The sequence below is a fragment of the Cottoperca gobio genome, chromosome 16 (assembly GCF_900634415.1).
Source record: "Cottoperca gobio chromosome 16, fCotGob3.1, whole genome shotgun sequence".
NCBI lineage: Eukaryota > Metazoa > Chordata > Actinopteri > Perciformes > Bovichtidae > Cottoperca > Cottoperca gobio.
Genome location: NC_041370.1, coordinates 2,273,013 through 2,398,995, shown reverse-complemented (window position 1 = coordinate 2,398,995; position 125,983 = coordinate 2,273,013). Strand labels below are relative to the sequence as shown.

Below are 125,983 nucleotides of genomic sequence, written 5' to 3'. Positions count from 1 at the left end.
AATGATGGTGTTGGGATCCTGAAGGGGCCGTTGCGATTGGCTGATGCAGGCGCACACACACACAGCATTGCAGGATGGAGGCATTCACACAGAAACATGTTCACAGTCATGCATGTATGATTATGAAATTCAAATTAACACAAAATGTACAGATTTGGAACTACATGCATGCACATTCTATTAGACTCAGACATAACAAAACACACAGTCTCATATGGATGCACACCTAATTTAGAATGACATGCATGCACGCACACAAGCACACACAGTGTGTCTTACAAAGAAAGGATTGAAACCAAAGGAAAGAGAAGAGAAGGGGGGGGGTAAGTCTAAATGAATCGTTCTGGCACCGTCTAGTTTACTAATGAGGCTCTGAGGAATGCTGCTGATCAGAACAAGACCCTTTGGCTTCTTTTCTGATGGAAATGTGGTGATACATTACCAGTCTAAAGCAGAGTAACCCCCCCTTTCTCCATCCTGCACCACACGTGAAGGAGTGACTGGTTTGGCAGCAGAGCAGCGTGATGACTTCAGAGGGCTGAGAGTGATCCGCCCAACATTTGGCTTTAAGGAAACGATGACTACAGTGTGTTTATGTGTCAGGATATCTATAGCTCCGTTCACACGTGCACTGCAACCCTGACATGATCTAGACATCACCCGGAGGAGCTGACTGTGAGGACGGACTTGACCTCGCCTAGTACTAAGTCTGCGTAATGTCCGTGTGTGAATAAGAAGAAAACAAACAGGCTGACGGTCATTTACACAAAAACGCTAAAACGAAAATGTCCAAATGGAGAGATGACGAGATTTCGGATTTCTGTCGATAACGGCCGAAATCTCAGACTCGGTTGTTTTAAATTCAAATTACGAAGCGGCTAAGTGACCGCGGTTTCATCTGTGTCACGTCATCTCGTCATGTGCGTCCTGCTCGCTCTAACCAGGCGCCACCGCTGAAACTGAGTATTTCCAGTAAGTGAGAGAGACAGTCAATCAAATCAATCAGTCACATTATATTTATAAAGCCCAATATCACAAATTACAATCTAGTCTCAGGGGGCTTCACAATCTACACAACACACGACAACCTCTGTGCTTACACCCTCGCAGCAGATTATGGAAAACTGTAAACTAAACCAGAAGAAACCTGAAGGAGAGTTAGAAAGGATCCCAGACAGACGTCAATCTGTCGCGTGCTACATGTGTGAAAGGGAAACATGCGTCTCCACATATTGTCTGGAGTTCATGTGAGAAAACAACTTTTAAAATGTACTTTTGCACGTCATTAACCAGAATGTTCCTTTATTGTAAGGTGACCATCAACGTGGAGCTGCACCTTGCCAAGAGCATCAGGTTCAATTCTTCTGCGAATCCCTTTGCCCACTGCGACGTCTACCTCTACAGGGCGCCCACAACCAAACTCCGAGTCCCCAATGGGCCCCCTGCACGGACCGCTAATGGCCCCAGCAGAGCTAAGGGTCGAGTCTTGAGGTGGGAGGACAACACGTACCCTCCTTCTCCCCCCTGTTCGATCTGCAGCCCCGTCAGCACTCGCTTGCTCTCAGGCTCCAGGATCAACAAGCGTTCTAGAACGCGGACTCTGAACCCCAACGCCCCCCTATGAACCCGCCCTGTCTCCTGCAAAATGACATTCCCACACAACTAAACTGCATCATCAACTACGTATGGATGGAAACGTATCTTGTCACTGATTTAAACACGTGGTTAATGTTGTAAAAAAGAACGCAACACAATCACTTACATTAAGGCATCAAAACGAAATGGTTAAATACGTTTCCCTCTAAACGTAATTGACAATGCCGTTTGTCCGGATGAAATGTTCCTCATATCTCGTTGTCCTGGATGTCATCTTGAAAATTGTTCTGTGAATGTGTGTGTTGCATTTTGTTGCCGTTTAACAGAAGTTCTTATTTAAGGAAAACATTTTCCATAGTTTGTGTCAGGTTGAAACTGGAAGTTGGAGCGTGAAGTGTCGGCCTTTCTTGGACTCTGACATCTGTGGGACAAACATGGGACTCAGACGGAGTTCATGCTAGCTTGCATTCTGTTGTACACGACCACTGACCTCCTCTGTATTCTGAAAAATCTATAAATGTTTGCAACTGGGAAGATCTTTATGTAAATTAAAATAATCCTTTTTGCCATTTTCTTTTCCAATGAATTGATTATTTACTGATATGGAGAGTTATACCACACTGCATAGTGACAGCGCTGCTCAGGAAGCCTTCAGGGACTGTAGGAAACAGGAGACTCCAACAATACAAGCAGCTGATACAGAGACAGAAACACAAGCATTTATTTTTACATTTGTGTATCTGTGCCAACGATTATACCGGAACAAGCCGGCGGTTTGCCAAACGAAAGGTCAATGACAGCTCATTGGATTGTTCTGTATTACTCTTCTCGCATGACACAGTGTCTGTACTCTGATCCTCGTACATTCAACTCTTTCACGTCTGACTCAGCATTGTAAAATAATATCATCGTTATACACGTGGAGAATATCAATTATGTGATATTGATTCCTGCTGGAAAAGACAGACACAGATGCAGAACACGAGTCCATCTCACTTGGCTTGTCGTGGACTTCTGAGGACTTGAACTTGATAACATTTGATGTTTTTTTACCCTAATTTGTAGCTGATCATCTTGCACATGAGCCCGTACGACTTCAGGAGGTGATCATATGTTTGTGTTGTGTTTACAGCTTGTTCTGTAAAAATATTAAAGCAGCTTTAATTTGTCATTTTACATTATGATGTTTTAAAGACACATCAAAAACTAATTATCCGACTAAATCGGACAATCAAGAGCCAACATACGATCCAATAAAATATCTTTTGGTGTGACATATGTAAGGTTTGGTGACTCGACTGCAGCACTACAGTGCAGAAACAGCGGAAATGGAAAATAAATGCAGATTCATTGCATTTGCAGTCTTGATGTGTGATATTGAGCTGCTGGAGAGCTGCACACTGCCATCTGCTGATTCAAAACGTGATCCAATGCTCATGTTCTGTCTCCCATTTTACTTTAAAGTGTTTTATTCTGCTGTGCTGCATGAATCAACAGGAATAAGATGGATGACTTACATGAACCAGCCTGAATTTGATGATACTTAAGAAAAAGGAAAGATGCCTCTTGTGCAGGTTTGCTATTCAACATAGAGCCGCACCTTTTTCTGGCATCGATCTGAAGGGATGTAGGATAAAAAGCGCCATCTTTAGCACCTAAATGCTGCTCTATGTTCACCAGACTAGCTGCTGTTTGGTGCTGAGAAGGTTGTGTTCAGTGGGGTTTGAGAGCTTTTTCTCAGAAAACAGCTGCATGCTGTGGCCAAACATTACGCTATGAGAGCCGTGAGAGTGAACCAAAACATTAAAGTTGTAGTCAGACAGCTAAACGATGAGCTGAAGCTCCGTAAAGCTGAGGGGGGCAGATTTGGGTGATAATTACCTTTCACACATTGTCACATTTTTTTATATCTCTTATAGCTGCTTTAATGTAATTTTTCCTGTGCAAAAATGTTGAAATCTTGAAAATGTTCTCTAATTTGAATTTGTTTATATATTATTTATTAATTATATAATTTTATCTTAATCTAGAGAGTGACTACAGCCAAAACTGCCAGATAAATGTAATGGAGTAAAATATACAATATTGCAGTGGAGTAACGTAGTATAAAGTAGCAGGAAATAGAAATGCTTAAGTAAAGAACAGTTATAGCCTACCTCAAAATTGTAGGTAAACTTGAGTTTATATTTAGTTACTTTCAACCACTGCCCTTAAATTATGTTTTTGATTAGAGTTGAAACAATGAAGAGTTTGGGTTTGGTTTCTCTGAGGCAGAATGTGTCTGTACAAAGATGATAATAATTCCTTTCATTTGACTAAGGCTGATTTTCTTTTTTGCAAATAACTGCTATTTCTAGTGATAATAATAATAATAATCTATAAAAACCACAACTAGTACTGCTGCTACGATTGCGCACCAACACGGTGCTACCAGCAGGGGGCGCTGTGCTCCATTTAAACGGACGGAAACACATCGAAGAAGTCGCCATGTGCAAAGCAAAGATCGTCTATTGAATGGCTGTACAACGCTGTCACCATGGAGACCATTCACAGACCCGAGGTGGCTGATTTTCCACAAACAAACACGCATGAAAACGAACAATTCAGTCTCAAAATGTGAGATTATGTTTTTGTGTTGACTACAATTAAGAAACCCCGCGAAAATAAATGACGTAACGTCAGATTTGTAGGCAGCAGTAAGACGTTAGTAACGGTTTCTCCGCGGTCCAAAAGGCTTTTCCGACAGACGCAGAGTGAGACCTCCTGTGTTGTTTTACTCCTCTTTGGTAGCATGCTACTTGACGTTAGCACAGCAGCTAATTGAGAGGAAAGCAGTCTAATTATGGAGTAAAGTTGAATCTATGACGTTACTTTTTAGCCTATACAATTACAAGACACATTTTGAGATGTATTTCTGATAACTGTTCCTTTTATTGTAACGTTATTTAGCTCGCTCGCAAACCGTTTAATTTGTATTATTTACAGTTAGGTTAGCTAGTACACATAGTTAGCAATGTTTACAGAGCTCAACAGTATCTTGAACACCACTCCCGACACCTTCACACAGGTGAGGATTTAACATGTGTACTGTATCTGGCATCGTAATATGCACATTGCATTTAGCTTTATTAAGATGTAACACACTGTCTTCCATGCTAACGTTAGTATGTGTGAGTTCATGCTAACGTTGATGATACAGCATCCACATCTAAAGTGTTTGTTCTCTTATTGAACAGGGAGAATTTGTGTTGCTTTCAGACAGACAGAGTGATGCCTCTTTCCTCATTCACCACTTCCTCTCTTTGTACCTACGAGGTGAGTTATCACCTGTCTGTGTAAATTATTATCAACATGTGTGATACAGTTTGAACCACAGCTGATGTCCCCCTCTTTTTCCAGCACGCTGCAAAGTGTGGTTTCTGGGTCTGGTGCAGTCCTTCAATCATTACAGTGCAATCAACCAGAGACTGGTGAGTCTGCACTGCTGTGATCATTGTGCTCTCATTTACACTGTACAAGGATCATCTTTTTTATATGGAGGTAGCAGCTACTATCTTGGGGTCCACACACAACAAAACAAAACAAATAAAAAATGACTCATAACACAAATCTAAATGAAAGTCCAGTAAAAAACAACAACTATCAACACACATCAATTATTTTCCATCGTAGTTGTTCAGCACAGATCTGCATCCTCTAGTAGCTTGCCTGGTAGTGTGACTATGTTGGTCTGTCACGTAATTTATTTGTGAGTACAGACAATTTGGTTGTTCACCGTAACAGATGTTCCCAAACACACTCATTAGAAACCTACTGTGTCCTCCACTTTGATTTGAAGATCTCATGGCATGACAAGTTAACATTTTACATCGTAGTCAGTCTAATATTGATGAGTTTATTTTGCACTCATTCAACTGAATCCATCATGTCTGTCGCCTCTTTTTAAAAACACACTTTAATATGGAAGTAATATTAAAGTGTGTGTCATTATGGGTTGCTTGCTTCCGATAAGCACTGGATAAAAAGCCCTAAAAAAATAAATAATAATAAAAATAATGTTTGTTACAACAATTTGTCTCGCATTATATATTCAGTCAATGTTGGCTTTTAGTTTTATGTATACACACACTGAATGTGTGTGTATCTGTAATGCTAGCTCCTCCCTCATGGCATGTTTTTGTTAACCTCAATCTTTTGAAGTTAATGTTTTTTAATGCATATTGATTGGGACGCAGGTTCATTGAGGAGCTAACATAATCTTTAATGGTGATATCTCAAGCGTGTGCGTATCTGTGTGTGTCCTCAGGGTGTGAGCCTCACACAAGCAAAGGAAAAAGGTCAGCTGGTTTTCTTAGAGGGACTGAACGAGTCGCTGTCCGTTTTGATTCCTCAAAAAGCCGAGACAGGAAGTCCAGCCATGGACTTTCTCAGGTTCAAACAAACAATCTCTTTTTATTGTTACGTGTGTGCCACTTTGTTTTCTTACCTGTACAGATGTTTTATATATTTTATCGTCATATGTCATCGCTGTTTATTTATAACAAGGGCTGCGATTATTGTCATTATTGATAAATCTGCAGATTTCTTTCTAGATTAATTAATTAATTAATAATTAGTTTTTTCTCAAAGTCCAAGTTGATTTCTTTAAATGCCTTTTTTTTTTCAGTCCAAAACCCCCAAAATATTCAGTAGAAAAGCAGGAAAACCTCTTGAGTTGTTCTATCTGGATAACCAGAAACACTTTCTGCTTTCCAAAATATATCAAGATGTAAAATGATATAAATGTTCCGCATATTTCAAGACGTTTGTAGGAACCCTGTAATAACAACACAGAGGTTCCAGAGTGACACTTCTCTCGTCTTCAGGGATCCTGCTGTTGGCCTGAAGAGTCTGTACGAGTTTGTCCGGTCCAGCGTGACCGGTTCTGGTGCGGCAGATGGGGCCGAGGAGTGGGGACCCCCGGTGCTGCTGGTGGATGACCTCAGTGTGCTGCTGAGTCTGGGGGTGAGCGTGGGAGCCGTGCTGGACTTCAGCCACTACTGCCGAGCCACCGTCTGCTCCGAGCTTCAGGTCAGATCCTTAAGGCTGCAAATAACAATTACTTTCATTATCGATTGATATAAAACAGAGAAAAGCAGAAGTTCTCCATATTTGAGAGGCATTTTCTTCCATATTGCATGAACAATTACTTAAATGTTTCTCTCGATCGAACAAATTGTTGCAGCTGATGATGCATTTGAGATGTTTTACGGGAGGTTTGTCGTTACAGCCAGGTGTCAGCTGGTTGTGGTTTGATGTCTTAGCACCATAACTGTGACTGCAGGGCAATGTGGTGATGCTGGCCCGCTGTGATGGGGACGGAGAGGAGGACGAGGAAGATGATGAAGGCTCAGAGAGACTTCTGAAGGGCCTGACCCACCAGTGTAGCCTCCTTCTTCATGTACAGGGTCTCCCCACTGGATACTGCAGGGACATACATGGGCAGGTGAGTGCGTATTAAAAATACATGTGCTTACAGGTATACTGCATACAGATGAGGATAGTGCTGCTAAGATTATTTTCATTATTGTTTAATCTGCCAATTATTCTCTCAATTAATCCTTTGGTTAACCAAATATCTGAAAATTGTGCGGAAAAAAGTCCAAGTTGACGTATTAAAAGTGCTTCTTTTGTCCACCCAATAATCAAAACTACAAATATTTTTGGCATTTTTGCTTAAAGATGAAACTTAAATGATCAATCAATTATCAAATTTGTTGCAGATTAATTTTTTAATGCCTCAACTATTAATTAACTAATCATTTCAGCCCTCCTTGAGGAGCGGCGATGCCTGCAATAAAAATGTAAGTTAACCAATAGTGTTCTTTGTTTTCAGGTGGAAGTGTGTTGGAGGAGGAGACAAGCTGATGGGCAGTACACACAGAAGAAACTCTTTCAGTACAAGGTCCATGATAAAGGAGCCTCCTTCTTTGCTCCCGGGACATCCAGCGCTGTTCTCTAGTCCCTTTCAACATCCCCGTTTGCCTTTTGTCTCTTTCACATGTGACAACTGACTGTTTATATTTTAATATGACCAGAAAATACAAATATTGGGTGTTAAGCTACCAAAGTGGTAGGTGAACTAGACAAGTTTACCAACCATAGCCAAGCTTTTTACATTTGGATGGTCAAGGACCCAGCCTGGTACCCAGACTGTCTGGAGGAAGGACACTGTGATACTGCCAGGTGATAGCCTGGTCCCAGACCTCTGAATCAATGCCTACTTCTTTTTTTTTCCAGCTATTTTAATAAGCAAAGTAAAAACAAAATAAGAATTCAGACTGATTGTCAGGCTGATCTGCGGGAAAACAACTATACAGGGACAAAAAATGACCTCAAAAGGGACACAAACCACAGAGATGTGCACAAAACAACAACACAAAGAGGACTTGCTCCTATGTAGGAGAGCTGGTGGGGGCCTTCTGCATGTCTGTGCCCAGGGGCCCATTGTCACAATAATTCGCCCCTTGTTTCCACCCAGAATCTACCACTGAGTGGATTTTGGTTGAATAAAATCTAACAAAACTGTGGGAAGTGTTGTCATTGTCCGTGTGTGCACACTAGAGGTCGCCCTGCCCCCGCGGTGCACGCTGCAGGGTGAGAGGTCGGAGTGGAGAGGGCTCTGGATATTTTGACAACCAGTAGATTTGAAACGCTGCTCCTGAATGTCGGCATCCAAAACAGCCTTAAACTCATTAAAGGACTAACACGGTGGTTGCTCGTCAGTTCACCCAGGAGGCTCACAGCAACAACCACATTTGAGGATCTCAGAAGTTGTGTCCAGGCAAGTGTGTGAATGTTAGCATTAGCTACGTTGCGAAGTTTAGCTCCGTGAAAGCATGGGAGCTTGTTAATAATGTTAACTCCATAATGTTAGCTATTGAGCGTCGCTGCAAGGCTAAAGTTGCTGGGCTCACGTGCATCAGTTGTGTCTTATTAAATCACACATGAGCTCCGGACATCCCAAACCTTATGGTACAACTTAACGTCGTCACTGCACTATGCAAGCTAACTTAATTTGGTGTTTGGCAGGTTGTTCGCTTCAGACTATCCTCCTTGTTTCACAGCCATGTTAAGCTTCCTCTAAACCCAGATGGCATGCATGAGCCTCATATTTGTTTATCACAATCTTTTCTTGTTAATTAGTGAAGTAGTAATTGATTGGGACCCTGGTTCACTAGGAGCTAACATAGCTAGCATGCTATGTGTGTTAGCCTTTAGCTTAGTGCCATCACAAGTTGTCTGCAGGTGCGGAAAAAGTACAACAATTTCAAATACCGTCATACTTGTAAGGATGTATTTAGTTGTGGCTGTGAACATAATAAATAATACATTATCTATATTATATTATAGCTACTATATTAACATTGGTCTCGCAGTTGTTTATGTAAATGCTCTGGTTATGGAGAGATGTTAGCTTAGCTAAGTCACGCACTGTTAGTAAGCTAACAATTAGTACAGTTCATACAGGTTTACTTTATTCACATGGCTGTTGGTGTTTAATTCACGTTATAACGTTTTAAAATAAGTGTTATGTAATTAGACCCGACACTGGTGGCTAACGTTAGCTAGCTGCTTTCACTCACGTAAGCTAGCAAGTTGACACTGGTTCCTGAAAAGGGAATAATTTATATATAATCAGGACAAACAGCGAGGTGTACTTATGTGCAGACATTATAGCATTAAAACTTAATACATATGGTCATTATCTGTCTGTTACAACTCTACAGCTTGTCATGTCCCAACTAAAGAAGTTTGTTCAAGGCAATGGGGCTGTTTTTTGGTTGAGGTGTTGCAAGTGAGAAAAGCTTTGTGGTAAATGTGATGTACACTGAGACACACACACCTGTGATATGAGGAAATCTTGTCATTTTATCAACTTTTACTCCTTGATACAAGCACAACTTGACACTATTTATTTGAGGTCCAACCCAGAATCTTGCCTGTGACCCCTGGGCACACCTGGCCCTGACTTTGGGGGCAACCTTGTGAGCTTGTTCCTGGCAGGTGATGTGGCCACAGGGTTGCATCAGCCCATCATCCCTGCATGAGTTTACAGATATGTGGTAACTATTGCACCATTTTAATGTGATCTAGATTGTAAAGATAGTTACAGTTGCTGGAAACGGATGAATGTTGTAACTCCGGCAAGTGATAAACGGCGGATGTAATGAATTAAAAATAAATAAATCCAAATTTAGCATGCCCTCATTTTCTTCTTGTTCCTCTAAAGAATTAGTGAAATACAGAAATGCTTGTGCAGAAATGGACTGAGTGTTGCACATCATTCACTATTACAGTATAGTTACTGATTAACAGGGCATTTCCCTCTTTTGCCATCAGCTCTGGTTATAAAAGGCTGTGTTGCAGTAATCTGCTCATCCACGTCCGAGCTCGTCTTTACAGCTGGACTAATGGGCCTCACTGATCAGAGGAGCATGCTTTCACATTATGCAACTATGGGATTGAATGTTGATGCAGTTATGTTACGGAGAATGGACACGGACTGAAGCTCTCTGGAATGTTTGTGGGTATTGGTATAGTTTCTGTCCTCCAGTGATCCACTTGAAGATATTTAATAAGGCATGTAAATGCATTGCAAGATTGAGAAATCGCTGATTATGGCATTGGAATCTATAAACCCCAGAGATGCCTTCAAGTTGGGTATTTTAGCGAGTGTTGAAAAGAGGTAAGCTGTTTTCTTTTCTCCAAATCTCCCATTCCAGTGTAGGGCATTTCTGCGCGTACTATATTAGTTTTAAAAGTGTTTTTTTGCAGTTCCTCCATAAATGTCGTGCACCACTCTCCTGCTCAGAGCAATGTTGTAAGCATGTGGCTTTATACAAATACCTTAATCTACAAGACACTTAAGTAAGCCGCATGGAAGCGCAATGATCTCCCTCACTGAATCAGCTCTTACAATGTGCAACACTGTGTTACTCATGTCTGTAGCTGTGTTTTTGTTAGCAGGTAAGTGTGTTGGCTCCTCACGTGGGAGGCATATAGACCGTTCTTTGTTGGACTATTAGTTGCCCAGCACGTATGTGCAAAAGCACAGGGTTAACGAAGATATTTTCCATCGTGCTGTCATGAAGATTTATTCGTGGTTTGAGAAGTCGTAGTATCTGGTGACAGAATGGGATTTCCAAACAATTGCTGGTCGCCTGTCAAAGTGGCCGAAGAGAACACAAACCCACCAGCTTGAAACGACAGTTTACCAGCACGGTATTCATTTTCTGCCCTGGTTGTGAAGTCTTGGTTTCAAAGTCTCTCTTCTGCTTTTGAGATGTGAAAGTCTCGCCGCGCTACAACATCCAGGATAAATAGGCTGTCGACAGAGGAGGAGGGGAGGCAGCGGGGGGTGGCCAGAGTTTCCGATCGGCTCAATCCTGGATTAGTTCACTGACGGAGATGCTGCTGAGCCTTTGCCAAATCAGGTCTCGCTGCTACACTCATGTAACCTCACAGCCCGCAGTGAACTGGACCAACAGCTGCGAGATGGAGGCGTTCATTGAAAGTTTTCCTTTGCAAAAAGAGAAGCAGGACCAGAGCGTAGTTGGGAGTAGACTTTCCTGCAGGAACAGACACCAGAAAGGCTTTACTTCAAAGCGTGTTTTGACCTTTGCAGAGCCCATTGTGCAAGCTTGCCAAGAGGACGTAGCTGTTTTTACTGTATAAGGTATTTATAACGGCAGATCAAGAGACTCCTGAGGCAAATTCCTCCCAGGAAATGTTTCCGCTGCTCCCTGGGGGACGGGCTGAGCAGTCGCACACTCTGCCTGAATCAAGAAATGAGCACAACGTTAACCTCAAGGCGCTGCTTAAGCTAAAAAAAACCAGCTCTGCTGCTTTCAGGGGACGTAAACAAGAGATAACCTGGTCTCCCATTAGCAGGTATGGTCTCAGAACAGTGCGAGGCGTGTATGATGGATACAGAGTGGTAACGACTGATGTGACAGACCTGTGTTGTTGTTGTTGTTGTTGGCATAGTTATCAAACTATATTGTGCTGCTTATTGACATCATGTGAGAAGCTGAGGCTTAGTGGTCAGTAGAATGAGATGCTGTTCAAATCCAGCTGCGGTGTGTGTGTGTGCGTGTGTGCGTGTGTGTGTGTGCCAGTGTGTGTGTGTGCATGTGTGTGTGTGTGCATGTGTATGTGTGCCAGTGTGTGTGCCAGGGCTGCTGGTTAAACATTTGACATGGAGCAGTGTGTAACGACAAACACGCGATAAGCAGCGCTGAGTAAACGGATGAGATTGGGCAGAGAAGTAGAAAAACAGGAGATTGAGTTGATTTTGGAAATGATTTTCCACTTTGACTCATCATACGGTGCAATGTGAAGCTTTGAGTGTCTGGTAAACGGTTTAATATATTATTAATGCAATGACTTTCAGTGGAATCATTTTGTGGTGGTATGAACACAGTGTGCTATCGGTACACTTTGAATAAGGGATGCTCCGATTGTGGCTAAATAAAGATTTGGTCGATACTGTTGTTTGTTTATTTATTCATGCTTTTGTGACAAAGACATCTTAATTATAAAAAAATTATATATATATATATATATATATATATATATATATATATATATATATATATATATATATATATATATATATATATATATATATATATATATATATATATATATATATATATATAATGTTAAGCCTGCTACACAACGGTCTTCTCAATAATAAGAATACTTTGTAAAGCACTTAAAGACCAACAAAAACAGCTTCTGTTTTGGGAAAAAGAAATTAAATGTAAAAGAAATTAGAAAAGCAATAAAATATAAAGAATATCTAATAAATAAATAAATACATGTTCTTGTCTTTCCATTAAGCACAGACCTACAGTCGGCTGCAACATGGCCCTGAACACGGGCCTCTTGAAGATCACTGGTACCTCATAGCGTACTACTTTTATAAGATGCATGTGATATGCGTCTCTGCCTTGCTGCAGCTCATCCAACATGAGCTCGACAGTCACTGAAAGCAAACGTTCACACAAACCACACGTGTGCGCGGCGGCGGCACCCTTTGCCCTGTTACGTCAGGCCTATCTAGCCAGTTGCTTCTCAGAATCAGCACCTGGGTATGCCGGCGACTGTTGTCCGACAGCAAATAACCAACATTTAACAAACGCTGCAACATTGATGTGACGCAACAGATAAACATCGGCCGCTGCCATCAATTAATGTCACCTTTTTTGCCGATAAATCGGTGCATCCCTACTTTGAGTAAATGCATACGAGTAACATTTTAGTGGCGAAACTAACAATTACTTTGATGTTTTGATGATTAATACATAAAGTACCGGCAGCTTCTCCCTCTGTCCGATCACAGCCGGCTTTTATCAGGTAAACCTGGCGGTTGTTTCTTCCCCGAGTGTGATCCGTGACACACGTTCATCTGTTTGCTTCAGTATAGCTGCTCAGCCGGAGTTGCATGTTTTATTAAGGGGGAATGTGTCCACACCTTTCGGGCCGCTGAATGAGCTGTGTGTTCAAGTGCTGCATGTGACCGCTGTACGAGCGGGTCTGAAGGAAAAACAAACGGCCTCCAGTCAGCAGCATGTGCGCCAGAACGTGGAGTATGTAACTACTTAGGTGTTTAGGACAGAGCTGGCCTGTGTGTGTGTGTGTGTGTCTGTGTGTGTCAGCGCATGTGTACTTAACCCCGGACTTTCAGGAAGCCCTATAGAAAACCTAGAAAGCAGCATAAAGTGTGATAATGTCAAAGCTGCACAAACCTTTACCTTCTGTGTGTGTGTGTGTGTGTGTGTGTGTGTGTGTGTGTGTGTGTGTGTGTGTGTGTGTGTGTGTGTGTGAGAGATATCAACAGTATGGAGAAGAAAAGTTAAACATTTGCTGGTTGCAGCTTTTTAACGCAGGATTTCCTGTATTTTGATATTTATACCAACTGTCAAGATGTTGAGCTGAAGATGTGTGCGGGGAAATGAAACTGAGTTTTTAAATGACCTGTTAAACTGTTTCTCGCTGGCTCCTCCAGGTCCCTGGATGCCCCGCGGCGCAACGTCCTCGGCCGCGCAGTGCTTCCCAATGGCCGGCAGTTGACCCCGCCCACCAGGATGACGCTGCGCGAGCAGCTGAGACAGAAGATCTCGGCGGCTTTCTACCGACACGGCCTGCTGTGTGCCTCCTACCCTGTACCCATCATCCTCTTCACCTCCGCCAGCATCCTCACCTGCTGGTAGGGGTTCTGTCGGGACCTTTGTGTTTCAGATTTTACGCATATGGTTGTGTTTTTGTATCAGAAGGATAAAGGATTGAGCTACGTGTCTGATGAAGTTTGTGTTTGAGAGGGACTGACAGTAGGACTAGTGTTGGCATGAATGTGTGTGTGACTACAAACCTCTTAGCAGTGCCTGCTTCTAAGCGCAGACTCAATTAAAAACAAGTGAAAAGCTTGTTATGTGTCCCGTGTAGACAGACTGAAGAGAGACAGGAGACAAGTAACCGGCTCAGCTCCTCTGAACTGGCCATCTGCACACATATTACAGCCCCCCCCCCCTCCCTGCTGACTCCACGACACAAACATTCACTTAAAACACGCACATTTCCACTCTTGCTGAGTCTGTGGTCAGACGAGAGGACACAGGTCAGAGAGTTGTCCTGGCTGCACCAGCAGAGGCATTGTAAAACAATCTCAGCGATCCGAAACACACGCACGCACCTGCTGCGAGCTGTCTCTGCAGCACCTTACAGCAGCGCTGCAAACGGACGGCTGACCACCACCCGGGGCCAAGTGAAAGAAAAGAGCTTGACGACGGGGATGTTAAAGGCAGGACTCGAGCAGGGGGCTGTGAGAAAGTGGCCCTGTGAGAATGGGAGGCCTGTCCCTCCATCTGCCTGTCAGGAGGGGGGCTAGCTCCACACAAAAGAGGCCTTTGTGAAGGTACAGTGACCTTGCACAGTGGGGGAAGGAGGGAGGGAGAAAACGGCGAGAGAGGGGAGGTTTCTAGCACATTTCTAAAAGGGAAATGAGTCCGATCTGTTTGTACTAACAAACAGCACAACATGACAATACGCTGTCCGCGTGGAAGCTGATGATCAGAAACAGTGACTCTGCCGCGCCTCAGTCTTTGGATACTTTTCCAGACCCTCCCAGTCTCTCCTCCAGATAATAAATAATAAGACTTGATCCTCCCCCCCCCCCCCCCCCCCCTCCCAGAGTAAATCACTGTCTCATTGCAGAACACACAAAGGCCTTTTCTCATGTGTGCCAGGATGCTACTCTCCGCTCATTGTTCTCTGAGATTTAGGTGATTTTTCATCAAGCCTGTAAATGTAAAGATGTTCCTGTGGCAGAGAAACCTTCACGGCAGGTTCAGTAATAAAACAATCCGTCAACAGAATAATCAGCTCAGTGCATTTTTGCATTAAAAGTAAACGGGCAGTAAATAGAAAGTGTAAGGATTTTGTGTAATTATCTAGTTTATCAGTGAAGTACACTTCAGACTGGACTCTTTAACAAACTTTATTTGAGTCCAGCGCAGGTCAAGCGTGCATTGAGAAGACCTGCATCATATGCACATCTCCTGTATGAAAGAGACATTAGTGTATATATATATATATATATATATTATACATATTTTTTATATATATTTTTTAATGTGTATATATATATATATATATTGCATACATATAATATTTTATATAATCTTTTTATATATATATATATATATATATATATATATATATATATATATATATACATTTTGATATAATTTTTGTTTTTATATTTTTTACATATATTATACATAAAATATGTTTTATTTTTATATATATATATATATATATATTTTTTTATTTTTATTTTTTTTATTTAATGTTTTAAATTAAATGACCTATATTGTGATAGAAGATTTTGGCCCTATTGCCCAGCTCTACAGAAACAATATTTGACACTGTGACTAAGATATTCCCTATTATCTATCCCGCTCTCCTACCGTCACTAAAAGCTCCTCTGGCAGCTGCGGTTGCCCAACACGACCATTATACAACAACTACAAACACACTGAACAAGAAATGAGTGGTTTGGTGCTCAGAGGGAACTTGTTTCATAAAGACACACCCAGTTCCAGGAGGAAATCTTGCAAGAAAAGCCCGAGGCCCTGGTGTCATGTTCTCTGTACGAGGTGCATAGTGAACACATCACACGTGTGTGTATCACAGGTCTGCGGGTTAGAAACTACAGTGCAGCTTCACAATGACTTGATCGTGTTTCTGCATTTCATATTATAATTCTATAAACTTCTGCTGAAATGATGCGTTCATGCAAAGAAAAGTATTCCTCATAATGTGTAATGCACTAATGTCCCGGTGGGAAGTATCAGTTATACTTTGAAACATTCAATCAAATGGTTCTCACACTAACGTTATCTATTATGTCCCTTGTGCCCCCCCCCCCCCCCCTTCTCTCCCAGCTATCCGTTATTGAGGCTCCCCCTGCCTGGGACGGGTCCTGTGGAGTTCACAACAGGGGTGCGAGACTACAGCGTCCCTTCCCATGAGCCTCAGGGAGACCTCGGAGAACGGCCCGACTGGGTAGGAGAGGAGGAAGCGCACGCACATTTTCATTACACATTTACGTCTCGTCACAAAACTGGTTCTTACACACAGACGTAGGAATACAAGTTACACAGCAAAGATGGAGGCTTGTAAATAATGAACGATGAACACAAAGCAACGGCTCACTTACTCGTCAGCAGCAGCTTTAATTTACAGAAAAGCTTTTAGGGAACGTTTACAGCATTCACAGAACACTGCGTGTTAAAAGCAATAATTAAATCGTGGTTTATTAGCTGGTTCAGTAGACAAACTGAAGGTGTGTGTGTGTGTGTGTGTGTGTGTGTGTGTGTGTGTGTGTGTGTGTGTGTGTGTGTGTGTGTGTGTGTGTGTGTGTGTGTGTGTGTGTGTGTGTGTGTGTGTGTGTGTGTGTGTGTGTGTGTTGCAGTATCGGGGTCCTCCGGTTGCCTACATCCAGCAGGTGTTGGTGAAGGCGGCGGTGTCTCCGTGGGACAGTAGTCTGGTGCCGGTGGACGTGTTTCGGTCGCCGCTGGGTCGAGCGTTCAGCCTGCTGGAGGAGATCCGTAACCACGTTCACTCCGACAGGTAAAAGAAGGAAGTCAACCTCAACCATCACCTGAATACAATCCTGCACGTCCCAAAACTACAGCTGCAGATGTGATTTACGTACTATTGAACTTGTATTTTCTCAAAGGCTCCGAGTTATACGACCTCCTTTTTGCAAAAGCTTGTTTTTAAGGTTGTTCCTCCACAACTTATTTTGGACGTGCAGGTTTTATAAAGTGCAAACTTTTACGTCTTCTTCACTCAGACTGAAGCACATCCACACTGACGACGTGTGTGTGTACTCTGTGCCGCTGTGTGTGTGTACTCTGTGCCGCTGTGTGTGTGTCGTAAAGCCATCATGCAGCATGTGTACAAATTTGACTTGAGAAATAAAACAATGAATCTATTTTTAAAAATAGTTGCAGATTAATTTTCTAATCTATTAATGACCTTTTTAGCGTCGGTCAGGACAAACTGAATATTTAAAGTCTGTCATCCATGTCTAACACGTGCTCAACCAGAGGGCTTTGTTTCCACTGTAACACTCTGATATTAGTGTGTGCAGTGTGTGTGTACAGTGTGTGTGTACAGTGTGTGTGTGCAGCGTGTGTGTGCAGCGTGTGTGTGTGTACAGTGTGTGTGCAGTGTGTACCGTGCAGTTTATCTTTAATGAAGTCTGTTCAAATCAGGAACATTTCCCCAAGAGGGAAATCACTGACATGGTGCTTGTCTTTTTATTATTCAGTGAAATTGATAGATGAATGTTTCCTCCTGTTCAAATAGTAATGACTTAAGTAATAACTTTTGGTATTTGTGATCTACTCCCATCCTCTCACCTCCTCCCTTCTGTTCCTCCCCTCTGTCTCCTCCTTGTCTTCACTCTGTCTCCTCCTTGTCTTCACTCTGTCTCCTCCTTGTCTCCCCTCTGTCTCTCCTCTGTCTCCTCCTTGTCTTCACTCTGTCTCCTCCTGGTCTTCACTCTGTCTCCTCCTTGTCTTCACTCTGTCTCCTCCTTGTCTTCACTCTGTCTCCTCCTTGTCTTCACTCTGTCTCCTCCTTGTCTTCACTCTGTCTCCTCCTTGTCTTCACTCTGTCTCCTCCTTGTCTTCACTCTGTCTCCTCCTTGTCTTCACTCTGTCTCCTCCTTGTCTTCACTCTGTCTCCTCCTTGTCTCCCCTCTGTCTCTCCTCTGTCTCCTCCTTGTCTTCACTCTGTCTCCTCCTTGTCTTCACTCTGTCTCCTCCTTGTCTCCCCTCTGTCTCCCCTCTGTCTCTCCTCTGTCTTCTCCTTGTCTCCCCTCTGTCTCCTCCTTGTCTCCCCTCTGTCTCCTCCTTGTCTCCCCTCTGTCTTCTCCTTGTCTCCCCTCTGTCTCCTCCTTGTCTCCCCTCTGTCTCCTCCTTGTCTCCCCTCTGTCTTCTCCTTGTCTCCCCTCTGTCTCCTCCTTGTCTCCCCTCTGTCTCCTGCTTGTCTCCCCTCTGTCTCCTCCTTGTCTCCCCTCTGTCTCCTCCTTGTCTCCCCTCTGTCTTCTCCTTGTCTCCCCTCTGTCTTCTCCTTGTCTCCCCTCTGTCTCCTCCTTGTCTCCCCTCTGTCTCCTCCTTGTCTCCCCTCTGTCTCCTGCTTGTCTCCCCTCTGTCTCCCCTCTGTCTCCTCCTTGTCTCCCCTCTGTCTCCTCCTTGTCTCCCCTCTGTCTTCTCCTTGTCTCCCCTCTGTCTCCTCCTTGTCTCCCCTTTGTCTCCTCCTGGTCTCCCCTCTGTCTCCTCCTTGTCTCCCCTCTGTCTTCTCCTTGTCTCCCCTCTGTCTCCTCCTTGTCTCCCCCCTCTGTCTCCTCCTTGTCTCCCCCCTCTGTCTCCTCCTTGTCTTCCCTCTGTCTCCTCCTTGTCTCCCCCCTCTGTCTCCTCCTTGTCTCCCCCCTCTGTCTCCTCCTTGTCTCCCCCCTCTGTCTCCTCCTTGTCTCCCCTCTGTCTCCTCCTTGTCTCCTCCTTGTCTCCCCTCTGTCTCCTCCTTGTCTCCCCTCTGTCTCCTCCTTGTCTCCCCTCTGTCTCCTCCTTGTCTCTCCTCCGTCAGCTCCGGGGTTCGCAGTCTAGAGACGCTTTGTCTCCAGGTGACGGACTTGTTTCCGGGGTTACGGCGGATGCAGTCGGTGCTGCCAGAGCACGGCTGCCTGCTCGTTTCTCCCGGCAACTACTGGCAGAACCAGCAGGAGCTGTTCGACTCCGACCCCGACCTCCTCAAGACCATCCAGAAACATGAACCCAAAGGCCTGCACACTTCAGCCACGCTGCGAGGTGGGAGGACTCGGATGGTGCAGGAGAAGCTTATGTTCTCTTCAGAGATGTTTACTATTAAGAGCTCCTGTAACAATCAAGTGTTGTCATGTGACTCCTTCCTCCATTTGTGCATTTCTAAAATTCTGAAGCGTAGAGTTGAACTTGCGCTGCACGAGAGCTGTGCGGCCTACATTTCTCACCAAATCCAATCTGAAAGGAAATGTAATTTTCCAGGCTGGTCGAGGCGGCCAGGCTCAGACATCTCATCTCTGTGTGCGCTGAGCATCTTTGATGTAACAATCTCCATCTTATCGACTCAGTCATTTTTATAATGGGGCCGTCGCCATGTCAAGCTAATGGTCTGTGCGCTTTTATACTTCTTCCATCAAGGCAGTCTGCCGTTATTCAACAGGACTCATCGTAGTGAGCGGGAGAGAAGAGGGGTCGGAACACTAAGAGGCTTTCATGTGGATGGAGAACAAGCTCTTTTATTCCCTGAGAATCTTTAAACTTTACTCACTGACGGTGAACCCAATCACCCTCCCTGTCTGCTCAGCATTCTGCCTCCGCGTCCTGCTCAAGTGATTTAGAGGTGGCGAGCTTATTCTGGAGCTGTCGTCAGGGACGGCTCGGCTGCCAGATACAGACTGAAGCTCTTGTTCACACTGAAGGCCAGTCACACTGGCGGCGAGTGAATGACTACCGGTCGACATTACTTGGAGTGTGAATACTTTGCCCTTTGACTCTCTGTCTGTCACTAAAACAGGAACATTATTTCCATTTACATTTAATTATATGTGTGTTTTAGACCTCCTGTTTGGCGTCCCGGGGAAGTACACTGGGGTCAGTCACTACAACAGGAAGAGGGTCGTGACGTACACAATCACTGTAGTGCTGTCCAGCTACGATGCAAGGTGAGCTACAAATACAAGAGAAAACTAAAGCAGATTTCATTTTATTTTTGTGCAGAGATCGTGGCTGTTGTATCTTCTGCAGCGTATCGGCCTGTGTGTGTGTGTGTATACAGGTTCCTGGGCAGCCTGCGGGCTCGTCTAAAGCAGCTCCACCCGTCGGCCAACTGCAGCCTGAGAGACGACCACATGGTCCACGTCCACTTCAAAGAGGAGATCGGCATCGCTGAGCTCATCCCCCTCGTCACCACATACATCATCCTGTTTGCCTACATCTACTTCTCCACACGTTAGTCCCACTCTCCGCCCGTCTGCTCCGTCATGTGCATCTCGTTCCTCCGTCCTTTCTCTTTCTTGCATTCTTGTCTTTGTTCAAACACTTAGTGTCACATATCCAGACTCGTGTGTGCCATGGCTTTCTCCTGTGTGGTGCAGGGGTAGCGCTCACACGGGAAGCGTTCAGCGACTCGCCTGTACAAACATTAGTTTATAAAACAAACGCACATAAAGTAAAATACACAACATAATATCAACAGTTAGTTGATTCCTGTTTAGCAACTTTATTAAAGACATTTGTTTCAAATATAATATGAAAAGTAGCCTAAAGGTTACGTCTCACTGCAGTTTTATTTTTATTTTTAATTTATTTTAGATTTTTGAAAAAAAAAATATTTGTTTCTTGATTCCTTTAATTTAATCAAATTATTTTTTCCGCTAGATATAAAATATACTAAAGAACATTATTTTACAATGTAGGTTTGAATTAAACACCTTCATATCTTGAAAAATAGTAACATTTGGTAAAAACTTATGGCGAAAGTGGTAAAAATAATGTCAAAAAAGGCTTAAATTAGTTTAGATTAATCAAAAGATTAACGCTCATTTGTTTTAAGCAGCATATTTGGTATAAAACATTAACTGGCATATATAAAGTTCAGTTTGGCAACGCAGTGAATGTAACAGTCCTCGTCTTCTTCTCCCTCCTGCAGGTAAGATCGACATGGTGAAGTCTAAGTGGGGTCTGGCTCTGGCTGCTGTGGTCACGGTGCTCAGCTCTCTGCTCATGTCTGTGGGACTGTGCACGCTGTTTGGACTGACGCCCACGCTCAATGGAGGGTAGGAGTGCAAACCCTTTTCTACAAACCTCAGTTGTGGATGAATTTAAGAGGTTTCTGTCTGTCAGCGGATTAAAGACGAGAGTTTGTGTGTTTTTAGCCATAAACTTAGAGCCCGTGAATGTGGACATTCAGATTCCAGGGCGTCAAGAAATGAGTAAAAACAATTCTGTGTTTAAATGTTAGTTTCCCCGACTCGACATTCGACGTTAGCATTCAGCATCAAAACACCTGCGTGCCAAAGTGCAGCCTCACAGAGCTGCTTGCGTGGCTGTAGACTCGTGATGAATCGGGAACGTGCCAACGTGTGTCGTACATTTGTTTGATAGACGTTAATGAAGACGAGCTGCAGCAGAAAGAGTTAATCTCCAGCTTATTTATGGGAGGCCACGGAAACATAATTGAATTGAGTTGGAACGCGTCGTTATGCTTCGCTGTTGACTTTCACTGTTAATATTTACTGCTCCAGCAGGCGGGTACGGCTTCATCCTTATCTCTTATCATATTCTCTGAAAGACAAGGACACACTCACACACACTCACACACACACACACTGACGTTCCATGGATTTGCGTTAATGTTTACAGCAGGAGGGCGAAAGAATCTGTGCGCTAGTGACGATGACGAAGGAGGGACGGGGTGTGGATGTGGGCGGGAGATATAGTAATATTGACATTTAGCGGTTGTCCAATCATCGGAGGATTATGAGAAAGCAGACATTGTGGCGTGACAACTGACCGTGCTCGAACCTTCTGTGTGTTTGCATAAACATACATCGTGGTCAACACAACCAAGATATGCATCCGAGCTACACATCCTGCTCACTCATGGGTGACTCCACATGCTGATTTAGGGGAAGTGAGTGTGTTTATGATGCACAGTGTTACAGAGTGTGTGTGTGATGTAACATGCAGAGCTGTTGACTCCTCTGTGACCCAGCTACACTCTTACTCCTGCAGTACAAGCTTAGCTATACGCTCAAACTAATCTGTGGTGCACTTCATCAGGGAGGGAACCAGCAGCAACTATTCCAACGTAGTTAATTGCTTGATTTGTCAGGAATTGGATTTAGTCACATTCACTCACTGACCTGACTGTAAATGATTGTCTTGATGACCACACACCAGCCCACTGTGTCATCGTGGGTGACGCACAAAACCCGCTCCCATTTCAGGGACGAGGGAAACATTAGCTCTTCATCAGCTTTACCTCTTTACACGTTGTGCTGGTGATCCAGGAACTAAAGATTATTATTGTATTATTATACGTTTATAGTTTATTGTCTGGTTCTCTGATGTATGTGGGGAGAAGGAAGCAGAGACGCAGGTTCGATTATGTGGAGATATAATCTCTCCACCGAGTCCTGGGTCTTCCCCGGGGTCTCCTCCCAGCTGTACCTGGAACACCTCCCTAGGGAGGCGGCCCAGGTGGCTCCTCACTAGATGAACCACCTCAACTGAATCCTTTCAACGTAAAGGAGCAGCGGCTCTACTCCGAGTCTCTCCTGATGGCTGAGCTTCTCACCCTATCTCTAAGGGAGACGCCAGCCGTCTGAGAAAACACATTTCGGCCGCTTGTACCCGTGATCTCGTTCTTTCGGTCATGACCCAGCCTTCACGACCATAGGTGAGGGGAGGAACGAAGATCGACCGGTATATTGAGAGCTTTGCCTTCTGGCTCAGCTCTCCTTTCGTCACAACGGTGCGGTAAAGTGACTGCAGTATCCGCCCCCGCTGCTCCTGATTCTCCGGCCGATCTCTCGCTCCATCGTCCCCTCACTCGCGAACAAGACCCCGAGGTACTTGAACTCCTTCACTTGGGGTAATGGCTCATTCCCTACCCGGAGTAGGCAATCCACCGGTTTCCTGCTGAGAGCCATGGCCTCAAAATATAACTTACATAATACTGCCTGTATCTTTTAAATAACACTCTAGTTCTCACTCCTCCACCACGATGGTCACTCGTGAGGATAGTCACGATTATCGGATGATAAAAAATGCACCACAATCAACTTATTGTGTTATTTATGGAGATCCTCCTCAGGGAGTCCTGGTATAGTTTTATTAATGTTATCGCTTTGTGCAGGGAGATCTTCCCCTACCTGGTGGTGGTGATCGGCCTGGAGAACGTCCTGGTCCTCACCAAATCCGTGGTGTCCACCCCCGTTGACCTCGAGGTCAAACTCCGCATCGCTCAGGGTAAGAGAGAGAGAGAGAGAGTGTGTGTGTGTGTGTGAGTGTGTGTGTCTTGTGTTTGTAACGCTGGTCTTATTTGCGTCCAGGTCTTAGTAATGAGAGCTGGTCTATCATGAAGAACATGGCCACTGAACTGTGCATCATCCTCATTGGATACTTCACTCTGGTTCCAGCTATCCAGGTAACACAAACATTGCAAATAATACTTGGATGTGTTTCATATCCTGAGACAGAAGATGTGAATGCGTGTGCTGCTCTGATGTCTCCTCTGTTGCAGGAGTTCTGTCTGTTTGCTGTGGTGGGGCTGGTGTCGGACTTCTTCCTGCAGATGTTCTTCTTCACCACGGTTCTATCTATAGACATCCGACGCATGGAGGTGAGAACTCTCACTCGTACAGATCACAGATGCATGTCACCCAGCAGGTCGACTAATGTAAACATGAGGATAACATGACACATAGCTCACAAGCCCTTCGTCTTGAGCAGACGTCGTCACACAGATAAAATCACCACACAGTTCTCAGATTACACTTTTCACACACGTGCGCTTCTTACTTCTCCCCCTCATGGTCCCGTTTCCCGTCACACACACACTGAAACCTTTCATTTGAGTTTAGCTCAGTGCTCCGCTAAATGAGCATTAGGACTATAAGCCCAAATACATTTACATAAACGCAAAGAATCAGCTTAAAGTTTAATCCTTTAATCCTTTTGAAGGATACGTGGTATATGTTAAAGATGTGATTAAAATGGCTGCAGCGAGGGATGCACCATGTAGGACCTCTGTCTCTCCACCACTGCAGACATACAACATGACATATTTATGTAAACTTCTTTCACCCCCACAGCTGGCTGATTTGAACCGCCGCCTGCCAGCTGAAGCAGGACTACCTCCACCCAAGCCTGGCCCGCTGCGTCCACGCGAAGTCCCCCCTCCCCCACGACCCTCCCCCCACACAATCACCCTGCAGACCCCGGCCTTCAGGAACCTGAGGCTTCCCAAGAGGCTGCGTGTGGTGTACTTCCTGGCCCGCACACGGCTGGCCCAGCGCATCATCATGGTGAGAAGAAGGACTCGCAGCTGAACTGTTGAATGTGAAGTCTGCTGTCTTACTGTTGGCTCCCTGCGCTGGTCCTGTGCTGGTCCTGCGCTGGTCCTGCGCGCTGGTCCTGCGCTGGTCCTGCGCTGGTCCTGCGCTGGTCCTGTGATGGTCCTGTGATGGTTCTGCGCTGGTCCTGCGCGCTGGTCCTGCGCTGGTCCTGCGCTGGTCCTGTGATGGTCCTGCGCTGGTCCTGCGCTGGTCCTGCGCTGGTCCTGTGATGGTCCTGCGCTGGTCCTGCGCTGGTCCTGCGCTGGTCCTGTGATGGTCCTGCGCTGGTCCTGCGCTGGTCCTGCGCTTCCTGTTCCTGCAGTCATTGCCCCAATATCTGCGTTCTCATTGTATCAATGTTCCACTGATGGACGGGAACATTCTGTTAAGTATTTGTTAGTTCAGTGACTCATCAGCGTGGCTGCACCCTCGCTGATGGATAAATCACTTTGCAATTGAAAGCACTTTAACACGAACTTAAAGCAACATTATGAAACTACTTCACCTTGATGCTACACTGACGGGGAGAATTGTGAATTGTCGGCTGATCTTGCACGATGGGACTTAGGAAGTGTGTAAGGCTTCACTGCACTAAGTTGATTTTGGTGAAACTGGATGATGTCCTCCGGCTGCTCTGCCTCGACTCCCGGTGATTGACAGTTTCCTGATGGACAGAGAGCGTTTACTTGTTGCTAAAGTAACGCTAACCGAACAATAGCTAGTCAGCTGTTAGCTTAATGCCGTGCTGGGAGCTCAGAGCACCGGGGGAGGATTGTTGTCGTGCAAGAACCGGAGCTGGGTCAGCTGTTGCACTTGCGTCAGATAGTGAGGATTGAACAGTGTGATGTGATGTATGACTGTAAACATAAAGCTTAAGAATGAGAGGAATTCCTTTTCAAGGGAAAGTAGTGGAGGTGGAGACGTGACCTGTTCAGGCCTCACTGAACATCAGTTTAATGAATCGAGCAGAGACCTCCGATAATCCAGCTCCTTCTCCTTCCTTGTCTCCAGGTCGGTACAGTGATCTGGATCGGCATCCTCGTCTACACCGACCCGGCCGGAATACGCACCTACCTGGCTGCACAGGTGTCTGAGCAAAGCCCTCTGGGAGATCCCGGAGGAGGCGGCCTGCCCCCTCATTTGGGGGTGGCCCCCGTCTTTCGTGGAGTCGATCCTACCAGCAGCCTCAGCATCCACCCCGCGCCTGATCCAACTCCTTTACTTGAGAACCAGTCGCAGGGCCACCATGGCTCCGCCAGAGCGGGGTCCCTCCCCCAGCCGCAGCCCCCCGCCGTGCCCCAGATCACCTGGGGGGCGGAGGACGAGGAGGGCTGGAGGAGGCTCTCCTTCAGGCACTGGCCATCGCTCTTCAGCTACTACAACATCACTTTAGCCAAGAGGTGAGTGAGACACAGGCATAGAAGTTCTTTACAGTTATATTCTAGGATTTTATTTAAGGAAACACCGACCAATCAGAGCAGGCTTTTTCAGAGGGGGGGGGCTTAAAGAGACGGGCGGACGGACAGAGTGTTTTAGACAGAGGGGGAAAACATTAAAACACTTCATATTCCAACAGCTCTTTATACAGCTGATGCAGGAACCCCCCAGTAACCTGTAGATATCAGTCCCATCATCTACAGGTGCAAACAGCAGCGTCAAACTCCTCCCCACCACTGTAACTGTGTTTATGTCCCGACGTGAAGATGATTTGTCCAGTTTTGGATTCTGCATACCCCCCCCACCCCCCTCAGGTTTTGTGATATCCTGTTTATTACTGGACGTTCTGTTTCAGGTACATCAGCATCCTGCCCGTCATTCCCGTCACCGTTCACCTGAGCCCCCAAGAGGCCATCGAGACTCGTCACCCTCAGGACACGAGACACCCCCCTCCCTCTATTCCCAAGGTCTCTGCAGATCTACAGACGGACTTCACCCTCTACAAGTTAGTACACACACACACACACACACACACACACACACACACACACACACACACACACACACACAGCGAGGTGCACTTGAGAAACATTATTATTGTAAGTAACCCAGTTGATGAGAAAGTGTGTTAAATGTGATCACTGCCAGGCTGCGTATAAATGTTCTTAAAGTAATTAAACTGCTTCTGCATGTAAATAATGTCTGGACTAAAATATTGCACAATGCAATTATTTATTATCTCTACATTTGCTGAGGTAGCTCCATAACCTGATGCTTTAGAGTTTATAACGTTTGCTCTATAAAAGCTTCTTTGACTCTTTCATGGTTTATTGTTTTACAACATTATAACGTGAATGAAAACCTATAATCTATAACACACGGTCCACTTGGTGTTAAATGTTTGTTTTTCAGCAGAGCTTTGTGTTTTAGACGACTATAAATGAATCGATATGTCCGTGTTGAGAAACACCTGCGCTCACAGAGACTCGTGTGAGCAGTGAAAGGTCCTTGGCCTTGGATCGCTCCACCAGGGTGTCATTGAACTGATTGCACCGTGGACATAGAAACCTTTTGTTTTCGTCCCTCCTGCAGGAGAGACGGTCAAGGTCAAGTTGAGCTACAGGCGGGGAATAATGACAAGTCAGGTTTATGGGGTAACATGTTTGTATTACAGCTTCTAGAAAAGGGAATAAAGCAGGCGCTGCTTCATTGTCTCAGGTGTGTCGAGTGTCACTGGAATGTTTTGTTATCTTAGCTGAGGCAGAGAGAGAAGCAGAACAATGGAGGCTTGTTATCTCTACCTTCAGAGAGCCCCGGCTCTCCCGGACTGGACCAGCCTGCACGACCTGCTCGCTTTGATCTGCGAGTTTCGTAACAAAACAACACATGACCTCATGATTGGATTCATGCTTTGCTTGAAACTTAGCATTTTGCTGTGTTTCTTGCAGACGAGGCACAGCTGGCTTCTCTACTCCGTTAACAGCTTTACGCTCTGTTGACGGTGACACATCTTTCCCTAACGTGTTGACTGCTGTGCATCTTCAAAACTCTCATGATATTACTTCATTACGAAGACAACTGGCGGCCCAGAGCCGTTTGGCGTCTTGTGGATTTCCAGTTTGGAGATTTAGATTGTTTGTTTTTAATGTGAGTGTTAAAAATGGAACATCTTCTGCAGGAACCTCTGAAGTAGAAAACATTCTGAGAGGGAAAGAAGCACGTTGTAGATACGAAGGCTATCAGCTGATGTTGGGTCATGGTTGTGACCTTTACGTCTTGTTTGGATGACCCTGAGAAGGCCATTGGGACAAAGGTGAACATGCTGTTACCGTAAGATTCAGAGCAGGTTGCAACACAGGTTGTTTACTTATCACGAGGAGAGATCTTTGCGTGTAGCTTTGAGAAGTCCAGGATGTTATTAATGTTCCGTACTCATGAGTACAACCTCCCCGACCTCCTCCTGCTTTAGTGTTTAGATTTGTTTGGATTTCAAATGTTTCTCTCTGCATGTGTTCACTCGGGGGCGGTCTGTGTGACCCTTTGTTTAACCCTTTGATGCACAACATGAGTTTTAACTGTAAATATCTTTGCAATAAATTACTTCAATCATCACACATTCTTATTTTTACTTTTACTTTCTTACTTTTTGAATAAAAATCACTTTTGTATCACTACCCTTCTAATCAATTAATCTAATCATTTAATATTCCAAGTATTCATTAAATATCTTGTTTTTTATTACCACAAATCCTTATTTTAAATTTTCTTTCTTAATTTATGAACTAAAAATAGTTGTTGTATCACTACACAAAAATGACCCGCGTGTGTGAAGTGTGATAACAATGAAAAAAAGACATAATATAATAATAATGTTGTTAAACATAATTATTATGGCAGTGATTTGGACCAAACAACACATTTAATATCTGAAATCTTTAGTTGTCACTTTGTCACACTCACAGATAACATACATCAGTACAGACAGACAGAGACAGACAGACAGACAGAGAGACAGACACAGAGAGAGAGACAGACAGACAGACAGAGAGACAGACACAGAGAGAGAGACAGACAGACAGAGAGACAGACACAGAGAGAGAGACAGACAGACAGACAGACAGACAGAGACAGACAGACAGACAGACAGACAGAGAGACAGACAGACAGACAGAGAGAGAGAGACAGACACAGACAGACAGAGAGACAGAGAGAGAGACAGACACAGACAGACAGAGAGACAGAGAGAGAGACAGACAGACAGAGAGACATACAGACAGACAGAGAGACAGACAGACAGACAGAGAGAGAGAGACAGACACAGACAGACAGAGAGACAGAGAGAGAGACAGACACAGACAGACAGAGAGACAGAGAGAGAGACAGACAGACAGACAGACAGAGAGACAGAGAGAGAGACAGACACAGACAGACAGAGAGACAGAGAGAGAGACATACAGACAGAGAGACAGACACAGAGAGAGAGACAGACAGACAGACAGAGAGACAGAGAGAGAGACAGACACAGACAGACAGAGAGACAGAGAGAGAGACAGACAGACAGAGAGACATACAGACAGAGAGACAGTGTTTATATAAGAAGATCACTTTAACGTGCACAGATCACTAACGTCTCCGACCTCTTGCAAGAGAACGAGGACAACAAACAACAACAGGACATGAACCCAGAACGTATTCAAAGAAGGAACAAACTGTTGGCTTCATGAAAGAAGAACAGACTGACTCACCTCCACGTGTTGCTACGTCAGGTAGCAGAAGTTATCATGTTATCATGCACTGATGCTAAAGTAAGCGCTTTAGTTCTAGCTCATTGAAAGTCCGTCACTCATTCGGATAAATCTCCATTTCAGATGCGTCTGTCCAGAGACCTTTGCTTCATGTCACCGTGTCTCTCCTTCGGCTCCTCCCGTGTGCTGTACATCATCGTCACCTTCTGTTATACTTTGAGTTTGTAGAGTTGAATCTGTACAGTATTGTTGGGGGGGAGGAGCTCCCAGTTGTGACGCTGTGTTGGTTAATAGCAGTATAAATATTAATTAAATGAACATCTCAACTTCTTAAAATGGTAGACGGGATGTGTAAAGTTTCAGAGCAGCTGCGGCCACTAGAAGGCGGGTTGTACTGCGCAGGGTCCAAAGAAAACAAGTGTTCATGTGATAAGAAGTAGCGTTCTGTGTTTGACTCCCTCCCTCCTCCCTTCCAGGGTTGCAGCTCTGGGTCTGGCGGCCGGCGTCCTGCTGGTTCTGCTGCTCTTCTGTCTCTACCGCGTTCTGTGCCCACGTAACTACGGCCAGAACGGCGTCTCTCACGGCCGCCGGCGCCGAGGGGACCTGCCCTGCGACGATTACGGCTACTCTCCTCCCGTCAGCGAGATCTCGCCGCTGCTGCTGAGGGGCCACAGCATGGTGAGGATGGACTGCATTTTAACCATCGGGACGTTACAGGATATGTTGTGTAATAGACGTGGACATTCAGCAGCAGGGAGCTGAAAGGGGGGGGGGGCAAAGATGCTGCCTGATGGAGCATGACCATGGAGTCATAACTCTTAAAACACATAAATGAAACACTTACTGATCTCATCATCATCATCACGCACACTCCCGAGGATATCATCAGGATTAAACGTCCATAAATCCACTTAGACATCAAACAGGAAAGACATTTGCAAAATGTAAAAAGATGTAATTATGAAGCACTAACTGTCCATGTGTGCATTTCACCACAAGAGTCACCAGTCACACAAAGTGTGGACATGAAAAGCTATTTATTTGTTCATGTGGTTTTTCTTCTGTCTTGCAGGACATCGAGTGTTTGGCCAGTGACGGGATGCTGCTGGCTAGCTGTTGCCTGGCAGGACAGATTCGGGTTTGGGACGCCCAGACTGGTGACTGTTTGACCGTCATCCCAAACCAGGAGTGAGTCACAATATCTATTTATTTAGCTTTCAGTGCTTCGACAGTGTCAGTCTTCTAAATTTGTCTCTCACTCTCTACTATATTATTGTTGACAAACTAAAATTGATTTCAGTTGCTTTATTCTGGTCCTGCTCATTCTCAGTCTCACAACACCATCATTCAAAACTATTAAAACGAACTATTTATTTATTTATTTATTTATTTTATTTATTTTATTTATTTATTTATTTTATTTATTTTATTTATTTATTTTATTTATTTATTTATTTATTTTATTTTATTTTATTTATTTATTTATTTTATTTATTTATTTATTTATTTATTTTTATTATTTTATTTTATTTTTTATTTATTTATTTTATTCATTATTATTTATACTTTTTTTTTATTTTTTATTGCAGCTCACTAACTAAACACCGTTTCCTCCCTAGGCTCAGACGGAGCAGCAGCAGTGGCTGCTGGGAGCAGCGTAATGGCTGGGACGGAGAGTTGGAGTGTTTAGGCTCCGAAGCTCACGGCTCCTCCATCAGTGGTGACGGCCTATCAGAGGAAGAGGGCTACCCGCTGAGACGGCGCACTGCTCCCACGCGGCCTACTCTATTCACCGACCAGCCCGATCTCACCCCCCTCATCGACACAAACTTTGCCTCCCAGCCCCCCTCCCACCTCGGCACCCCACCCAGGGATGGCTTTGACTTTGGAGGTCTAGTGGAGCGCGCCTACATGGAGCACGAGCCCCCCTCACCCTCCACATACCCCTCTCCTTCTTCAGCCTCGTCCTCGCCGCCCTCAGGAGCTCTGCTCCAGAGAAGACCCAGCTTAGGGGATGCAGCCGCCTTCTTGACCCAAGAGAGAGCTTCCACGGCGGGGACGCAGGCGACGGCAGACTGGGAAAGCTCCGTCTGGGCCCTGGAGCTGAGAGGAAACCTGATAGCTGCTGGGAGGAGCAGCGGTAAACTGGAGGTTTGTGAAATCTATAATGTATAATAAATGGTGGCAGTCTTTCTGCACACGATGCTACGTACACTACAGGATGAAAATGTGAAAATAAAATACACTTTGAACTCGTATTTGGTTTCAGTTGTGGGATGCAGTTGAAGGGTCGTTACGCTGCGTTAATGAAGACGGAGGCTCTGGAATCACAGCTCTGGCCTTCCTCAACAACAGGTGACGCACACAGAACACACATGTGACGGAGCTAAAGTGCAACTCGTATCCCGTACCGTGACCGTCAGTGGATACGAGCTCCTTCTCACTCCACAGTGATGAATGCATGATTATACTTCATCCTCAGACTCCATATTTTCCCTCCTCAGAATCGTAGCGGCTCGGCTGAACGGCTCTCTAGATTTCTTCACTGTTGAGATCAACAAACCTCTGGGGCTGCTGCAGTACAGAGGTGAGGCTCAGCAGGAGGAGGCTTTATGTCTGTGTGTATGTCAGCTGGTTCATGACATCACCTTGAGATGCCTCCTATTAAAAAGACTCAACTATTAACTGCTTAATTGAGAACATGATTAGTTGCAGCTCTTCATATGAACCCAGGTGTACAATAAAGATGGCAGAGGGGGGAGGAATGGGCCTGGAGGTTCTGAGAACATTACGTTGTATAATATATGGGCATCGTCTTCCCACAGGAGCCCCCGTGCGAGGCAGCATGCCCCCCTCGCCCTGTTACAGCAGCGAAGATGTGATCAGCTGCCAGCTCACGCGCTCGGTACAGTGCGCTCACCAGAAGCCGATCACGGTGCTGCGAGCGGCCGCCGGGAGGGTCGTCACCGGGAGCCAGGACCACACTGTCCGGGTAAAGCGCTCGACACTGACGTGTTTATCAGCGAACCACACAAGTTGCTGTTTAATCCTAATAAATTCTTTGTTGATTGTTTATCAGATTTATCGTCTGGAGGACTCGTGTTGCCTCTTCACGCTGCAGGGTCACTCTGGAGGGATCACAGCCATCTACATCGACCAGGTGAGTGATGCAGCGTCCTCTAATTATATATTATTATTATTATATCGCCATGGAAATCTACTCTGAGATTGTGAGGGCACTTTGAGTGACTGTATACTATGACCACTTATTTAACTTTGTGTCAAACAAAACCATAAAACGTTCATAAAAAGTTAAAGAATAAAAGTACGTAATAAAGAAAGTCATAAAAAAGATTCAAAGCAAAAGTCGTCCATGTATTAAAAGGTTGTAGAGTGTGTGTGCATAAATAATAGAGACTTATTAATGATATATATATAATATATATACCAGGCTAAAGAACAGCGTCTGTTGTACGTGCTCACTGTGACTCTGTCCTCAGACGATGGTTCTGGCGAGCGGCGGGCAGGACGGCGCCATCTGCCTGTGGGACGTCCTGACGGGGAGTCGCGTCCGCCATGTTTACGGTCACCGCGGCGACGTCACCTCGTTGGTCTGCACCACCTCTTGCGTCATCAGCTCGGGACTGGATGACCTCATCTGTATCTGGGACCGCAGCACCGGGATCAAGCTGTACTCCATACAGCAGGTGCAGCGCTTTAAAATCTGTTTGTTCCATTAACTCAGCGAGATGTTCTGGGATCGTCCCGCTCGACACAAGTGATCCTGCGCCGTGTGTGAACTCCACTTCACCTATCAATAATGAGAAGTGTGCCGCCCTGCTCTACTTGTTTCTAACCTCTCTCTCTGCTCACCAGGAAATGGGCTGCGGGGCCAGTCTGGGAGTCATCTCCGAGTCTCTCCTGGTGACGGGGGGCCAGGGCTGCGTCTCCTTCTGGGACCTGAACTTCGGCGACCTGCTGCAGACGGTCTACCTGGGCCAGAGCAGCGACGGACAGGGCGTCCGGCAGCTGCTGGTGCTCGACAACGCCGCCATCATCTGCGACTTCGGCAGTGAGCTCAGCCTGGTGTACGTCCCGTCTGTGCTGGAGAAACTGGACTGATGGAACAAACACTGAGAACATCCTCTGCCCCGTCATCACGTTCCTGTTTTAGATGGAGACGCCATCTTTACAACGGTTTCTATTTGCATTCAAGGCTTTTCATTTTTTTGATGCGTCAAGTGCAAGCCTGGATGTAATGAGGAAACAGGAAAGCTGGGGGCTGATTGTGCAACCTGCCGCATTTAATCTGAGGAGCGTGACGGACCCTCCATACTGAACTGTTGACATTTACGAGGGTGATGAGGTCCGTTCAAGAACAGCTGGATGTTCCTCACTCAAAGAGGACCCCCCAGTCACCAGTTTGTGCTTTTTTTTATGCGTGCATTTGTTTCGTGGCTCTGCCCTCTATGCTGCTTATACGGGTGGGGCTTAACTGTGACCTCACCCGCCCAGAGAGGAAGATAAAACGGTCTCCTTATTTTTTAATATTCCCGCTGCCTCTTTCGCTCAACGGCGAAGTGCAGCCACAAGTGTGTGTGTGTGTGTGTGTGTGTGTGTGTGTGTGTGTGTGTGTGTGTGTGTGTGTGTGTGTGTGTGTGTGTGTGTGTGTGTGTGTGTGTGTGTGACTGACTGAATGAATCTCGCCCTTTATATGGCAAAACACTGCTGAAAACAAAATTTGATTGGTCATGTGTGAGACTGTTAAAGTGTGTGTGTGTGTGTGTGTGTGTGTGTGTGTGTGTGGGAGAACTGATGATTACTGTATAAAGTAAACCTCCATAGGGGGCTGTTTTTATATGTATAAATCTATTATTTATTAGTGATACAGTTTTGAATAACAGTTTGTCTATGAATGGCTAATCCCGGCTCTTAAACAAGAACAATGTGGACATGATGATGACATGCGTGTAAGATGGCGACATGTTTGGCAGGACGTTGGTTATAAAACGATTGTTTGTAATATTGAAGTGGAAACACTGAAGTGTTGGTTGTTTGAGTCTTGGGGCTGCAGTGGAGAAGGTTCCTCCTCTGATCCCAGCCTCGGCCTCTGGTTCTGGGGTGACCGATGCTGTACGAGGAGCCCCCGCGTGCGACACCTCCACTTTCCAAACTGCTTGAACGTTGGATGAGAACACTGACTTCATGTTTACATTGGCGGCCGTGTTTCTTTTATAAATTGTGCCCATTAGAGATTTCTTTTCAAATCTTCGTTTACTGTAACTTAACTGCTTTCCAATCCACAAACTGACACAACTTCCTGTAGTTTGTCCAACGTCGGACCTCACAGAACATCTCGTGGAGTCTTTAAACCTGCCCGCCTCGTTCTGCAGCCGCTCAGTGACGGTTAATATGCAGCGGCATCAACTTAGTGTCTCTATTTGCCCTTATAAGCTAACGATACAGAACATTGTAGACACAGATGCTCTCGGCGTTCACAGGGAGAAAATATTACTTTTGCCAAATGTAATAATAGATTCGACTGATGAATTCATTATCCTAAAATCTGAACCTGCTGATGCGTTTACATCAAAACATTACTTTGAGACGTGCGCACAACCAAACAGTCTGCAATAGGAGAGTCTGCACATTGTTTCTGTGCTCCTGCAATCTTCTTTTATTCCCGGTTACTGCAAAGTCTTAGTATTCATAGATCTTCATGAGGCATCAAATATTTCCACAAGCAGCGGGTATCCTGCTTTGAGATATGCATGTGTCATGTGATGCTTGTGGAAATGTTTAGCACCTGATGAAGATCATAGATGACATTGGTTGATATATAACTCCTTGGCTCTGCCACTGAGGTTTAACAACTCAATCTATTACATTTAACACAATCTCCACTTAATGTGCTGAAGGTACCCTCACTATCAGATGTATGACGAGTTAAAGATGAAATAAAAAGATTAATTACCGTTAAACCTGTTAAAGTAGTTGTCAATTGACATGTGACATTGGACCCTTAGTTTGGCGCCCCCTGCTGGCCAGTGCTTGAACTTTAACTGGACACCTGCTGACAGAATGTAGATGAGGTTTCAGACTCGTGTCCCCGACTGAACAACTTACAGAATGTATTTTATCCAAATCATCATCTACTGTATCTGCGTCTCCTGAATGTAGCTCCAGGACGTGTGACCAACACATCAGACTAAATATCCTTTACAGTATCGCAACACTAACTCAATGCACTAACCCTCTCCGCTGACGCACACGCTCACACACGTTAGGCACTTTTGCGACATTCAGCTTACACACAGGAAGTGTGGACATAACTTGCGAGCTAAGTTCACCCCTGCGGCACTAGTACACATGTGGAGGTACAGAGTTACACGTGTGGTTCCACTGGGATGCAGCGACCAAGTAGTTCCTATTCTGTTAGACTGCATCCCACAGGACCCGGACATGTGACCTGCTTGGCGTTTGTAACCTGTTAATTTATTAGTTTGTATTTTAGTGGAGAAAGGAAAATGTAGTTTTATAGATTGTTTTTGTTAACTTCTGTTTTCTAGCAATGTGAATTTGATTTAAAAAGTTACATTAAAAGTTGGACATTTTTGGGGAACACGCGTAATGTTATTTGCTTTCTGGCAGTTAAATAAGAAGATCGATATCGCGCACGGTTAACCTACAGCTAGCAGCCGGCGAGGGCCTGCAGGAAACATGCAGCAAATCTTTAAAGAATAGTTTACATGCAAAGATTCTCGCAGCTCATATTGCACACAGTCGTGCTAAGATGTTGGATGTTACAGGGACTGAAGTATAAATGCTGGTCCCTCTGCTTTGATTGCATTAAAGGAGAAAGACTCAGACTTTATGCATATGGACGTGTGTTCTTTACACCATTAGTTCAGTGTCACAATATATTGAATCGTAACCCGTCAGGATACTACCAGCAACTCACTTAACACACTGATGTACATATTCTTTTACACTTCCATTATATTTAACAGCGTCGATCTTCTCGTCCAACTCTCCACCAGAAAGCCGATAAAAGTGTTTCCCAAAATGTCGAACGTTTCCTCGGAGGGTTGGTTGAAGCAGTTTCTTTTGAATCTTAGCTTCTTGTGATGGTTTCGACTCGTAACAATCCTCATCCAACAATCATTAGTTAGTTTTAGTAAACCATGCTTGTTATTTGCTGCTTCAAACCTTTTCATCCGGCTGTCAGTGAATCATATCAAAAGTCTGGATGCAGCCGTGACCTCTTGACCTCTTGAGTCGTTAAAGCAGAAACGTTAACATGACCTGTGGCTGCATCCTCACAGTGACGGCAGAACTTAACGTAGAAATCAGATTGTGTATCAACAGTTAACCCCCCAGGTCTGCTCCTCCAGCCTCCACCCTTCAGGGCTGCAGTAGTGGAGGAAACTTATTTACATTTTTGTAACACAAAAAAAAAAGCGCAAGACTTTGTACTAATTTTCAAATAAAGAGGCTTTGATACAACAACGGTCTTGTCTACTGGATTTATTTAATATTTTTACATTAATGAATGATTAGTGAACTTTCCCCAGAAGGACATTTGGAATAGTCTAACTTTATTTAAGATATTTACAGAGTTACAAGTGAAGGGAAAGAATCAACTTGTTAAGACGTGATTTGTGTGCAGCTCTCTGTCACCACTGACCATCGCTCCACCCAGCTCCACCCAGCTCCACCCAGCTCCTCTGCCAACTCCATGCAGCCATTATTCCAGTCATTAAAACCATCGCAGAAGGGAGCAGCCGAACACCATCGCACCCTGTGAGGGGGGGCTGTGAGAGTGGAGTGCATGCTGGGATTTGTTTCTATTTTCTTTTGGGCCTTATCTGGTGTTGGGAGTGCACAGCATCTACACATAGAAAGAAAAGCAGCAAAGAGCGACAGAAGGAATACAGACGAGTGCATAGTGATCTGGTCCCAGAAGCCACCTGTGATGGAAGGAGAAGCGTGTGTGTGAGTGTGTGTGTGTGTGTGTGTGTGTGTGTGTGTGTTTTAAACTTCACAACTGAACCCCGACCGTCTGCCACCACCAGGCACATCGTGGTAAACTGCTAAAATGTCTCACACCCTCAGGATTCAGTGTTTTTCTTCTTAAAAGCAGGATTACAAAGAGCTACAGGCCTTCGCTGACGCCCGGTGGTGACGTGAAAGAAAGGCGGAGACGCGTGGACTCGTCTCAGCGCTTGCCGAGGCTCCAGAGCGGGTCCAGGCTACTGAGCGGGTCGTCCCCTTCCTCCCCTCGGGTCCCGTGGATACCCTGACCCTCCGCTGGCTGCAGGAAGCTCTGCTTGGTGACCCGATGCTTCCCCTTGCCGCCTCCCTCCATGGAGAAGGCCTCGGGCGTCATGGCGGCGAGCAGCTCCAGGGACGTTGGAGCCGGAGCAGAGGAGGCCGGGGGAGGGCTGACGCTAGGCGGAGCTTCTGGGAGTGGCTGGTGGTTCGTTGCTGGTGGCGTGGAGGGGGAGACGGCATCCAGGCCATTGGGTGGTGGTGGAGAGTGTGGAGGGGAGGTGAGAGGGGGGCTCAAAGAGGAGGGTGGCTGAGGATCTGTTGGGAGGGAGGGGTCCTGGAGCGGCTGGACGTCATCCAGAGAGTCCAAGACGGTGCCGGCCTGCTCCTCCAGGCCGCAGGCGGCTTCCATGGCCGGGTCTGTGGCGCTGGGAGGCCGGATGCTGAGCTTGGCGATGGTGGCTTGGATGGAGCTGATCGGCATGTCTCCACCGAGGACGAGGTCCTGCTGGGACTCCTGTCTGGAGTAAGGCTGCGGAGAGAAACGCTTCACTTAAAGAGACAAAGAGAAAATAAAGTAGGAAACACCATATCTCATGGCCGAGACCGTGAAGACAAATAATATACACATCGTGCTTCCCTGAAATACTGAGGTAGCTGCAGTATATTCATCTCCTGCTGTATTTACCTGCGACCACATGGACATGAATACGAGCACATGATATAATAACATCATAATATTGAGTGTCACACCTTTGCGGCTGCAGAGCTGCTGTTCTTGCTGCAGGTGGCGGTCGTGATGCCGTGTCTCTGAAGGACCTGCTCTGCCTGCTTCAACACCGCCTCATAGCAGAACTTCAGGTGGAGCTGGAGACAGACGTCGAACACAATATTAAGATAAAGCATCTGAAGATCTGTCCACCCTGAGCTTTAGAGACTGGTTCACATACTTTCAAAGTCTGTGTGTATCCTGCCACTTCTACAACACTGTGGATGTGAGCAGGAGCATCCGTGTCCTCCCCACAAAGTGGAGCTACAATAAAGTCACCTTATTAAAAGTGATTTCTGAATCAAACACAGCTCCAGTGTCTGACCTTCTCCTGCAGCATGTTCTTCCTCTGCTGTCTCATCTTCTTCACCAGCAGCGGAAGGTCTGGGATCCCGTTCCCTGCCTCCAGCTCCTGCAGCGCAGCATACAGCAGACAGAGGGCGCCGGTGCGTCCCACGCCCGAGCTGAGAGAGACGACACAACATCAAAGGACTGAAACTCGTACTTTGTCTTTAATTGCTCTTGAATGGTTTTTATTTGATATAACTTACGGTTTATATTTTATACTTTGTTCTTGTGCAGCTGCCACAACCAATATCCTTTCATAATTATATATCGGTTTAGTTTTTGTTGCTCATTGAGGCTGTTCTGGTGAAGTTAAAGTTACTTACAAATGTATTAATACATTTTAAAAAATAATGTTACGGTAGAAGACTTGTTATTTTATCGGGAACAGAAGGCAGACGCTGCTGAAACTAGATCACAGCGATGAGACTGAAGCTGCATTGCAACTCAATAATTGATATTTTCTCACTGGATTCATGTCTACAGATTTATAGTAAAGGATAATGCCTTTCTAATGATTCCATACTTTTAGGTCTGCCCCATATTAGGGTCCCATCGGATCCTATCTGCAACAAGAGATCAATTCTTCGTTCATGTTTCACTAATAAACAATGCACATGAACATGCAAAGAGCCTTTCAGATTCTCAAATGCATCTGCAACTTATTTGTAATCTTGACGCTTCCATCCTTTGCAATGTGCTTTTGTGAAATACCAATCCCTCATAAGACGAATTAATAAATCCCTAAATTCACCTGATGCTGGAGTTTGACTCATTTGACTATCTTTAATATATACTGAGAGATTTCAACACGCTCACCTGCAGTGCACCACGACAGGTGTGTGTAAGGGCCTCTGGTGGAGGTAGTGTCCGTGAACCTCCTGGATGAAACGCAGCAGGTTGCTCTTGTTGTCAGGAAGACCCCTGATGAGAAATATGAAGACATTATGAAACCACTGAAGGTTAGATTAATGCATCCCAACGAGATCAGAGCCGTTCAAATGTTCCTACAAAATCCAGTTAATAAAAATAAATGCCTTACAGCTCCGGCCAGGAGGTGAACTGGAGATGGACGACGGTGCGCTTCAGGCTTTGGTCGCGGTACTGCAGGCTGATCATGCGCTCCACGTGTGTCGGTGTTGTCTTCTGCGTGGTGAGGCTGAGTGTGATTGGTCCCTGAGAGACCTGCTTGCCGCGCTCCGTTGGGAAGTAGCGCACAACCTTTCCCTGGGAGAGATCGAGGACAACGTTAAAAACACAGACGGCACAACAGAACAGGTGTTTCTATAGGAGCGGATCCCAAAAAACACAGAACTTAATAAATCCACTTAAACACCATATTAAACACAGCGCAGACTAAAGTAAGCTCGGTACCTTTTCCAGCTCCTGGTCTGAAACCAGCATGACGACCAGTGACACCTTCTGCTCATACACCATCAGCCAGAAGTCCGCCGCTGTGCCGCTGAGCGGAGCCTGTGTGGCGATAAGGCGTGGGCAGTACGGCGACAAGTCTTCCACATAGCTGGCGTTGATGTAGTCATCTTTGCCTGATTGCAGCAACACGCGGTTGAGGTCATAGGGCATGACATCCTGGTGACGGTTCTTCATGGTGTAGCAACGGGCGATAGCGATCGAGAGTTGGCGGGCGTCCTTCTCCTGCTGGTCCTGTAGCTCTTTCCAGCGGGCGTCCAGCACCGACAGGCCACCCTCCTTCTCTGAGGGGTGCTCCAGAGAATCTACCTGGGCTCTGTAATGTTCCAGTTCCCCATGGAGACGGGCGACACGCTCTGGAGCTTGGTATGGGTCACCCTGGATCAGAAGAACTCCCTGGGAGCTCTTCTTGCGACGCTCCCCATCCTGTGGGTCAGCTTTGGTGGGTTGCAGGACATTGGTTGGGGCCTTGGGGCCTCCGGGTTGGCTCTCAGGGCTCGAAGAGAGAAGGTCATCTGTGCTTGAGTTCTGCCGCTGAAACAGCGATGTGGATGGAGATACAGAAGAGGGGGAGGGAAGAGTGGGTGGAGCTCCAGGGGTGGGGGCTGGTGTGGGTCTCTGCTGGGGGTTCAGACTCAGAGAGGTAGGACCTGGAGATGGAGATGGGGAGGGGGAAGGCGAAGGGGAAGGAGGGACACCGTTGGGCGGTTGAGCCGCTGAAGGACCTCCAGGAGAGGGCTGCAACATGTGCTGAGTGGGGGGAACGTGTGGACCATGCGGTCCCATGGCAGGGGGTTGCTGTGGGGCACCTGGAGGAACATTAGGAGCTGGAGGGTATATCGTAGAGGGCTGCGGGTGAATCATGGGAAGAGGAGCCTGAGATTGTTGGGGAGCTGCAGGCTGTGGGGCCAGGGGCTGCTGAGGCATCATTGGAGCCCCTCCAGGGTAGCACACTCCTCCAGAATGAGGGGGCTGAACCTGGCTGGGCATTCGCATAGGCTGCTGGGGCATGTTTGGTATCGGAGGCTGTCCAGGGGTGGTGATGATGTTGTGGTGGCATCTGTGGCATGGGGCATCTTGGCAGGTGGACCATGTGAGGTTGGGAGGCCGGAGGCATCTGTGGCCGCAAGTTCGGGTGAATGGGCTGGTTTGTGGGGGGCATGTAGTTCTGTGAGATGGGAGGCATTGGCTGACTTGCGGGGGGCATTTGTGCTCTGGGACCGCCTGGTATCTGCATCTGTGGGTGGGGTGGAATCTGCTGGGCATTGGGGGGCATTGAGATTTGCTGCTGTTGTGGAAACATGTGTGGGTGAGGGAGTCCAGGGGGCATCTGCTGGTGGGGATGGGGCAGGTAGGGCTGAGGGGCAGGAGGTGCTGGCTGAGAAGTTGGGGGTATGTGTGGATGTACAGTTTGAGTCCTTGCCATGGAGCCCGGCATCATTTGAGGGTGCTGCTGGGGCACGTAGCCCTGTGGAGTCTGGTATCCCTGGGGTATCTGAGGCTGGGGCTGATAGCCGTTTTGTTGATGTGGCTGCAGCTGACCTGGGAGTAGAGATTAATGGCATTTAATATTACGATTACAGTGACCAAAATGATTAAGGTCATTGTTAAAAATGTGCTGAAACAAAAACATCACCAAGTTTTATATTATGCATTTTAAATTAACACAATATGTGGGTTGGGTGACAAACCGCCACGTCTGGGAGACTGATGCTAACTTTGGTTGAGGCTGCTTTTCAAAAGTAATTCTACTTTAACGTGGTTTATTGTGAGGACAGTTCCATCCTTACCTGGGAACACCTGCTGGTAATGTGGAGGAACACCAGGCTGAGGGGGCATGTATCCATGAGGGTAGGCTTGCTGAGCCTGGAGATGAGGGTGAGGGGCAGAAATAGGGCTTGGTCCAGGCTGGTACCCATGAGGCAGTGGCTGCCCCATGGCCTGAGGGTACGGCTGCTTCTGCTGGGGTTGGGGTGGCCCTTGAATGGGCATTCCTGGTCGGGGCATAAACTGAGGGTAGGCCCCCATCTGTGGAGGTACAGTGTAGCCAGTTGAGCCTGCAGGGTGGTGTGGTGTATGGGCGTAGCTGGGGATAGGAGCCTGGATACTATCCACCGTGGTGGTCGAGGGTCGGACCGGGACAGGGGCTACGAGGCAGGGTTGGGGGGCTTGAGGATGGGGTGGGCGATAGCCCGACACAGCTGCCTGGTTTGGCATTTGTGGAGGCATCTGTGGAGTCATCTGAGGGAGGGGTCCGCGTGGCAGAGGTCCATGAGGCCCAGACATAGGAAACTGAGCTATCCGTGCCAGGAGCTCTGGAGGAGGCAGGTTGGCAGGGAAGAGAGGAAGACCAGCAGCTGGAGCACCGGGCCAAGGCAGAGAGCTGCTGCCGCCCAGGTTAGCAGACGGGGGCATGAAGACTTCATGTCCGGGCACACGAGTTCCAGCGGTGGGGAGGGAAGGAATGTCAGGAGGGAGGCTGCGGAGCTCCTGGGGTAGGTCGCCCCCCAAGGCCAAGATGGCTGCACTAAGCTGGGCCAACTCTTGATCGTCCAGGCTGGAGCAGGCGGAGTCGTTATCCGAAGCCTTTGGCTTCAAGAAGGGCTTGGCAGCTGTAGGCCGTGCCGGGGGCTTCTTCTGGGTCTCTCTGAGGGGGAGACAAACATTTAACAAGTCAGAGGAAAGATAAATGTCATCTCTTCTGTGAGGAGGCCACATATCAGAGCAACAATGTATAAAGAAACCACGGTGGCAGCACGATCACATATAGTGGAGGATTGCAACAGGCTTATTGTTTCAAAGTCTGTCTTACTTTTCCAAGACGGGCTTCCTCTCCTCTGCCCGAGTCTCACACAGAGCCTTCGCTCTGTCCAGCAGACGTGATGATTTGGCCTCCAGGTCTTCGTAGAACTCCTTCCCCTCCTGCGACTTCTTTATCAGGTCCTCGTAGGCTTCGTAGGAGCCCACCAGTCCCTGGACGGTGCTGTTCCACTGATGCTCCGTCTGGCTCAGGCCCTTACGCACTGAGGCGTACTGGACGTTGGCCTCAGTCAGAGCCTTCAGGATGTTGTCCTGAGCTGCCAGGTTCTGGTCGATATACACCTTCACCTGCTCGTACTTCTGCAGCTGCTCCTCAAATATATGCTGGAAGGACACGGGTCAGTTAGAAGTGTCACATATAATCAGAGCTCATCAAAACGCTGATATTTAGATTCTAAATCAACATTTGAATGCAGCGTAGCTTCTTTTCCCCATTCATTCTGTTTAAACCTGGTATTTGTGCACAGCTGCAGATAAAGATTAGTTTACACTCTTATTAATAATATTCTACTCTTTGCAGATTCCAGTGGTGGCTACGTAGGAATATTTTCCAAATCGTGTGATCCAAACATTTCCAATAACTGCAGAGCGTTGTAAAGTCCAAAAGTATTTGAAAAGAGATACATGTAATAATTTCTAATATTCATAAGTTTTTATCTAATGAAATATTCTGTTACGATCCATACTTGTTGGGTTCAGCCTTTAAAAACAACATTTCTTTGCTCTCACACACACAAAGGGATGCAGCTGTATTAACGGGGCGCTCCAGCAACAATCTAACAGCAACATAAATGATATTCTTTTCATTTAATCTGATGAATCATTTCATTGAAATAGAGAAATTTGTTCAGATATCTTTTTCTTTTTTTTTAAAGGTGATGTCGTAAAATCCCACTGGCTGGTGCAATGTAAGCGTGCAGACTCTTTCTTGAATCATTTAAGTAACGTGTCTCTCACACTTTTTAAATTTACAATGTGCATGTTGTGTGCAGCCACGTACCCTCATGTCTGCCCTTTCTGTGGTGACGAGGGTGGAGGTGATGTCGTCCTGCTGGATTACGTCGCGGAGCTGCTTCTCCAAAGATCCTCTCTGTTCCCTCATCTCCTGCACCTTCCCCAGGATCCGCTTCATACACTGCAGCCCTGCTACCTCCTCTGCATACATGTGCACATAGAGAGGGTTACACAAGTATAACAACATGATACATGAAGCTTCTAATACACTCACAACTCTTTCTATTCAGAACAACATTTTACTTCCATGTAGCGCAGAATGCTTCCCTTCAGTTAAATAACTGAAACCTCCTTTCCAAATCTTTACCAATAAATCAAAGGTGAAACTAATTAATCAATTAGTTGATCTAAGAAAAGAAACAAAGGAAACTATTTAGATAATGGATTTATTTGTGAGGATTGTTTTTCTCTCATGTGATGATTCATTGAATAACTTTAGGTTTAAAAGTGTTGACAAAAGAAAAACTATGTGATGACACGATACACACACACACACACACACACACACACACACACACACACACACACACACACACACACACACACACACACACACACACACACACACACACACACACCTTCGCTGAGCTGCGGCCGGGGCAGGGCCTCCTTCAGACTCTCCAGCGGCCCCCCCAGCAGACGCAGGTTGCTGATGTGCAGGTTCATGGCCCGGTGGAGCTCCGTGTTGGTAAAACTGGCCTTCTCGTGAGCCTCCATGTACTTCTCCAGGTCCCTGCGGATCTCAGCCAGCGCCTGGGCCTGCGCTGCTGGGTGCAACTCGCCGGCAGCGGGGCCGCAGACCTCCTGCAGGGCTCGCTGTCCGACCTCGTCTTCCTCTAGGACGTCTCTGATCTCCCGAAGTGAAGACTCCACATCAGTGAAGACACCCGAGAGTCCTACAGACGCAAAGAATGTGACATCATTGTTTACACAGACGAATACAGCAAGGCCGCTGTGTGCGACGTAAAAAAAGAAAGAATGCGGCACATGTATAAATTTGACCCGATGAGTCGGATCTGACAGTTTGGACCGGTGGCTGGATCAGAGTTTCTCTCCTCAGAAGTCTTGTTTTAGATAATTAGGGACAATTCAATCATCAATCACAACTTCTTGTCAAGTCAAAATGTAAGATTGGAGTTTATTATTGATAAGCATTAATAGCATCGTGTCTGTTCCCACTCACCCTGCATGGACTGGATGAGGCTCTTGACGGTGTCGGGTCGGACACTGAGAGCCGCACACTTCTCCATCAGGACCGGAGGGATGTGGCTGTACATGTCCAGATTGTCCACCGACTCCGGCTCCAAACCCAGAGAGTCCATGAACTGCCTGCAGGAGGAGACGAGATCCGTCAGCTCATACGAGACAAACAGAATCTATTCCTCTCACTAAATTACTGTGACCTTTTGGTTCAGAGTGCCGTAAAACAGGTACCAAACATCTGAGATCTTCTTGTTTATGGACACACACTATGAAATGAAGTCAGAGACTAAACAAAGCTTTGTGAAAAGTTTGCATGGATGACTTTTAGTAACAGTTACTCGAGGAATTGTTTCAGCCTTATTGCAAATCTAATATTAAGACAATTTATTGCAAAGGAACAAAAGAAGTCACATTTTCTGCTCTCATGTACTCACTCCAGTGTTTCATTCTTGCCATCAATCTTGAACATCATGTCCCTCAGCAGCTTGGCCTTCTCCTCACTGGATGAACAGAAACACAACCACAGATATATTTAAACATCCTTTCTGTGCGACAGGCGAACTAAACACGCTTTCATGCATCCGTTAAAAAGGTGCCGACCTGTATAATGAAGAGGCTTCATGGGCAGCCATTGGCACCAACTTGGCAAACAGGTCTGGTCCAGTAACACTGGGGTCTGTGGGGTTGACTGGTAGAGCTTTCACCAGCGGGGCACCTTGAAGGGCACAGAGCGGAAATACTCGGGAATTGATGAATTTGAAATAAAAATGTTTTTAATTGTCAGATTAATCCATGATGAAAATAATCGTTGGCGTTGAAGCACTAATTCGGAAATGAGACTTCATCCATCATCTTCTAGAAACATCTTTAAAAATCTCACGATTTAACCAGGATGATGGCAAATCCAGACTCATTGTTGTGATTAACTGTGGCTTCAAACACATCAGCTACTCTCACACACCTGTGGCTCCAGGGCGCCATCTAGTGGGCAGTGGAGGTACTGCCAAATAGTTCGATTAAATCAAAAGCATTTATTTTTGATGAGAATGAATGATACATGTGGGGGATAACTCTGCTACAGTAAAAAGTCAAAAGCGTGTGGGGAGGAAATATGGACCCTTAATACATTCAATTTAGATTAGTGAAACCTGCCGAGTCACATACGTGCACACCCAGACAAAGACACCCGACAGGCTGTTCATATCGCTCTGCATACAAACATTAAAAAATGACATCGACAAGCAAACGCAGCTTTGCATGCACACAGTGATAAAAGCACACGGAAGCTTCTTCCTGTTACCTTTGACGGAGGCCAGAGTCTCCAGGGAAGGAACCGTCTCATGATAGATGAAGTCGTTGTCCTTCTTGGCTGAATTAAACCTGGAGGTGAAAAGACGACTTTTAAACATCTTTCTGCAGGTTTTCATCACAAGTCAGACGCCAGTGAAACAGAGCAATACCAACATTGTGACACAAGATGTATTGCTCACTTTCCCCCGATAACATCCATGGTGAATCTCAAGGCATCTTGCACACTGTCAGGCTGACCCTGGAACCAAGACAAGACACAGGAGAGTTGGTGTGTGTGTGTGTGTGTGTGTGTAGCTGTTTTACAAAACTAAACAGATGATCTAATCATGTGTTGCTGGGAACTTATTGCTGTTCTACCTTGGCCAGCTTGATGGCTTCAGTAAGTTTGTCCAAGGAGCTCTGCAGGTACGCCAACTGTTGGAAACAGATCATTTTAACAACACAAAGAAATGCAGGATGAAAAACTGGAGTAAGATAGAAAAGGATGAAAAATGCAGAGCGCCTGAGAAGACAGGAACGTCCGTCTCACCGTAGCTACAAAGAAGTCTGTGTGTGGAAATTGAGAATTTATTTTTTCTTTGACTGGCTCGTAAAAGTGGCTCCGAGTTGAATTATTTTCATACGGAAACTTGGAAGGGTCTCTTTCCGTTTGTTAAATTACTCGCAAGACCTTGCAGGGAAATTGTTTATTGTTTATTTAAGAGGTCGTCCCATAGAAATACATTACAGACATAAAATACATTTGCAATGAGAGACTGTTAATCTCCGTCTGCAGCGATGAACAGTCTGAAACTAAAAGTAATCAAAGCAGAAGACCTACCCGCTCCCCGTACTTCTGCTGCTCCTCAGCCTGTTTGCCCATGTGAAGCTGTTGAGAGGGAAAACACACTGATTAAACAATCAAATGCCAACACAGACACGTCCACACATGCATTGTATTAACACACACTCTCATAACACACACACACACACACACCACACAACACACACACACACACACTAGACTCACATGTGCAATTGAAGCAAAGTAGTAGATCTTCATCTGAACCAGTTTCTTCCAGTCTTTCTGAATCTTTCCCAGCATAGACGCCGTCTCAGAGTTCTCCAGAGCCCTGCAGGCCTCTTTATAGTAATCCACCACCTGCAGCACCACAGACAGTTATTAACCTCTTATATTAGGATTATTGAGTCATATGATGAAATGATATGAATATTTAACGGTAAGAAGTCGACCTGCGCGCTGATGCGAGCAACCAGGAAACTCTTCCTGTTGTCCAACATGGACTTCTCCAGAAGACACTCCTGAGCCTGGCCCTGGGAGCACAAACAGGGTGATGAGACCGTTCTCCATGTGTGTGTGTGTGTTTGTGTGTACATGCATGTGTGTCACCTACCAGCATGAGGTTGATGTTGAGGTTAAGGATCTGGTGGCTCATGTCCACGCTGAAGTTGTGGCTGAAATGGTCTCGCAGGTAGGAGAAAGCCCCCGCCGAGCACTGGAAGTGTGTACATGACACCTTCATCCCCTGGACAGAGAGCAGAGAGTCAGTGGGTCTGTGTGTGTGCGTATGCGTGCGTGTATGTATGTATGTGTGCGTGTGCATGCGTGTATGTGTGTGTGTGTGTGCGTGTCCTACCTCCTCAGATACCCTGTTATCCATGGCTCCCAACATGGAGTGCAGAGCCCCTGCAGAGAATCCACAGATGGGTTCAGTGAAGTTAGCAGGTTTTGTTTTATCAGCCTCTCAAATGTGAGGATTTAATGCTGTTCTAGTCTTACACTGCAGAACATTTCATATATTTGGGTTTTTGACTCTTGGTTGGACAGAAAAAGCATTTTCTAGAAGTCAACCTTTGGCTCGAGGGTACTTTCATTACTTTCTGAGGATTTATTGAATTCATTAATTAATTGAGCACTTGAGAAAATAATCAGCACATGACTCCATAAAGAAAAGAAGCTGCAGCAGATGAGAGCATCATGTATCTGTGTTTCTTCAACACAAATCAAAACCAACAGAAACGTTTCAGAAAAAATAAAATAAGACAATTATCATAAAATTACAAAGAAACATTTTTAGTAAAAAGACATTTTAAGTGCTTTTGACCACAAACTGACACATTTTAATTAACCTTTTATTTATTTTACAAGTATTCTGCAAAGGTTTAGTTCAAAACAAGAATATAAATGGACTTTATTCACCAAGATTGTAGAGGATGCAGGCTTGTTCATAGCTGATGTCATCGTGGGTGACCGTTTTTCCAGAGAAGATTTCAGTCCTGCAAACAAACAAATATATATATTTTATATTTTAAAGGTGAACTACAGACTATACAACTATAATACAATGGAGTGTATTGGAAATTATTTTGTGAACAGTAGGCTGTCATTTATTTGAAAAATCATACAGCTAGTGTGTGTGTGTGTGTGTGTGTGTGTGTGTGTGTGTGTGTGTGTGTGTGTGTGTGTGTGTGTGTGTGTGTGTGTGTGTGTGTGTGTCTACCATGAGATGGGTACAGCAGCCTCCTGGCCCGTTCCCATGGGTACTCGGCTCTGGAGGTAATGCAGCTGGCCGAAGTACTTCCTCAGTGTGCTGCATCCCTCGAAGTCCCTGGTCACATTCACGGCGCTCTGTGAAACACAAACACGCTTTCTTTTGTCCGCTGTTCTCAGCCACGGCAGTGACAGAACGACTGATTCTACAAACACACTGTGACCTTACTGCATCATGACATCCTTCCTTTAAAGCAACATTTAGCATTTAATGTTTAGAATTGTTTCCAAAGAGCTCGTTTTTAGGTTTCGACTGGAAGCCTGACTGGGATCAGATCAGGGGTGGGTGTGCAAACACCAGCACTGAGTGGGGAACACAGCAGATATCTGTAAGTGGTTAGATTGAGCATTTCACTCCACTTATCTGCCATTACAATTTCCCCCAGGACACAAAACACACACAAATATGAGAACAGTCTCCTCACGGATGAGCTGAACTCCAACTCAACACATTACAGAGTGGGTTCTGTGGTTGTGAAGCACTGGGTGTGGGTTTCCTTCCACACGAAGTGGATGAGGTGGGAGGTAGGAAAGCAAAAAATAAGTTTAAAAATTGCAGGTATGACTTTATTTCCCCTCCAAGAAGGACAAACAACATTTACCACTACAGATAAAAGCCAGATGTTAGTCGGCATTAGTGTTTTTTTGTCCAGTGGGAAAGGGGCTATAGGCGGGTCTGAGTCACAGAGGTCTGACATAAAGAAGTGTGTATCTGGAGCTGTTCCACACGGTACCCACCTGCCGCAGCGTCTCCAGTTTCTTCATCTGTTCGTTGTAGTTGTCTGGATTCTCTCCATAATTCTTCAAGATGAACTGGGGGAGAAGAGGCAGGAAGTAGTTCAAAGTAGCACATTTTAAAAAGAATCTGGTTCCTTCTGCACTTACCCTGCTTTGGCTTTAATAAAGAAAATATAACATACCATAATCTGTCATGCAGGAAAGTTTTCAAATGTCTTTCAACCGAAGCTAGTTAGTTCATTTGCTAATCTTTGTCCCTGAACAGGAGCCGAGAGTTTGAACTCTCTTGAAGGCTCTGGAGTTCTCCCATCATGCTTTGCCAAGACTTTCCTCGTCCACATGAGCGACCGACCGTAAGAAGCAAGCAAACGACTTAATGTCAGGTCATGAGGTGAACAACCCTGCACACATACTCATTATTTTACGAGTGCTTCTGTTTCTGTTAATGAAATCATGGAAGCAGGAGAGTTACAAGCATCCTGGAAAGATGCACAATGACACAGCAACAAACAGACAAGCATTGACCTCCTGACTTCCACACGCCTAACGTGTGATAATCTGCATTTTGTCTGGGGAAACGGATTAAACTGATAATCTGAGCAGTTTGCCTGTAAAGAAAAGCAACATTAACCTCATATATAAATGGACTTGTTCCACAATGAGATGCAGCAATTCAAATGTTAAGCAGATCAGGGGGTTAATATTGATGAACTTGGCATATGAAACACTGTAAAATGTATTTTTTTTATATAAAAGACAAGCTGCATAATTTAATGAAGGTGTTGATGTGGACAGCCCAATGCAAAATATCTCACACAGGATTGTTACTGGAAGGCGTTACGGTAAAACAAGAGGGCAAAGATCTGGTATTTTAAGTGCACCAGGAAGGTGCAGCAGATAAAGGAGAGTAAAACGCAAGAAGCATTTGAATGATCGGCATTTTCTTTCTTGTTAATAATCACACGTGTGAGTTTGGATGTGCTTTTCAGTGTTGTAACATCAATTACAGTGTAGTGTGCCTCAAAATGAGTAATTATCCATACTTCTGTTTTGAGAGTCAACAGTCAGACAGAAACACCCTGAAAGACACTAAAACGCACACAAACAACATGTTCTCCAAGAACAGATTAGAAAGCACTGAATGAGGGACAACATCTAAAACATCTACATCATATCTTTCTTGTATGCACTGGTTATTTCTGCTGTTACTTTGATATTGATATGTTTTATTATATATGGTTGTACTGCACAACAAGAAACCTGTTAAAACACCAGGTGTTGCTGATTCAGGTCAGTAAGGTGTTGTAACAGGTGTAACTTAGTGACTGATCTTATTTGTTTCTTGTGGATGTAACTCTACAGTGACAAATATAATATACAGTATGCGTGCTAGATAAGTAGACGATGTGTTTATGAGTTGTGTTTGGCAGGGATCCTACATGAAGAACCTGCTGTGGTTAGGTGCATGTGACAATGAGATCACTGTTTGTTATGTTCCGTGTCGGCAGTGTGACTGGGCCGTGAGGAGCCAGGCTCCTTGTGTTAGCGTCTCTACACGCCTTACATTTCTTTATGTACAAGTAGTTAGCCATTTCATTTGAGGGCTACCGCTAATTATGAACTTCGATTTGAGCTGCTAGCTTATTATTAGATAGCATGAAGCTAACGTTAGCAAACAAAAGGCGGTGGTCAGGGAGGTTTGCCAGAATCAGACCTTAGCTAGCTGGCCAGCTACACCGTGAACACATCCTCTCGTCCCCGACAGGCAGAGGCAGCTAACGGCTTTAACGGCTGCTAATGTTAGCTTCTTTATTGGGTTATGCGGTAGTCCGTAATCCTTGTTTTGTTGACTTTCGACCTCAGCCCTGTTGCTTCACCCCCCCAGCCAGCTCACCTGCCTGACGGACGGGCTGAACTGGAACTCCCCAGCCTCCTTCAGATCCAGCCAGATCATCGGCATTCGGGGGACCGCCTCCATCGCGGCCGAGTCTTCACGCGACTATCGGCCGTTAAAATGTCGGAACCACGTCGGTAGTTCTGTGGACGTTAACGTATTTCCAAAGAAGAAAATAAGCGTTCCTCCAAACAACTGTGTCATGTATCAATTTACACTTCAACCGGAAGTTGGGAGTGCACGTGACGTAGGCGTATATCGGCCGCACTGGTTTGTGGGAAATGTAGTCTGTGATGCAACTTAGCTCTATATTTGTGCCTAACGAATGAAAAAAAGCCACATTTGTTCTGATCGATCTAAAGTCTTGAAATCTGGGACAGACATACTTTAGTCAAGTATCTAACAGCACAACTTCGAAAACATAGATACTAAATATCTGAAATAAAGCTATTTTCCCATCATCTTAAGTTAAATTATTCTTGCGTCAAATTGATGTAATTTGGAAAAAGAGTATATTATTTGTTCACCATATATCACAGCCTCTTCCCAATATCCTCCATATACAATACAATAACAGAGGATGACATTGGCCTATCAGGCCATATTTTCAGTTAATCTGGTGATAGTTTTTTCAATTGTAACACTACTAAATAGGCAACCGCAAGATGGAGATTGAAAATTGGTAATTGAGTGTTGCATCAACATCACCGCATTAAAGATCCAGGTAACATGAACACAGAACTTTGTGGTGTTTCAGGAGGAACACTGCCTCAGTTATACTCCAACAGGTTTGTATGATACCCTGGAATAATGACAAAAAAAAGAATATACTTTGTTCATGTTTGTTTATTCATTATGTAAACCTTCAGTTTGTTCACACATCCCATCAGTAAAGTATGTTAAAAGACAATGATGTCTACCAAACGAAGAAATGTAAATAAAGATTTCATTACAAATCTTACATGGTGCTTCCTCTCTTAAGACCCATGCTGTGGAAGAGAAACAATACTTTAAAAATACAGCAAAATGATACTAACAACTAACATTTAGAGCACATAGAAGTTTAAGTTTAACTGTGAACAACTCATCATTAGCCGTGATAGCGCCCATAGCTAAACACACCCAGGAAGGAGCACGACCTGTTAAAACTCAAACATTTGATAAGATGTCCACCTCCATAATGTTTGATTGACAAGTAATCTTTGTGCAGTGAAGAAAAGTAATACAATCATTTAACCCACTGTCCCTTTAACTTCTGAGATTAGAGAACTCTGCTGGAGCAGAGACTTCTCCAGGAGGGTAAAGTACAATTCTAGCACTGAGCGGCTGAGTGAATGTGATCCTGACTTCATCTTGACTGCCCTGTGATCCGGGTACACTCATATTCTGAAGGACAGACATCGTCCTCTGTATAACCCACTTGTTTTCTTAATTAAGCTTATTCTTGATTTAATTGGTTCACTTTGTGTCCCTATTAAAGAAAAGTCTAAATCTATTCAGCTCATTATTAGGGACATACTGTATATGTTATTATGACTTTTAAATGGTTAAAAAAAAAAAAAAAAATTATATTCGTCTTTCATTTAGTTAACTTTGCTTATGGTCATGAAAATGATCTTATTTTATTTGACTGGAATAACTGCACTTTGAACAACTCTGCTCAGACGCTTTTCACTGCACGGACTGAAGTTAACCAAAGACAACTAAACTGAAACCGGATTTTACCTTCAAAATAAATGTACTTCTTGGAAAACGCATCATGACCATACATTATCTCTTATCATTGAAAATGTTTTATTCCGTGGGCAGGTTTGGACGAAACACTCTCACTTAAAACAAAGGTTTTTTTTCTGGCACGTACTGCACACAACCAAAACAAATTATATTACGCGTTTAGTTCTTGTTTTATTTTGCAAAGTCCAACCGGAACTCCCAAGTTTCAATCTGCCTACCTTTACTTTTGTCATGTCGCCGCCATTTTCGATCCACAAATAATAAAAAAAAAAACAAATGATATTTTGTTTTCCGCGAAGTTACGAAAGTGTAACAATCAGCTAACGTATACCAGAAATCAGCGTAATTAATACACTCTTTTGACACCTTCATTGTGAGGCAAGTATACAACGATCGCATTATTAATACAAATAAACGTTTGTGTAGCTAGGCACAGAATTGTAATATGAGCTAACGGACAGATAAACACGAACAGTAACGTTACTATTAACGTTAGCAAGTGAACTGCTAGCTTTCTATCGTCAGTTCAGGGTTAATATGCGGTTTAAGTATGTCGATATTTAGGCTGCTGGCTCTATAATAACGATATTGTTCATTATTAAATATCCGAGCAGAGTGTATACGTCCTCCCTGATGTTTGTTGACTAGCGGATGTGGAAGTAGCTCCTTTGCTAGCTGCAACTTCCACCGGAACAAACCTCACTTAACTGGATGTCAAACTATATTTCTATATTTTGAAATGATCGTCCATGTATCTTCTGATTTTATCTAGTGAGCAATTAGATTTTTATTGTTTCGGTATTGTTTTAAACCGTGTGGCGCGGAGGCAAGCTTTGATTTCTGTGTCATAACGTTTTATATGTTCATGAGGCGACTGACTGGAAGTAACTTCAAGTTTTAAGATTCATTGATGACGAATTAAAATGCATTTTAGTTTAGTTTGTACATTCCTTATGTATTTGCTTATTATTTCCCTTGTTTACTACCACTGTTATTACAAACACATTACGCTACACAAGAGTGAAACATGATTGCAATGGTAAATAAGTACATTTATTTATATATTTTTATTTGAATATATTTATTGATTGATTTAACCTGGAAAAGGTTTTTGAGGAAGTATCCTCATTTACATTGATGTAATGTGAAACATTGCATGCAAACAAAGTAGTTCACAGAAACAACTATGTTTTATGGCTACAAGCTGAAATACAGGATAGTTAACATGCTATGTAGTAGATAATAAAATAATTACATATATACAGCACAGTAAAAGATATACAATAAATAATAACCCAGTTAAAAGCATTTACAATCAATTAAAACAAGATCCGACATACGGCCTGAATGAACCTATTCTGTGAGGAGGTACCACGTTTATGTGAGTTTAGAGTTAAAAGGGATGAAATATACTCATCTGTATTAAAGCTTTATAAATACATTAAACTAGAGGTTACTCCACCCGACACTACCTCCACCTCAACCAGTTGCAACCAAAATTCTGCTTCACAGCAATTTATAATAATAATAATAATAATAATAATGTAATATGTAAATAATAAACTAAAACTGACAGGAACCATTTGTGTGCGAGTCATTTTGTCACATCTTTTACAGTTACAGTGATATTGATGGACAGGGAAGCAACAAATCCTCATGTTTGAGAGGCTGGTTGGTATTTTTGCTTGTTAAATGACTTAAATACGTAATTGTTTTTGATTATATTCATTTAGTTCAGGGGCCACATAAAGCTCAAATTGATCTGAAGTGACATCACAGCATAATAATCTATAAATAACCACAACTCCAAATGTTCCCTTCGTTTTAGTGCAAAAGTTCAAATTTAATTAACTATCTTTTTACTAAACATTATGAACCTGAAATTTCTTAAGACAAAAAGTTGCAATTTCAACAATAGTGTCAGTTTATCATTTACATGTGTGTGTTACAACGTACAGATCAGTGTGTCTACAAAGACACAACACATGTTGTCTCAGGTATCTGGAACAGGATTTTACTTTATCATCAAAACAACACATTTACTCTTTGCAAAGTCGGGCCGGATTGGACCCTCTGGAGGGCTGGTTTTGGCCCGCGGGCCGCATGTTTGACATCATCTCAGCGCTGCAGTAAACACTCGCGACTGACATTTCTTTCCTAAAAACTGAAGAAAGATATCGGAGCATTTCTTCAAAACATTAGTCGGAACATTAAACCTGAATGATTAAAATACTGTGTTTTCTGGATATGATACATTTCCCCAAGAGAAACAATACACACAGTACAGTTACATCAACTTGTGCTCAGATGTTTCTCGCTGCCTGACTGTCATCATTTCTCCGTCCTGTCAGCAGATGTCACTGGTGCATCTCGGGCAGCAGCTGCTGGAGGCGGTGCGAAGTGGACAGGACGATGATGTCAAAGCTCTGATGGCCAATGGGGCTCCGTTCACCACAGACTGGGTGAGGATGATATGCGTTAATTATGAAATAATCTTCAAGCTAATCCGTAATGAGATGAGCGTGAACCCTCATCTGCTTCCAAAAAACAGACTCTCAGCTGGTTTTGTCGTCACGCAGCGGCAGAATGACGAATGCTGAGGCCTTATGTTAAGATCACATGACAGGACAACTGAAAAACAACCCAGATACTCTCCGATGTCTGTCTCTACGGCACACTGTCCTGCAGGTGTATCGTCCATGCTTTATCTCTGTTCAAAGGAAAAACTAAATCACAAGTACGACAGGCCAACTGTGCACATGTACGATAAGGGTGCAACACTTTAAACATGTGCACATGCCTGTGAAACCTATTACACTATATTTTAGGGCTGAAACTAACTGATTCAATATTAATCTGACAATAACTTTCTGGATTCATCTGTCATTGTTTGTTCTACAAAATGTCAGAAATTCCTCTAATTTTTCTAAAACTCCAGGTGATCAAAGGTCAGATTTTGTTTTACGGTCACAAACAAAATAACTGAATCAGCAGAACCTCGAAACTGTTGTTATTGTTTCAGCTGAAGTGTTACACGTGTTTTAAACTCTGGCGAGAGCGAAAGGAGCACGAGCAGCTGCATCACGTCGTTTCCTTTAGAACTCTCCGTTGCACCGTGTTCAGCACGTTTATGAGCTTTTACTGCAAGCACAGAGAACTAAGTGTCTTTGAATCATTTTGTTCATTTGCTTTTTTAATTAATTGAATTGGCCTGCAAAATGATTGTCTGTGTTCTTATTACAGTAATAAATTGTTTTTAAATCATTTAGAATAAAATGCACAGCCACTTCCTCTTATCATTAAATCTATATATATAATTTTCATTTATAATTTACAGCTCCCAGGCGCTGTGTACATCACTCATGCAGTTTTACTGACTGTTCTCTTCCCTGTATCTGCTGTCACAAGAGCAGGCGACAGATTCAAAGGTGTCAAAATTAATCACATGTAATTAGAGTTATGTCATTTATGTTTCACATTTGACTAAATGCACATAGAGCAGCAGTCGCTGTGTTAAAGGGCACGTTATGATTTAGTGGATGTATGCCATGTTCACATGATGTGTGCATTTTAAAATAAGAGGAGGAATAGAAGCTTTCACCTATTGAATATTTGAACGTTATATATCATTTTTATGTAAGAATTCAAAATGAAGCATTAATGAAATGAAGCAGATTCGTCTCTCTCTTCCTGAATGAAACTGGACGTGTGACTGTAGCGGATGATCGTTTACATTTCTATCACCTTGGAGGGAAAAACTGTGTTGTGAGCTCTGCATCTCCACATCTCCTCGTCTGCATTAGAGCAGACGAGGAGATGTGGAGATGGACGGTGTTTGTACTTACTTTATAGCCACTAATATCTTCACCTGTCAAAATAACGTCGCCTCATGAGGAGTACGACTCGCGCTGTACAAGCAGTTGCATCATTTGTGGCCCTGGAGGAGACGTATAGAGTCTGAGGAATGTACAATTAAATCAGCTGAGTAATCCTGACTTGTGTTGAAACTATGAATTATTATCAGATCACAATCACATTTAGATGCAAAGTGACTAAAAATAGATGTTTAACAACTACAAATGAACCAACATGACCACATACTGTAAAATAAAGCTGCAAAACCACTACAACAAGATGCAAAACAATCACAGTGATGCAACAATGATTCAAATGGACTCTTTGAGTATCTTTGAGTTTGGGTGTCTTGTTACCTGCAGACTTGTTTTTACATTGAGCTGCTGTAAGTCGACCCGTGTCAGTATTAAGTTTGAACAACCAGCTCCGCAGAGGGTCAGCAGAGTCTCCAAGAATGACCGAGTCACATCAGTTCCTCAGATGTTCCTAATTGTGCCAGAGAAAGCTGGTGCTGGTCCAAGCCCACCGGTGTCTAAGCACTCTGGCATCATTACTCATGTCTAGGCTGTCCAACACTTAAGTCCCAGAACATCCCTCTACGTCTACAACTGCTTGTGTAATGATGGAGTGCCAGCCTTTTCTGTTTAAGAAACCTGACTGGAGGTTTCAGTATCGGGACGTGAGAACCATCTATTGCAAAATAATCTGCCATCTGCGCCAGCTTCAATTAATATGGGCCTACGGTGCGTCATCGCAGCCTCCTAATGTGTGCACACAACAGCGAACAGGCGTCAGACTCACAGCAGGTTTCCCTCCAACACTGAACATTATCTGTATTTAAACTCACAATGTGTGAATACAATATCTCTGCACTGTCGGGGGGTAAACAGCTCCGTGTTAACTTCTCCTTCACATATCTTGCTCCCTCTCTGTCCAGCTGGGCTCATCGCCGCTGCATTTCGCAGCCCAGTACGGTCATCACTCCACCGCCGAGGTGCTGCTGCGTGCCGGGGTCAGCAGGGACGCCCGAACCAAGGTGGACAAGACCCCTCTACATATGGCCGCCACAGAGGGTTACTGCACCATAGTGGACCTGTTAGTGCAGGTGAGCAGAGACGTCTGCTGCTTCGGTGTTGTGATGATATGATCATATCTCGTATCTTGCATAAACATTCCAATTGTTATGATGTATCAGAAGGGAAGTGAGGCCCCAAAGTACATGACTTTAACGGGGGGGGATTCCAGGGGAGGCTTTGTGCAAGTTAGAATCTGTGGCTCTGAAATATCAGCACTAACTGCTTTGTTTTGATAAGTCCATGGCGCTGTCCGTGGTGCTGAAGGAGCAGACGGATGTAATCGTGTCTTTTTGTCAGTTTAGTCCTGGATCTATAATGTTGTGCACGGTAGCATTACACATGTCCTCATGTGTAAGTCAGGGGTCCAGCTGACACAATGAAACACTGAACCAGACGTGTGTCCACATACTTCTGACCATGTGAGATTAATAACAATAAAGTATAAAAGTGACTACAGCGTAAACTTGTGACAGACGACCTTGGTTTCACTGTTTGCATTTGTTTACCAAAAAGCCGTCGAGGCCGTTTCTTCTGTCTGAAGCTCGTCTGATGTTTCCTGACATTCAACCATCTTCCACGCTCTACCTATCTGCGTAGTCACAGACATCTTCTCTCATCACTTCCCCTTTTGTCTCCCTCTCTTTTGTGTTTTTATTTCCTTCCCTTTGCTGCCACCGGGGGGCGCCGTGCATCTGTGCAGAACGGTGCCGACATTAACGCCAAAGACATGCTGAGGATGACGGCGCTGCACTGGGCGGCTCAGCACGGCCACAGAGGAAGTGGCCGAGATCCTGCTGAGGTACGGCGCAGACGTCCACTGCCTCAGCAAGTTCGACAAGACGCCCTTTGACATCGCCATGGATACCAGCAACACTGAGCTGATGATACTGCTACAGGTGGACAGACGGTGGGGGGGGGGGGGAATGGGGGGGAGACACTCAGACAGAGTCAAGGAGAGAAAAACAGGAAAGGGCAAAGAATGAGATGTGAGGAGTCAGACAGATAACTGATGGAGAGAACAGGATGGATGAAGACAGAAAGGAGGGAGGAGGACAGAACACTGGAGTCGGGTCATCTCTGTGTCTTTGATGCAAGGTTATAAAAACAACACACATTTCAGAGAACAGAAAATGACCAAGCACATTTCAGCCAAGGTAGGTAACAATGAAGACGGGGAGGAGAAACAGCGAGAGATGAACAGATAGAAGAAGTGCGAGGAAGACAAGGAGACATAGATGGATAAATGAGAGGCTTGTGAGAGAGGCAGGGGAGGGAGGGGAGAAAGATGGACAGAGATTAGGGGGGAGAGAGAAACAGAAAGGAGGCGGGAGAAGAAGAGAAATGGGGGAGCTGAGGACACGAACAAAAAGGGGGAGAAAAGTAAAAATGGAATAAGAAGTGTGGGACTGCAGGCGCAGACATGTTTGCGCAGTGCCCCTGTGATTTCAAAAATACGTCTGATGTTTTCTAAATGCTCCTCGTCCAGTCGGACTCTCACCGGCGTTGCTATGGTTTCAGCGGCCCCGCAGCCTCCCTCTGTCAGACAAACACTCCTCCCCATAACACCCGCATTTAGACTCCATTTCACACTAGATGGGATTACCCCTCGCCTCTGAACACATAAAGAAGCCACACTAATAATTAACATAACAGAATTGTGTTGAGGGATTATGTTGAAATTAGTCGACACACTATTTGTTAAAGTGAGATTATAAAAAGGCCCACATGCCCTCCTACCCAGACCTGATGTAACAGGTGAGCGTGGGAGGCTCTACTTAGCGTTAGATAACTCCTCTCCCTGGACACGCCTGTTCAACCAGCCAGGATGCAGATAGTAGGGCCCCGAGCAGAAGGGTTGACCCATGCAAGATGGCTGCATACAGCGGGGCCCCGACACGTGCTTATGAAGCATCAACGCCTCATCAGCATTATGAAAAGGCGATTTAGGCACCAAGAACAAAATGATTGAAACTTTTGGACACTTTAGGTTGAGACATAAAGCAACGATGATGTTTCTGTCGCATCCATAACGTCGTGAAATTCTTTCTTTGTTATCACGTCTGTGCAGATGAAACGCCATCGCCGCTACGCTGACAATTCATCATCAGTGGATCAAAAGTTTTAAACCTCCGCCGACACCTATTGTGGCCATCATTGTTCATCCAACACATAGTTCTCCCTCCAAAGGAGCATCTGAATATTAATTCCAATAATCATTGTACCCTCTGGGTGGAGGGAACAGAGCTGCAGAGAGGAGCAGCACAGACACAGTGTTGCTCCATAACTGCTGCGTAAGCACTTGTTTGCTAATAGCATCAACTTAGAAAGTGAGGATGTGTCAGTGTTGTGTTTGCAGTTTCCACAAACGCCAATTAGCAAAGAAATCACTTATAATAGGACAAGCTTTCATTTTCTTTTGCCAGACTTGCTATTTTTTTAATACAATCACATGATTCTATTAGAAATATTCTCACTTTTTAATGCTAATTATCAGTTCCTGCAACAGAATCCAATATAACCACAGCTCGTGTGTGTGTGTGTATGTGCGCGTGTGTGTGTGTGTGTGCAGGACGGCATGCAGAACCAGGTGAACATCGACCCAGAGTCGCACTACATCATTCGTGCCGGCGGGCTGGTCAACCTCTCCGAGCTCGTCACCACCAGCAACAAGGCGGGCGCAGGTAGGCGGCACGCGTGCAGCTGCTGTGTTTGAGTGAAGTGATAAAGTGCAGAAATGAAAAGGATGAATAAGCAGCAGATGGGAGGGATGTGAAATTCCAATTTGTGCAGGTGGGGGAAAAAGCAGCCTCGAGAGACTTAGTGTGTTATCTCATCACATGTGACAAGAAGCGTCTGCACTGGACTCCACCAGCCAGAGCAGAACCAACATGTCCGACAGTTGTAGAACAAACCATCGGATTTTCTAAAGGATGAATGGAACTTGAGAAGAACAAATGATTTGTCCATGTTTCTCTCGTTCCTGTTCCTTCTCATGCAACAGTGTTCATTTACAAGATGTTTACGGGGAACACTTCCTCCCTCTTGTGCAACATTGTGGTCTTGGTTCATTTCCATCCAGCATCACAATGTAGAGTTCTGTTATCTAACAATACGAGCCAACTGTCGCATTCAGGGAAGTCAGAGGACGTCATGGCCGCCGAGTCGGTGGAAACAACCCTTCAGCATGTGGTGGGCGACGGTGGGCAGAGGGTCATTACCATCGTGACGGACCAACACGGCAACCTCCAGCCGGCGTCCCTGGGCCAGCAGTTCATCTTCACGCTGCAGGGCCAGCAGAGTGAGTGGGCAGCACACAGAGCTCATACTGAGCAGCACCGCACTGGAGACACTGATGCAACTGTTAAAGAAGCAGCAATATATCAATCAAGAAGGAACTGACACGCGAGCAGAGTATTACAACGTCCCGCGGATCCTTAAAAGCCTCATTGGTATTAAAATGCTTTAAATCAAACGTCCAAGTCGTTTACTTTGTAAAATCTCAAAATAAATGGTAACATCTATTTATTTCTTTAGAATTTACCAAATGCACATACATATCCAGATATCACAACAAATGCGTGTGAAATTATTCTTACATTTCCTTCTGAGTGGCATCAAACAAGTCGCCTGAAGCTGAAGGAACAAAGTGACATTCTGCTCACGGCGAGAGAAACTGGAGCACAACGCACTGAAGTGACTTTGGGAGTAGCAGCCGGGACGAGTCCAGGACACCTCAACACGACATTGTAGTTTGTCGTTACATCCGGGGGGGGGGGGGGAGGGGGTGGGGGGGGGAATACTAAACAGCTTTAATATCTTAGATGTCTAGTGGAAGATTGTGCATTCAGTAATAATGTCTGAATGTTACCAGCCGGGACACAAAGAAGCAACTTAGTAGAACAAAATGATGACACACAAGGAAGATATGCATAAATAGAAAGAATAGATCTCTCAGAACTACCAGCACACACACACACACACACACACACACACACACACACTTTTAAACGTTCTGTTTTGTGGTTGCAGTGGTGGCTTTGCCAGCCAGCACGATCACAGAGGAGGTGGTGGTCGAGGAACCTCAGCTGGCCACGCGCAAGAGGAAGACAGACCCCGCAGCCAATCACATCAGCTTAAAGGACAAGGTAAGCTGAGAGCACGAACAGTTCAAACCTTCTATATGCTGCCTTTATCTTGTGACTGTCTGACGCTTCATATCATTATTGTCTAAGTTGCTGCTTCGGCTGAAGGTTCCCAGATATCCGACTTGGGTCTTAATAATACGAAAGTTCCTAAAGAACAAACAAACATGGAAGCTTCACATCAGCCAAACTTTCAAAGCAATGAAACCCAAATGTCATGGATCTTAGTGCTGCATTATAATTCCCACACAACCAACTCTGCGATCATACGACATGTTGAGTTGATGGTGTGTGAATGTGTGTAGTTCTACACCTGGGAACACTTCCCCTCTCTACACAGGAACATGACTTGCATCCTGACACGTTATCGTTTTGACTGCAGGTTTCAGACACTAGAGCATTGGCTTCACTCTTCAGACATGGAGGTCGGCCCTTGCTTTATCGACTAATGCTTTTGTTTTATTTCCAGAAGGTCAAAGAAACTCGTGAGCAGCTGCAGCGGCAGCTGCAGGAAGCCAATCTTATAGCCCAGGGGTACCAGCAGCAGCTCCTGCAGAAGGAGCAGGAGACCGAGCAATATCGCCTTAAACTGGAGCAGGCCATCGCCACCAGCAACAACAGCATCAACAACGGCGTCACTGCGACAACCGTTACCTTAAACAATGGCTCTCCGGCGAAGCAGGAGGAGGAGGTGGTGGTGGAGGAGCAGCAAGAGACCACAGTGGAAGCTGCAACAAAAGAGGTGGAGGAAGGGGAGGGGGAAGACTCGAAGGAGGAGGAAGAGGTCATCTGTGAACATCCAGGAGATGCTATTCTTGTGAATGAGTGCGAGCTGGATGTGGAGGTGGACGGTACGGAGGAAACACTCAAGTCCTCCCCCTGTTGGCGAGGCCAGGGCAGAAGGAGAGGGAGGGGCAGAGGGGGCCGCAGACACTAGCTGACATGTTTTATTATCTTCTTTTTCATTGATTTTCATAACATTTTGTAAAGATCAGAAGGACTTTTGTAAATATGTCAACATTCACAAACATTAAGAGGACATGGAGCACGCACGGCGCCTGAACTTCAGGTTCAGTACTAATGAAGTGTTTTCCTCCCGTCAGTCGTGTCAGACTGAAGAAATATGAAATATACGATGTAACCTTAACCCGTGCTTTACAGAGATAACGTTTCTTTATATAAAGGAAATCTGAACATTGTGCATCTGGCAGGGGGCACGTGCCAATTTCATTTCCTGGTTCCTTTTAAAAGTGTGTAAATGTTTTATTCTGTGTTGTACTTTGTAAACATTGAGTTGCAAAGTATTTTAGTTTTTTATATAATCATTTCATTTCCATGACGACGGCCGTCGGACTGTGACGCGTGTCAGGTGCTCAGTACGGTCAAAGACCATCATGAAGACTGATCCGGGCGACCTGCAGGGAGCAGGCAGGAGCTCGCCGTCGGGACACTTTGATGGACTCGTTATCTTTTCTGGGAATCAAACTTGTGACCTTTATATTTTCAGCTTCTATAACTACTCAGCCGCCCAGTTCTATTACTGTGTAATATTATGGATTTAATGTGAGTCACACAAAAAAAGCATTACGGTAATTCTCTGCATTTTACAAACTAACAGCTGGTTCGGGGGGGTTTATGAGCCAAAAGCGAGTCTTTGTCTTCCAAAGAAAAGTGCATCAACATGAATTAGATGATTTCCCCACATGAATTGGCTTCATGCCCGTCTTCTCATTAATGTTTGCACTTCAGGGCTTTATTCATTACAATCTTTTTTTTTTTCTTACGCAACTTTGTAAAACGTCATTTTTTAATAATAAAAAGCATCCAAAAAATGGAACATTTGTATTTCTTCTGAAGTCACAGTGCAAAAACAAAAGACGAGAGCGTACTCTTGTACTAATTGAGTTGAGTTGTTTTGTGGTTTTGCATCTAGAATATTTAAAAAAGAATAAAAGAATAAAAATGTTTAATTCCCAGTTAATTAATTGTATCTTTTTGCATATAAAGATCCCAACACTTAGTTATTATGTGCATGTGAAATTATAATTTATGTAAATGTTCCATTATTGTTTTGTGGAAGAATGTATCCTCCAGCTGCCGGTGAAGCTCTCCAGTGGTCCCCAGTAATGACTGTCATTATACTGGGCAGCTCCCAGTGGCCAACAGTTGGACGCTGTGGTGAGAAATATTGTTGCTCTCAGCTCTTTGAGTGAAACACTTGAAATGTGGGCACAGAACGTCTCAGTGGAGCGAGTGTCGGTGTTTGATGCGAGTTCTTGAACAGCTGTCTCCCTCAGATGGACTTTAAGGGCTAAAGCAGATATGAATATGAATCTGACGGACTAAAAATATAAACGCAACACTTTAGTTTTCACTAAAAAATCTGTGTTAACGAGCACTTCTCCTTTGCCGAGATAATCCATCCAGCTGACAGGTGTGGCGTATCAAATTAAATCACACATGGACCCTCGGCTGGTCACAATCTAAAATATGGAGTTTTATCTCAAAGATAGAAATTAATCAGGAACATAAGTCGGCCCGCAGAAATGCATTTCTGTGTTCACAAGACTGATGGACTGCAGCGAGGTCAAGACCCTGCTGAGGATGAGAAGCACGCAGATGAGCTTTTATCTATTCACACAGTTGATCACGGAAAGAAGGAACACGAGGACGACACCGGCCTCTAGCGAGCGCAGATATGACGGTAGTTGTTTGCTAAAAGAAGTTGTTTAGTTTTACTACGCGTTACAAAGTGTTGTTTTTCCATGCAGCAGGTGCAGTTTGGCCCGTCTGACGCATTAGATGAGTGATAACTGATAACGCCCATTTAATCTGCTGATCACATTCTGAATGGGCGCCAAGGCACACCTGCGTAATAATCAGCATCCCTACTACACCTGTCAGGTGGATGCATTATCTCACCAACAGATTGTAACACATTTGTCTAAATTATTTTATTTCAAAACGTGAAAAATTGGAAAAACAAAAGTGTTAAAACAAGAAGTGGGTGACAGGATCTGTATTCATGCTGTAACTTCAGGACCGATCTCACAGTTTCAGCCCTGAAAGCACTTCATAGGAAGTCCTTGGCATGTTGTAGAGCTGTGAAGGCTGTGTGAGCTCACCTGGCGGGGGCCCTCAGGCCGTCCCAGAGACAGCACCTCATCCGTCACGGCCCGAGGCTCAGAACAAACTGCCTCAGGAGAATGGAGAGTCCCATCAGTCATTTTTAGAATCACCTTTTAGATTTGTTTTCTTCCTCGTTTTGTTTTTATTGGAGAGCTTTAAAAGAATAAATAAAAATAGCTTCTTATAGACTTATACAATTCAATACAATATACTTAAATATACATTGTGAGGGGGCTTTGATGAGACTGGGTCAGCAAGGTGCTCATTTCTATCTTGGGGAAGGCAAGTGAAATATCTCATTGCTCTGAAATTCATGTTCCTCAGAGGATGAATCTCTCACTGTTGAGTGAAATGTCTCAACAGCTATTGCCATAAAATTAATGTTCCGCTCAGGATGAATCGTCATGACTTTGCAGATCCCTCGACTCCCCATAAAGCACCATCTTCAGAGGACGTTTTCACAACGATAGACTTTGACTACCGGCTTTAATATAACTATTGTTCTATTATTTCTGTGTAAGGTGCAGCCCCTGAAGCGTTTTTGAATAATGCTCGCGATCATCTTTCCTTCAGTGCCAGTGTTCCCTGCAGCCTCACACTAGTCAGTGAAATAGGTGACAGACTTTTGTAAACGCCACCGGCTCTCAGGAATAAGAAAGATCTCTGCAAAGTTAATGAAACAATATCAGCAGTCCCCTTCCTTATGTCATTGTGCAGCGATATTCACATTCACAGGAGGACGGTCGTCTCCAACCTGTTCAGAGAGCATTAAATTAACTGGAGGCTGAATAGTGAAATGGGGCGTTTGGGAAGGGAATAAATTCAGTTTAAGGCGTCTGAGCATGCACTGGAGAGAATGAAAATAATTCAATTATCAGAGGCTTTCTTTAACACGAGTCATGTTGCATAAAGCATGACAGGGATATCGATCCATGATGGTTAATGTTTTCCGCGGCTGCTCTAACGAGCTGTGCAAAGGCGTGTTCGGCTTGGATTATAATCTCCATTTGGCACGAGCTAATGAGATTTTAGAAATGGAAAATGAAGCCTTGTATATGATTTGTTTCTATTTTTGGGTATAGCTCAAAGGTTTCTGCAGGATTGGTAACTTTCAGAATCACTCTTGAATGCAGGTGTAATGCTTTTTAAACGACCGATATCTTTACCTAATCCTGAGACGCAAACTGCCAGCGTGCGTTAACAAAGACGGGTTCCTGCACAAACAAATGATGCTCGGTTAGTTATGCTTTCACAGCACAGCCGTAATCAGCTGAGGATGGATCCACCACACTAGTTTGACTTTTTAAAAATAAACAAACAGTGAAAAGGTTTCAGTAAAGACGTAGGTTGCCTCTTACATAATAATCCAAAAAGCAGAGACTGCATATTTCTCCGATGTGGGATCAGCTCACATTTAATATTCTGATCCGCCTCAGCTCCCCGGCCCTCCCTAAAAAGAAATAAAAATAAAACCTGTGGATGTGTGATATCAGCAGAATTGTTAAGCGACACAGAACCAAACTCACCCGCAAACAAAAATCACAAGTGAATCCATCCACGTGTTGTTTTCAGGGAGGTTTGCAGCAGATGATTGCATATATCAACATATTCAGTGTTTGTGTCAGAGAGAAGATTGTTATTCTGCATGGTGTCTGGAGGGTCTCGGCTCAAAGAGCAGTGTGGGCCTGGAGCCTGGAGACCAGTGTGTGTGTGTGTGTGTGGGTAGCCAGACAAAGTGTCTGGGTTCACAGCAGACCCATCCAGACACCTGCCGGCTACCACTGCCAGTCGCTGATAAAAAGGGAGAAAGAATGTATTGAGCCTCAGGCGTATACGGCCTCCTTGAAAAGGGAAGCGTAGTTTAGGAGAACGTTTTTCTCACACATGTTTTTGTTTTATCTCTAACACCCAGTGGTGGGCCGTCAGGGCCAGCAAGGCCTTCTCTGCTGGCCTAAACATCATCAGAATATACATTTAATTTTTATATATCTTTTCCTCAAATATGTATTAAATTATTCCCCATAGTCTATTCTCTTCATGTCATAGCTTTCCTCTTGGTTGCGCTGCTTCCAGCCTCAGATCGGAGATTTGGAGGTCTGGCCTTTATGTTAGAGCTTTTATCCAATCATATTTCAGCCATGATGTGTTGCCAGGGTCCAAGAGATCTGCCCTGAGGCCTTCAGAATCAACAGTGCGGCGCCTGTCGCTTAAAGTGAACGGAAACAAAACTGTGGCGTTAACCAATCAGATTTCGAGTTGGGGACACCGGGGCCAGCTAGCAGGCGTATGATAACGTCAGCACGTGCACGTCTTTTGATTGGATACGCACTATTGAGAGGCGGAGCTAGCAGAGCTAGCAAACTTTGAACAAGTGTGTAGATTTCTACAAGCTGTTTTTTCAACCCACAATGGCTGAAGGAGGAGAAGAGGTCGATGTGGTCGCAGATATAATTACAACGCCATTTTCAAGACGAACTTTTCAAGAAAAGCTAGACATCGTGAGAAGAGAACGGCCAACCCCGACGCTAGCGAGCCTATCACAGCTGGGAAAAGGGTTCGTCCGACACTTTCAAATCACTAACTACAAGCGGTACCCCCTGGCTCACAGCCTCCGAGAGGCACTGCACATTGTACTGCTGGGAATGCTATTTACAACTGAAATGTTTCGTAAATATTAATATAACTCTGTTGTTAGGGTGATGCAACTAAATGTATAGTTTCTAGAGCCATGGCGTCATAATGATGGTATTAAGAGGGGGAATAATTCAGGTAGGACTGTGTAGGACATCACTGAAGGCCTAGGTGTGAAATGCACGGCCCGTCACTGCTAACACCTGCCACTTTAACTGCCTGGTGAATGAACCTAATGAAATAAAACACATTAAAAAGGCAGTCGTGAACTCTGATCAGTTTTATTAGAAAAAAGAAAACAGTGTCTCCTGGCAAAAAACAGATTGAAACAAAAGGCTCCAGTACAGACGGGAAATAGCTGCTTGAGAAACTGACCCACAGCTACAACATCAGGATTAAAGCACTTCACCATTTATCATGCACGGAGAGGATACTCTGCAAGAAATACATGCGGGCGGGGAGGGGGGGGACACATCACCTCAGCACAACATCTGCGATAGGTAGGAAAAGGCCACAGCAGATCACAAGAACATCACACGCCGTCGAAAGGGTCAGAGTCCACTTCCTGTCCCGCCAGGAACAAGAGCAGGGAACGGGTTTTTTTTTCTTCTTTTTAGCGGGTTGTATGACATCTCCGTGAAGTGCAAAGACGCAGTCGCATCAGTGATTGGCTGATTTCCAGCGTCTCCGCCACCTATGATACTGTAAACAATCTACACTATAAGGCGCACAGCTGAAAAATTGCCGAACGAAAGAGCCAGTTCGTAAAGGGTTTGATGTGAAAATGTGTCATCGTCATCATCAACACTCTGCAGATCTGGCATACCAACTGTCAATATACCAACTCCAGGCAGTCAAATGCTGTTTAAGTGTCTTGAAATGGGCACTACACAAAAAGAACTACATTTAAAGACAATCACGTCAACCCATTTTCTTTCTTTTTCCTAAAACATCAATCTTTTTTTTCAAATTAGGCACACGGTACAGCACAGTAAACGTTTTCTTCTTCATTACCTCTTTTGGTTGCTGACATATAAAAGACGTGGACACCAAAGGGCCCTCCAGGACTGAAAGGACAAATTTATTTTTATCGCACACACAGAACACCGATCTGTCCGAACCTTTCCGAAACATTAAAGGGAGAACTTTAACTCACAGTTTCCTCCTCTGCGATTAGCTAAACCTGCTTAAGACGTTGATACCGATCTCACCGAACAGTCTAGAAGGTAACACAGAACATCTTACAAAGACATAAGGCAATAACTTCCTCTTCGCCTGAATAATATCAGTCATACGAAGTCTTCAGGACTCGTGTCCGTCCACAAATCAAGACAAAATACGCTAAAACAAAAGACCGCAACAATCTCAACTATTAGCTTTTTCGCCAACTATTTTAAACACTGATTGTCTACATTATCAATAAAAATCTAATGGACGTAAACATGATAAGATGTAAACACTGTTACTATTCAACTGGCTTGGACCTCAGAAGATATTCGACCCTGTGTGAGGAAACGCTAAGCCTTCCACACACGAGATGGAGGAGGAGCGAGGTAGTGCACAGGAGAACTGATGCAGGGGACACGAAGCTATGACCGCTTGGACTGAGGGTTTGGTGAATAATATTCGCAGCATAGTTCTGGTTGTTTTGTTACAGTTGAGAATTTTCAGATTTGGCAGGGAGAAGCTGTTGAAGCGGTTAGCGCTCATTACGACTGTCAATCCACCATCGGACATCTTTTCAGCCAAACTTTCAGGTGATAGCTGTCCTGGTGAATCAGCAGTCATTTGTCTTTTATTTTATTTTTTTCTAATTTGTCCAAATGTACTGCATTCTCCGGGCTCCTCAGACGATACGGTAATCGAACGTGTCCTTCTCGGTGTGGTCTGTCCAGTTGGACGAGGGCATGCTGCGGTACGGGTCCAGCAGAATGCGGAAACAGCGCACGATGAGCAGAGCCAGGAAGATGAAGAGCAGCAGCACGAAGACGAAGGCAGCCTTCTGCTCCAGTGTCAGGTACGAAGACACGTGATGGCCGCCGCCTGACGAGGACAGCGTGCTGCTGAAGAGGCCTTCAGCCATCCTGGGCACATCCATGCTTGATCGTCTCGGCTCCAGCTCTTTGTCGGTTGTTTAAAGATTTTGGAGGGTAAGATGGGCTCAGTGGATCAGACCTGCGAGAGAATCCAAACACACAGATTATGCTGGAGATCGTGTCCTCTGTGGTGTGACAGATGAAACAGCAAACAAATATATCAACTTAATGTAATCGTAGAAATCTAGAGACTTTAAAGAGATGAGGGGAACAAATCAAAAATGGGACTCAGGCCCGAACAAAGTGGCTGTCAGATGAGTTCATTTTTGAAACTGCAGCCAAAAAGCCCGCTCTGTAATAATAGCAGGCTCCGGGGACTCTCCTGGCTTTGTGTTTCTGCAGCTCAGGGGGTTTGAATTGGCACTGGGAGTTTTAGTTATACAGCATTTATTAAAAGCATTGCCCTGGAGGTAGATATGTCATTTAACCACATGCTGCCATTCTTGACCACCATTAATTCCTATGCAACCAATCTCTGCTTCTGCAATTTATATTCAATGGCACCATTTAATTTTAACACATGAATGAGGCCGACAAACAAGCAGCTTAATGAAGGCTGGATGAGCAACTGCTGCAGGGCCCCAGAACTGCAGGGGCCCCGGAGAAGTTGTGTGCTAATGTTCAATGATGAGGCTCGAGATATTCTGTATCTGTCACCAGCCGCTGGTATTGTTTTTACCTTGTGAGTCTGTGTGTTCCCGCAGGATGCAGTCATGAAACTTTACAGGCGTTTAATAAGATCAAGATGGGATCGAGTTTGAAAATGGACAACAATCCAAAGTTTTGCGACTTCTTGGACCTTCACAAAACCTTACAGGTGTGTAGATGAGATCAAAATGAAGGGCGAGTTTGAAGATGGATATGGTCCACGCAAGGGGGGGGCAAAGGGCCCCCACCCCCAGCAGGAAAAGGGACTTCAGGCACAACAGAAAGTCATCACAACATTAACACCCCTCATGCTCACAGAGGCTCTTATCCTGCCTCGCCCTGTGGGTGTGTTACAGTTACTGTGGAGGCAGTCATTAACACTCTCCCAAGTGTCTCACAGAGTAAGCAGAATATTTGTGCTGGTCATTAGTTAACTGGCAGATTCACAGCCCAGTTTATTTTTTTTATCATGTTATGGTTTTCTTTCTGATTTATTTGTCAGAAGTTGGTCTTAAATTGCAGAAGGTTGAGAATCCCTGCAGTAGGGTTAGGGTTAGGGTTAGGGTTTTAATGTGTATTAATCCACTGCTGAAAATAGTCCCCAACAAATGCACTATTTACTCATGTTGGAGGAAGACCTTTTTGGTGGAAAACACTGATATATTCAATCATCATGTCTTCAGGAACCAATGGGCTGAGAGCCACACACTGGGTCAGGACGTTTGGACATTTTGAGAGACGGACTTATATTGATTTTAGTTTTTTTAACAGGATTTGTTGCCGATATAAAGAAACACAACAACACCCGTCTAAGACAAGAGTCTAGGAAGCGGGGGCTTGACAGGGGCAAGGCAGCTTGTTTGTGCCTTGGGGCCCCCGATAGCTATTAAGGCCTGAAATAGCCTCGGGGTCAGTACGAGTTTACTGCTGTTCACAAAGAGCAAAAGGCAGAAGAAAACCCACCTTTAAAGCCAATAACTCGGGTTCAATTCTAAGCACATACCTTGCAGATTTCTAATTTGTTAAACTTAGTTCAGATGGTTAAACATCAGCACAACAGAGATTTGGGAGTGACAGTAATTACTCCCACAGCAGAGACCCTACCGGTGCAAACTCGTTAGCATTGGACACTATTTGCTCATGAATTAATTTGAACAGGATGAACCGCTCGCAGCTTTCTGTCTGGATCATTTGTTCTGGCAAAAAGAAGCCCAATGCATTAAATCTGGAGAAGACCAGACGGACCGCTCATCGCTTTATGTTTCTTCTCCTGCTGAGCAAACTCTCAGACTGATTGCTGCAAACCAGTTTTAGAATTTGTCTTTTTCTTTCTTACGGTTCAGGAGCAGTACAGAACAAATGGTTTATTTAAACCTTAGATATGCGAGACTGCTCAGACTGATTGTTTTTCACACCGAAAGGGATTTTGTGTATCTTTTGACAGGAATCATGTTTGTTCTCCAACTTAATTGTGGAGTTCTGAGGTTATTGTCAGATCCACACGAGCAGTCAGATACAATTATCTCATCCGAAGTTTCCCAAACTTTTTGGCTTGTGATCACTTAACCGTCTACGTGTGACCCAGGCTTTGCTTGTTTCATTTGAATATATTTTTTAAAGGCCTGAGAAACTGTAAATAATCCAATACATTAATAAAAAGGCAAAGATTAGAGGAACATCTGAATAATTTACAGAATGTGAGGTTGCAGACGCAGGTTTTTCCTGCTTTGCTATCCTGTTCATCCTCCAGTGACGGCTCAGATCTCTTTATGTTTGGATGTCCGGGGAACACTGATCCAAATCAAACGATCTGGATATGAAGATGAGGTTAACAAACATCCTTTTCAAGTGTGCATTGTATTGACAAATGCATGCACATAAATGCACCAAGTACATGAGGTTGGAGTAAAACCAGAAAGACGCTCTTTAGAATTAGTGCACTTTACTTCTTGTGTTGCTTGTCCTAATGGACTCCACTGTAACCAAAATGCTGTGTCACTAGATCTCAGGAGCTTTGTTAGCAACTCAAATGTTCAAACCAAAATGGAAATACAGCTAAAATGAAGAAAACAACACCCAGACTGTCGAGTCGTGTGGCCGTGGCTTTACTTGCACCCTGAAAAGCTTAATTGGCTCCATTCTGCCATCTTCAGATCAATTAAATCCTCCCCAGACTTATACATTTTCTCCAAGAAGTGTTTGCATAATCCAAACTCCAATCTTTCTCGGGTTGTGTGTCGGTCACGCTCCTGTAAGCGTGAAGAGCCGTCAGAGAGACTGACAAACTTGGGGAGGGCGAGGGGGGGAGGGGATGTTATGAGGCTGCTGAGTGACAAGACGGTCAGGAGAGCGGTCTCTCCCCTCTGTAGTGAACTCTCAGGAGGAGCGAGACAAAGAGAGAGCAGCCTTTAGCCTTGCTTTGCTGATCAGCAGCCTGCAATCCATCACACTTAAAACTCAAAAAAATGATATTTCACAGCCGTGATTTATTGCCCTTGCTTTGAGAAACGATAAGGAACGGCCTGTTTTTCTTTTCCCACTGCGTTTCCATCAGTGTTTACTGTCAAATCATAATTTCATCTTCTTGTCCTCCAAAGCACCGTGAGGTTACTGGGTATTAGCACTTTGGACCAGAACCCAGTCTCGCTATGTGTTAGCAGCTTATGTAATGCATTTCAAAGACTCCCAACATTTACATCATCAGCAGCAGTCTTACACAGATGTACGCTAAACATTTAAGCATGCCCCGACACGTTTGGAAATAGAAAATGAGATCTGTGCCTCTGCAGAAGGTCCTTTTATCTGACTATCTCTGTACTTTAATCAGCAGCTACATTTTTAGGAAATAATAATTACTTCTGCAGCTCGGAAATAGCCTCCAGATGAAAGAAGGACAGATACTACGTCTGATTTTAGAAGGTGAAAAGCTTTATATAGATGCACAAGTTATTTTAGTCCTGCACAGCATCAGTGACGGTTTCTGTGGTGCGGAGATGAATGTCAAATTGAAAACGAAGTGAGTGTGACACGCCACATTTAGAAATGAAACAGAATATGTTGAAAAGTTGATCTAACCTGCAGGCCCGTGTGTGTGTGTGTGTGTGTGTGTGTGTGTGTGTGTGTGTGTGTGATGACTATGACTAATGGAGAATTCAGAGTGCATGAGAGGAGGTGAAATGAAATGGTTTAGGGGAATTATTGGACTTCATTTTCCAGCATGTTGTCAATCATTTCACAATATATAAAATGTCCTGCAGAGTTTTCTACCGACTGCAAGGCAACTGTTGTAAAAATGAGGGGAACAATCTACAAATATAATACTATACTACATATTATATTATGTTATATAGCTGTACTATACTACATATTATGTTATATAGCTGTACTATACTACATATTATATTATATAGCTGTACTATACTACATATTATATTATATAGCTGTACTATACTACATAATATATTATGTTATATAGCTGTACTATACTACATATTATATTATGTTATATAGCTGTACTATACTACATATTATATTATATAGCTGTACTATACTACATATTATATTATGTTATATAGCTGTACTATACTACATATTATATTATATAGCTGTACTATACTACATATTATATTATGTTATATAGCTGTACTATACTACATATTATATTATGTTATATAGCTGTACTATACTACATATTATATTATATAGCTGTACTATACTACATATTATATTATGTTATATAGCTGTACTATACTACATATTATATTATATAGCTGTACTATACTACATATTATATTATGTTATATAGCTGTACTATACTACATATTATATTATATAGCTGTACTATACTACATATCATATTATGTTATATAGCTGTACTATACTACATATTATATTATATAGCTGTACTATACTACATATTATATTATATAGCTGTACTATACTACATATTATATTATATAGCTGTACTATACTACATATTATATTATGTTATATAGCTGTACTATACTATATATTATGTTATATAGCTGTACTATACTATATATTATGTTATATAGCTGTACTATACTACATATTATATTATGTTATATAGCTGTACTATACTACATATTATATTATGTTATATAGCTGTACTATACTATATATTATGTTATATAGCTGTACTATACTATATATTATGTTATATAGCTGTATTATACAACATATTATATTATATAGCTGTACTATACTACATATTATATTATGTTATATAGCTGTACTATACTACATATTATATTATATAGCTGTACTATACTACATATTATATTATGTTATATAGCTGTACTATACTACATATTATATTATGTTATATAGCTGTACTATACTATATATTATGTTATATAGCTGTACTATACTATATATTATGTTATATAGCTGTACTATACTACATATTATATTATGTTATATAGCTGTACTATACTACATATTATATTATATAGCTGTACTATACTACATATTATATTATGTTATATAGCTGTACTATACTACATATTATATTATGTTATATAGCTGTACTATACTATATATTATGTTATATAGCTGTACTATACTATATATTATGTTATATAGCTGTACTATACTACATATTATATTATATAGCTGTACTATACTACATATTATATTATGTTATATAGCTGTACTATACTACATATTATATTATGTTATATAGCTGTACTATACTACATATTATATTATATAGCTGTACTATACTACATATTATATTATGTTATATAGCTGTACTATACTATATATTATGTTATATAGCTGTACTATACTATATATTATGTTATATAGCTGTACTATACTACATATTATATTATATAGCTGTACTATACTACATATTATATTATGTTATATAGCTGTACTATACTATATATTATGTTATATAGCTGTACTATACTATATATTATGTTATATAGCTGTACTATACTATATATTATGTTATATAGCTGTACTATACTACATATTATATTATATAGCTGTACTATACTACATATTATATATGTTATATAGCTGTACTATACTACATATTATATTATGTTATATAGCTGTACTATACTATATATTATGTTATATAGCTGTACTATACTATATATTATGTTATATAGCTGTACTATACTACATATTATATTATGTTATATAGCTGTACTATACTACATATTATATTATATAGCTGTACTATACTACATATTATATTATGTTATATAGCTGTACTATACTATATATTATGTTATATAGCTGTACTATACTATATATTATGTTATATAGCTGTACTATACTACATATTATATTATGTTATATAGCTGTACTATACTACATATTATATTATATAGCTGTACTATACTACATATTATATTATGTATAGCTGTACTATACTACATATTATTATGTTATATAGCTGTACTATACTACATATTATTATATAGCTGTACTATACTACATATTATATTATGTTATATAGCTGTACTATACTACATATTATATTATGTTATATAGCTGTACTATACTACATATTATATTATATAGCTGTACTATACTACATATTATATTATATAGCTGTACTATACTACATATTATATTATGTTATATAGCTGTACTATACTACATATTATATTATGTTATATAGCTGTACTATACTACATATTATATATGTTATATAGCTGTACTATACTACATATTATATTATGTTATATAGCTGTACTATACTACATATTATATTATATAGCTGTACTATACTACATATTATATTATATAGCTGTACTATACTACATATTATATTATATAGCTGTACTATACTACATATTATATTATGTTATATAGCTGTACTATACTACATATTATATTATATAGCTGTACTATACTACATATTATATTATGTTATATAGCTGTACTATACTACATATTATATTATATAGCTGTACTATACTACATATTATATTATATAGCTGTACTATACTACATATTATATTATGTTATATAGCTGTACTATACTACATATTATATTATATAGCTGTACTATACTACATATTATATTATGTTATATAGCTGTACTATACAACATATTATATTATATAGCTGTACTATACTACATATTATATTATGTTATATAGCTGTACTATACTACATATTATATTATATAGCTGTACTATACTACATATTATATTATGTTATATAGCTGTATTATACAACATATTATATTATATAGCTGTACTATACTACATATTATATTATGTTATATAGCTGTACTATACTACATATTATATTATGTTATATAGCTGTATTATACAACATATTATATTATATAGCTGTACTATACTACATATTATATTATGTTATATAGCTGTATTATACTACATATTATATTATGTTATATAGCTGTACTATACTACATATTGTATTATGTTATATAGCTGTACTATACTACATATTATATTATATAGCTGTACTATACTACATATTATATTATGTTATATAGCTGTACTATACTACATATTATATTATATAGCTGTACTATACTACATATTATATTATGTTATATAGCTGTATTATACAACATATTATATTATATAGCTGTATTATACTACATATTATATTATGTTATATAGCTGTACTATACTACATATTATATTATGTTATATAGCTGTACTATACTACATATTGTATTATGTTATATAGCTGTACTATACTACATATCATATTATGTTATATAGCTGTATTATACTACATATTATATTATATAGCTGTATTATACTACATATTATATTATATAGCTGTATTATACTACATATTATATTATATTATATAGCTGTATTATACTACATATTGTGTTATGTTATATAGCTGCACTATATTATGTTATACCATACACTATACCACGGTAAATACTATGTGTAACTATATTTAATTCCTCTTGAACTATTAGGACACCTTGTTAATGTTTATACTTGTACCTGTGTCTTTACCTTACATGTAAACACCTAACATGAACTATATTCTGTTGTATTAATGCAGACGAACACTGAGTATCATTACATAATCATATATTATCCTGCTGCACAAGGACTTGTTAACTCTGCTGCTGTACCTCCAATAAGTGATTTCTGTATGTATCTGTGTCCTTGTACTGCTGCACAACCAACTGTCTAAGGTGTGTCTCTCTTTCAATGACAAACGCAGTGAAACGGAAAGAATTTGACACTTTTATTAACAAATATATCTGAATAATCAATAAAGAATGTATTAATTTATAATTAAGGGGAGACCCTACAGTTGATTAGGGTAAACATATCTAATATATAGCACCATGAAACCTCCCAGTTGATTACTTATATAAAAGGTAATTCTGTTTTGTATTACAAGTTTTCTGAAATGTTATGTTTAATTATGCAAATGAGGCACTACCTCATTAAATATGTACTTATTTGCATACAGAAATGTGAACATTGGATTACAGTCTAAGGTTTGGAAATGTCTTTGTGTCACGAATAGAAAATACTGTCAAAAGAGAGGAACAATCATAGTCCTCCATGTTTTTAGGAATAAAATATGATAGAAATCAGCTTATGAATGATATATAAACACACCACTGTGTAAAAACCATCAGAATATAGAGAGGGATGAAACTGAAAGGTTTGGCACATGTTAGTGCTGCTGCAGTGGAGATTTCTGGCTCTGACAAAACAGCCTTTAAAAGATGCACATCGTAAAAATTCAAATTTTTGACAAATACATATCGGCCTGAAACTTCCCCGGCTGATTACTTACATAAAGACAATTATTTTTGTATTGCAAGTTTTGTGAAAACAAGGCTTACTTTGGGTGAATTCAGGAGAATCTAGAGACACAAATAGACAAAGTTAGTCAAATAAACTGCTAAATGTGGATTTTAGAGTCTTCTTTGCATTAGTCAGAAAGAAAACACGGAAGCAATGGAAGCAAAATAGCCCAAAATCTCAAATATTGACTTGTGTTAAGCTATCTTTTTAAAATGATAACTCAAATCTTCTATAAGGAGTAACGTATTTGTATGTAACTCAATGTAAGCACAAGAGAAACAATGTCAAGGCCAAAACATTACAAATTGAGATATAAATATGACGACATTCTGTTAGTTTATGGCCAAATCCGCATGTAATAAATTTATACATACAAAAGAGTGCAGAGAAGAATATGAATCCTTATACTGATGCCTCCGTCACATGTAATTCAACTGTCAAAGGTAGACACACCCGCAGCTTCAGCGCGAAAATCAAGAGCCGCCATTGAAATAAACGTATATAAAACCTGCATGTTCTGTCTGACACTGACCACAACCCGGCTGTATGTTGTCAGATGTACATTGTAGTGAACCGGTGCATGAGCCACATGCAGCCGGACTCACACTGCACACGTGGATGCATCAAAACGCATCTAAAGACTTCATGTGGTGCGTCCGGCGGCACCTCTCACACCTTCACAGCACAGAATCAACATATTTTTTGGGGGGTAAAATGCTCCCTGTGGTGGTGAGCAAGCTGCAGGGAGAAGTGGCCGAGTCTGTAAACACTAACCTGTTGTTATCAGGGGAGCTCGGGAACCTCCGTCAGCGGCAGCTCTCCATCCTGCGAGATCCGACGTTTCTGCTTTCACAGTCTTCCACCGAAACAACAACAGCGAACGTGCTCGCAGACCCGCAGGGCTCCTCACTTCCTCACAGACTAAAACAAGAAGCCTCGCACTTATATTTATTTCTGTTTTTGCTGACTGAGCCGGGCAGACCTCACCCTCTGCTGCTCCGCTTGTGTTTTTTTTCTCTTCCCTCTCCTCCTGACGCGCCGCGCATCCCCGCAGACACACAGGCGGGGATGTGGTGGTACCCCGTCGCTACTGGCAACCTGTTGCCATAGCAATCCTCCAGGTAGGCTAAATGTTGCAAGAGGATGAGGGGAAAGGTGTGGCCCCTCTATCAGTCAAAACAAATCACAAACATACAAAATACAGAGAAAGTAATTAAAGACGCTTGTTAAAGCGCATCAATGGACGTCAAAGTTGAGTTTATGATATGTTATTATCTTGTTACAATCTTTTAATTTTAGTTTGAAGACACATTATCATGATGCTAAATAAGTAGCATATTCTGCATATTGTTTATATTTTTTATAATAAAGAAATATCCAGGAAAGTCATGCACACGCAGACTTTGCTGCAGATGTTCTAGAAGTTGCTCAGGCTGGATGTGAGCAGCCACAATGTTGAGCTGAAGGTGTGATGGGCATCTCAAGCAGAAAACACTCCCTTGTATTTTTTTCTTTTTTTGGATGACAAGCTTCATAGTCTTTGCTGTCTCCCCCTGACACATGCACATCGGCTCAGAGCTCAGAGAGGACGTGGCAGTGGAAGAAGAGGTCAGAGAGTGACTGTGCAGAGCAGTCGGGGGAAGTCTCAGGTTACATAATGTCCTCAGTTAACTCGCAACATCCAAATGCTGTGCAGCGTCTCCACCTGGTGGAGTTCAGTGAGGGCTGCAGGAGCAGAGACCATCCACTGTTTACACACACTGTAATCTGTAATGAGAGGTTTCTACCACTATATATGTCAGAGGAATACATTATAGTAAATAGTATAAGAGAGTTTCTTCAAAATGAATAATCTCTTTATGCACACAGCTCCGTATTTGCTTTCTTGCCAAGAGTTTGTTTTGATCAATACAATACTCACATCTGAGAGACATATACATAGATATATCTATATATACATATTTATATAGATATAGCTCAACATTTTCCAAAGCTATTCAAGTTATTCTTTAAACGCAAGTTCGTCAATTTAGTCAGGCCGTAACCCGTGATGAAGATGAGCCCACTGAGAATGACATACATACTGTTATACCCCCAAATGTTCATCGTTCATGCATAGATCACCTTCATCTTAATGTTCAATATTTTAAAGGGGTTTTGAAATACAAAATTCCTCAAGTCTGGGGTCTGAGCATAATGGGAGACTTTAAAATGCAGTCAGGGTCACGAGTGACTTCTCAGCCTATAGCTTCTGATTGAGTCGCATCATTTGTATGCAAACATAAGTTACATAGAAAACAGGATGCACCGTGCATTACAACAACCCTGCAGCTTTTCACATGACACGACCCTGTACAGTAGATGAGCAGGAGAGTTACGGTCATAATTCAACACCTGATTGCTGTAATTTTGTCTGAGTGTAAAACTCCACACATGTAATACACTGTACTCAGCACGGTTCCTGTGTGGGGAGTTGCCGATTGGACAGCTAAGAACAGCAGAGGTAGCCGATTGGTTCTTGCTGCCGCTTTGTCAGTCTCTCAGCCCTCAGCTCACGCTTCAGAAGACAAAGATCAAAGAAAAACAATTTCACCTTTATCATCAGGTAGCAGGTGTGTGCATCAGCAGCAGAACTACACCACATGTGTGATGCATTTGTTTCTCCCCTGCAGCACATGTGTGCCCGACACAGGAACACACTAAGCAACAGCTTGATTGTACTGCGTTTGTTTGTGAACAACTTTAAACTCATTTGATGAATCTTGCATGCACACAAGGTTACTGCAAGAACACATATCAATTTTAATGTGTTAATCATTTAGGACGATGAACGACTGAACCGGACTCTGAAAAATTTGCAGAAAAAAACCTTTACATTTAAAATGTCTGACATTTAATGTGATTTTGGCAAAAGCTAAGAGCAGACTAGAAGGCTTTCAAAATCTGAGAATGTGCGTGTGTGTGTGTGTGTGTGTGTGTGCGTGCGTGCGTGCATGCATGCCTTTGGTTCCCTGTTGTGTTTCCTTTGACTGCTGCTTTTCTTCCATCTCAGACTCATCTCCACGGTGCTCCAACTACAAGTGTGTGCAGCTTTTTGGCTGTGAGAAAATCAAACGTATATAAAAGCTGACGAAGCATCTGGGAGTGCGCTCATGCTGAGGTGGAGACACGTCTTGCAAAGACTTGCACTAAAGGATCTGTTGTGACGAGGGCAGGTTCTGCGAGGGTTTTGTCTTAGATCTGAGAAATGTGTCCTGCAGTCTGCGATCGCAATCACTGGCACTCTAGTGACCAGCAGGGATTCAAAGGGAGATAATAAACTCCCCTGAGAGAATTCATTTTGTACATCATAACACTTGGCCTCACGGTTTAACATACAGGCAGTATTAACACAACTCACCTCAATCTGCTGAACGTTCAGTAAATATGCAGCTGAATCGTTCTGATGAGTCGAATGTCTCACAGTCTTTTCATCTTTCCTCGTTAGTCTCTGAGGACTGAGGCAGGTCCTGGTGGTCTCTATGAAACAAAGCTTCACCTGAGCCCTGATACCTTCTTGTACTAGGAATCCTTTTCCTTTGTCTGACTGCGAAATGTTTGCATGTAGCGATGCAGACAGAAGAAGTGTCTGAGAGGGAAGCGAATACTGATGATCGGTTACAGGTGGCAGTGGATGTAAACGGACTCAGCTGCTCCCAAATGTTTATACACACATATTCAATAACACACGTTAAAGGGGAGAAAGAGTATACTATATTTAGACCTGTGACACTTAAACTGTCGACTAAAACCTCAATAATTATAATGAACTGATTTGTCGTGGCAGTGAGCTGGTTAGATGGGGTTAGATGGTGGTTAGATGGTGGTTAGATGGTGGTTAGATGGTGGAGAGATGGTGGAGAGATGGTGGTTGGATGGTGGAGAGATGGTGGAGAGATGGTGGAGAGATGGTGGTTGGATGGTGGTTGGATGGTGGTTGGATGGTGGTTGGATGGTGGGTTAGATGGTGGTTAGATGGTGGTTAGATGGTGGAGAGATGGTGGAGAGATGGTGGTTAGATGGTGGTTAGATGGTGGAGAGATGGTGGAGATGGTGGAGAGATGGTGGAGAGATGGTGGTAGATGGTGGAGAGATGGTGGATAGATGGTGGTAGATGGTGGAGAGATGGTGGAGAGATGGTGGAGAGATGGTGGAGAGATGGTGGTTAGATGGTGGAGAGATGGTGGGCGCTGGTGGTTCGCTGGTGGCGCGCTGGTGGCGTCTGGTGGTTCGCTGGTGGTTCGCTGGTGGTTCTCTGGTGGCCCGCTGGTGTTGCTGGTGTGGTGGTGTTGGCTGGTGGGTCGCTGTGGTTCGCTGGTGTTCGTGTGGTTCGCTGTGGTTCGCTGGTGTCGCTGGGGCGCGCTGGTGGCGCTGGTGGTTCGCTGGTGGTTCGCTGTGGTTCGCTGGTGGCGCTGGTGGCGCGCTGGTGGCGCGGTGGAGAGATGGTGGTTAGATGGTGGTTAGATGGTGGTTAGATGGTGGTTAGATGGTGGAGAGATGGTGGAGAGATGGTGGTTAGATGGTGGAGAGATGGTGGTTAGATGGTGGTTAGATGGTGGTTAGATGGTGGTTACATGGTGGAGAGATGGTGGAGAGATGGTGGAGAGATGGTGGTTAGATGGTGGAGAGATGGTGGTTAGATGGTGGTTACATGGTGGTTACATGGTGGTTACATGGTGGTTACATGGTGGAGAGATGGTGGTTAGATGGTGGTTAGATGGTGGAGAGATGGTGGTTAGATGGTGGTTACATGGTGGTTACATGGTGGTTACATGGTGGTTAGATGGTGGAGAGATGGTGGTTACATGGTGGTTACATGGTGGTTACATGGTGGTTACATGGTGGTTACATGGTGGAGAGATGGTGGTTAGATGGTGGTTAGATGGTGGTTAGATGGTGGAGAGATGGTGGAGAGATGGTGGAGAGATGGTGGTTACATGGTGGTTAGATGGAGGAGAGATGGGAGTGTCTCAGCTGGAGGTCAGACAGCTGAGACAGAATCAGGTGATCAGTCAAACAACATGAGCGTGGTGGTGAAGTGGTTCTGCTCTGTTGCAGAAGGCTGCATCAGGGGACGGCCTGAGGACACCAGGACACCGTAGTGGAGTTTTCTTTTGCCTGGAAAGGCTCAATTAAAACGGTCTCCACCAAACCTCCTTCTGTCATCTTTATCTGGGTGAAAGCAGGAAGACGGAAGGTCCTCCGGCCGTTCAGGATTAATGATGAAAGGAGAAATTAATCAACAGATTGATCGATAATGAAAATAAAAGTTAGTCGCAGCCTTGATTAGTATAATTCCCTCTGAAAAAGTCAAATGTTACCTTGAAAAAAACTCACTTTTCAAACAAACAGTGTCAACAGGGATGAGTATCTCCATCAGCCATGTAAGCTGCGCTTCCACTGCAGGTTTTACAGACTGAACCACGTTTCTATTGGCAGCAGACGCCACTATCTTTCCAACATCTGGGTTTAACAGCAAGGCCAACATCGGTATCAGCAAACTGATAGCAGCGCTGTAACCTTAATACATACACGCATCTCAAACACCTTGGAGGGAGAAGGAATCCGAGCACATTGCCAAAACTGGCAGCCAACACACGCTGCATGATGTGATGCCAGCGACTTGGCAGCTGGCGGCTCAAACCTGCTCATCACCGCTCGATACCTCTCAGCAGCTCAGTTATCCTTTTATTTTGTAAATCCTACCTGGCTTGTGTCAAGATGGCTGTGAATAAAGGGGAGAAATCCATTAAGTACACAAGCGCTGATCGACCCTGACTCGGATGCCCGACGTTGACCCAAAACACAGGAGCCAAATAATACGTCTGACTGCCTCAGAGCAAGTAGGAAATAAAATATATGCCTCTTCACTTTCAGCATTCTTTTCCCTTCGTTGAATTTCTCTTATGGTGTTTTTGTACATTTTTAAAGGCGAAGAGAAATAACACTAATGGTTGATGCAAGGTAATATAAATAAAGTATTTCCATGCATTAAAAAGGTCATTGCATCCTCTACTTTATCTTAATGTAAGTAAAAGTATAACAAGCTTCTGTGTGAATAATCTGGAGTCTTAAATCAGGTCATGTGACTAAACATACCCAACGCGATGAACACTTGAAATCAGATTCTGTTCAGTACAGGTCGATGCCACAGGGGAGTGCAGACCCTGCAGACACGCGTCTCAGCATCTCAAAATAAAGAACCGTACAGTTAGCCGAGGGCAGGCAGTCAAAATCAGACATACAACTCCAGATGGGGGGGAGGGGGGGGTTAGAAACAGGCAAACCTGTGACAGGGAAGGCTGGAGGGCTGTAGCACCTTGGAAACTGACCTCTGAATATGAACACTGATCAGATCAGGTTCTCTCTAAAGGAGGGAAGACGACAGATACAGAACATGGTGAGGGCTGGTGATCATTTAAAGGATAGTTACATACGAGAAGTTAAACATTACTACTTATTAAGGTGCTACTTGGTTAGCTTCAGGAAAAGATCATGATTGTGTAAAAATAAACAGTAAATGTTACTGAAGTGACGTACGTGTGTTACTTACATGAGCGTTTGACACTCTTGATACTGCGTCACTCGTTTACTCCCGTCTTCGGTCACTAGAGGCAGAACTGCACGTGCAAAACAGACACCAGAGGAGCGCGTGCAGCGTCTTTGTTTGACGTGGGAGGAAACTGATCAAGCTGTGACGAGTTGGGAGTGACAGGGACACTTTACCTGGAAGCGTGGACGATCAGGGGGAAGATGCCGCTCAGACTGGGAGACGTAAGGAAGGTTAGTAGACTGAGAGGCAGAGGGCAGACGAGCTGCTGGAAGACAAAAGATGAGCATTTTATAAGAGAAATTGCTGCAGAGAAACAAATAAGATGGAAGAATGAAAGAGAATTCCTGACTAGGGAGCAGAAAGGCTGGCTAATGAGCGAGTGGGGAGAACATCGAAGTGTAGGAGTTGACTGAGTGGATAACTCCGGGGGATCCCGCCAGCAGAAGATCTGAAATGCCCTGGGAACCACGGGGAGCGGGCTGAGACCCGGGGGGGCTGACTGGATGTGAACCCTGGAAGATGACAAGCAGAGAGTCCCACAAATGATGCTGACGCTGAGAAACCATCTCCAGCCGATTTAAAATATAAGAATAAAAGAACAAATGTGTTGTATTTATGTCACTAAACTCCCCAGTGGGGCTGGAAAGCATGACGTGTTGATGCTAGCACCAATATGATACGTAAAGCTTCAGCAACAAAGATATAAAACCATCTTCCAACACAATAAAACTTCTCAAAATACTGAATTAATTGACAAAATAAGGATTAAAATTTGGTAAAAGATTCATCGCATAGACATTTATGGAAACTTTTGATTGACAAGAGAGTATACAGCAACCGGTGTCCAGTTAAAGATGAACATGCTTCTTCAAGGACATATTTTAATGTCCCTGAAAGGAAAGACACATGTCCTCCCCGTCCGTCCAACAACATCCACACGCTGTCCCTCTTCCCTCTTCAGATAACAACCTTGAAAAGACCAACAAACATTTCATCTGAGCAGCTGATTCCATGTCGCAAAGAGAGCAAAGAAATTCATTTATTCCTCAATTTATCTATGAATGAAGCAAGTTATGAACATAATATTGAATCATTTCAGGGTCAGAAACAGAATCACATCAAGTGTAAGTGGAGGTGTTTTGCCAGCAGCAAAATCAATAGAGAGAACATGTAATAGTATATAAGATTGTTTATGACACGTTTAACCCTCGTTAGTGCCGTTTGGAGTGAGAGAAGTCTTTGCTTCTTTAAATGCACGACGGTTTTGGGCTTCAACGTGCTGGAAATGCACAAATTAAACTATTTCTTTACTCTCCAAATCTTCTTTTATCCCGCTGACAGATACCTTTCATGTTGCATATCGGCTCACAGAGCTCCCACATACAGCCCCAATAATAACAGACTAATGAGGTGTTATTTATAAAGTCAACACATAGTATTTGGTCTTTCATGAAATACACAAGTGCTGACAAGGCTTCTCTGAAAGGCAGACATTTGCACATGTCAAGCTTCTGCAGGAATAACTCACCCATATTCTTTTATGTCGAGTATTTCCAGAATAGAAAAGTAATTTGACCGTATCACTTAGGCTCACACGAAACAGTTATGCAACCCACCATTTGCATTTAAAAAGATATGTCCGACACTTGCAGACAGTTCACATTCAACTAGGCTGCGTGTGACTCGGGGGACTTGTTCTCGCTGACTGATGAGACACTTTCTTGGAGCCTGAGATCTCGCCCTATCTCCTCGACAGACACCTTTAATTTTGCTTGCTTGGTTTACAGAGTTCTCGAATAAAATGTCTAATGAGGCCGCGATACGTTAGTGTGAGAAAACATGTCAACCATACACTTAGCAAACTTTCGTAATGCTAAAGTTCCCCGAGTATCTCAAGTCAGCCATCAAGCATTAAGTCAGCCATCAAGGGTACTAAAAGCACAGTTTAGGGCGATATTGATTTCCTCGCTTCTCTCAAGGCTGCTCCTCTGATGGGCTACTTTGCTTGACACCTCTTCTCCCACAGCGGCTCGTCTTCATCGCTGCTGTATGAACTCAGTGGCACTCCCCCCCCCCATCTTTAATTAATAGCTGTGTGCTTCCTTCAGCTCATCTATTCTCTCAGACTAATTGCTGGCAGGAGCATCTTTGCTAATCCAATTTGGAGCCCTGAATAATCTCCAGCAGCGTCTCGAACATTATTGAGCATTTGTGGGAACCTGCAGGTCTAATGGCTACTGTGTGCATTTCATTTCCTCTATTTAGGCCTCTTATCATCATTACAAGCTGCTGCCTTACTCTACGTCAAGCTGGCTGAAGCGTGAGGTGTGTTACTGACAGCTTGGACTTTTGAGAAGTCATTTGTTCTGCTCAGTGTGCTTTTTCTTTTTAACATAACATGGGATTCTCTCCCGAATACATCCCAACAGTCTCATCTGTGAAGTCTACAGTAAAGGCTGCCACACCTACACGTCAGTACTTGACTAATATAAATGTGGAATAGTGATTTATTTATGTTTTGTCTTCTATTTCTTTTGAGACTGATGACTGTGCAAGTTGTTGATATGTGTGTGTCATACAAAGTCGCACAGAAAAGCTCTTTCGGTTTGTGGCTTAAGAGCAGACGTAAGAGCAGACGTAAGAGCAGACGTAAGAGCGAGGACTGTGCTGCTCTTCAGGATGTTTGGATCTGCAGTTCTGACGAACACCCGGTCCGCCCGGCCAGGAAGTGCAAAGACAGTCCGCTAAAGTGACAAGGAATAGGGCACTTGTCCGTGCCATTGTGTGTGTGTGTGTGTGTGTGTGTGTGTGTGTGTGTGTGTGTATCTGTGTGTGTGCATAAGGAGCTTTTCTGCAAAAAAACAGCTAACATTTGAGACCATTTTTATGTTACTTTGCAATAAATTGTGTGCGTGTGTGTGCGTGTGTGTGTTAAACACGTTGCCCGTTTATCCGTATCGTTACGGTACAGGTGCCCGGAGCGGCCAAAAAGGAGCGCCACCATTTAAACGAAGACGTCAGCGTGAACTTCGACTTTCTTCCAAAGCATCCGAGCAGATGTGGACACGGAGCAGAGCCAGCTGACACACACCACGTCCACAGGAGGAGACGGCGGAGCGGCTCAGGTGTGTGTGCGTGTGTGTGTGTGTGTTACTTCGACACTAACGTGGCTTCAGCTTCAGCAGAATACCACGGAGGGTTCAGCCATGTGTTGGCCGTTTGCTACATTCAATTATAAATGACGTTCCCTCTCGTGTCATCATTAGCACGAGACTAAATGTGTATTTGTTGGCAGCGTCATTATCTACTAGTTCTATATAATGCATGCGTTACAAAGCTCACATGCACTTCCGGTAACCAGAGTGTGTGATTGTTACAACAGTTAGAACAGCTACATGTACTGTATTCAGTAGAGCTATAGGTTTTAAATTATGCATTTGGTTTTTAGCTTATTTCTGTGTTCTCTTGTGTAAATGAAGGGGCGGTGGGTCCCAGGTGAAAGTCATGTTCTCTCTGGTTTCTCTACCTGCTTTAAAAGTGAGTGTTGCTGATTGACACACACAAAAAGGGGGTGAAACTACAAAGGGAAAATAATGAGACCTAAATGCATAAATCTCTCATCTCTCTATTTTTGGTGCTTTTTAGCGCATGTTATTACATATAGTGAGAATGTTATGTATTTTTGATTATAGCACGTTCATACAACCTGGTATGAGTTTAACCACTAACTGACATGTCATCTTTGTTGCAGACCACATTTGCTGATGCTAACATGCCTCGAGATAGCCGGGCCAGGCGGGAGCGGATCCGCAATGCGCAGCGACGTGCACGTGCAGCAGAGTCAGACGAGGCAAGAAATGCACGCCAAGCTCGCGATCGGGTAGGCCACAAACTCGCGCGAGACTCAGAGACACCGGCGATGCGAGCAGAGCGTCTGGGAAGCAACGCTGCATGCATCGCTAGAGCAAGGGCAAAAGAAACGCAGGAGATGCAAGCGGAGCGACTGGCAGGTAATGCTAAATGCACGGCTAACGTGAGAACAACAGAATCTCGGCAGGTGCGAACAGGACGTCTTGCACGCAACGCTACATGCACTGCTAAAGCGAGGGCTAAAGGAATGGAGCAGATGCGAGCGAAGTGTTTGGCAGGTAAAGCTGCATGTTCTGCTAAAGCAAAGGCAAAGAATCGGCAGCAGATGGGAGCGGCAGAAGCAACACAGCAGTTGCGGGCGGTGTGGCTGGCAAGCAACGCTGCGTGCTCTGCTAACGCGAGGGCAACAGAAACTGAGAAGATGCAAAGAGAGATCTCACTTTTTCAATGTCCAAACTGCTCACATTGTGGAGCCTTCGTGTGGAAAGAGATCGAAAAAGGATAGACCTTTTCATCATACACATTGTGAATGAACCATTAATATTCAACACCTGCTTCATTCAGGCTTTTAGAAATGAATTCTAACACGAGTATAAAACAAATCCTGATATTAAAGAACAGCGTTCCACATAGTGCCAAACTGGAGTGAGTAAAAATGCTGTATTGACGCATATCCTCAACACTGAAGTCACAGGAAAAGCTAAAAAATGAGGATCTATATGTTAATAAAGCACATCAGACTTAAAGAAAACATCCTGCATCACCAGTCAGTGGCCACAGGGTGTCAGTGTGCAGCTACCAATCTGCTGCAGGAGAGGCAACCCCCTCCAGCCAGCATCGCTCCACAGACGTCCAGTATGTCTGAGGAATTAATGGCTGTTGTTTAAACATTGTTTGGATGCGAGTCCGGGGACCGTCGGTACACACTGATGCTTCCCTGTACAGCGAGCACGCCGGCCCTGACGAGCTTTGGCCGACTGGCAAGTGTTTCATTTACTAAAGTGACTGTCTGGAAGAATTGTGGGCCATTCATCTGCGGGACACTGCAGAAAATCAACTACATAATCTATCTTAAGATGTGTAGTACACACACACACACACACACACACACACACACACACACACACACACACACACACACACACACACACACACACACTGTTGTTTCTGGGATGTGACATCATTTCTGACCTTTGCCCCCGTGAGAAGAATTCACTCAGCGTAGTTAAGCTCACAAAATGGCTCAATCCTTTTGTCTTCGTCTTGCCGTTTACTGCGGGATCAGATTCCCTTTTCAAAGACGCGATCCGTCCACGACCACTTGGAGGCCCATTAGCCGGATTAACTAACCTTCTGATTGCCACAACAAGGTTCTGTTGTGTTGCATCACTTGAATTAATGAGGCAAGCTGATGAAAACCAGAGTGACGAAAAATGGAGCAAAAAAAGGGCCGATGGTCTCTCAGCAGAGTGAAGAGGACGCCTCGTTTGCCTTAAGTGTTATCTGTCTGCTGGATGTCTGCTTTACCTTCATTTGGTGGTTGTGGTTTGTCAGAACGGGGGGGGGGGGGGGGGGGGAGTTCTGCTAATCTGGTCGAGAGCTTAAACGTTTCCACTGCACTGATAATAAAATCACTACTTTTCAGGAAGTGCATCTTCAACATTAAAACATTCCTCTGGATTACACAAAGGAACATTTCATTGTTATTAGTAAATCTGTCTAAAACAACGATAAGTCTTAAAAATCATTATAATGTGCTAGTATTATGTCTCATGTCAAATGCTGCACGTCTGTCCTGTCATTGTTTTACCTGTAAAATGTGTTTGTTTGGATCCACAAGGCCTTCAATCTGCAAACACAATATTATCATATCAACATATCTTATATTAATTCTGGGATATACCCTCAAACAGTCAGTCCAGGTTTTGATTCCCTCGCTTTTAATTAAATTCAGGTTCTCAGGCCACAATAAATGTTCCCGACTTTTAGTTTGGCCGCACTTCGCTGCAGATTCAAAATGGCCGCAGCTCTGAGGTTCCAGCAGCCACTTCAGCTTTCCATAGACACCGCAGAGCAGCTCGCCGCAGGCCGCACTTTGGTGCTTCCCAGTGAATTCACCGGTAATTCTGCGCACACACGCATAAGTCAGCAGCAACAACAAGCTAGCTAGCTTAAACCAGGCAGCTGAAGTTTGACCTTGTGGAACCGACTCGAGAGAGTCTGACGACGGCCGATCAAAGGTTCTGATAATTCCTCTGACCCGATGGGAGCAGTTGATTGAGCCGTGATCAGTCCTCGCTCCCCGCTGTACATTGCACGACAAACGACGCTGAAATTCGGCTCTAAGATGAGTCATACGTCTCAAAAATCGGGTCAGAAACCGGTTTAAATCATAATACTGTCGTGCATCTTAACAGGAATGTACATTTATCAGCAGATTATGTTTTCAAGTTGAAATGTTTCAATGCCCGAAAGAGAAAAGTAAAAGAAACGGCAACACAGAGCGGTTAGAAGAAGTGCTGCCGGCGACAGATGCCACAGACCTCAAACGCACCTTTTACCGAAACTCTTTCCTTACGCTGCGGCACAAAAAAGAAAGTTAATTTAAAGCTGAATTACATAAAACACATACGGTTGGGTTTAAATGACTACTTTGAGGTTACTATAATAACCACATGGACTATGTTACTGATCGTGGTGATGGTTTAAAATAAATGCTATATGAATGCTAATTAGTAGCATTAGCATTTTTGTAGGCGACAGTTTGGTTTGAATCATTTTAAATGTTTTTGTTTCATGTGTTTTTAATGTTTTGGGGCATTTACTGAAACTGATGCCGTCGGACAGTCTTAAAACAAACCTTTGGATGTTAATTCCTCTTAAAGTTGTTGGCTAACACATTAGCTGTTTGGCTAACGCATTAGCTGTTTGGCTACTCAGCCGACACAGAGCAACATTAGTGTCATTTAGAGTCTTGTCTGTGTCCTATATGACTGTAAGTCTAATATTAAATTACTTAAACATACTTTCTGTAATACTTTAGTTCAGTTCAGCTCACAGAACTTCCAGCATTTCTACAGTTATTTTAAGGAAACTAGCAGACACAGACCTGCTCCGAGGCCAAACGCTCCATCTTGCAATGTGAACGAAAGTCAAAATGTATTTGTGTATCTGCTCCAACATTTAATGTGTTTTTTATTTATGCTTCCACCAAGTTTCATGAAAAGTCGGCCAGTAGTTTCTCCGTAATCCTGCTGACAAGCAGACAAACAAACCAAACTACAAACATAACCTCCTTGGCGGAGATAATAAAAAATATGGGTCATAGAATCGCACAGAAACGAGCAGATACACTTCCACTTATACTCACAGCTCAGCAAACATTCATGTGTAGTTTAGCTTCTACGCTCCTGTTTCTTCACCAGCTGGACACCAACTGTCCTCAGTGGTGGGGCAGAAAGGGGGGGGTGATTCTCTGGAGGTTCATCAGGAAAAAAAGCCTTTTATATTAATATGAAAATAGTGTTTGGTGGCTTTACCTACACAAGGAGCCCGCTGTGGGTGCATCAGGGTCAGTGTCCTGCTTCGACGAGATGTTTCTCCTGAGCGTGTCCCTCTCTGTGCGGCACAGTTAGGGAGCAGAGAGGCTGCACAGTGAGGCGGCATGTGTACAGACGGGAAGGAATCATCACATATTCATGAACACTTTTCACCTCTACCCCATGTGACGGCAACATGACTCATATGATGCATGTCTGTTGATTCATCGAACAAGAAAAGAAATGGGTGGCGAAGACAGAAATCAATGAGGTGAGTCTCCGAGATCAATCCTGTGGACGCCACACACACACACAAACACACACACACACTCTCTCACACTCACTTAGGGTGACAAAGACTAAACATGTTACCGCCTGCACAGAGAAATCTACATTCTTCAAAACTGTCATCTCTTCAATCTCACGTCGACAGTAATGATCATGAGACGCCGCCATTTTGAGACATGCAATTTCAAGAAAAAATGAGTTGGAGGGGAGAAGGGGAGGGAGGTAGGGTGAGGAGTGAGAGGGAGGGGAGGGTGAGGGGTTTGTGCTCCGAATCATTAGTTCTATGGGAGCACCGCTGTTCCAGGACTAATTGAGTATCAGCGTGAGCTACGGGCGGGTCAGCCTCAGAGCGGCTGCCGTCAGCGTGAGCAGGTGGGCGGCTGAGAGGTGAAGTTAGCAGAAATGGAGCCATACGGGAATCCCTGAAGTTTAAGAAGACGCAGCTTTGAAGGCTTCAGTGGAGAAGCTGGTGGTACGGGAAGTTAGAAAAGCAACAGTCGATACAACATTCACCCCCATCACCTACATATGAAGTTTATATACCGCTCATCTCTCCGGCCAAAAACATTTTGAGGGAAATATAATCGCTTGCGGTGTGAGAGCAGCATGCACAAACTTCTCCACTATGTAGAGCAGCCTACACTACATCCTGTTTGCTTTATTTGAAGGGCACTTTATCCTGTGTCCTCCATTAAAGACACCCTATAGCTGGCACTTCATTACATTTCCTCCACTGGAAGGTCACCCTCAAGGCCCTTCGCTGTGGTTTTGACACAGGATTGAACAATAAAAGCACTTTGGTGAAGGTCGTTGAAAGATCAGGGTTCATGGTTACGGTTAAATGTTAATCTGGAACATTTCTCTGGCTTTAAGTCGCTGTAGGATCATGATCTCGCCTGACCTTCACATAACCACGTTAATACAAGGGGATACTGTCAAATCTGAATTTGCAGGAAAACAAATGAAATATGTCGTCAGTTAATGTTTTTTGCAGATATGTTCATTCAAAACATTTTACAGCTTCCTTCGTTAGCTGTAAATGTATGTTTTATGCAGTTCATGCCTCACGTTTGTGATGTTATTAATGTTTTATTGTTTCCAGACTCATCATTAAGAAATGATTTTACACTGGTGGTCAAAGACAATGTTCCAATAAAGTTTTATTGAATCTTCAAATCCAGGACAGTGACTGTTTGGATGAATTTGATCACTATTGACTTTGTTCTGAGCCATAATTAAAACTACTACAACTCTGACTTGTGTTCGTGCACAACTCTCATTCTGCAAACTTAAAAACAGTAAAATGTTTAGAATACAGTAAAACTTAATGCTAAGCTAACTGTAGCATCATATTTAGCATACAGACAACAGATCTCATCATCTAACATCCAATAAGCATATTTCCTAAAACGTTGAATTATTCCTGTAAAAAATATCAGCACATTATTTGGTGTTCGACATCAAACCGGCTCCTTTAGTTCAATAAAAAGTCACTCAGCACAAAATTATTACAACTTTTCTTTTGCACAGAAGCTGCTTCTGATCCAGAGGCTGATGAAATCTGGTGAAATGTTTTCGGCTTCCTTTCATGTAAAACATGCAAAATCATCCCCAAACGTGCAAATACAGGCGCAGCTGAAAGTTTATTTTTGTTGTGCAATAAGGAGGACGGTTCTGTATCGCTGGTGATTTCTGTGATCTGCGGGCTAATCTCTGACACGACTGTAAGAAACACCAAAGGCTGAGTTTGTTATCAAGATCCAATTATGAGGTTTTTTCCTGAGCTTTCCTGTGTGTGCAGTGTGTGTGTGCAGTGTGTGTGTGCACTGTGTGTGCACTGTGTGTGTGCACTGTGTGTGTGCAGTGTGTGTGCACTGTGTGTGTGTACAGTGTGTGCAGTGTGTGCACTGTGTGCGCAGTGTGTGTGCAATGTGTGTGTGCAGTGTGTGTGTACAGTGTGTGTGTACTGTGTGTAGTCTGTGTACAGTGTCTGTGCACTGTGTGTGCGCACTGTGTGTGTACAGTGTGTGTGTACTGTGTGTAGTCTGTGTACTGTGTGTGTGCACTGTGTGTGTGCAGTGTGTGTGTGCAGTGTGTGTGCAGCGTGTGTACTGTGTGTGTGTGTGTGCACTCTAAAGTCAAAGCAGAGTCAAGGTTTTTATTCCCCTCTCATGGATGCAGATGACATATTTCTGGCTGACATGCGAGTCACATAAACAATTAACTCATGACCTGCAGAGTAATCAGCTCCGCGACCACAACTCAGGAGAGGCAGAATACGGAAAGAGACAATCTTCTTCCCGCTGCTAGGAAGGCCGAAGAAAGTGGCGTCTAATCTTCACTCAGTGATTAGAAAAGTAGTTGAGAGGGAAATAATGAGTTTATGAGAGTCGCTATAACCTCAATATAGTCCGAAAATAAGAGTGTGATCACGACGGAAAGACTTAATTTAAGGTTGTGACTGTAACAGCTCGACAGCTTCACCGTTTGATGAATTATCCGTCAGCAATAAAGAAACTGCAATATGCTTTTGAAAGATAATGAAATAGATGCATCTGATTTGAAACTTTTTGCAGAGTCATCAGTTCAGTATTGTTTTCTCCGGTTTGACATCTTCAACTTTGAATTTGGCTCAACAGTTTTCTCAGAGCAGCAATAAATGAAAATCCAATGACACACAATCAGCGTCGCATCGATTGTGAGTCAGAACTGCGGCAACCTTCAGCGAGGTGTTTGTTTAGCACAATGTCAAACTTTATTACTTCACATACGTCTGTGCTGGCTGAGGTTCTCTTCGGGACTGATTTACATCTCGTTATGTGCAGGTCACACTGAACGGTGTAACTTCAGCTGAGCATGAAGGACTCATCTGCACGACGCCTTTTACTCTCCTTCTTTCTTAAAGGAGTTGAGAAATGTGCTCTTTTGCCCTGTTCGAGGAGTTTCCCCTCCTCTTGGCTCATGTTTTCCTTCACTTCGTTTTTTGTTACGCTCAGCTTTCCAAGAATGAGGAACGGCTGGATATCAGACGCCAACATCTGTCTCCTTATACCCATAAACCCCCTGAGTTTTGAGTCGTTTTCTGTATTTGTTCAGGATTATCTTCTTTCACTGCTTCAACAAGCTGCACTGCAGTCGTGTTGTTCGCCCGCAGTTACTGTACTCACACTTCTGTGTGTGGCTCTCTGGTGTCATGGTGGGATTAAAGGAATAAACACTCCAGAGTTCAAATAAGCTAACTTGAGTGTTCAATTGGCAAAAATAAGCAGTAAGTAAGTTATAGAACAGATTAGTAGCATGCTCACTGCACAGGTTGGTCCACTGTGCTCCTCAAATAATATTATATATCCGTCAATACAATTACTGTTTCATGCACTGTACAAACTGTCCTGCTAACAACTTTCTTTTAGCCTCTTTTAGGTCATTCTTTTGACTAAACAGCCCATTTGCAGTTTGGTTCAGTGCATCAGCTTTGTTTCCAGCGGCTTCATAAATTCACTGCAATACAAATCTAAGTATTTAGTGGATTCACTTGCAGAAGTAAATCTGTCGTGGCTGGGCAGTAAGCGTGTTACTGGTTAGCTCGCCCGCCACAGCAGCTCACCAAGTGGCCTCGCACGTTTGTCACCAACATCTCAACATCACCTACTTTGTGTGAATTCATTTTGCCGGTGCACCGTCCAGCAACACGCTCTGAGAAACCCAGTGCACCAAACTGTCCTGCACCAAACTGCACTCAAATTCTGAGCAATTTAAGAGCCAGATATTTAACTCTGGAGTCGGTGGAGACTGAACCTGAAAGTAAAAGCTGATGTTGCTGCGTGTCTGTTGAATAAAGAAGTGTTTAACTTTATAAGGTTACATCAGCTTGTTTTGCAGCCACCAGGTAGTGAATACATCCATTAATGCAGCTGTTAGGTTACGTCTGTCATTAAAATCTTATAAGCATACCTACAGCCTACACTCTGTGGGGTAAATATTACACCAGGAACTCCCTGCCTGTCATTTTGTTTCCTCTCATTCTTCGAGCTCCGGGCGATGTTTGAATGGCAGATCCAATCACACAACCTACCGCCGCAATGTCACGCAAGCGAGAGCTGTTTACAGGACAGTGAAACACTCGGAGCTCCACTCTCGTGGAAAGTTGATCCAGCAGCATCAGTGTCTGCTCATCGATTGTGTCTCCTTCAGCCGTCGCAGAGACGGAGAGGAGCGCTGCGTCTGTCTGAGGACACTAAAGGGAATATGCAGCATAAAAAGAGGGGGGCGGGGGCTGTCCTGCACCATGATGGTAAACAGTAGCAGTTAGATTGTGTGTTTGTAGGTTAGACGTCAGAGGAAGGGCTTTCACATTAAGAAACAATGTACTTATAATATATAATATTACAGTGGAAACTCTTAAAGTGATCACACATCACAGGGTCAAACATCTCATTTACACTTTTAACATGAATATAAATATTGTTTAAAACACCTGTACTGTATTTTATAACACTTTTAAATGACTGAACAGATTAAAAGACTGTGCATAATTATATATATATATATATATATATATATATATATATATATATATATAATTATATAAACTATAGCTTACTGTGGTTGAAATTCTAATGAGGCTCAAAGCTTGGTGGTGGTTTCACTGCATTGCTATGAAATGTTATCAATGCCTAATATCAAAATAAAATGTATAATTGTTTGTTGTCGTGCATGAAAAGACTCAACATGAACACCGTCAGCAGACTACTTGATTACTATAAGCACATTATGTGTGTAGGATTCATTCCATATAAGGTTTTAGATCTATAAAGGCAACAGTGATCACAACAAGAGGTTTCCACTTCTGCACCAGCTGTACTCTTAAACACTTCTGACCTTAGATAGTCTTGTGTTTCTCTTTTAATATGCACACAGTTGCTCTGGCAGGACAGATTTGTGCAGACGGAGCTGTTGGATGATGGTTATCACTGTGGACTGGGAAGGAGCGCCCAGAACCGGTTGTGCTGGGGGATTTCCAGCTGGCTCCAACAGGACAGAGATGGAGTCCAGGCCTGCAGAGGGGGAGGAGGTGGTGTTGAGATGAGGTGTGTGTGGTGGGGGGGGGGGGGGGTGAGATGTTCTGATGAGGACAGGTGCAGGGTGAACAGGTTATGGCAGACTGAGAGCGCAGATGAAACCAGAGTCCTCATGAAACAGACAAGCACAGGTGGCTCCTTGTCGCCGGGTGAAAGTGTCTCAACTGCTGAGTCGAGACCTCTGCATCGCCTGACCGGTCTGGATTGAACCAGTCACACACACACACACACACCACTGGGGGTGTGTCAGGCATCGGGCCAGGCATGCCGACTGTACTGCATAACTGCCTACTGACCTCAGCTCTTATTGTGAAGGGCAGCACCACAGAACACAGGACAGCATGCAGCAGAATAAAATGCATATTAGCCGCAACATACAAACTGTTCACAATCTTTCTGTTGGCAACACTGCACCTGAGGGAGGGGCATCTATTAGATTTGTATTTTTAAGTTCCTGTATAAAACGTTCAGTTCACCCAAATCACACACAAAAATTATTTTTGTTTGAATTCTGAATCAGCATTTTTATTTAATATTTAATATTTAAATTCTGTGGATTTATTTTTCTTTGTTATTGCCACTTGATTCCTTCCTCTATTTATTTTTAAAGAACCGTGCATCAGATGGATCTATTCTGAATGTATTTTTCCTCATTCTGTTTTATTGTTATTCTTTAAATCTATTTATAATAACACACTTACAAGTAATGCAAACTCTCCCTCACCCCCAGCTGTGAATGCACCTCCCGTGATCAGGACTGTCACAATGTCAATAATCTTCTAGATCTTTTCAAACTTTAACATTTAGAAACACACTTTCCAACTTTTTACATCTCGAGCGTTCACTTTAGAGCTATAAGTGTAACTTGCACTTTTCTCACCTGTTGGCATCAGATTTCTCTCTGGAAAAAGGTTTTCTAGAAAATCCACTGTTTTTCTGAATAAATGAAAAACCTCAAATTCCCAAGAGAAGCTCTCATGGAAGCAAACATGTCTGCAGTCAACGCTAATAACAATACCATAAAAACACATGCACATGATGCACATGATGCACATGATGCACATGATGCACATGATGCACATGATGCACATGATGCACATGATGGACATGATGGACATGATGGACATGATGGACATGATGCACATGATGCACATGATGCACATGATGCACATGATGGACATGATGGACATGATGGACATGATGCACATGATGCACATGATGCACATGATGCACATGATGCACATGATGCACATGATGCACATGATGCACATGATGGACATGATGGACATGATGGACATGATGCACATGATGGACATGATGCACATGATGGACATGATGGACATGATGCACACATGCTAGAAGCTTTGTGAGGCTTCATTCAGGCCGACTTTGATATCTCGAGATCATTTTGAGAGTGGTTTGATCAAAATCCCTATTTTCAAAAATCAAAAGTGTTTTGGGACGACGAGCTAACCCCGCCTCATATAAAACCTCATTTGACAGTTAGCTCCAGCTAGCAGAGAGGTATTATGGGTTTGTTTGGACATATGTCAGCACATTTCCCCCTTATCCTCCGCATTCCTGATGTAACAAATCAGGTGATGGAGGTGTGGGTGGAGGCCAACAATGCTCTGCAGCTCCATATTCAGAAACCGACGCCCACGATTCAGAGATCAAATCTAAAGGATTTGATTTGAATCGCTCTCATAACTTTTAACCTTTCATTTAATAAAAGGGTAAAGTATTTCGAGCTTCACTGGGAAATATATTACATGAGAAGAGAAAGGGGCTCTAACGTACAGTGAGACCTGGCTCAGACAGAAGCACAAAGGAGACTAAGAACACAACAAAAACAATAATGCTGATAAAAAAAACTGAGCCAAGCACAGCAAAGACGGCTCCTTATCGAGCCTCAAGATCCTTAAAACATGGAAGAGAGGCGGTGTATTGGATATTTGTGAAATGGCCGTCACGCCTGCTGGACGGAGGTAAGAAACACTGATATGTAGGTCAGCTGAGAACGCTGAGCTCCAGTATGACTCAATGAAACTAAACTAACAAGAAGAGAGCTTTAATCAGATACTTCTGAGACTCCAGTAGCCAGAAGGTTTTTAACCGTTCATCGTCTGCTCCATCCCATCAGTTGGGAGGGATTTCATAAGCAGGACAGAGCCTGTGATGTTCCTGGCAGCCCAGACGTTGTGTAACAACTGTCATTTTTCCTCTCATTCGCCTCAGCATAAAAAGCTCTTTCATGGAAATGCTCATGAAAAGGCAGCAGAGGCGTATCAGATTGAGAAATGTAATAGTTTTCAATTGAAGCCATTTTCGGGAAAAAGGAGTTTTGCTCGGCAGGGGGGCTGCGGGGAGTCGGCGGACGGACGTCTTGTCACCGTGTGCTGCAGTGTATTTCTCCACCAGTGTTTATGGAGCATTTAAAAGCCTCCAAATGTGCTGCGGTTTGTGGCCTACAAGTCCCCCCCCAAACCCTCCAGGCGAGATGCCAGCGCGGGCTTACAGTTAACATAAACAGCACAGACACAGCGGAGGGAGAGTTATGGAAGCTTTTGCAGGAGAGAGTGAGTTGCTGACTCTTTTCTTGGCTTGTAAAATAACCCTACTTCTTCCTCTATTTTATTTTTATCGGACTGATAAAGAGTATGTGGGCAAGCAGCTTTGGTTGGACTTCCATGTGAATATTAGGGCCGCGTCGTAAATGTGTTTCAAGGCCTGCAAATCCTAATTCAGTCTGCACTTACAGAGCGGAATAAGCTAAATTAATAGGGATCAAACTGCGACCTTTCAATGAACCGTCTGTGTACGTTTTAATGAGTCCTTTTTAATATGAGCTATCAGCCCCAACAAGGCCAGATCTAAAACACATTGCTCTGTAATGTGTTATAGTGGAAGACGAATACTTCCCCCCGATCTCTGTGCATCATGCAGCATGTGAAAGACTGCTCGCGGTTCAACATGCAGGTTCTGACATCAGTCATGAATACTTGCTGTGACTTTGCCGAGAGGCACGACGGACTACGTGCGGGTGACTCGTCCAATCACAGCTCACCTTCTTCTACAACCTGTGTGACGTGCAGAGGTTATTGGTGAGGTGCAGCACACTTTACTGTTCCACCTGTTGGACGGGTTATGAGACGACGGACCCCGTCGTGTCTCCTACAGGAGCGAGACAAACGCACTTTATCGTTGTTCAGCCTCATCTTTCTTTTTTAGTCATTTTGTGTCTCTTTGTAGTCATTTTGTGTCTTTGTAGTCATTTTAAGTCTTTGTAGTCATTTTAAGTCTCTTTGTAGTCATTCTGTGTCATTGTAGTCATTTTAAGTCTCTTTGTAGTCATTTTGTGTCTTTGTAGTAATTACAGTATATCTCAAAAGTGAGTACACCCTTTAGATTTTTGCAAATATTCTGTTATATCCTTTCAGGGGATAACATTATCCTACTGAAACTTTGATATAACTTAAAGTAGTCAGTGTGCTGCTTGAATAACAGTATAGATTTATTGTCCTTTGAAAATTACTCAGTACACAGCTGTTAATGTCTAAACAGCTGGCAACAAAAGTGAGTACACCCCATAGTGAACATGTCTAAATTGTGCCCAAAGTGTCAATATTTTGTGTGACCACCATTGTTATCTAGCACTGCTTTAACCCTCCTGGGCATGGAATTCACCAGAGCTGCACAGGTTGCTTCTGGAATCTTCTTCCACTCCTCCACGACGACATCACGGAGCGCACGGATGTTGGACACCTTGCACTCCTCCACCTTCCTCTTGAGGATGCCCCACATGTGCTCAATTGGGTTTAGGTCTGGAGACATACTTGGCCAGTCCATCACCTTAACCTTCAGCTTCTTCAGCAAGGCCGTTGTCATCTTGGAGGTGTGTTTAGGGTCATTATCATGTTGGAAAACTGCCCTACGGCCCAGTTTCCGAAGAGAGGGGATCATGCTCTGCTGCAGGATGTCACAGTATATATTGGAATTCATGTGTCCCTCAATGAAATGCAGCTCCCCAGTGCCGGCAGCACTCATGCAGCCCCAGACCATGATGCTGCCACCACCATGCTTGACTGTAGGCAAAACACATTTGTCTTGGTACTCCTCACCAGGGTGCCGCCACACACGCCGGACACCATCTGACCCAAACAGGTTTATTTTGGTCTCATCAGACCACAGGACATGGTTCCAGTAACTCATGTTCTTGGATTCATTGTCTTCAGCAAACTGTTTGCGGGCTTTCTTATGCATCGGTTTCAGAAGGGGCTTCTGTCTGGGGCGACGGCCATACAAACCGATTTGATGCAGTGTGCGGCGTATGGTCTGGGCACTGACAGGCTGACATCCCACTTCTGCAACCTCTGCAGCAATGCTGGAAGCACTCGCACGTCTATTTTTGGAAACCAACCTCTGGATATGACGCTGAGCACGTGGACTCAACTTCTTTGGTCGACCCTGGCGAGGCCTGTTCCGAGTGGAACCTGTCCTGGAAAACCGCTGTATGATCTTAGCCACTGTGCTGCAACTCATTTTCATGGTGTTGGCAATCTTCTTATAGCCAAGGCCATCTTTGTGAAGCGCAATAATCCTTTTTTTCAGCCGCTCAGAGAGTTCCTTGCCATGAGGTGCCATGTTGTCCAGCATTCAGAGAGAATTGTGCCCAAAACACCAAATTTAACAGCCCTGCTTATCATTTACACCTGAATCCTTGTAACACTAACGAGTCACATGACACCAGGGCGGGAAAACAACATCATTGGGCACAATTAGGACATGTTCACTATGGGGTGTACTCACTTTTGTTGCCAGCTGTTTAGACATTAACAGCTGTGTACTGAGTAATTTTCAAAGGACAATAAATCTATACTGTTATTCAAGCAGCACACTGACTACTTTAAGTTATATCAAAGTTTCAGTAGGATAATGTTATCCCCTGAAAGGATATAACAGAATATTTGCAAAAATCTAAAGGGTGTACTCACTTTTGAGATATACTGTATATGTCTCTTTGTAGTCATTTTATGTCTCTTTGTAGTCATTTTGTGTCTCTTTGTAGTCATTTTGTGTCTTTGTAGTCATTTTAAGTCTCTTTGCAGTCATTTTAAGTCTCTTTGTAGTCATTTTAAGTCTCTTTGTAGTCATTTTGTGTCATTTTGTGTCTCTTTGTAATCATTTTAAGTCTCTTTGTAGTCATTTTGTGTCTTTGTAGTCATTTAATGTCTCTTTGTAGTCATTTTATGTCTCTTTGTAGTCATTTTAAGTCTTTGTAGTCATTTTGTGTCTTTGTAGTCATTTTATGTCTCTTTGTAGTCATTTTACGTCTCGTAGTCATTTTGTGTCTTTGTAGTCATTTTGTGTCTTTGTAGTCATTTTGTGTCTTTGTAGTCATTTTATGTCTCTTTGTAGTCATTGTGTCTTTGTAGTCATTTTGTGTCTTTGTAGTCATTTAATGTCTCTTTGTAGTCATTTTATGTCTCTTTGTAGTCATTTTAAGTCTTTGTAGTCATTTTGTGTCTTTGTAGTCATTTTGTGTCTTTGTAGTCATTTTATGTCTCTTTGTAGTCATTGTGTCTTTGTAGTCATTTTGTGTCTTTGTAGTCATTTAATGTCTCTTTGTAGTCATTTTATGTCTCTTTGTAGTCATTTTAAGTCTTTGTAGTCATTTTGTGTCTCGTAGTCATTTTGTGTCTTTGTAGTCATTTTGTGTCTTTGTAGTCATTTTATGTCTTTGTAGTCATTTTATGTCTCTTTGTAGTCATTTTATGTCTTTGTAGTCATTTTATGTCTCTTTGTAGTCATTTTATGTCTTTGTAGTCATTTTATGTCTTAGTCATTTTATATCTCTTTGTAGTCATTTTATGTCTTTGTAGTCATTGTATGTCTCTTTGTAGTCAGTTGATGTCTCTTTGTAGTCATGTTATGTCTTTGTAGTCATTTTACGTGTCTTTGTAGTCATTTTATGTCTTTGTAGTCATCTTTGTAGTCATTTTATGTCTTTGTAGTCATTTTATGTCTGTAGTCATTTTATGTCTCTTTGAAGTCATTTTATGTCTTTGTAGTTATTTTATGTCTCTTTGTAGTCATTTTATGTCTTTGTAGTCATTTTGTGTCTTTGTAGTCATCTTTGTAGTCATTTTATGTCTTTGTAGTCATCTTTGTAGTCATTTTATGTCTGTAGTCATTTTATGTCTCTTTGTAGTCATTTTATGTCTTTGTAGTCATTTTGTGTCTTTGTAGTCATCTTTGTAGTCATTTTATGTCTTTGTAGTCATTTTATGTCTTTGTAGTCATCTTTGTAGTCATTTTATGTCTTTGTAGTCATTTTATGTCTTTGTAGTCATCTTTGTAGTCATTTTATGTCTTTGTAGTCATTTTATGTCTTTGTAGTTATTTTATGTCTCTTTGTAGTCATTTTATGTCTTAGTAGTCATTTTGTGTCTTTGTAGTCATCTTTGTAGTCATTTTATGTCTTTGTAGTCATTTTATGTCTCTTTGTAGTCATTTTGTGTCTTTGTAGTCATTTTGTGTCTCTTTGTAGTCATGTTATGTCTCTTTGTAGTCATTTTATGTCTTAGTAGTCATTTTGTGTCTTTGTAGTCATCTTTGTAGTCATTTTATGTCTTTGTAGTCATCTTTGTAGTCATTTTATGTCTTTGTAGTCATTTTATGTCTCTTTGTAGTCATTTTGTGTCTCTTTGTAGTCATGTTAAGTCTCTTTGTAGTCATTTTATGTCTCTTTGTAGTCATTTTGTGTCTCTTTGTAGTCATTTTAAGTCTCTTTGTAGTCATTTTATGTCTCTTTGTAGTCATTTTGTGTCTTTGTAGACATTTTATGTCTCTCTGAAGACACTGCACATTAATGGTGAAAGTCAAATGGTTATAGTTGTATTGAACAAACAATTCTTCTACTGCTCCGCCATCTTTACATCTGTACCAACAAGTACTTTGTGGTCGAGCAAGGCAGAAAAATCGAATTTACAAATAGCGTGTCGTCACAGCTCATCTATATATCGTGTGTTCACACGGTCACCTTTACCTGAGCAGGTTGTGTCCACGTAGAATTAAAGAACTGGAAGCTAAAAAGCAGCTTCCCAAAAATAATCCCCCAAAATGATTTAGAAGTTTCTGAAGTGCAGACAGGCTGTTAGTCAGTCAGCTGCCCTCAGTCCTCCGTGATGTGCGCATCTAATTAAAAGGGTATTTATTGGAGGAATTTGAAAGCAAAGCCCTCACAATGCTCGACCCTGACTCTCCGGCAGCAGCCGCTTCTCTAATTGAAAGAAGTAAACCTGCTGAACGGACACTTTTCAGTTCAAACGCTGGAAACTGGCCTGATTGGACGGCTTTCAGTATCATGACAGCACCAAGTTATCATGCAAATACTGGACAGCATGCAGTAAGAGGGTTTAGGGACTGAATCTTAAACATGGACATTTGTTTACTAATATTCTAGTTTGTCGACGAATCCTAAGAAAAGAGCAAAACCAACAAAGAGTCGTTGTGTATCCGATGGCTGATGCGTCTCATTCCTGCTCCGTTGGAAGATTTGATAATCTTTGATAACGAACGCTCGTCTTCCTTCAGTGTCTCCTGGAAGGCTGCAGATATAGTTGTGTGAAAAATGAAGAAAAGAGACAAATTCCCAGTCGGTCACCCCGTCACTCACTACTGATAAGCGATGGCAACACCCCCCCAACAAGAAACTCAATGTCAGACTGAAGTAAGACACAATGGTCTGATTATCAGGCTCTTTGTATTCATCAGGTGTCTGAAAACACGACTCTGAATGAATACTAATGCCTGCTCAGTGTCCGCTCCAAGTGTAAACAAGCCACTGGTTGCTAACACGACATATCAACTTTGTTACATGATAATATGTCCGTGTTGTGTTTACAGCCTCAGTCGATCCATGCAGCTTCAAGGTGTCAGACATTAAAGTCAAATTGTCCCCGTGTCTCTATGTTACGTAAAGGATTGTTATTTTGGGTTCAGGGTGAGCACTCTTTTATATACTTTGGTAGTTTCATTTATAACAAGGCATCATGTTTTTAGGAGTAGAAGTACAGAGTGGTTTGCAAGTACCTCAGATTTCTACTTAAGTACTACAGTACTCGTAGTAAATGTACTTTGTTACATTCGACCTTTGAAAATAACCACAATAACCCGAGGATATGCAACCCTGGAAAAGACGCACGACGAGCATCTTAAAGGGCAGAGTAGACATCTTAATACCGCTCCTCCTCTCAGACGAGGCGGCGCTTCAAAGCCTCGGAAAGTTAATAAGAAAAATGGACTTCTGAAAAATTGTGCGACTCCTTCACCTCCATCCATCCTGACGGGGAGAGAGATCCAGCTGCCTGACTTTTTAACCGAAAACTTCCTTTACTGTCAGCTTCAGCAAGATGTTTCCGTCGCAAAGTGAGATGAAAGTCGAGCCGAGATGTTTAACAAGCTCAAATTAATGCCGGCTGAGGCGCTTTCTCAGATCCTTTCATTCCAGTGTTGGGGGGGGCGAGCAGAAATGCAGCCTTTGCATCTGATCCTGCGACGGCACAGAGCAGCGAGGCTCCAGCAAACACTTCACTTAAAACATTATCAGAATTATAAACTCACAAACCGTTCTCTGATCTGACGTCAAAGTGACACAAAGCGGACACATGGGCGGGAAAAAGTATTCTGTTACAGCTGCAGAAGAAACGACCAGTACCTCCATCAGTTTCAATTGTGGGAAATATTTTGGATAATATTTGTACACAACTCAACAAAATAAGACATTTTATCGTGGAAATGTTTCATATTATAGCTAAAATGATCAAATACAACCTTAAGAAATACAGCAGGCTGCATCAGGGAACATGCCTGTTCTGGGTTCAGCTCAGCTTCCTTGCTGGATGGTGAAAGGGAAGATTTACTTTGAAGCTAGTGACAGTGATGAACGAGAGAATATCAAGAGGGGCCTTGGAAAAACCCACAAAACACCGACGGAGAGCAGAAGCGTGACTTCAACTCAGGGACGAGGAGCGGGACACGTGTCCTGAAACCAGGATCAGTGTTTTCAAAAACATTGCCTGTTTTCTAGAAGAGAGTAGAATAAAATTAAATAAACTCCCAACTTGTCAGTGGCTGCAGTTGTTTCCCTGACAGGTCTCGATAGTAAAATATGTTGCCAGCTCCTCTCTGGCCCTTTCAGCCTTTTCCGGCAGAGACATAATGAATTGTGATGCCAGCTGTCAGCGTGCTGCTGCTGCCGGAGTGCAGATGTTGGGAATAAAAAGTCATTTTGAGGTGCGTACCACGATTCCACTGTAGATGTGTTTTTTGGGGACGACCGAAGGGCTGTGGGGAAGGTGCGGGAGGTCACGCTGGAACGGCCGACAACACAAAAACCCATTTAAATGAGTAAAAGAAATCCATAGAGTCACCAGTCAGACGGATTAAGGGAGGTAGGAGACCGTGGACTGTAATTGGAAAATATTTTTCTCTGTCAATCACACCGTGATGTTTTCTTAGCTGCTTCTCTTTCTTTTTTTGGGGGAAATCTAAAGTGCAGACGAGGTCAAAGACAATAATTGGATTAGAGATTAAAATATTTTGTATAAGTTCACAGGGGGGATTTAACCTCGTTCATTTTCATCAAAGAAAACAAACAAAAGGAGGTAAAAATGTCGAACTCACCGGCAAGTTGTACATTTCTCAAATGAGGGATTTGAACACGGCTCTGGGCGACAGTGAGAACATTTCCAGGTTTCAGTCGGCGACGGAGGAAAGAAATCACACGGGCTCCATCTTTGCAACGACAAAAACATTGTGCGTTTTGAAGTATTGCATTAGTAAAGCTATGAGGTAAAGACAACAGTTGAGATGTTGTCTCTGCTTAAGGTTGTTGCACTAAATGAGATGTGGAAACACCTTCTGCACAATCAGCTGTTTACTGGATAAACTCCTAGAAACACACATTATTTGTCTTCATACAGTTTCAGGAACTGTTACACTATAATGAAAACAATTAGTTTAAAAGAATTCAAACTTTGTTAAGTGTTGATTTCTTTATTTTGCTAAAAGAAAGTCCTAAAGTAAAAGCGGACAGTTGCCAGATATTGATCCGGGAGGAAGACTCACTTCACCTGTGACGTGAACATTAATCTGAGTTACTAATTAGAAAGTTGTAAACGTTTTGGATTTGATCAAACCTTACTCACCATTCCTTTAATCAAACCAGCTGTCAAGCATCAATCAACAGCGAGCAGCTCGACATGTTGCACAAAGCATGCAGCGGTTATTGATTTGCTTCTACTTTAATTAAACAAGTTACTTAAGCAACACGGCAGCAAAGTGACATTTCCTTGTGCAGTGACCGGGCGTATTGACAAGAGGTAAATAATGACTTCAGCAGAAGCTTATTTGCAGCAACACTCGTGTGAACGGAAACGTGCAGAACTCGACCGCTGTTTTATTGCAATACAATAATTATGCGAAGACTAATCGCTGGCATTATTCAGCCCGGCTTCAACCTCCAACACCTCCATCTCTCAGTCACCTCGTGAACCACACACACACACACACACACACACACACACACACACAATTATATAATGGACTGCGGGAAGGATAATTGCATAAACTAATCGATAGCACCTCATTAGGAGAACTGTTCCGGCTAAAAGGTCAATCTCTCCACCAATCTGAGTCCCTTCAACTGTATATATCAGGAGGAAAACATCATTTTGCTTGAATGCCCAAATAGCTTTCTCCAAGAACACCTCAGCAGTAATGCATTTACAGGAGGACAAGACATCAAATCGAGGCGCATTACAGTAAAGTGTGGCTCACTAACTTCCTTCAATTGGCAGTAAAGCAGCTCTGGTGGCTCCATTTGGTTGCTGCTGCAGGCTCTTTACATTTATAATCAAACTGCACAAACGTTCCCTCAGACAGGAGGAAGCGTCGGAGAGTTCAGCTGGAGACACAATCTGAGGATGATTGGAAATATGTGAACCTATTTTATACGCTCTCTGGTTTCAGCAGCGTCTCCGCTCGTCTCTCCCTGAAACATGTTTCTTACAGTTCAGGGTCGCTTCAACCACAAATGATAGAAACACATTTCTTTCTCATTTATCTTGAACCTCGCAGGTATTTTCAGGAATGTTGTTGATGCTCACAGTATTGTCAGATGATGTGCAAAAAATGCATCACAACTGTTTTCTTATAAACAAACAGTCCAAGATTCTCATAAACCTGCGCTCCCTTAAATTGTGTGAACTCTAAAGTCTTATGGACAGTGTTAGAATGACTAACCCTGAACCAAACACTCACATACACAGCGTTCAGCAGACATGCACGCTGCGCGCACACACACACACACACACACACACACACACGTCTCTCAACACGACCCTGCACCTCCTGTTTACTCGCTGTAGGGGGGCCTTCACACCATGACTGTTTATTGTCTCTTATATAACAGCCTGCGGGGAGTCTATCAGGCAGTGCAACTCGGCAGTTAAATTCAGATTTACTCTTTTAAACACTCCCGAGCTCGTTTTGTTCAGGCTGGTGAAAACACCACAGTTCGTTCTGTGGTAGAAGGATGGAAATATGAATTTTACCGAAACTCAGTCCAACAATTTAACTGCTTTTGAGCCCCTCTGACTTCCTCAGAATCCTCGTCAAACCTGGAAGAGCTCCTTTAACTCGAGTCCAGAGACATTAAAGCCTGAAAGCACAACGTTTTAAAGCTACACGAGATCCCTCGATGCACGAAGTTAGAATAAACATGTGAACAGAGGGAACGTGTGAGGAGAACGAGGAGTTTTCTCTTTATTCACGTGTGACATAATGAACATTATGTGCACGGGAACTATGTGGCCATCTTTGACAACCTGTTGTATAGTGGGCGGACAAAATAACAGAAACACCTGTCCAATAGTGGACAACGCTGCTCGATCTTTAAATGATATATGACTTATTATACAGGCTCATTATTTCCCTCATAATTATTTCCACACAACTTTGAAAAAAAGATGTAATTTGCAAAGTTGTGCAGGAACTTTAACTCCAGTTAAGCCCAATGTTTATGGATTCATCATCTGAATCATCCTTCTTCTATGTTGAATTGCCAAATTGTCAAAGTTTGGGATGTCGAGCTGACCTGCTGTGACGAAGACTCTAAATGAAAGTTACAGCCAAAGCAATTCATTGTAATAATTACATTTTTAAGGGCACAATTAAACACGGTCTCTGAATGTAATAGTTCTTGTTACCAATATTTCAGTAATAGAACATGTTTTGGAAATGACACAAATACTTTGCCTCCAGTAGAAGAAGGTACCGTGACATGGAGTTTAAAAAACAAATGCACAATTCCAAAATGTGCATGAAACAGGCACATGATGGCAAAGTGATGGTAATATAGATGTTTGTGCTGCACTTTGTCAAACTCTTAAATAAATGAAGGAACGCTTGAATACATCCAATAAAGCACACAGTACAACTCACCTTTTAGTGGCGTTTGGACTGTGTGTGTCTTCTGCACCTCATGCCGGGCTCATTGCTTCCCCTCTGAAGACGTGTGCAGATGTAATTGGTGTCGTGCTGTGCCGCCCCCCCCCACTGTACCAGCTAGGCTAAACACTTTTTGGATCTCTCTCAGATTGAATTAATACTAATCTTTTCATGCAACTCCCCGTGAGATTTTGTGATAAGTGATGTATTTTACAAAATGTTGCAGGATTCCTAATAATTTCTGGCTCTGCATCAAGATTTAAAATCAGCGGTTCTGAACAAACAGAAGACATAACGTCCTCGGTGGAGGACAGACACTAACGCCTGACGATACAAACTGTACTCAACAATCTAACAAGGTGTTGACTTTGATTATACAGTTGTCGTGTTCATCTGACATCATTCATATTGAAACACATTCACCAGTGAGACACTTGCATCATATTTTCATTTTATTCCTAGTATAAGAGACATACAATGGTATTCTGTGAGACCAAATTCATAGTAATTCAAGAGGCATAGCCCGGAAATCAAACAGAAAAAGAAAACCATAATACTGAATCAATGAGACCCCGCCCAGATAGAATGTATTTACACCAAATCAAATACTGAGAGCTTTCAGAGGAGAGCCTCTCCCTTACAATCTGTCACCGGCAGATAAACAAAAACACACTGTAGCTGCCACAATTCCTCTTATGAAACATCACGACCTTAAATCAAGTTGGATGTTTTGTATATGTTGTTGGAAAGCTATTTAATGCTCTGCTGCCCGTTAATATCCAAATCTACTTTTTTCCCCCCCGCCTTTGACAAACGATGTGGTCGGACGTATTTTCCTTCATTTACTGGAGTTGGAGGAGTAAACTTTAAATTGGGTCAAACGAGTGCTGGGAAATTTCAAAATCAATAAAAACCCCCACTTTCAGATACAGTAAATAACGTAGTGCTGTTTTCAGAGTTGACCACAGCTCCAGTCAACTGTGGCCAAAGTGGTGAAAAGTGCACCAGCGGAGAGTCGCGATATCTCTGAGGCAGAGCAGACTGGCATCATCTTCCCCGAGGAGGGAACCCTCAGTGGAGGTTTGGCGGCGTGGCCACCTGGGAACCGGCTCCACCATTGTATCGATCCGACACACAATCACAGCTCGTCGGATCAGAGTTCATTGCACTTCTCCATGTTGCCACATCATTCCTAAATCTCCACTCTGGTTTGCTTTCTACATTGTTGAAGTTGACACAGGCAAGTCAAAAGCTACAGCGGGAACCATTGTAGGAGTCCAGACTCAGTTATCCTGCACTCGTTAGTTTTCTTTTTTGTCTGCAATTTAATGTCTAGTTTGTTTTTTCTTTCCTCTGAATGAGCGTTGGACCAAATGCCACATGTTTGCTCCATCAGTCTTCTTTGATTTCTACAATGGCTGCACATCTGTAGGAGATAACTTAAGAGGAACTGTGAGCTGCTCCTTTAGAAACCCAAAGCGATGCTAATGCTACTGCTAAAAGAAAACAAAAGTGAACAATGGCACCTATAAGGAAAGTGACACCCAGTGGAAAGTGACATAATACGGAGGCAGTCAAACCTGAGTGTCTGCAGTCTCAGGCTGTGGGTACTTGCTTTGCCCCCACTTTTGGGATAAAAAAAAAAGATCAAACCAAAACAAAGAGAAATGAAGGGTTTCATTCCAAAACACTGTATCCATCTTGAAATATATGTATCTGGTGTTTAATACTTCTCAAAATAACAGATAATTGTAAATAAAAAAGGGCTCAATATACTATATATAACACAAGCTATGATTCATTAGTGAGTGTTACAATCATAATTGCAGTTAACAGAACAGACATCTCATTCTGGAATGAAACTCTTCAAATATACAATAGATACCGTATGACACATACTGACGACCATAGAAAATGAAACACCTACAATATACTGTAGCATAGCCATCTGAGCCCCTTGCATTAACCCCTACCCCCATGTCACACACTATTATTAAATAAGGCACACATTTACACATACAGTTAAAGTTTGGCTAGTAATTATTCCTTTATTTACAACCAATAGCCACAGAGTTAATAATTATAATAACTGCAGTCCATTCTATGTTTTGTTTTCATACTCATATTGTCAGATGGTATTTTTGTCTTGTCCTCTTTGGGTCCAAAATATTTCAGTGTTCAGTTTAGTTTATTTCCATTTCAGAGGATGTTAGACCCACTAGATATGTGGAGCACCAGTGTTATAGAAACGTTCTCGAGGAACTTAGATGGACCCGATTACGTCACTTCTGACATCTGCTGGGACGGGAAAAGAAAAAAGACGAGTATAGCTGCTTTGTTGAAGTATTTTCTTTCTCTAAACACGAACAAATTTGGTTCAGTGTTCAGCCAACTGACAATGTATCGATGAAGTGCATGATTTGGTGTCCCTAAGATCTTTCTCAGAGGGTGGGGGGGGGATCGTTTGATATGCCCAAAGATGAAAGAGTATAGTAAGGCAAAGACATAACTACTTTCAGGGGAATTCGCTGACTTTTCACCACAGGTTACATATACTGCATATGTATATGTATACATATACGGTGTGGATATAAACACACATATATATACACACACATGCATAATATAAACACATTCGAGGGTGGGGCGGGTGGGGACTGGTTACCAACACTACATCAGAAAAGGTTAAGCAAAAGCATGAATCTAAGCATCGCAGGAGCCTCCGGCTTTTAAGTCTTCCAGATGACTGATGTGTAAAGTTCTTCTGACATCAACACGTCCAAAAACTAAGTTGCATTGTAATCCACACTGAGGACATTGGCAGCCTAATATAAGGAGGTGACGTCACGTCACCTGAGTCAGCGGTTCTATAATAAGCAAGAAGCTGAGCAATACCAATATGGTACAAAGATATTCGTTGGACAAAAAGAAGAGGGAAAAACAAGTTTGGTTGAGGCTTTCGTCTACAGTGACACTGGCTGCCACACAATTGGTTTTCTTGTGAAGGTCTGCAACCTTGAACCCACTGCATTGCTTCAAAGGGAAGTTCCTTTAAGAAGACACAATGAGGGAGACTCCCTCTCTAGTCCAGGAGTGTATCTCCTCAGTAGTTGAACTTTCCCTGTTGGTTAACGGGGGACGTGGCAGGTATGAACAGGGGCTTGGGAGGGACGTCGGGTTTGAGAGAGGAGGCCCGGCGGACGATAGCGCCCCTGTGTTGGACCTCCGGCTGCTCTCCATTGTAGCTGTGCTGGCGTGTCAGGTACCCATTGGGAATGAGGGGGTAGTGAACCTCGCAGGCGCTGCCCGTTGAGTTCATCCGTGCCAGGAGCGGAGGCGGCTGGTGGGGCCCACAGTTTCGTTGGCTGAAGCTGTGCTGGCGAGGTATCATTCCTCCTCCTCCCCCTCCGACTCCATTTGGCATCTTGGTGGCTGCAGCAATCAGCGAGTGCCTCTGGGAGGAGTGCCTCCTCTCCAAGGTGGACTGGTGGTGTGAGGGAATGTCCGGAGGAACATCCATACGTCGGGTGAGGCTGTCTCGAGGTAAAGTGGATGAGCTGTAGTAGGGGGCGGATTCTGTCTCAGGAATCTGAGGTTGGATGCGGTTGGCGAATGCTAGCTGAGCGCCGCCACCGCAGGCCATCAGACCCGACGGGCTCATTAACTGGGAGTTCTTGCTGCTGCTTGCCTCATGGATGTGCTTCAGGAGCTCATCCAGTGAGGTTACCTCCATCACCTTCTGGGAGTAACCAGGGTAGGGTTGCTGAGATAGCACACGTTCAACATTGTGGATTTTGCGTTCTTCTGGATGGAGGTGACCTCCGATGAGTGGCTGCCCATTGGACAGGCCATGGGAGTACGGGAAGACCTGCTGGTGAAGCAGGGCTGAGCTGGGCCTGGAGCCAGTGTTGTGGGACTTTGGTTCCTTGGCATTGTTGCAATTCTGGTTCTTCTCCCACTGGTTCTTGAAGGCTTTCATGCTCTTGATGGGCAGTTCTGGGGTTGAGTCTGGTGTAGGCAGACCGGAAAGCTCTGAGGAGTGGTGGAGGTGGTGGTGGTGTTGGGGGTGGACCAGGTCTCCCATTGTCATTGCGTGATGGCCGTTTCTCCTTGGTGGATGATGTTCTTTGCTGTTGGCGAAGAACGAGTTGTAGATCTTTGGAGAGGACACCTCCAGCTTGTCGTCCTTACTCTGACTGTCCAGGAGGCCATTGAGCTTGGCCAGGCTGCGGAGGGACAGGGCGTGCGGGATCGGGGCCTCAGGATCTTTCGACAGCTTCTTGGTCTTGTGGCCCGTGTGGTTACAGTAGCAGGAGACCAGGAAGCCAGAGAGGAAGGCGCCAAGGACGAAGGCCACCAAAACACAAGCGATCAGGAGAGTATAATGGACACTATGATTGGTCTTCTCCAGCTCTGGCGGCCGCCTCACACCTTCAAAACAGAAAGAAATGGAGAAAAAGATACCTCAGTTAGAGCTTTTCTTACTGAGTTAGAAGGGAAAAAAAGACACGCACACATTTTCAAGAGCTAGTATAGGTCAAGTAGCAGCTGGGACAGACAGGCTGTGTTTGCAGGGGCTTCACTATGTGGGAAACGGCATGGGAAAGGTGTTTGAACCAAGCTCTTGGCATCCTTTCCTTCCACTGTTACTAGATCAATACAGCCTTTCTTTCTAGGACCTGTGCTTCCCCCTCAGACTGACAGAGGCCAAGAGCTCCCCAGTCACTGAGAAATCAACTCTGAAATGAGTAAGAGCTTTAAATATTGATGGGAGCACAGCAGCAGGAACCTGATGTCATTTTCACAGACTCTGCTTTCCAATGTGAGGATCAGGGGCGAGAGCACCTGGTATGATGAAGGAGCCAAAAATAACAGGTCTATCCAACAACTCACCAAGTGTGCCGCCTTTGCCAACAACAGACTCAAACGAGGTTGTCAAATTCTTTCAAAATGAAGCCGAGAGGACAAACTGTGCAAGAAAAACACAAGGTTACTTGCCGAGGTAAATCTACCGTGTAAATGTCCTTGGATGATGTGACCCTGGCACTGTGTATGCCTAATGGCGTGAAAGGCAACGATGATAAACAGGAGTGAAACCTGCCACCTCTCGTAATCAGAGCTCATTTGCAAGAGGCTGCTGCCATCTGTGGTGTCAGACCCTTGCCCCCCCCCTTAATGACAGTTTCTGTGAAACTGATTAGTCTGAGGAGGGGGATGGCTGAGCTGCACTGAGGAGGGAGAAAATGCAGGTGCTCCAAACAAGCTAAACTCAACCGCTAATGAAAGCTTCGTTGAGGAAGGAAAATGGAAAATGATGATATCTAAATTAGGCTTGATGATAGTTTATGAGATGTTCAGAATGATGATGATTAGGAGGATAGTGATTGGTGGATGAGTATAAGGGAGATCAGTGAAATAATTAGGCCTGAATTAGAGCAAATTTGAATCTTTTCTCGGAATTAAGTGACCCAGACTTGGCAGAATGAAGGCTGGAGGAAATTCTGATGAAGAAATCACCGATATTCATATCTGAACGAGTTGAGACGTGGGAGATGGGTATAGAGTATTATTTTAAATTGTGATATACATATATATATATCCTGATATGGTCAATTAAGATACTAATTGTAGTGTGTTTTTGGCGAGGACAGTTAGAATCCAGGAACATTAAAGGTACTACACCTGCCACTTCTGTGACTACACAATGCATGATGTGCAAAGACAGGTCATTTACCTCCTGTCAGCTTTTATTTGACAGAATATTATTGCGGGGTAGGATGCTGCAAGATTAGAGTTAAATAGGGTTTATCTCTTCTGTTACTTGCCAACAATTTAAAAAAGGAGTTTAATATTTAAGTCATGAGTTCCTGTGAAACTTCTTCTCACTCCTCATTATCTAGAAGGAGACTTTTGAGCAGGTGTGCTGGTAGAGGCTTATTATCTCATCGTCATGTATCACTACATTCATTTTCGAGGGGTGCTTTGTTACCACCTTCCCTTCAGAGACGGAGATACCGTGATACCGTGGTGCACTATAATCTTTCTGGAAATAACGCTTTGAATAGAGCTTCCAATTAAAAATACTTAATTTTGAGCCATTTATTCTTACGATTGCCTCGACTTATGACCACATTAAAAAGTCATACATCATAATAGCAATCCCAGTGGGGGAGGCAATCAAAAGTGATGCTGCAGTGAGCCTGTTAATACATCTTCTTTTAATCTTGGACAATTTTTTTTTGGCCTCATTACAGAGGCCGCCAACAAGTTCTTTGTGGGTCTAAGTTTGTGGTTATATCTGATCAGTGTCCCGGTGTGCAGCTTTTGTAATGAGCAGTGAAAGCCTGCTCTCATCCCACTGTGTTTCTGCCTCCTGTCATCCCTGCGGCTCCCTGGTACCTGCTCCCTCTGGGCTGTGACTCCCCTCCCTCCCTCCCTTCCTCTCTCCCTCCCTCCCTACAGGCCTATTGAGGGCTTCCTCCTGGTTGAGGGGTATGAGTCAAGTGGCGCGACAGGGGGTGACGCTTGCAGCTGAGGTAAACAAATCCAGAGCCTACGAACGTCCTGTCACAACATGTTTCATGAGCAGGCCGGATGACTCAATCACTGGCTATGTGGCACATATGGTGCCACCGGTCACAGTGAAATTAATACCCTGTGAATCATACAGACAGCCAGGCCAGCGGCTAGGTGGTGCACAGGAGGTGCTGACCAACTGTACACACCGACTTTCTTTGCACTGCTAAGGGTTCAAAGGGTTCGAAATATTTTGTTTCAAATTTTACACAAGGTGGTTTATGGGGGACATTGTCACCTCAAGTAGAGGCGATAATTAATGATGCTTTATGCTCATTTCACAACTTCCCTTCAATGTTTACAGAGCTGCAGAGTCTGTGTTCCTCTCAAACAGCGTCACATTATATTTCTGTGTCGACTCTACATGGTCTCGGCTCAGCGAAGGCTTAATATAGAGATACCCAAGTCTGCCAAAAGGTAAAGAGACAGATGGGCCGCATGAGTGGAGGCAAGGGAGGGAATGGGAGAGAGGGAAGGTGGCAGAGAAAGATGAAGGGATGAAATTCAACCTTAGTGACAAACTGGCAATGAGGAGGTGAGTGAATGTGAGAGGACTCAAAAGATCCAAGAGACTGGGGAGCAAGAGCAAAGGAAGAGAGTGGAGATGAAAGCCGGAGAGCTAAAAATAAATTAAAAAAGGAGGCGAGAACGAATGAACGTATGCACGAGGAGCAGATTCTAAAGAGCAGGATGACGGGGAGAGAGGTAGAGGGAGAGACAGGCAGACGTGACGGGGTGAGTGACAGACCGTCAACTCTGCTGGGGTTTGAAGCGCGGTGCTCTGAGGCGGCTGTGAGATGGTTGGAGAACAACCCTCTCACTACAGCGCCGTAGAAGAGAAGCACGCTGTGAATTCAACAATATGGATATATTGTTAAAAATAGACGACGCGGCAGGTTATGTAAACAGTCAGCTTTCACACAGCACTGCCGGTGACGTGTCTCACTAACTACCATGTTTTTTTGCATAATGGAAATAAAGTAAAGGTCTGTAATGTGTAAAGTGTGTTCTTTCCTGCAGGTGATGAACAAATTACAATGGAAGAGAGAACTTCTCCATGTGAGGGATTAAGTAACATCTTTATCTTTTCCATGATACCAATTAACCGGTAATGTGAACACTTTGAAGTGTCACGCTCGCTCCATTGTGAAAGAATTCTTTCTGCATCCTTTGCAGCGCATTAAAACATCTACAAAATCTTTCAGTTCAAATATTGCCGAGAAAGAACGGCAGCTTTTAATTCAGACGACACTTTCAAGGTCAGATATGAAAAAAAAAATCTAAAACTTTTTGTTGCACTTTTCTGCATCAGGCTTTTCCTCAAGGGTGCGATTAAATACTCTGTAACCTGGAGAACGGCGTGTGTTCTACTCTAGTGCATCACGTGAAGACAGTTCTAAAATAGCCCTAATTACAGTGCAAGCTTACAAGTGCATGTAATTGTTCTAATGGCTACTCCATCCCAACGAGAAGCCGACGAGAGAAAAAGGCCCCAGGTTGCACAGACAAGTATTACCCCCCCCCCCCCTCTCTACTCCTGCTCGAGTTTGTTCTTCCACACTAAAAATAACAATTTAACTCTTGAAAGACACCCTGTGGTTAAAGGAACAAATGAATCATTTTCCTTTTTCAAAACCAGGTAAAAAGCAGAACTCTGACACACACACACACACACACACACACACACACACACACACACACGGTTCTGGCTGTTGACTGAGGGAATTCAATCATGTACACTTGTTATTAGGAATTTGCATAATATTCCACCTCAGTGCTCAGCCAATTGGATGCAGTTTAATATATGCACACAAGCGGAGGTGATATGGTGTATTATAACAGATTCCTTCCAATTCAAAGTAGTGGTAATGAGCACTGCATTTCATTCCAGGTGTGCCGATGCATCCGGAGCATAGATTTCATTACACCTTTGATTGAATACTGGTAAACTAGGCGTGCTGTGGCATCTGGCAATCAGCAGCACTGTCTGTATGAAGTCCTTCAATATTTACACCTGTGCTTTAAAAAGGGAAAGTCAAGTTTTTAAGCAGCAGTATACATTTAGTTAGGTTGATTAAAGGGCTGGCTCTTCCAAATCACAAAAGCACATATCACTTCTCACATCAGAGCATCTACATTAAATATCACCAGGGTTACAATATGCTGTTTTGTAATTTGGGTAAACCGACCCTTTAAAAAGTGGCATCTGATAACCTTATCACAATTATTAAATCAGGCAGAGCACATGCACCGAGTTATGTCCTTTAGTTGTGTACATGCGGTTGCATCAGAAACTTAAGAGTTAATTTGCCATTCAGTGGCTGGTAAAGCAAAATGGTTCCAATGCCAACATCCAACTGGTGCCGTGAGGATTCACATGGGGGGGAGACACTGGGAGAATCTTGTCTTTACCAACAAACTTAAAGAGACAGTCCACACCAAAGTCAGTTTTCGCAGATATGGTGTTAAATATTCATCTTGGTGCCGTTCTAGCTCCATAACTGGCAATAAATAAAGAACGCACATTAAAAGGTGAGGAAAGTGGACACTTCTAGTACCTCACAAGTAACACATATAAACTTCTAAAATCCACATCTTTCGTCGAGCGTCTTTGGAGTGAACTGCTGCTTTAAGAGATGGAGAAACTGCTCGCAGGTCCACTCAAACACCTGCGCACACTTTCAGCCATCGGCTGTAAAACCGGAAAGACGGAGGGGTCAGTGAGAGAGAATTCAACAAAGGAGGCAGGTACAGCTAAAGGGTTAGTCCAACTGAACAAAGAAAAGAACAAAAGGAGAACAGGCAGGTAAAATGGGAGAAATGTTCCCCAGAGGGGTGAGACAGATTAAAGGGTAAGGGGTTAGGGCAAGGAGCCGGGTCAGCTGCGTGGGGGATTTGATCACTGCGGGCCCCGAGGATTCGCAGCGACGCTTCAACAGCCGATATGAAAGAAAGAGCCATTAAAAGTGCCAGTTATGGAAAGTGAAGTATTTGCTGTGTGTGATGCCTTTAAGGTTTCTTCTTCACAGCACAGTGCAGTGTGTGTTTCTGTAGTAAAACATGATGTCACTTAGAAATCGTCATAAAGTGCTGGTGTTGCTGAGCGGAGGGGAAAATGGCCTAGTTCTGAGTGACCTTTAATGAGTGCCATTACACTAGGACTATGACTCAGGGAGTCCAAATTGGCAGTAACTTTTCAAAAAGTGAAGTAAATGTGGGGGTGTGAGCAGATCATGGGCTGACGTGGGATGAATCATGGAAGAGCAGCCGGGTCAACGTGAAGGAAATTCGACAGCCGGCAGTTAAATTTAACCGTCTTAATGGACATTTTCTGGATACGCTGCCTCAACCTGGCCCTCAGAGATCTAAAATATATTTAATATTTTAATGTCCAACTTCAAACGATGTCTACTGTTTGAAAAAAGTAACTCATTTAAAAAAAGAAGATTGCTTAAATGGAAGAAATGTGTTGAAGTCACTTCAGTAACTCTGCTGCATTGTGGTCGATGGTGTTGATTATTACCAGCCGCGATGCTGATACTGTTTTCACCTTGTGAGCGTGTGTGTGTCACTCAGTGTGTGTGTGTGTGTGACAGACTTTGCAGGTGTGTAGTTGAGATCAAAATGAAGATGGCCGTGCTAAATGTCACTTTATCATTATGTATTATTTTTGCTCGGTTCCTTGCAAAGGTTATAATTGAGGAGTTATTTTAAGGAGGGAGACATTCAAATATTAATCCTAACAAATACAGCGAGGAGGAACGAGGGCTCTGCGGAGCAGGAACTGTGACGGTGGTTAGAGGGGACACAGTCGGAGCTCTATCAGTGACTGGATGATACAGGCGGTGTCTGTTGCCATGGTCTTCAGAAGTATAAATAACTCTTTAGAAAACCAACTGGCATCGATGTCCCCCCCCCAGGACGCCAGCTCCTCTTCATGGAAAGGTTCAGCCCGAGTTCACTCCCCGCTCTCCTCCTGCAGCGTTTTAATGAGTCTGAAAACGCTGCACTTGATTCTATTATCGTGCCGTCGAGCTCGTCAGCTGAATTAGCTGCTCGCCTGGCTTTTTAGTCCAAACTGACGCTAGTTCATCGAAATGTGCACGAGTCACGGGAAACAATAGAGGGGGAGAAAACAAACCAGAGGTCTGCAACCAGGAGCCACACACACACACACACACACACACACACACACACACACACACACACACACACACACACACACACACACACACACACACACACACACACACACACACACACACACACACACACACACACACACACACACACACGATGGAGGGGTGGACGTTCCCCTGCCAGAAGCAGCTCCAGTGCGACCTGACTGTACACAGCAGCTGGTCAACAGGTTTTATTCTTCCCTGGTGTTACATAATGTAGTTCAACGACACACGTCTGAGGCTTTTATCCGTCCATAACTGAGCTCCATAAAACAAAAAGATGTGGTGAGGAGTATCAGGGCTTTTAGTGTTGAGAGAGGGATCGCCTTTTTACTTTATCGCTTATGGATTTTATATTTTACTGACGTTTATGGATGAAATGGGTGAGAGGGTTTACTTCTTTAAGAGATGTTTACTGAACAGTCTCAACTGTCACATAAAGGTAAAAGTAGTCCCTGGGTCACTGACGGTGTTTTAAAGGATCATTTTAGTGTTTAATTACCTCGCCCATGGAGGTTACGCTTTTCATTTGTTTGTCAGCAGGACTGCAGAAAAGCTACTCAACACAATCTTCCAGTGTACAAGCATGTTTGTAAGAAGGACGAGGTTCAGATGACGACCCTTTGTGCTCCTGTGCATTTAGTGTTTAGATCAGGGGTGTCAAACATGCGGCCCGCGGGCCAAAACCGGCCCGCCAGAGGGTCCAATCCGGTCGGCGGGACGACTTTGCAAAGTGTAAAAATGTGTTGTTTTGATCATAAAGTAAAATCCTGTTCCAGATACCTGAGACAACATGTGTTGTGTCTTTGTAGACACACTGATCTGTACGTTGTAACACACACGTGTAAATGATAAACTGACACTGTTGTTGAAATTGCAACTTCTTTTCTTAACAAACTTCAGGTTGTTCAGAATGTTTTGTAAAAAGATAGTTCATTAAATGTGAACGTTTTCTTCGTTTTGCACTGAAACGTTTGGAAACATTTGAAGTTATTTACAGGTTATTATGATGTCACTGGTCCGGCCCACTTGAGATCAAATTGTGCTGCATGTGGCTCCTGAGCTAACATGAGTTTGACCCCCCTGCTATAGATGTTTAAAGTATATATGATTTAACAAACTCTAACCCGTAACGAGTGTTTTAACATTTCCATACCTCACACCCGGCTCTCCAAAGAGAACAGGCAGATAACTGCTAACCGTATCATTTAGTCAGCTTCCTAACAATGTCTGCTGTTAACGGGCTTTTCTCCTTCCGAAGACATTTTGACACGTCACAGCAGGAAAAGCACAGGTGTATATAATAAAATCAATGATGGCTGAATTCCCTTTAGCTGCCTCCGTTTGATGGTCTTGGCATTATTCATGCAGTCTCACTGTCACATTAGCCGCCGTTAATGTTATTAGAACCACCTGGGCTTCTCCTGCTTTGACAGGTCCAAATGTCTGCTGAGAGGCCTTTAGTGTCTCGTGGCTGCAACCTTACATCAACGCTTGCTGGTTAGGAGCCTGATGCTAGTTTGGGAGCTAACTGCTGCTACCACTTTTTGAGAAGAGCTTTTTCTAAGCTGGAGGGAAAGTGCAGGTCGAGTCTGAAGTCTTTCAGGTCGACACTTTGTCACCGCGCGTGTTGAACGCAGCTCGGCTCAGACACTTTATGCACTCACGAACAAATACACAATTAATGTAATTAAGTTCGGCACTTTGGACAAAGGAAATAAACTTAAAGCCCAGACGCACTACGGGTCATAGCTCCACGTGTACAGCTTGAGACTTTATATGGAGTGCAGAGCGCCGTGTTGATTAAGATGCAACTGTGTTCCCTCAGAGGAGCATGAAGCGGAAGACAACATGGCCGACGTGCATCCAAAGCAGACAGGGTGAAGGTGAAGTCGATGCAGAAGAGCCTTAAACTTGTTCAGCGTTCGGTCTCGTTTCACTTCTGGTTCCAAAAAACCAAGATGGCGACGGCGAAAATGCCGAACTCGAGGCTTCAAAACCGTAGTCTAATAAACAGTCTGTGGTTGTGACTTAAGTCTTAAATCTACAGGTCTGTCTGTATGTTCGCCTTGGATACACGTGCATCTTATTTAACTGTGGTGTTTCGTTAACGTGTGTTCTCTCTCTCTCTCTCTCTCTCTCTCTCTCTACAGATCTGTGTTCGCTCGTCTGCTGGGAGATTTGTGGCGCAGCTGCAGACGGCGGAGACAGAAGAGCAGATATGTGCTGACACATGGACGGGCAGATTGGAGGCCCTCTTGAAACTGTGATGCCGTTACTTCCACCCTGGCTTCTCTCCTTCCTTATCAACCCGCCCGCCCTGCTCCTCTGATTGAACCGGCAGCGTCACAGTCTCTGGCTGAAATAGATTGGGTTGCTGTTTCTATTACATCCCACTCCCCCTCTCTCCCCCCCCCCCCCCCTGTTGTCCGACTCCCTGGCTCAGACCCCTGCTGGTTATTTATTTGTTATGGGCTTTTCTCATTTGAGCCTGAGTAGCTCATCATTGCAGCCACAGAGTCCGTCTGCGTCAATGGAAGCTTCTTTCCCTCGCTGAGGATTTATGGACTTCTGACACGGTGCCTGTGCCATAAAGCAGCGACGAGAGGACAAAACCCGCTTCATGCCGCTTTGTCCTCCCCTGAATCACATCCAAACTAACCGTATCGTCTTCCTGAACGTGCCGGAAAACGTTCCAGATGAACCCCCCAAACTTTCTCTCGTCTCGTCTCCATCAATTGAGGGTCACGGAGACTTTGCGTTGCACTTCCTGGCATGGTTATATCAATCAGGATGAGTGCGGACTGTCAAATAAAAAATGTAAGAAATAATGAGACTCGAGCCCATAAAGATCAAGATTAAATATTCAAGAACTGGTTGGAGTTTTATAGGTCATGTCATTTATTAGGGTAAGTCTGGTGTAACTTACAGGTTCTCTGAGGGCAGCGGATATGAAGAAGGGAAACGTTGGAAAGCTGAGGTAAGAACTTACACAGTAATGTTTACGACATAATAGCTTTAAAGAAAATCCATATATTATGAATATATAATGAGCGAAGGAGCCGAATGTTGCTGCACAAGTCGTCACACGTGCTTCACGTTTCACGTCACCATTAATATAATAAAAGGCTTTTAACCCTTTCTGCACGTCCATGCAGCAGTGCGCCTCCATCCTCTGGGCTGGAAGACATTTGCTTTTTTTGTGGAGAACGGTTGTTTGAGTTTGTTAAAATCAAGAAAGGTTCAAATACTCGAGACGAGACGAGAGATTTGGTTGTTTTACAGCGTTCCCTCCAATGGGAATAGATATTCTAAATGAATGGTCATGAAGCGAGAGAGAGAGGCTAGCTCTGTGGTAAACATCCAGGTGATATTAGTGCGTGCGGACGAGATAAATAAAAGATGAGGCCGTGAGGGAGCGGTGGTGTTTAGACTTGGCTTGAGGAGTTAATTAGAGCCAGTGCAGTATTTATTACACGTCGTTAAAAATCTTTCTCATCCCTTAATATTCTTCACGCCCGATCCAAACCCCCTTTTCCCCCCCGTTTAGTGAACATGTGCGCGGTGGATTTCGGCGATATGGAACATTTCTCATTCATCCCGTCGCTCTAACCACACGGGGCTGTGAGTCAGAGGAAGCAGGAAGTGAAGCTGCCGGGAAATGATGCATCACGTCAGGCAACGCCGAGACCAATGAAGCGTATAGATCAAGAAAATCAATTAGTAATGCCGTCTGCCGTTCACTAAGGGATTGTTTGACTCGTGAGTTAAGCGTTAGTGAGCTAATGAAAGTGTTCTTTCACCCTGGGAGAACATTTACACTTATTGACATGCATATCATCAGGAGCGACTTCCTCCACTTGTTTTCTCATCAACTATTCAAAAGCATCCGAAATGGCAAAGAAAATTCATTTTTTGAAAGCTGCAAGTTTGGATGGAAGATGTAAAAGTAATTTAAACTGTCATGTTGACGTCAGATCTTTGAGGTGGGGGTCGGATGACTGGATGCAGTGCAGCATGCGTTCTGTTCTACCAGAGTGAAACATGATTCTTTGTTTTGTTAGTGGAGAGTCTGGTTAGAAGCGTACAATGAGGCGTTCAGGGCCCAGCAGTGCAATCCCCTGCAGGTTCACTGAGGACACACATCCCTCCCCCTTACCCTCCATCTCCACACTGATTGGCTCCGAGTCAGGTGACCCTTGTTCCCCCACGGGGGGAGGGCCATCAGGACCTGTACCTCTTTCAGGGTCACCTGCCTCCTTTGGGAATGCCGCCCCATGATGGGTTGTGCTGGCGCTTGTGGGTGTGGTCTTCCCTGTGGTTGTAACGAAGGGGAGGAGGAGGAGGAAGGGGGGGGGGGGGGCAACAGAGTGAGTGATTAGTGAAATGTGAATCAGCCTGAAAATCAACTTCAGAGAAATGAGGGTGAGTCCTCCCGCCACCCGTTAACATAAAGCCCCCGTGATGACCGTGAGCACGATGAGCACAGGATGAGTTCATCCATCACGTCCTCACAGACACGTCGAGCGCTGCAGAGCACAGAGCGGCTGCTTAACACCCACATTCGATCTCTCCAAACATATTCAATGACATATCGACGACGCTCCGTTTCGTGCTGTGCTGATGTTATCCAAGTCACAAACAACTCGTATGAATTTAAAAGAAATATATCATTAGCACATTCTCTTTAGACATCATCACACAGCCATCTGGATGTTTGTCAGAAGAGACTTAGTGAAAGTTAACATCATGATTTGAGAGAATGATTGATGGCCTTCAGTTTCCAAACTTCACTTTTGCATTAATATACTCCGTAATCATTTCATCCCGGCTCTCCATCTTATTTTACGTTATGACGGCTGCATTTGGAATAATTTCA

At 43.5% G+C, this 125,983-nt stretch overlaps 6 protein-coding genes across 8 annotated transcripts in view; 3 read left to right on the top strand and 3 right to left on the bottom strand.

Moving 5' to 3' along the window:
* The first annotated feature begins 4,354 nt into the window (after window positions 1-4,354).
* On the top strand, window positions 4,355-8,163 carry elp6 (elongator acetyltransferase complex subunit 6). The gene is made up of 7 exons (XM_029451967.1): window positions 4,355-4,663; window positions 4,833-4,911; window positions 4,996-5,066; window positions 5,903-6,027; window positions 6,462-6,666; window positions 6,920-7,081; window positions 7,472-8,163. Exons 1-7 carry the CDS (start codon window positions 4,610-4,612, stop codon window positions 7,595-7,597), a joined length of 822 nt encoding a protein of 273 aa, XP_029307827.1. The 5' UTR covers window positions 4,355-4,609; the 3' UTR covers window positions 7,598-8,163.
* Window positions 8,164-8,230: 67 nt separating this feature from the next.
* scap (SREBF chaperone) lies at window positions 8,231-33,681 on the top strand. 2 transcript variants are annotated; one of them, XM_029451966.1, is made up of 23 exons: window positions 8,231-8,419; window positions 13,652-13,852; window positions 16,089-16,209; window positions 16,619-16,776; window positions 18,802-19,022; window positions 19,813-19,918; window positions 20,032-20,204; window positions 20,905-21,031; window positions 23,116-23,228; window positions 23,312-23,406; window positions 23,503-23,601; window positions 24,074-24,286; window positions 25,328-25,716; window positions 26,109-26,258; window positions 29,475-29,676; window positions 30,071-30,186; window positions 30,618-31,149; window positions 31,268-31,353; window positions 31,503-31,585; window positions 31,824-31,990; window positions 32,078-32,158; window positions 32,499-32,705; window positions 32,875-33,681. In XM_029451966.1, the coding sequence occupies exons 2-23, from the start codon at window positions 13,731-13,733 to the stop codon at window positions 33,118-33,120; spliced, it is 3,807 nt and encodes a 1,268-aa protein (XP_029307826.1). In that variant the 5' UTR covers window positions 8,231-8,419; window positions 13,652-13,730; the 3' UTR covers window positions 33,121-33,681. The 2 variants fall into 2 exon arrangements, with proteins under 2 accessions (XP_029307826.1, XP_029307824.1); XM_029451964.1 differs by lacking the exon at window positions 8,231-8,419 and adding an exon at window positions 11,227-11,529.
* A 2,829-nt stretch (window positions 33,682-36,510) lies between these two features.
* On the bottom strand, window positions 36,511-51,616 carry ptpn23a (protein tyrosine phosphatase, non-receptor type 23, a). Its single transcript, XM_029451963.1, is given in 26 exon segments — window positions 36,511-37,801; window positions 38,023-38,136; window positions 38,364-38,502; window positions 39,203-39,307; window positions 39,426-39,610; window positions 39,758-40,849; window positions 40,851-41,356; window positions 41,605-42,461; window positions 42,627-42,958; window positions 43,635-43,789; window positions 44,227-44,544; window positions 44,832-44,977; window positions 45,286-45,351; window positions 45,452-45,566; window positions 46,152-46,231; window positions 46,342-46,400; window positions 46,520-46,576; window positions 46,983-47,030; window positions 47,172-47,303; window positions 47,396-47,476; window positions 47,557-47,688; window positions 47,800-47,849; window positions 48,363-48,439; window positions 48,664-48,791; window positions 49,452-49,526; window positions 51,346-51,616. Coding segments are annotated over 26 exon segments (5,718 nt in total). The 5' UTR covers window positions 51,430-51,616; the 3' UTR covers window positions 36,511-37,216.
* Window positions 51,617-53,318: 1,702 nt separating this feature from the next.
* On the top strand, window positions 53,319-63,954 carry gabpb2b (GA binding protein transcription factor subunit beta 2b). Its single transcript, XM_029452171.1, is given in 9 exon segments — window positions 53,319-53,457; window positions 55,434-55,541; window positions 57,872-58,039; window positions 58,711-58,782; window positions 58,784-58,906; window positions 60,580-60,691; window positions 61,144-61,308; window positions 62,040-62,155; window positions 62,622-63,954. Coding segments are annotated over 8 exon segments (1,332 nt in total). The 5' UTR covers window positions 53,319-53,457; the 3' UTR covers window positions 63,090-63,954.
* Window positions 63,955-68,174: 4,220 nt separating this feature from the next.
* Window positions 68,175-79,599, bottom strand: LOC115020769 (cortexin-3). Of its 2 annotated transcripts, XM_029450714.1 has the most exons (3): window positions 79,242-79,599; window positions 78,506-78,526; window positions 68,175-70,087 (listed from the first exon to the last, which is right to left on the bottom strand). In XM_029450714.1, exon 3 carries the CDS (start codon window positions 70,008-70,010, stop codon window positions 69,759-69,761), a length of 252 nt encoding a protein of 83 aa, XP_029306574.1. In that variant the 5' UTR covers window positions 70,011-70,087; window positions 78,506-78,526; window positions 79,242-79,599; the 3' UTR covers window positions 68,175-69,758. The 2 variants fall into 2 exon arrangements, with proteins under 2 accessions (XP_029306574.1, XP_029306572.1); XM_029450712.1 differs by lacking the exon at window positions 78,506-78,526 and having other exon boundaries at window positions 79,242-79,596.
* A 31,179-nt stretch (window positions 79,600-110,778) lies between these two features.
* Window positions 110,779-125,983, bottom strand: part of sema6cb (semaphorin 6Cb) — a 111,646-nt gene continuing 96,441 nt past the window's right edge. Inside the window, exons 17-18 of the mRNA XM_029451084.1 lie at window positions 125,264-125,419; window positions 110,779-114,778 (exon numbers count right to left, since the gene is read on the bottom strand). Of these exons, the coding sequence (XP_029306944.1) occupies window positions 113,451-114,778; window positions 125,264-125,419 (1,484 nt within the window). The 3' untranslated portion in view covers window positions 110,779-113,450. The remainder of the gene's footprint in view (window positions 114,779-125,263; window positions 125,420-125,983) is intronic.

What these genes read in the sequence shown, in the direction of transcription:
- elp6 (XM_029451967.1), top strand. Translation starts at nt 4,610, where the DNA reads ATGTTTACAGAGCTCAACAGTATCTTGAACACCACTCCCGACACCTTC. An exon ending in CTCCCGACACCTTCACACAG is followed by an intron (nt 4,664 to 4,832) that starts GTGAGGATTTAA and finishes CTTATTGAACAG; the next exon opens with GGAGAATTTGTGTTGCTTTC. An exon ending in CCGTCTGCTCCGAGCTTCAG is followed by an intron (nt 6,667 to 6,919) that starts GTCAGATCCTTA and finishes CTGTGACTGCAG; the next exon opens with GGCAATGTGGTGATGCTGGC.
- scap (XM_029451964.1), top strand. Translation starts at nt 11,366, where the DNA reads ATGTTTCCGCTGCTCCCTGGGGGACGGGCTGAGCAGTCGCACACTCTG. An exon ending in CTACATCTACTTCTCCACAC is followed by an intron (nt 20,205 to 20,904) that starts GTTAGTCCCACT and finishes TCCCTCCTGCAG; the next exon opens with GTAAGATCGACATGGTGAAG. An exon ending in GCCAGGACCACACTGTCCGG is followed by an intron (nt 31,991 to 32,077) that starts GTAAAGCGCTCG and finishes ATTGTTTATCAG; the next exon opens with ATTTATCGTCTGGAGGACTC.
- LOC115020769 (XM_029450714.1), bottom strand. Translation starts at nt 70,010, where the DNA reads ATGGATGTGCCCAGGATGGCTGAAGGCCTCTTCAGCAGCACGCTGTCC.